This window comes from Amaranthus tricolor, chromosome 14 (assembly GCF_026212465.1).
Source record: "Amaranthus tricolor cultivar Red isolate AtriRed21 chromosome 14, ASM2621246v1, whole genome shotgun sequence".
In the NCBI taxonomy this organism is placed as follows: Eukaryota; Viridiplantae; Streptophyta; class Magnoliopsida; order Caryophyllales; family Amaranthaceae; genus Amaranthus; species Amaranthus tricolor.
The window spans coordinates 5,938,859-6,083,037 of NC_080060.1; the positions used below are offsets into that span (position 1 = coordinate 5,938,859).

Sequence of the window (144,179 nt, forward strand, 5' to 3'; positions counted from 1 at the left end):
ATATTGGTACATTTTCTATTTTAGTTCACCTATTTTACTTTGTTACAATTTTCTTTTATAGAAATGTTTTCGTTATTTTTTTAATTCTTAAACATGTTTTTTTTTCTTTTAACATAATCCACTCAATATGTTTGCCCTATCTATCCTTAAACTTTGTGTCATGGTAAAATCTCAACATTTTTCATAATGAAAATCAAAGATATCCACTAGATAGAGTGTGATAAATTAAAATTATAAGAGTAGAGAGAAGAAAGAGTGAAAATATTTTACCTATCATATAAGAGAGATCATAATAGTAAACACAAAATATATTTTTTTCTCCGAAAAAATAGGTGTGCGAGTGAAAATGATAGGTACTTTTACGAGTCTATTCCCATTATATTGCTCAAAAAAAAAATAATTCCCACTTTGCATTATGTGGGAAACTATTTCCCACATTACCGTCCACGTCAGAATTTTTTTTTTTTTTTTTTTCAGACAAAACCGCCACTTGAGATGGCGGTTTGCCTTAAGCACTAAACCGCCACATGAAGTAGCGGTTTGCTTATTAATTTTTTTTTTAAAAAAAATTAAAATGACATGCTGTTTTGTACTGCTATAAAACCGCCACTTGAAGTGGCGGTTCGCTTACTTTTTTTTTTTTTTTAAAAAAAAAAATTTAATAATGTTTTGTACTACTACTACAACCGCCACTTGAAGTGGCGGTTATCTTACTTTTTATTTAAAAAAAAAAAATATTGTTTTGTACTACTACAAAACCGCCACTTCAAGTGGCGGTTTACTATTTTTTTTAAAAAAAAAATTAAAATCCACAAAACGTCATTTCAAGTTGCGGTTTAGTTCAGATCTCTTAACAAAACCGCCATTTCAGGTAGCGGTTTTATTAAAAAAAAAAAAAAAAATCTGACGTGGACGGTAATGTGGGAAATAGTTTCCCACATAATGCAAAGTGAAAATTATTTTTTTTGAGCAATATAATGGAAATAGACTCTACTTTTACTAGAATTGATAGTGAAAAATAGATAAAGATGATAATAAGGTGATGGATCCCACCTTTTTCTCCTCTAAAATATCTTGATTCTTATTATTAGTCATGCTCTTGTGATTCTTTGAGGATTGCCAATTGTTCCATTGAGATGTCAATTTCAATGATATTATCATTTTCTTTTTAACTAAATTGACATTTGAGTTAATGTATTAATTAAAATTAAATTTGATGTAATTGTTTTAAATTAGTCACTACATAAGGTTTATAAATTCAGTAAGATGAAAGAACCTCTTTAGACAATTATTGAAATTTTAAAAACTCATTTTAAGGGCTTATAACTGATATTAAGGTTATAGTTTCATGTTAAGGACATGAACAATTGTTTCAAAACATTACGGTTTTGAACAAAATAACTTGCGCTAAAAAAATTTTTGACAAAACAATCAATGTGAGAACTAAGTTTAGCCTCAAATGACTCCACCTATGAGTTTTCTCAACTTATATTAAATTCAATTACCTTCCCTCAAAATATTGCTACTCTAAAACTTATTTCTCAAATTATCCATGATTAAAACTTTTCTCGTACGGATATGACGCCTCATCTTAAGAGAAAGATCTCTATGCCTTTATGTCTCATATACTGTATAAAGGCATTTTGTTCATTGAATTCCATATTTGTTTAAGAAAGATAGGGATGAATTTTCATTTGAGTTTAAGTGGACGATTTGTTTGATGAGGTTTTGTATAACATGCCAATTGCCAACCTTGGAATTATTTACATTTTAAAAACATCCTTTTGCTAACATGTATTCTATCTGTCTCTTTAAGTTTGCATTCTAGAAGTAAAAAACTGTCACATATTTGAAATTAAGATGCAAATTTAAAAGAACAGAGAATAACTAACAAGACATTTGTACTTGTGTGTTTCGAACTACGGCATATTTACTTTCGTTGGAACCTTGATAATAAATTGCAAATTCAACAAAAGCACAAAAGCCAATAAGAGCAATCTAATTACCGCACAGCAGCAAAGTAAAAGATAACAGGCATATCACAAAAAAATAGTACCAATTCTACCATTATGTAAATATGTAGATCTCCATGTGCACACTGACAAATCAAAATTCTCTGTGGTTCTCTATACATGTCTTCTAACTAACCTAAATCATTTCTACTATATCTAAATCCGGCACATCATCATCATCATCACACCCGGTATATCCAACTCATAGAAGATATGATTAGGATTTTGAGAGGGTTAAATGACGGCAAACCAACCCTTATCAAAAGAGATGTAACCTACGAATTAAGTAGAACAGTAAGCTCCATTAAGATAGGGTCTCGCTCACGAGAAACGAGAACAAATAATCTATGTCTGACTTAGTAATGTTGTGTATTAGGAAATGGCTCTCTGCCTCATCCATTTGGTAGCTGACCATTTCTCACCAGAAAGGACTTCACATCCTCCATGCACACTGCGCGGATCAGGCTGTCCATCAAGACCCTGCAAATAAATATAAGCACAACAGTTTTCATCATATTAGTATCCGTACATCGAGAGGTGTTCAAACAGACTCGATGACCCAAAATTTACCCGACGTTATAATCGAAACCGATTTGACCTGGCTTCAAAAATGATTTACAATTATGTAAAAAACAATATAGATGCAAAACCCAATTTAAAACCGACTCGAAAAACCTAACCCGAAATCAACCCGATGACCCGAATGAACACCTACGTCTTTATAGCTTGGGAAAAATTGAGATGCTAAACTTACCATACTCCAAAAAAGGACAGCATCTCCTTTAAGTGGTTTAACAGACATTCCCGATACCATTTTCCCACCACAGCTACATTCACCTGAACCAGCCTGTTAAGATGAACGGTCAAACATACAGTTGTCTTTTACTTGAAGTCAATAAACAAACAGACTAACCAATCGGGTGTTTTCTTATCCGTCGATAAACAACTGCATTTCGAGCATAAAAACATATTTAAAGAAATATTATGAGGATGTTTATTATTAGTTTTATAATTATTTTACTGATTAATAAGTAACTAAAATGGCCAAAATTACTAAAAGGTTATTCAGCATACTTCTATTTGACTTAAGGGGACAAAAAATACTACAATGAAAAAATCTCATCATAAATCTAAGGCTCAGAAACTCCATCACACATGGACAGAAGAGAAAAAGGTGTAGCGAAAGGGTGCAGCCGTGCAATTGAGACTGCCAAAGTTAAGATAGCCACGGCCCACGGGTGAAAAGACAAAACCCTTGGTCCTCTTAAAACATCTTACACATGATAGCTCAAAATCTAAGTATGTATTTGTGAAAAAACACAACTTTGTAGGAAACTCTTAATGAAAGGTTTGATCACCACAAAAACGTGTGTATTCCTAAAGCATAATCTGATTTAAAAAATTTTAAACAGCATTGTAGAGCGTTGGGAGTATCATAGAACATGCAACTTATTTTCTGCTTGTAACTTGTAATCAATAGAAGACGAATATTATATTGCATCAGCATGGTAGAAGCCTCATACAGTCATACGTCATCTTCCTTCAGATCTCGACTGTCAGCACCAAAAGTTATTAAAAAAAAGAAGCTACTCTAGAACTCTAACATGCAGTAAACTGGAATCGCAAAGCAATGAGCATTTTTAACATTACTAGACAACAAAACCACTGAATGGAGAGTGGATTTCTAATTAGGCTTACCATCGGGAAAATTGTTTCACCCCCTTCAACATTGTCACTTAAGTACATAAGCATTGTTGCAACTCTTTGACCACCACGCTTCACATTGAACTGATATTAAACAGAAGTATTGCAACAGTTATTTATGAATAAAATTTCAAAACATCTAAATATAAGACAGTATTGGGAGCAGCATAAGGTTCTGATTATGGGAGGACTTACTTCATCGGAAAAGTAGTCATGATGGGGTTTGTAGAACTGATCCTTCTCATACCTAAGGTGCACCAGATACTAGGTTAAAATATGTTATGATAGGTTTATTATTGGTCCTCCAAATGAAGATATTGTTGAAACTCAAAATATAGTCTTAAGCAATTCACCTTAGAACTTGAATGAGCTCCCCATTTTCCACTGGGACTTGAGAAAAAACAGAAATTCGTTTCTCTATTGCCTGAAGATTCAACAAAAATATACGAACTTCAACCACAGCGGTAAATTCATGATATCGAAAATCAACTACAAATTTACAATAGCAATTCAATAAAAAAACTTGCAGATATAGAGTACAGAGATGTACAAACAATCCACCTTCTCTCTCTAACTAATCAAAGAGTAATTTTAAAACAAGCTATTTTAGAAAAGAAGTATCTGATCTCCTTCTGATACATTGCAAAGCTTGTTCTTGGGTCTTGGCTATGCAACAGTAAGTTCTGTAATTTAGAAGGCTTGAAAAGCAAAGAATTGCAGTGCTGTAGGAGTGAATTCCCTGTAAACTAGTCAAGCATAGCATAGGAGTTGAGCAAACTCTTTTTGGGCCTTGTGAAATTTATAAACTGGGATCCCAGATTTATATGGTGAGAATTTATTTTTCTGATTAAAATGTAATTTTATTAACGCCAAATTTATTTTGTATATATAAATATATAAAATTAGAAGAAGATTGTTAGTGATGAAAGTGATGGCTTGTTAAAATTTCTCATTCATTAGAAGAGCAGAAGAAGCAATTATGGTAGAAAAGATACTTTGAATTTAAACCCGTACTTTCTTAGAAATGGACTCAGCTACACTTCCCACTCACGTATTTATGATTTTTTTTATTTCAATTCTCCATTCCAACCACACATGTATTAGACGCATGCATCACAAATCTTTGGTTTTATAAGGCCTATGAAAGAAACAAAAACAATCATTTCAAATGAATAATTGTCACCGTGATCATCAATCTCAAACATGATTGTAGCTTCAGCATTCAATGCTCACATGAATAAACAAACACAACTATCTTCAGCCACATGTATCTATCATTATCCTTACTTGGGAACAATGAAGACTTTCTAGTTCTACATCTGAAAATTTCCATAAGGTAAAAAGACATCCGAGCACCCACAACTCCCTTCAAAAGCTGCCTCCCCCCTGCCTTCTAGGACCAAAACAGAGGAAGAGAAGATCCAGGGAGCACATCAGAAGAGCCAGTCAAACAAATCTCAGAGCTTCATCCTAAACCAATAATACATAAGTATTTACCAGAGCTACAATAACTATCCAAGTCAAGGAGCTCAATAAAGTCCATCAATCGAAGCAAGAGTATGACCCAGAAGACTGACATTAAACTTCCTTGTTAAACCTGACTTCTTGTGAAGAAAAAACTCTATGGAAATTCACTCCAATATTTGTATAGAGCATGATGCAATGCACATGTTCAACCCTCACTTCCCAACCAGAAAAAGAAAGAAAATAGAAGAGACGTCACCAACCTCTATCAATGGATACTTCCTCTCATTTGGATATAAAAACATTCCAGAACTTGTTCTAACTTCACTTCGAACTCCCTACATTTAAGAACAGTGATGATCAAAAGTATGGTAATTTGCATATCACAAAATTACACATGAAAATGACTGGCATCACCATTATTCAACAAAATCAACCATATATTGGGAATTTTAGTAGATCGAGCCAAAAGAAACACAACAAAGAAACTGTATACATATCCTCCCTAAGTGAGCTAAATTAAGACGGTATCATGGATAGTAAAAATTGCTTCCTGAAGCAGTGCATTTTAACATTTAACTCATTGTCGAAATCATGCTTTTAAAACAGATAAGGAAAGATTTGAATCTCCAGAACAAACTATATGGCAGAAGCAATACAACGTGATCGATTGATTATACCAAACAAATTTGTGTTGAATCAAACATTGGTCCAACTCAACGAGCAATAATCCAGAATATTTTGTTGTTAACAATAAAATATTTCTAGCTCAGTTACATATGGATGTTAGATGAAGTTTAAATTTTGTGGGGTCCATGGGCAAATTCTAGTTCTTAGCAAAACCATAGCTATCCTTGTCTATCTTCACTATTTCAAAAAATCTTGCATGGTTAAGAATCATTTCTTTATAACTTAACCCTTTCATTGTTGCAATTTACGCATATCACCTCCATATATTTTAACCCTTCCATTTATCATACATAGTTGACACTAACCTACAATCAACATTTTGCTAATGTACTTATCAAAAACTGAATAATTAGATTTACTCATTTGCCCATTAAAGACAGTAATAATTCGTCTTGAGAAAAGAGATGTGCACTAAATATAGGTAAAAAATCTAGCATAAGAGGTAGCTTAAGTTTGAACCTACATGCTAAACTTCTGGGTACACCACGGAATAACAAGTGATATTAATCTTTTGCTAATAACAAGCTACATTACAGAAAGTAAGAGTTGACATGCATAAATATGTAGCAGAAATTTGGCAAAGCAAAGCAGAAGAAACTTTTCACTGGCTAATAAATGTGTGCTATACTTGTCCAAGTCAATCATTACCAATTTCTTTTACCCTTCTTTAATCAGACATGAGGAAAAATTCAACACAGAGGAAGCAAAGGAAAATGGCTGAAACCTTTCCAGTTTTGGTGTCAACCACAGTAGACACTTGAAGGCGGGGCAAGGCTATAGCTCTCAAATAATCGCATTCCTGAAAGAAATAGTCAAATTCAATGAGCACACAGCTTTCACAGACTCCTTTAGTAGAATACACAACATTCAGCGGATAATTAAACAATGATTAACTCCGCGTAACAAAAAAATACAAATTATGAAGTTCGACCACAATTGTCAAACCTTATAAATCATGTCCCGTAAGAAAAAATATAATATTCATGATCAATAAAGTTCATGTATCTCATTAAGTCTATCTGCTTGTACTACTTGTCCAAACACCGAGTACATGCTCCCATTCTATTTGAAATTGCAGATAAGCTTCTCTAATTTCACATTCCTCAACCTGCTATGCTGCAAAATTTAACAAGGCCACCACACCCTTGATCATTGAAAGGCCATTCGTACACAACGTTAAGGAGAGCAAGACATAGTCATGTCATGTCCATCATTCCTCCATAAAGTTTACTGTCGTGTTTGTGCATTTTCAAAGTTGTTTTTAAAGTTGTGATAATTGACCTCTTAGTCATCAACTTACTGTGATTAGATAAAAATGTTTAAATTTTCAAGTTATTAAGATTTGCCTATGTATGTAATAGTATAGTAATAGGTTAGTTAGTGAAAGTTAGTTTGTAATCACAAGTTAAGATCAAGCTAGGAAGGAGTCAAGGACTCAAGGTAATTTCAAGTCATCTAGAAAAAGAGCACAAGGGACAAAGGCAAAGGGAGTTACTTCAACTCCTCATCTCCAAGTACATGGAAAGCTGGTTTTTGTTCCCCTCCTAAAACCATTTGAATAACCAAGAGTTATTGAAGTGTGCAAGGAGGAAGCTGTAGAAATTACATAAACCAACAAGGACGTGAAGCTCAACGAAAGTTAGCAAATGTATTCCCTCTCAAAAGTTTTTTTCAACGACAAAGAAGTTGCATAACTTCCACTCCTATTTGCCCGGCAAGAACTCAAATTTTAAAGCTTTGTTGGAAGAGGGAAACATCATAGTCATGCCTTAAAAGTAGAAGACTATTTTTCATTCCCTCTAGGTTATTTGAATTCAACAAGAAGTTACATGATTTCCATGAAGGAAGTTAGTGTAGGCGCTTTTTAGTTAAAAATTTTATGATATCAAGCTTTGTTGTTGTAACACTTTGTCTTACTTTTTATTCTTAGGTTAGAATTTGAAGTAAGGTCTCTTTGCTTAACCACTAGTATGTGGATATTGATCTAACCTTTGATATCTAATGTGGTGTCTTTATCATTAGAATTAAAGTTTGCTAAACTATCTTTCCTACACTATTATTCAATACGCATATTTGCATTAGTTGTGTGTCTTCATCAATTGATAACATTCCAATCCTTATTCTTCTACTTATCACACGACATTCCTCTTGTTCCTTTCATCTTTACTTTGGAATCACACCATCACAAAATACTTAAAACCGAAGCCCAAATTCCATCCTTTTTTGTAGACTTGTATGTTTTGGTTAGTCGCACCCAAGATGGACACAGGTTTGGAAGCAAAGAAATAAGACATTGAGTTGAGAAAAATTCTTACGTCAAGAGAGTTCTGCAGCGACCTAAAAATATTCCATTATTATTAAGCTATGAAGAAAGGCTACATTAAGTGTTTAGATTTAAATAAGCATGGGAGGTTCTGAGCATGTTCAACATGTTCAACCGCACAGGGCCCCATGAAAATTAGAGGCCTCAATATTAAATTACTTAGTATATGTTAGATGTTAAAAGATACAAAATTGTCAGAAAAATATCATAACTTTTAAAATTGCATTGGGTCTTCATACAAATTTGTCAATTTTTGCTCCCCCAGTAAACAAGGGAGCTCAAAAATAAATAAAATCAGCAAAATTTTAAAAAGTACGAAAGCTCACTGATTTTTCATTAATTTATTTCTAACAGATAAATTAATTATTGAAAAAACTAAAAGAAACATGTGATACAACAGACAATTTATTTTCACACCTTTTTCGTTGACCTTCCATTTTCATTGTCGAAGATATACACCAATTATCAAACTAAAGTAATACCGATACATAAAATTGAGAATAAATATAAAGCCTGTATGCAATCTAAAATTAAGAAAAAGGCATTACGAGAAATGGATAAAGAGAATTTACCTCCATACTCAAAAAATTATGGAGTACAATGATGCGGGGTGACCAACTTATGATTTCCGGTTTCACCTACAAATAAAAGAACGAGAAATGAGTACCAACCATAGCCCAAAGCATGCAAAGTAATAAATTATAATCACTAGATATTCCACTTCGGAGTAGATTGTAAACAAAGTCAAAATAACCATGTCCCCAGACAAGTATACTAAAGTTAACACCAAGACTGGATTTTAGCTGTCATCAATTATAAACTTTATGAAGACTTAGCATACTACTTTAAAACATACAAATCGCCTTACACATGCATCCTCAGAAAGACATGTTTCAGTTTCTAAACTGACTTAGCTGACATCATATAGGGTTGATGTCTAACATGCATAGATACTAAACTCTTGTTTACTTTTTAGATGAAACGCAATAATGTTTTTTCAAGTCAGTTTCACGGAATCAAACCAGTGAAGCATATTTCAAGTACACATAGAGCAAACATCATATATAAGGGAAACAGCCTCTTAATTAATACAAGTGCAAGGCTGCATACACCCAGCCCCTCACCCTCCTGCCTCACATAAAATTAAAAAAAAAACATCGTAATTCCCAATTTTCAATGGAAATAATTTAATGGACCAATGGGACACACAGTAAAAAATCTAAGATGCAGAAACATAATCTGCTTAGGTAGCACAGAACAACGGGCACTCGATTGATCAAGAAAGAAAACATAGGTGAATAACTTACTGAAATGTTGAGGTGCCACAAGCAAGGATTATAGTACAAGCAAAATGCATTCCTATGAAGCCTGGAAGATAAATTCCAAATAATCCAGATCCAAATAAAACAAATGACTTACATGTCCAAGGCGTAAAAGTGCAGCTTCCTTGTCATTAGCCCAACTACCAAGGCCTTCAAAAATTACATTTGGGCACAATTTAGTTATTCAAAAATATAGGCATTAAGCTGAACAACTTTTCATTGAGCCAGAAAGTGGATAGAAACCCACACTTTTACATGAGCATTGAACATTTCAATTTAAAGTACTCATTAGAAAATGAAAGATGCATTCAAAATAGCTTTCTTCTAGTTGTCTCCATAGTTTGAATCAAGTTTACGCACACAACAATAAAAATGATTGCCTTTAAAATGTTTCAAGTAAAATGACCCACAATTTTTTGACAGCATACAGTATATTTAAAAAAATTGAAGCGTTCAAACTTCAAAGTATCTATTGCTGAGAAAAGTATGAAGTATAGCATTAATACTAAGGCTACAAGGCACTAAGATTATATATTAGCATGTTAGATATTTAGAGGAAGATAAGAGATCAAAACCTGTGGACAATGGAAGATAACTTTTAGTTTGTTGATGCATCTTTCTAGATAGTGGAAGACTTGTGCCTGTAATTTAGTAAAGTGACACAACAACTAATGAGGAGATAATAGTATTTCATATAATCTACTGAATAGAATAGATGTTGGTGAGTACTCCACTCCATTATCCCAATGCCATCAAATAGATCCCACCTAGGCAACCATCATGGCAAAGTTTAAGGGGTCATATTTATGCATATTTACCCTTGTAAAAAGAAAGAGGTTGTTTGTAATGAAAGGGAAAAAGATATGGCATTCAAAGACATTGTTTCTTCAAAATAATAAACTTGGAAGATAATTATAACAAAAAACTAACCCATCCAGTAGCCAAAAATTTTAGAGTAATACGCATATAAAAAATAAGAAACTATGAAAGAAAAGAATTAGTACCAGATGAATCTTCAAGTCGGTAAATGAAAGCCAGCTGAAATAAAGCACCTGACACAAGCAACAAAGGTCAAATCTTGTAAACAAGTTGATGAATAAAGTATATCAAAATCATCTTTAACATCTGTCAATTAGCATTAATTGATATATTAGGTGTCCAAAAGAAAGTGAGGCAACAGACTGATGCTTACAAAAACTAAAGGCCTATTTGGTAGGAAGTAATAAAACGTGCAACGACCATGAGTACATTAGTAAGTTTGTAAAGAATGTCTCAATCTAATGTCCAAGGTTAGTAATGCAACTCTATACAAAACATGTTTTCTTTCATAATATTCTGTTCCAATTTACCATCCAATACTACTTTATAATTGGTATTGATGCTAATGAAAATGTAAGAGGAAAAAAGATAATTAGGAGTGAAAAAGCGTTATCAAAGTTGAAACAGTATTCATACAAATTTTATATAATAAAACGTCCTTTGTTTACACAAAAGCAGGTATAAAAATATGAAGCAAGTTACAATACTCCATAAAAGACCGGCTTTCATACTATGTCATCTCCACTCGTAATAAAAAGGTCAAGGGCTAAGACCAACGAGATTTGAACTGGAACCTCATGTGTTCAATGAAATGATTTAAAAAATTTTCCACTAAGCCACATACTCATAGATTTTGTTACCTAAACAGGTACCATAATATTATCAAGATGGAATAATAATTGTTATCTAATCTTGATTATTGATAATTTCAATTTTTAAAAAAGAAAGAGAAAATTGAAAGTAAAGAACTTTATAGTATGTTTGGTTAACATTTAAGAAAGTAAATGAAGTGGAAAAAAGGGAACTGAGGGGAAGGAGGCAAGGAAAGTATAATGAGTTTTCATTCCAAATGTATCTACATTATTCCATACGAATGTAATTCCCATTTTTTTCTCATCTATTCAAGTGAAGGAACTAGGATCGATCCATTTATCTTTCCTTCAGTTCCCAGTTCCCACCATATCCTCCAATGAACATAAAAAAATGTGCAGTCTCTACAATGAACTGGTCAAACAATAAAAACAGGATGCAAAACATAAATTGCTCAACCCGCTAACAAAATGCCTTAATGAGCGTCCCACAATATATAACCATAAATTTCATGAGAAACGTAAAGCGATTAATTTTGTGGAAGCGAATGTTCATTTCATTTCGATTAATTTGATTGATTTCCAGTGCTAGGCACTCGTTGAATTTTATAAGATTTTGAAGATTTCTAAAGCAATTTTATACCAAATTTAATCTTTTTATTTCACTTTAAATTGATCACCATCAATCGAAAAAACAAAATGAGCAAAATATACTAATTTATGATCCTAAATCCTAATTACACTCAAACAATACGAGTTGAAATAGTCACTGCAGCTTAGTATCAACAAAATTGAAGATCTTCCACAAAATTCATAAAAGGATTACGATCAGTAATAATGTAGAGAAGAAATAAATACCGATAATCATTCCGATTGTGACAAATGTGAGGAGACCAAAGACAACTTTGATTGCGGTCGCCATGCCAACTGAATGAGAGAGGAAGAGAGAGAAAGATTCCGACGAGTAAATCGGAATGCTAAATTTGATCTTCGGGGTCAAAAGGTGTTCAACGCCCACAGCTTTGGAAGAAATGGCCTACCCTTGGTATACGTTGTAAAAGTACGTCAGAGATAGTCTGTCCAACCAATTAAAAATTAATGCCTACCTGCTTATATCATTCTTAATATTTATTTATTTTATCTTTAGTGCCTAAGTTTAAATATTCTTATTTCTTAATGCCTACTTATAATATTTTAAGAAATATATAATAAATCAGCCTAATTAGAGATGGTTTCTCAAAAAGACCGTCTCTCACAAGAATTTGTAATCTCTAATTGGGATGGTCCAAAAATGAAAATATAGAATAAGTTTTTGAATAAGCATTGAGAATATTGTAAGTACAACTACTTGTTCGGTGGGCATTAAATACATTGTAAGTAGACATTAAGAATACGATAAGTAAGCTAGTATGCTAAGTTTCTCGGTAGATATTAAGAATATTGTAAGTGGACATTTTAAATATTTTTTTGTGGGCATTAGGTGAATTGTAGACAGACATTAAGGATAATGTAAGTAGGCATTAAGAATATATTAAGTAGACATTAAGGTTTAATGGGCTGGGCTGTTTAGAGGGTGTTTTTCGAGTCGTCAGATCTATTTTGAACATATCTAGTCCGATCATTTATTAATGATACTTATCTAATACTACTATATCTAATTTAATCTATAGGAACTTATCTAATAATATCAGGAATTATAAAATTTAGAAAAATACACCAAATTACTCTTTAAATATAGTATTACTAACTTTCTTATTAAGAAATATATAAATATGAAATATAAATACCTATTAAATAGGAAAATTAAGTAACTAACTACACATAAAATAGAAAGTTTATCCCATGACTCCATAATTTATTCCGCTAAATTAGAAATAACTCCTAAATAGTAACTATCCACTTAACCACCACTTTGACTATAACTAACACACAAACTGCCCTTACTACCAACAATATGCTACACACACTGGAACTTGACTTTCACCATAACACACAAAATAGAACCATTAGAAGAGCTTGCTCTCTTCTCCTTCAACATTTTGAACAAAATTGCTTTGCTCTTTGCCTTTTTTTTGTTCATCATCTCTTTCTTTATCCCAACATCTTGGTTCAATGTGACCAAACCTCTCACAATAATGGCATTGGATCTTTTCCTAAACTGACTACGATCTTCATCTTATCCACTACCACCTCTTCCATAACCTCGACCACGACTACGACCATGATAACCACCTCTACCTCTGCCATATCCATGATCTTCATAACTGCGACATCGACTTCCTTCATTTGGCCATTCTTCATAACCTTTGGCTTGCACTTGAAATATTTTTTCTTCCACCTTGACATCATCCTTCTTTACCCAATTTTCATGAGATAACAAGGAGCCCATTAACCCATCAAAAGAGTAAGCAGACAAGTCTTTTGACTCCATAATTGCTGGAACAATATTTTTCCAATTTGAATTCAAACTTCTTAGTACCTTACTTAAAACTTCTTCTGAAGTGTCATCCATGCGTCATAGGCGGAGCTTGCGGAGAAAATGCGAGGAAAATTTTCATCATCAATGGCGCATTGTAGTAGGAACAATGCTTTGGCATCCTTCTTACGATTCTCTTTCAATTGCTGATTAGAAACAGTAGGTACCGAATCTGGTAACCATTTTCAAACAAATCTCAACTCTTGTGACTTAAATACTAACTTTCTAATTAAGATATATAAAAATAAAATACAAGTAACTATTAAATAGGAAAACTAAATAAGTAACTACACATAAAAATAGGAAGTTTATCTCATGACTCTATAACTTACTCCCGTATATTAGAAATAACTCCTAAATAATAACTACCCACTTAACCACTGCTTTGACTATAACTAATATAATTTGAATCAATCCAATATGTTATTGTTTCATAATTAACTTTTGCATAAAAAAAAATAAATAAATATACTCAGTACTATTTTGTCCCTCCCTATCTATGAAATTGAAAAACTTTCTCTTTACCTAACATACACTTAATTCACCTTAATCAATATTTTTTAAGCTAAAGTAAATTTGGTTCATCTAAATCAAACTTATTTTAAGTTTAACTAAATTTTATTTAGGTGAATTAAACATTTTTTGTAGCAAAAAATAAGTTTGATTTATCTGAATCATGTATAGTATAACTAAAAAAAGTTTTATTATGATGAATGAAACTTTTTTTTAGCTGAATTAAACTTGATTAAGCAAAGTCAAACTTTTTATTTTTATTTTTAGTCGTATATACTACATGTGATTCAATGGAACTAAACTTATTTTTAGCTAAATTTAACATGATTCAGCCAATTCAAGCGTATTTTTAACTAAACTAAACTTGATATAGTTGAATCAAACTTACTAATATATGAGTTTATTTGATCTATGTCATAAGGGCATATCTTGTGAGGCATTAATGATCTAAGTTAACCAACTTTATTTAAGAAAATTACTTGAAATTTTTTTATTTTGTTACTTACATTAATTAGTATTGATAATAAATTACTATCTTCAATATAATATTGTCGTATAGAGAATCATCGTAAATTGAGTTGGTTAAATAAGGTCTTTAATGTAACTTATTTTTGTGGTTTGTGGTATTGTTAGACAAATTGTTATTAAATAACATATTTAACTTCATCAACTTTATTATTCGTTAAATTAAACTCAATTGATCTGAATTTTATTTTTAACTAACATAAACTTGATTTAATTCAAGCAAACTTATTTTTGGCTAAACTAAATTTGATTCAGCTGAATCAAAATTATGTTTTAGAACTATAAACTTGATACAGCGAAATCCAATTTATTTTAGATTACCCAAACCTAATTCATCTAAATCAAACTTATTTTAAGCTAAACAAAACATTATTAAGTTGAATCAAACTTATTTTTAAATAAATTAAACTTAATTCAGTCAAATTATATTTTTTTTAGCTAATAAATTAAATTTCACTTAGCAAAACACACTTATGTTTTACTAACTAAACTTAATTCAAGTGAATAAAACTTGGTAAAAAACCATCATTAAGAAAAATTAAACTTACTTTTAGCTAAATCGAATTTCATTCAGTTGAATTGAATTAGTTTTTAACTACATAAAACTTGATTTAATCGAATTAAACTTATTTTTAGTTAAACTAAATTTAATTCAACTTAATCACAATGATATTAGCTAAACTAAGCTTAATGAAGTTGAATCAAACTCACTTTTAACTCAATAAATTTGATTTAACTGCTAAACTAAACTTGATTTAGCAAAATTAAACATAATTTTAGTTATACCAAATTTGATTTAACTAAACAAAACATAGTTTTAGCTAAACTAAATTTCATCTAGTTGAAACAATTTCTTTAGCTAAACTAAACTATTTTTATGCTTAATCAGACGTATGTTAGCTAAATAAAATTTGATTCATAAAACTTATTTAACTAAAGAAAAATTGATTTAGCCGAATCAAGTTTGTTTTTAGCTAATATAAATTTAATTCAACTGAATCATACTCATACTTAGCTAAGTTAAACTTTATTTATCTGAACAATTTTTTTAACTAAACCAAACTTAATTCAACCGAATTAAAGTTATATTTAGCTAAAGTAAATTGATTACGAGTCGGGTCAATTATGAGTTAAGTTGATTTACGTTCAGTTTAATTGTGGGTTTGGGGCACATTGTGTCGTAACAAGTTAAAAACAGAGTTAGTTCATCAACAAATTGAATGTAATTCAAATTCAGTTGACTACGTTTTGGTTGATATCAAATATGAGTCATTTTCAAATTGGATACACAATTAATTTTATATTGCATTTTAGGTCGAATAATAAAACGAGACATTTAATTAATTGATGTCGTTAGAAACCACAAAACTAGAGGATATACGACTATATGAGCAATGAACGTCGCACAGCACGCTTAGGGTTTTATACTTTTACGCCAAAGTAAAGAGACGAGGGGTTTTGGCGTAAGAGCAAAGACACAAATCACAACGAAGTAGAAAGCCGGCGAGACACAAAGATGGACAAGAGTATGCTTGGAGACCTCGATAATCTTCCTGAAGCAGATAAGATGAAAATGGCTGCCATGATCGACCAGCTTCAAATTCGTGACAGGTTCTCTTTCTATCGTCCCCGTTAAACCATCGGTTAAAACATTTTTTTGATTTGCTTTATTTTTTTTGGATTATTAATTTGAATATTGATTTGTTGAATGATGTATCTTTTTCTTACAATTGTTTGATAGAAATAGAAATTCATTGGTATTTTTTATAATTGTTGTAATCTAATCTTGTTATTCTGGCAATTGATGCTTTCTAGTAGTACTATGAGTTTTTAATCTTATGCTTGTGAATTAAAAATGTTAATATTATAGGATTGGGATTCTATGATTGTTTATTCATTTTACTAAAATTAAATTTGTTGTTCAAAACATCTGAATTCAGATCTCCATTGCTGTTGTCTTTATCCAGTTTGTTAGCAGTGACTTCAGATGTTTGATGATAGTAGGAACTAGGGAATGACTTTATGAGCTGGTAACATAATCGAACATTTTGATTGTTGTTAGGATTTTGACGCCTACTTTAGTCAAATTCAAGTATTGCATTTATTCGTTTATGATTCTATGCTGTGTCCCTTTTTCATTAACTTCCACAATTTCATTGTGATGCAAAAGAGTTTTCCCTCTTTAACATGTTTTTAAATAAGCTATGTAATTACCTGCATGTTATGCAAATGCTTTGACTGTGCCTCCATTATCATGCTTTACTTGATTTTTGTTCTGTTTTACTTGAACAGAAATTGGGATTTTCTTTAAGAGTATTTTACGTTTTGATGTATTCGAGTTACATGGTGTTGTCTAGTTCCATCTTCCTTGCTACTTGTTGATTGTAAAAAGCAAAGCTATTGCTATTGTTGGCTTCAAAGTTTCCTTTATTTTTAAGTAGTTTCTTTTGTTTAAGCATGAGTTATTAGTGTAATTTTCTTGCTTTCATTGGAATGGAGAACTTGGTTATTTAAATAATGTGAAGGCTCCGGTATTGTTGTTGTTGTAGTATAAATTTTATATTTGTCTTTCGTACACAAGCTTCACTCATATTTTTTTTATCATTTATTCTACTTGCTTGTATCACATCATTGAGACATTGGCTAACCATTTATTCATAGTAATACCAACTATGTTTCTCTTCTTATCTTGCTCACAACCCATCCAACTTAAACATAGTGTAAAAATGCGGTAACGATTGCGATTGCAGTAACAAAATGTTGATGCGGTAACGATTGCGATCACTGTTAACAAAACGTGATGCGGTAATGTGAGTTATGCGGTTATCGTAACACCTTAATTTTAAAGTAGTTTCATTGAATTGTCCTTTGATCTGATACGTCAGAAAATGTATTTTCAGAAGAGTTTGGGTTTCGTGTATTAAAACTTTGTGCAATACCCTTTCCTGATTTCTGTTTGATTTGCATTGTTTTCAATTTGATCAATTTTGTACTTCTCTATTTGTAACTAACAACAAAGCATGAAGGGTCGAAAAAGGGGATGAGAACAGCTTGTTTGCTTTCTCCTTTCTTGTATTGGAAGGGTTTCTATTTTGTAATACTGAAATATCTCATCAATTATGGTTTATGATAATTTTGGCGAAGGGGTGTCATCTTGAGGAAAAGTTGAAGTAAGTTCATGGTTTGGGTCCTTGGGAAAAACTTGTGGCTTGTAGGTTCATCTTTTTCTGTTTTTCAAATATTGAAAACAAAAGCTTATTGAAATGTGACGTATGATTGAAAAAGCTATTGGTGGTCAAAGTTAATCTTCATAGGTGGATGAGAGTTTTATCCACAAGAAAATGTATTTTCGGAAGATTCTGGTTTTGGGTATAAAAAATACCTTTTCCCGATCTCTGTTTTGTTTACATCTATTTTCAGGTTGATCAGTTTTATACATCTCCAGTTGTAATGAGAGGAGATTTTTGTTTGTTCCTGAAATACATTGGAAGGATTTCTATTTCATTAATACCGCAAATGCTCATTAATTTGGGATTATTTTCCCAAGGTGAATTTTAGTTTTTAAAATATCAAAAACAAAAGCTTATTGAAAGGCGACATATGATTGAAGAAGCTATTAGTGATCAAAGTCAATTTTCATTGTTGGATGAGAGGTCTATAGTCTCTTATTTTATGTTCCTTCTTGCTACCAAGAGTCGGACATATTTGCTGGTTTCAATTACCAGATATGTTTTTAGCATTGCAGTAACAATTGGTTGCTAAATGATTCTCCTATTCCCTGCCATTCATCGAACAAATAGTCTAAAATTGGCATTTATCTCCAGTCCAAGAGTCTAAGGTGCTGAAGCCCTCACTTTTCTGCACTTAATTTTGTGAAACAGGATTATTGTACTGCAATAGTTTGCAGTCTGGACGTGCCCTACTCTAATGGTATTTAGTTCAAAGCAATTCTTTGTTTTTATTTAGCGTCTGGTAAGAGTATTTAAAGACAATTCTCCCTTGAATCTTTATCTGAGTGGTTTTTCTCTACTGCATTCATCAACGATCTATGGTATTAGTGAACATATAAGTTGATAAATTCTGTTGCTCGTTAATCTGTAAACTAGTTCACATATTGTTGTTTCAATTACCTTGATCTTATACATGTTTCCTCCAAAATTCTCCCCGACTGTTACCTAGTCCTTCTGTCTTATACCCCCTGAATGTTGGTTTTCAGTCTAAGGATGTACAATTCGCTGGTTGAAAGATGCTTCACGGACTGCATTGATAGCTTTAGACGGAAAACTCTTGACAAGCAGGAGGAGACATGTGTCCGCAGGTGTGCTGAGAAATTCTTGAAGCACTCCATGCGTGTGGGTCTGCGGTTTGCTGAGCTCAACCAGGGTGCCCCTACCCAAGACTAGGCCTTACTCTTTATTGTTGAATCCGGGTTTATTTGTAGCAAAAACTATTGCATTGTTTTCTAGTAATAGTTGGAATTTGTCAATTTTATTTGGAATTGGGACCTTAATAAGCTATGTTAGTCTTCATTTTTCTAGGATGATGTATTGAGCACGCAATTTTGGAGTTCCAAACCATGTTGTGACTATGTTCAAAAACTGTGATCTCAGTTGAATGATTATTGCTTCAATTTAGAATATGTCTCTGTACTCAGGCTCTTATTTTAGCGGAGTATTTACTCTATCCCTTTGAGTTTGCACCTTAAAACTCATGTGAGAGCTTTTTGAGTCCTGGAGTGCAAACTCAAAGGAATACCGAATAAAGGGAATCTTTATTTGATTTTATACTAACTCAATTTAATTGTGTCTAAGACTATTAGGGAAAAAACCATAGCAGCTAAAACTAAGATAATAAAGATGAATCATACAATTAACCTCTTCTAAATAAATAAAAATGGCGTGTCATACTTTAGAGTCGACTCGGCTTCCCCTTGTTGCTCTTGAAACGTCAAGTTGACTTAATATACATATTAGGGCTCTTTAATTGCTTCAGATACCGCGAGTACCCTAAAGGCGAGTTGACTTTTTCTTTGGAAAATAAATTGATTGGATTTTTCAATTTTTTAATAATTATTCAAAACTTAGTTGCCTAAAATGTATTGTAATGGCGTGAACAAAGTTATAAACACTTATAAAACACCACCAAACTTCCAAAGTAAGTAAGAAAACGATTCATATAAGCAGGGGCGGGGCACGTGCCCCGGGAAACATTTTTTAAAAAAATCAATTCAGAATTCTACCTTTTTTCTTTGCTTTTTTACTTTTTAATTTTTTTATTATTGTTTTTTAGAAACTTGTATTTATATTGAACATATACTCGTACAGTTGTACTACACTTCTACTCACTACTTAGACTTTAAAAGCTGCTTTATGTAATTTTTTTTTTCTTTTTTACTTTTTAAAATTTTCATTTTTTGTTCTTTATAGATTACATTAAGGTTTTGTTTAACTAAACATTTGTTTTTTTTGTTTTAGCTTGATAATGAGCATTATGAAAAATGTTATTTTTATTGATTAGGCAATTTTAGTATACTAGTTGCGGCACGCTGTTCCCCAAGTTACATCGAATAATATAATATTATTTTTACACTTTTATTAACAATAAATAATATGAATGAAAATATTAGATTGTCAGTTTATCTCAAATGTATAAAAAATGCAAGGCCTAAAAATATATAGGTGCTAATAGGATACAACATGTAAATAAGGCATGAAAACATAATGAAGAAATTATTTGTTCAGGCATAGTCTATATAGCGCGATAATATTCAAAAAAGCAACTAATTCAAATATAAATGTAAATATTAAAATATTATAAATCAACTGATTGATCAATGAAAAGTATTAAAATATATCTCTAAATACTAAATATAATCAACTTTTGAAGCGAAGGGAAAACAATAGAAGAATGCTTCAAATCTTTTACTGAAAATTAAGTACAAATTTGGTTTGAGATATTTATTATTTAGCACATCTATTAAAAGTCACTAATAGACTGACTCATGTAAATTTAAATACAAAATTTATTGGAGATATATTTTATGATTAATGATCATTTTAAATGGCTAAAAAGTAATATATATATATATATATATATATATATATATATATATATATATATATATATATATATATATATATATATATATATAAAAGTTTATTTCATGATAAGAAGACAAACTGATTGGAGAAACATTACTAATCAACATAAATGTCCCATCTAGCTAAATAGCAGCTTCACAAGACAAACTGATAATCCCAGCAGCATAACAATGTAACAGCATCAGCAACCATGCAGCAACATTCATTAAACACAAGCAGACAAGGATAACAATAATCAGCTTCTTCTAATCATGCATCAGCACGCTCCCTTGATTTGTATACCAGCAGCACCCAATGGTGATCAGTCCGATATTGTGCAAATGGAAGCTACATCAAATTAAACTTCCAGCACCACAAAACTAATTCAGTAGGAGGCTCGACAGGTAGCAGCATCCTCACTGCGAACCCTCCACCAGGACCACGAGACCCGCGGCTTCTAGCTGACAACACCAAGTCCTTACATTTATTACATTGCCAATAAGTTATCCTGAATTGATAATTTGAAAAGATAAACAATCAACAAATACCAATATTAAAAGCGAATGACAAAAATTAATTGGGTTAGTATATAAATTTTAAAAATACACACAGAAAAAAAGTCAAAATACAAGTCTATGAACACAATAGAAAACTCACAAGGATATTGTTGCCCCTCCTGAATGGATCTCTGAAGATATCTTATGGGTTGTTTCAACAACAAAGCAGAATTAAAATTGAATATTTTAGCTCAATGTATAAACTTATTTCATTACTCACTAACAAAGAATAGATGAAAGCTTTCATTCAAGTACTTCAAAATTCAAATGAAAATGAACTTGAACATACAAATTCAAAAATCAAACAAAGCTCAATGACCACACCATTGAAGCTTCACCGATGAACAGAGAAGAAATGCATATATCCTCCCATAATATCGAGCTCGATCTCAAACAATCAAACACTCTGAAACATACGTAAATGATTTGAGATTACATTCAACCACCATATTCAATGACCTTACCTCAATGATACATGAATAGAGGGGCACGTAGAAGAGTAGTTTTAATTAAGAAAGACAATGTCGAACACACATATGAAGTAGGTTAGAAACTGCGAATCGAGTCTGCAATGGGTTCATCATCTCCAACCTTAAAGCAGGTAGAGTTACTGTTTTTTTTCTAATGCACGAGCTCAGCTGAGTCCAATCGGAAAAAACCTCTTTGTTATTATGAGTAATATTTTGTATGTCCTACCCCTCAAATCGCGCCTAGGTAAGAGCCACTTGGCATTGGAGTAATGACATGTTGTGTAGTTAGCTATGACCAATGATAATTAAAATCTATTCTGATATACGCTGTACTTGCTTGTGTTTCTTTATCTCCTGTGATTCATCTTTGCGGCTTAATCGTTGCAAGTTGAAGGTTGAAGAATCGAAACGACTTATCCGCATATATGATGATATTATGACGAATGATTGTTATCGGGATGTATGAATTGATAGCATTGTCACACACAACAGCAATTATGCATCAAAGCAGTAAAGCGAGGAAGCTAGCACTCGATTTGGTGCCCACTTGGGCTTGGCAGCCTGACCCAGTTAGACTACCTTTGAAGCCCGATGTCTCCAACTCCCTATTTATGACAAACATTTCTCCGTTGGTTTATGTAATTTTGCTTTTATGTTTAGCTTCAATCTTTGAGCATGATTTGTAATGTATATGAGAAGGATGGGAAGGAAAACATGACCATCAGTTATTGAACAAGTTTTAGAAGCTAAATTCAGTTTTGGCACTATTGAGATGCTACCTTGGTGCAACTTCCTCTGTCTAACATTCTTTCCCCTTTTATTGTGGATCGCTAATAGTGCAAAACAAGGCTCTATTGTGCCGTATCGACCGTATTTTAAAGATTTTCAAATTTACGGAGTCGATATTGAACACATCATAAAGGTGTAAAAATAAACATGTTGTTGCAAGCGATATTTTATGATTTAGGCCGATATTTAACTATACGGAAATCGCATTATCCGTGTTAGCACACCACCGTGTTCGTAACCGTAATCGTGATTATTAATGGGTGAAATCCTTTAATAGCTCGGACATGTTCCTCATTACATATTTCTATTTGTAGCTATAACATATTTTTCATTTAAATTTATACATTTAATTTATCCTTTTATTTTTATCCATATAATTTTTATATTTTTTCATTTAAGTACACCTTTAACCCTTTTCTTATAGAAAAACCCCAATTTAGTTGTTTTTATTATGACATATCACATTGCAATTACATTGTTACATCAATTTCAATAAAAACCATACCTTCTTACTTTACCAACTACAAAACATAACTACAATTTTATTTAAGAAACTTAGAAGAGGTAACAACAATTGAGTATAGAAGTCAATTTAGTGATGTATTTAAGGTGAAAGATGTTAAAAGAGGTTTAATAATTTAAAAAACATTACAAAGTTCTAATGTTGTTTTCTAAATCATAGGGTTACATTATTCGCTACTCACGTTTTGATTTCGCTCTAGGTGTTCAAAATAGAGATTTGATCCGACTTTAAAAAGAGATTTATAATCAACAAAAATCAATATGAATACAAGACCTGATCTAAAACATGTAAATAAGTAAGTGTTATTCCCTCTATTCCACTCATTTTGCATTAAGTCTCAATTTGATCTGTTTCACTTACTTGCATCATTGTTATTTTAGAACAATAATCCACCGATTTCTTATAATGTGACATATACATTTTAACTATTTTATAAATTCATCCGGCAATTCATTATTTTGCTCATTTATTACCAATTTCTTAAAAGTTGGATAAGGAAGTACGTATGACGGTGTGAGTTGTCAAACATGGAAACTCCACCAAATCTCCACCTACGCCATTCTCCTTCTTTCTACAATCTCACTTTGGTAAGAATGAGCAAGAACAAGAACGAGAACCAGAAGAAATGCCAAATTACAGTTCCAATACTAATGGTGGTTTCAGCAATCTTGTACATCTACTTTACTACTATCTTCGTCTTTATTGATCGCTGGTTTAGTCTTTCTACATCTCCTGGCATTTTCAACGCCCTCGTTTTCACTGCTATTTCCGCCATTTCTACTTTCAACTATGTTCTTGCAGTTTTTAGGGATCCTGGTCGAGTTCCTTCTTCTTTCATGGTTGATATTGAAGATTCTGATAATACCGTCCAGGAGGTTAAGCGCAAGGTATTGTAATTCATCCTTTCATTCTTTTTCCTCTTTTTCTGGGTCTTTTTGTTCCAGATTAGTGTAATTTTTGGTTTGCGTTTTTTTTTTGTGTAAATTTTGGCGGCTCAAGGGAATGGCTTGTTCCAATTTTAAGGATGTATGATCTATGATCCTTACTAATCATGTTTTTTGGGCAAAAATTTAATTGTTACATGTTTTTCTTCCTCAATCAACTTGTTTCTTGTGTTGCCTTTCTTTTGGTCTGGGGAATTTCATTGATTTTCATTTGCTACACATGAATGTTATTTCATGTTAGTGATCTGTTAAGCTGTGGTGTATTTACCAATCAAGCATGTCTGCATCATTTTCATTTGCCACCATTTCTATTTTCTTCCGTCTATTCAACTTTTTCTTTTCCTTAATACGCTTGCCATCGATGGGTGTCCCAAACTCCAAATATCAAAGGGACAAAGGGAGTATGATATTAGGTGTGGTTATGGGTATGTGCAGGGTGTCTTTAGGCCCTAATTCAAGAGGTAAATGGTAAAATATACTGTTTACATTGCTTTTGCTTCATTTTATGTAGTTGTTTTTAGGCCCCAAGATTACGAAAGAAATGTAAAATAAATTGGGCCTAAAATTTACTGTGTACCTTTGCTCCGCCCCTTGGTATTGGATCATTTTAAATTGTTGATATGGAAATTTATTATGTACGTTTGCAAGCGACAAGTTTTTTTGGGTCATGCAATCAAACTTGTACTAGAGTTAGTGTGGTGCGTTGAAGATGCTTCAGTGCATGTGCAGTGATTCTGTGCTCTATGCTGGTTTCTGAGAAGATTACATCTGAAATTGTCTATACAAGCAATTTGTTCTGGTGCTCGTGGATGTGTACTTTGTCATACCTTTGAAGTAATCTTTTTTTGGGGTTGTATTTGATCTTATTTCATGTGTGGATACTCTTCTGCAGAGTGGTGACTTGAGATATTGCCAGAAGTGCTCCCATTATAAGCCTCCACGTGCTCATCATTGTCGAGTTTGCAAAAGATGTATTTTGCGGATGGTATGCGCTGTTGATATTTGTCCCTTTTTAAAATTTGTATTTATGGTGGTTATGCCTTGAAATCTTGCTCTGTGAATCCCAGGATCACCACTGCATCTGGATTAACAATTGTGTAGGCCATGCAAACTATAAGATCTTTTTTGTCTTTGTGCTTTATGCTTTGATAACGTGCATGTACTCTGCAGTAAGTTTGTATTGTTTCTATTCTACTTCAAGAGCTTCCTTTTTACCTTATTAAATCATGGGATGGAGTGTGGTATCTAGGGAAGGAGGTACATACAATGTTCATAATCAAAATTTTGACCACTTGTATTACATTTTCCAGGTATTGCTTCTGGGTAGTATAGTAAGCAACATTGTAAAGGATGAATCACAGAGTGAAGGATCATCAAGAACTATATATGTAAAACTTTCATTCTAGTCTTGTATTGTTTGGGTTATTGGTTAAATAAATTTTATTTAGGTTTTTAGATGTGTGTTTGTCTTATTTTGACCCCATTTGGTATTTTCTTTGTTTAATTATTTTCTTCACAGGTGGTATCATGCCTTCTTATTTTCCCTTTGACTATAGCACTTTGTGTACTTTTTGCTTGGCATATCTACCTCACTCTACGGAATAAGACTACCATTGAGGTTTGTATTTGACATATAGAAGGAATGTGTTGCCGATTATTATGTTGCTGAAAAATCTTACTTTCTATTGTGTATAAACATTGCAGTATTATGAAGGAGTGAGAGCTATGTGGCTGGCAGAGAAGGGCGGAGAGGTTTATAGACATTCTTATGATCTAGGTGCTTTTGACAACCTATCTTCGGTAAGGTTCCTATCATAAATATTCTTCCAAATAAAGTCCTCTATTGGTGATCACAAAACGACCCTCGTACGTATGGCTTGATTTTCTTGTGCTTGTGACTCGGGCATAAGGCTCCAGTTTTCTTGAATCATATACTTATGAACTTATCTGATGCAAAGGGAGTGAGAAAGGATCATGTTTTATAAAGCTTAATCAAACAGATAGAAAGGATAACCAATTTTTCAGACACGCCTAGGAATCAGTAGGGTCTTAAGCACCCTTCGAAGGCACACTTAACCAAGGATCTTAGAACACTTTTAAGTCATTTATAGAAATGGGTTGAGCTATCACACAATTTTCTCGGATAATGATCACAAAGAAAAGTTTTTATCAAGTTGATAGCGATTCAGTTACCCTAATTATGAATCTGTTCAACTGATGTTTAGGATATAGAAGAACCACATCTATGATGAACACTGAGGACAATGCTCTTGACTTTCATTAAATCTTAGCTGTAAATCCAGTAGTATTGAGTCTAGATGTTCAGAACTTTGTTTTTCTTTTGTTTACATTGAAACAGGCAGTCGTAGTGTTGCTTTAGGTGTTTGTCATCATAATAAAGCCTTTAACCAACTCCCATGAACGCGTCTAACTGTATATGCATCTACAGCACCCACTCACCAGCCTTTTAACCCTTGATTCCTTGCGCATACTAGCAAGTAGCAACCATGCCCAACCATTACACGCATCATAAGCACTTGAATCCACTTTGTACTGTACTTGCAAGATGAATGATCTCCAGTTGTTGATCATGCCATCACGAACCATTATATTGTCCTAGGACCGTTTTCACCGTGCAACTCATCACATAATAATAAGAATTACAAGAATAAAATGGCACCTGATTTGATTACTTGAAATGGCCAAACTATTTGTTGCAATTTTTAAGTGCTCGGGTTACAACTCCAAACTGGAAACTCAAACTATAGTTTCTTGTCCCATAGCATTAGATAGGGTTCCCAAGTCGATTCATTTGATTTTTTACAAAATGAAGAGAAGGATGATAACAACTTGTACTAAATAATTGAATAGCTTTTATGCTAGATTGTCATGCAAAAACCAAATTAGTTTTGTGCATGACATTTTGCCATGGACTCTATACATCTAATGTGACAATTAAATAAAGTAATACAAGATAAAGAAAAAGGATTTTCACTTGAATTTTATTGATTTGGAGAAGCCTTATGAGTGTCAAGAGAAGTACTTTGGTGGGTTAAGGGTAACAAAGGTATGCCATATGAATAAATCATTTCATTCCAAGATGTATGAGTTTTTTTTTGCAACTGTGATACCCCAGATTTAACTTGAAAAGGGATTGATAGACTACTCACATCAACAAGGTATATCTTCTTTTCATGGGAGCCCATTTGCTAAGAACTCCACAGTTAAGCGTGCTTAGTGGGGAAGAATCTTAGGATGGGCGACCCCTTAGGAAGTTTTCCTGGGTGCGCACGAGTGAGGCCAAAGTGCGTTGGAAAAGACTTGTGTTGGTCTGTGGGGCTAGCCTACAGTCTCCATGAGTAGTCACCGGCCGTCGTTTACAAATGGTATCAGAGCAACCTTGCACCATGGCTGATTGTGTGTTCAGTGCACCTAGCGGGGGAAAAGATCCTGAATTACGGTCCAACGAGGACGTTGTATTCCTAAGTGGGGGTGAGTGTGATACCCTAGATTTAGCTTGCCCATTTACTAAGAACTCCACAGTTAAGCGTGCTTGGTGGGGAGTAATCTTAGGATGGGTGACCTCGGAAGTTTTCCTGGGTGCGCACGAGTGAGGCCAAAGTGCACCGGAAAAGACTTGTGTTGGTCTGTGGGGCCAGTCTACGGTCTCCATGAGTAGTCACCAGCAGTCCATTGGGCCGAGGTGTTACAGCAACGGTTGATGATATGATAAGAGTTATCAAGGGAAAAGTGGTCATTGTTAGGTGATGACATTCTATTAGTTGACGAAATTGAAGATGGATTTTGTTAACTAGGGATGTGGAGGCAGGTGTTAGAATCACTAGAGTTTAAAGTTTAAACTAAGTTGATGCAAGATAGTATATGGAATGTCGTGTGGCATGAAAGATCATAGCACATGTGTGGAAAAATTAGATATAAAAAATCTCCTTTCAAGTCAATGTACTAACTTGGCTTCAAGAATCGAGATATTGATCAAGATGTTAGTGACCGATATATTATGCCCGAGATATAAAGTTAAAGGGAATTTCTACCTCATTGCCATTGTGGAATCGCAGATATCGATCAAGAAATAAAGAAGGGTTTTGGAATCACTGATGTGGAACATAAAATGAGAGAAAATGTTACATTGGTTTTCTCATTTGTAAAGAAGACTCAAAATTACAAATAGAAAAATTGAAGGTGTAAATTTTGAGAAGCTTAAAAGGGGAAGAGGCAGGTTGAACAAGAGTGGGAATAACATGAAGATTGAATTTGCAAGAAAATAAGACAATAATTTGGAATGATTGGAAGGAATATAGGTGGACAATCATTCAAATTGATCTGCGTAGTTGTAAATTAATATAAAAAAAAGTACCACATAAAACTATGTTTTTGAAGATTGCTCACATAATTTATTTTTGTTTATGTAGCCGACCCCATGTAGTTGGAATTAAGGCTTTGACATTTTAGTTTGATTTTAGAACAAAATTTTAAAAAGCAGGAATTTTTTCTTAATCATTCTTATTCTCTCCTTTGGGATTCTTCACCCAATCCGTTCTTGTTCCCCTTTTTTTTTCAGACATTCCATGATCCTTTAAGTAAATGTTACGTACGAACTTAGGTATAAAAAGTACAGCTTCCCTAATGGAGCTTGTTGTTTTAGGATTTTGTCATGCTTTCTTTTTGATGATAGTGCTTCACTAACCACTGTTTTGGTTGATTTCCGTCTATAGGTTCTTGGTCCAAATTTCTTTAGTTGGATATGCCCTACCACAGGCCACATCGGTTCAGGTTTACGCTTCCCTACAATATATGATAAGCTTACGGGACCATTATCAGAATGAGAGGAAATTTATTTAGAAATTTTGCCAGTAAGAAGACATTCAGTTGATTCAGGGCAGTGCTTGAGTGTTTTGTTTGTCAAGTTTGAGTGCTTCGCCAATATTGACTGGTGCAGTTGTCGACCAATGTGTTCGAACGGTTTTGGTGTCAATGTACATGCAAATTGTAAGTCCCACAGTACAGATAAGTCAAATTTATTCCAAAGGTAAATGGTTTTTCTTGTGGATAGGCTATGGTGAAAACGCTCGAGGTTCTCGAGTCACGACTCACGAGACTTTGGAAACTAGTCTTGGATTATAGAAGTAAGACGCTGCACAACTCGAGCTCATAACACAGCTCAAGTCTTGCTTTATGCACTTGGATGATTCGAATGATCTACAAATTTGTGACCTTATTGTAATACTAGAAAATTGTAATATATCAGGTATATTTGTAATCTGTAATGCAATGGTCATGTGTTCAGTTTTAAGTTATATGATGGATTTTTAGCTACATATAAGCGCTTTTAAGTAGTATGTGGTTATAGTGGTCTGTCTCATACTCCGTTTCTTGTGGATTTGACCCTATAGTTGCCACTATATTCACTTATTGTAGTTAGTTTGATTTTGTTATATTCCTTGTGGATTTCATTAAACTTATCCTTATAGTATTATCCTAATTAAACTTTATCTATGACCTAGTTTGTATCAAAGTCAGTCAAATATATCCTTTTAAAATATTAAATTTTGTTCTTATATTGTTTATTATTTTAAAACACAATATTTGAGTTTATATAATTTTTTTAAGGACTATGACTCATGATTGTGGCCAAACAATTGATTACAAGAGTGTATTGTATAAAGGAAACCTTCAAACCCGAGTCAAGAATCATTTGATACGAATGTTTGTAATTGTTTTATACAAATTTTTATGTGATATGATCTTACCTTGAGATGCTCTTTATGTATGGGCTAAATAGTCTAACTAATATAAATTTTAGCATAGAGGCTTCTTATATTGAATTCATTTTATCGAAAGTCGGTCTCTTGCGAGAGTAGTTCTTTATTTTAAGAGCGGTCAAGATTAAGTGTATATCTAATGAACTTCATCTTTACTATGTCATATCAAACCTTCAAACCAAACAATGTGACATCAAAAACTTTTTGTATCTTTTATGTTCAGGAAGCAGTTTTATATTTAACAATTTAGGGAAAATGAAAGATGTAGACCCAATCAATATTAAATTCAATGATTTCTTACTAACATATTGTAAAGATATCACTATTATTAACAATCATACATGTGTATACAAGATTATTTATCACTTTAAAAATCAAGTGTCAACACAATTTAGTAATTTAAGTAGTTCTCTTCTATTTTTTAATGATAAGGATTCGATTCTCAATATCTATAAGAAAGATTAATTTTTCTCTGCTCTTTAGCACTATACAAATCTATCATGACAACATGTTTAACACCCATTCAAACTACATTTCCCTCAACTCCCACTTTAACTGATTGGTAATTTGGTATCCCCTCCGTTTCCTTTTGTTTGTCCACTTTACTTTTTCACGTATTTTAACGCAAAGCTTAAACCTCGATATCTCATTGTAATACCCCAAATTTAGCTTGAAAAACGATTGATAGACTACTCATATCAACAAGGTGCATCTTTTTTTCTAGGGAGCCCATTTGCTAAGAACTTCACAGTTAAGCGTGCTTGGTGGGGAGCAATCTTAGGATGGGTGACCTCCTGGGAAGTTCTCCCGGGTGCGCACGAGTGAGGCCAAAGTGTGCTGGAAAGACTTGTGTTGGTTTGTGGGGCTAGTCTACAGTTTCCATGAGTAGTCACCAGCGGTCCGAGGGGCCGAGGTGTTACACTCATAGTACGCATAATAGAAATTATAAAAATTATATATTAAAATTCTTTTCATCAAGACGAATCTAGCAAGATCTCACATGAATACATTTTATTTTGAATATATACTTCAAAAATTAAATTTGAATTTCTCTCATAAAATAGAAAAAACTTAAAGTGGACAAACAAAAAGAAACAGAAGGAATATATTTTAATAATTTAGCCAATAAACACACAGACACAGTTATGTAATTAAGCATTCATTACATCTCATATATATAATCATAATAATTTTTAAAAAATATATATTTTACAAATATTCAATTATAATCTCATTTGTCAATTCATCTTTTTAACATCTATATATGTACATAATTAATTCAATCGAGACAAAATCCGATTATTTGTAATTAAAAAATTAGAACATTAGAGTTTATAAGGGTTTAGCACAATTTTGTAGACAGTAGAAAAGAGATGTTCCGACAGCTTCACCGTGTAGCAGCTTTGCACAAGCTCCTCCATAAACCAAAACCTCTTGGATTCATCACCATTAACGTTCGAGCTCCGGCCGTCAATGGCTCCATTCCTCTTCTTCTTCACCAGCCTTTATCATTTAAAGCTTCACGATTTTATTGCGGCAATCATACTCCTCCGAATGTCAATAATATTACTCTTCAGATGATCAATTATGCTTTGAACCTTGCTCGCTCCCAGAAAACTGGTTTCTCTTTATCCTTTTTCTATTTAGTTCTTGTTTTTACTATTTTTTGTCTGATTGATTTTTTGTTCCTTAATGTTGAGAATCAAAATGTGTGATTGCTCGATTTCATTGGGGTTTATCTAGGTTTTTGTTGTTTTTGGAGGTTTTTTTTTGACTTAGTTATGACTACACTACATTGTTCATTTTGTTCCTAACGTCAATTTTAATATCTCTAGGTATATACATTAAAGTGTATGTTTGATTATTGGAATTAGTAGTATACAGAATAAGTTTTAGCGTTGAAGGTCATAAGATTTGTTATGCCATTGCTATGGTAATGAAGTTTTTGTTCTCAAACCCGTGTTCTTTACAAGTTTCTATTGCCATAGCAAATTTATTAGTGGTAAGAATCAATATGAATTCTGTAACAAATTATTAGAATAAGACAAAGTATGTTTATCAACCTTGCCGAGTAATTTTCCTCGGCTGTATTACATCAGATTTTCTCTACCATTCCCACCGTTTAATAGCAATAACCAAATAGACTGTAAATGGGAAGAAAATGTTATTTTCTCTAGCATATGCCTGCTTAGTTTGTTCATAATATATCTTGATGCCTTCATAGTTTATAAAATTGGGTTGGCATTGGTATTTGGCAGATGAGTCGTATGCAGAAGCTTTGCTGGTACTTGAACAGGGCCTATCTTCTAATCAATCACAAGATCCCATCACAGAGAATTCAAAAGGGATGCTTTTAATTGCTATATCTAGCCTATTGAACGAAAGGTTTGGTGGAGAAGTCTTTGAAACTGTCAGCTTTCTTACTTTGGTTGTTAGAATTGTCCTTGAAACTACAGCTTTTTTTCTTTTGTTTTTTTTTTTTGATAGGGGGAATGTTGATGAAGCTAAGCATGCCTTGCTCTTGATACAAGATTTAAGTAACTCCTCTTTGGGTGTTAGAGGTAAACTTAGTCATCATACTATACCATTTTTTAATTAATTTTTCATCTCATACCAGAGATTAATAATGCATTTTCCTTGTTGCTGTAGTTGCTGCAATGGAAGGACTTATTGGCCTCAATCTTGATCTTGGTTTGGTGAGTTTTTATATTTAAGTTTGATGTGTACTTTCACTTACCCTTCATTTGAAACATTTTTTTAGTATTTGGAATATTGTCGGGAACTAATTAAGTGTCCGAGTGTATGCTTGAGCTCTTTCTGTTTGTATGGTCTTGCTATTTCTAAGTTCATTCTTTTCTGTAAATCAACAAAGTCAACTCTATGTGCCTCATGTGTCTTTCTCTCTTTCTTCAGAAGGATGAGACTATATGAAATGGTGTAAGTTCATTTGAGATTATCCTTCCTTATATAGGATGATACCTCATCAGTGCTCGCGGATAAATGTTTGAAACTATTAGAGGATGAAGACTTGGAGATCGGTGATGAATATGGCTACAAAGTGTTTGGTGTGCGATCTAAAGCCATCAAAGGCTTGGTTGAGCTTGTCCAAGGAGATATGGAATCAGGTAAAAAGATTCTCGATGGACCAATCAGTTTAATATCTTGCAACTGCAATGCTTTTTCTTACTGAGTTTTTGGCTCTAGCCAAGGTCTTCTTTGAAGGATGTGAATATGAGAGCTGCATCGGTGAGTTTTCTTTCATTTGTTTTTATTATATTTCAACAACTGGCGACTGCAGCTTGTCATTATGAGGTTGTCATATTGTGTAGGCAATGCATCATTGTCTTATGGAGAATTTTTGCATGCCAAGCGAGATTTTATTGGAGCGAAGGAATTATATCAAAAGGCGATTGCTGAATCATCAGAAAAGAAGGATTTGAGTGATCCCTATGACTTGGGGGCATGTAATATGTCACCTGAAGAAGTTTTGGTGGCTGCAACATGTGCTTTGGGGCAGCTCGAGTCCCATTTGGGGTAAAGGCAGAGCTTGATTGTATTTCTGATGGCCGTGTTTTTTATCCTCCGCTGTTCTGTTCTTGACCATATTTAAGTTGATGCTTTGTCAGGCATTTTGGTGATGCAGAAGTAACGCTGACCAGGGCATTGCAGAAAGCAGAAGAGCGTTTCGGTAGCTGATTTGTTTCTGTAGAAATGCTGCTCATGAATTTTTGCTGTTTTTTAGTCAACACTATTTCCCCTTTCTTGATCTGCTGCAGGTACACACCATCCTAAAGTGGGAACTATCTTAACCTGCATAGCTGTGATGTACAGGCAGAAAGCAATTGCAGAACACTCAAGTTCTCTATTGATACAAGAGGTTGAAAATTGTTGCTTAAGTGATTTTATAATAATTTCATTACTAATAGACTCTTCTTTCACCAGAGCTGTTAGCTTTGTCTTTGTCCCACCATGATTATGTGCTGTCAATTCATTGATTAGTTAGGGGACACAATTGGGTCATGCTTGTGTTAGGAGTAAATATTTATAGGAGAAATAAAAGTCAAACTAAGAAAACAAGTTTATAGAGTAGAAATGGTATTGGTGATGTTAGGAGTAAATACCCGCATACCATGATGAAGGATGACCTAAGTTGTTCATCTTCCTTCATCCCCTTTCTAATTCACCTTTACTTACCTTTATTTGTATAATTTGACTTTTATTGCCCCTTAAATATTTACCCCCAATATAGATATGCGGGTATGCCTTTAGTGGAATAATAGTAATGGTGGGAATGCTATTATATATATATATATATATATATATATATATATATATATATATATATATATATATAGGGTCGAGTTCCAGTGAGAACCAAGCTTATATGAGAACCGTGAGAACCAATCTACATGATAAAAGACTGTTACTTTTTTACAGAAAATGTGTTACTTAAGGAAAAAAATGTTACCTTTTGTTTTATAATAAATTGGTACTTTTTAACTAAAAAGTGTTACATTCAAAAAAATTTTCAAAAAAATATAATACAAAGTAACACATTTTTTCTGAAAAGTAACTTTTTTATGTAGAAAGTAATACCTTTTTGTGAGTTTTGTTCAGAATTTTTTTCTGAAAGTAACACTTTTTTACCTAAAAGTAACCTTTTTAATAGAAAAGTAACACTTTTTTGTCAAATAGATTGATTCTCACGGTTCTCATATAAGGATGGTTCTCAATTTTTTGGCTCGCCATTTTTTATGAGTATTCCTCTGGAAGTCTGTCTGTCAAGGTTTCGCTTAGCCTTCTATTCGATACGCTGTTCAGAGTTGGATTTCAATTTCCCTCTTATTTTGTGGTCTACAGGGACTTTATAGGAAGGCTATAGATCTGCTAAAGGCTCCTTCTTTAGTCTCAGATGGTATGCAGCTATACAGCTTATTCTTATTTCACTTTCAGATGTACTGTTGAGAAACTAGTAAATTGGATAGTCCTTGAGTCGGTTCTTCAACGTGTCAGATATGGAAGCTGGTGTGGAGCATGCTCGAGAAAATGTAGATAAAAGGGACATTGTTGCCCTCGCCAGAGGTATGCTTGTGCCAGTATTTTTTTTAGGCATCCAGTCTCAAATGATCTTTCTATATTATCGTATTGTCTTTTATGTCAAAGCTGAGATGGGCTCAATAGGTTATAACTCGATTTCAAGTGAACGATAAATATGTTAGGCATCGGGAAGCCTTTTGATCTACTTTCGACCTTTTTCCGTTTTCACTTGTCTGTCTACTATGATCACTGGGTATCTTATATAGGAGGGTACGGTGAAGTACTTTGTGTCCAGCAAAACAGAAATAGTGAAGGAGAAAGAATGAAGAAATGGGCAGAAGCTGCATGGAGAAATCGTCGAATGTCACTTGCCGAAGCACTCAATACATCTGAATCATCTTCCAAAGTGCTCGTAGTTGATACTCGGATTTGCAGAGCTCTTTAGGACCCGAATTTTTCCTCTGCAATATGGGATTCACGCACTCTTTGTAGTTGATACTGTAATCAGAAAAAATCGTCTTGCTGCTTGAAAGATATAATTCTATAGTTTGGGGCCGAGCATACTCTTATACTAATTCCTCGCTGATTGCAGATAAAATGTTGGGAAGTTTTCTTGCTGTATGTTGTGTATATGGCCTGTTTTTACAAACAGAACAAAATTCATGTCCAACTTTGAAGACAATTAGGCATATTATGAACTTGTTTGAAAGCTGAGAATTTTGATAGGCAGTAGAATTCCTGGGAAATGCTTTAAAGGTGTCTTCTTTGGTTGCAACTTGCAATAGAGTGAATAATGCATGAAACTGAAATTTCTGTAGAAACTCTCTTGCTCTTTGCCCAAACAAAGGAAAACATTTTTGGATCAGAAGATCTACAAGGTTGCCAGCACAAGTCGATCTTGTTGGGAGTCAGAACTTTAGATGAGGAAGGGTTGAAAATTTTCATGTTAGTATTACGAAAAGATTTTAGTGATGGGGGTCGAAATTTATCAAGAGTATAGGATAGTTGAGAAGTTTTGTTATGTTGACGGTGAGATTAAGGATAAATATGACTTAAAAGTTGGGTCTAATATTGCATTTCACCATATGCATTATTGTGACTCAATGTAAACATATTTTGACACAATTATTGAACAATTTAAACTTATTGTGACTCAATGTAAACATATTTAAACTTATTGAACAATTAAAAGTTGGGTCCATGAGTGTGTTTGAAATTATTGAACAATTTAAACTTATTGTGACTCAATGTAAACATATTTTGACACAATTTAAGGGGTTAAATAGTAAATATTTAATGCTAGTGTTTGGTTAATTAGCTGATAAAAAGCTTAGTGATATGAATAAGATATTTTTATACAAACTGCTTTCAGCAGCTAGTTTAAAACCAGTTGATTAGACTAGTTGATGAAATCCGCTAGTCAAATTTATCATTTCAATCAGTTACCATACACTTCATACAATCTTGCGTAATGACTTAGTAAACCATTCGCTTTCATTGATTAATTCCTTAAGGATTCTTAATTAAATGTCTTAATTTTTCTGGTTGTTACATGAATGGAATACCCTGTCGGCTATTGTGAGGTTTGAAAGAGGACACATCAAATTTAATTTCTAAAGGTTTTCATTCTTTAAAATAGTTTCTGGTTCCTCTTTTATTCTTACATTCTCCATATGAAATTTTTTTAATGTACATTCTGTTTAGAATCATTTCATTTAGTAATCAATATAACGTAATGATATTATTTCTTTTTTTAAAGTAATTAAATAATATTAATAACGTTATTTCGCTCACACTTTAATCTATAGAAAATGACCTACATTTTAGTATCCCCGTAATGTACCTTTATTTTATGTATATTAAACTTTTCATATACACTGCGGAATTTGATAACAATATTATACTTGCACTTTAATTTATAAAATTTTAATATTTTAATTCATTTATAATATTAAATCCGTTCGAAAATGCTTACAACTAATTATGACATGTTGTGTGAAGAAATATCACTTTTAGTTGCAAGTATAATATGCTCAAATTTAAAAGAAAGTGATAAATTTAGAAGTTTTGTGGCAGTAATACAAGAAATAAAACTTTCATTCGTGCGAAACAAATCTTATCTCATATATATATATTTTTTGAAAGGATCTCATATATTGCTTTTCCTGAAAGGAATTTGAATTTGAGTCTCATTGCTCCTCTCCTAGCCTACCCTAAACCAAAATCAATAAAAAAACCTTCTAATTGGTAAATTGGAAAATTTGAATAGAAATAAGCTTATTATAAAAAAACCCGAAAATAAGCTTTGGCAAAATTTTAATTTTCAATATAAGCACCTCCTTTTCCGAGACATGAGATCATGTATATTCGCTATTACTAACAGCGAACAAAGAAACTAGTCAAAATTCATGTTCGTTGTTACTAAAAGCAAACCAAGTTTGTTCTCTCTTAGTAATAATGAACATACCTATCCTAAGGCTTAAACAAGGGACGCTTATTTGGAATTTAAATTTCCAAAGCTTATTTTGGGGTTTATTTTTATAATAAGCTTATTTTTTTTTTAATAAATTCTAAATGTACTTGAATAAATTTGGTGTGACAAAAAAATACAAACAGAATTTTTTTTCTTTGGTTGATTTGCAAAACTTGTAAAAATAACTTTCACTATTTTCTATAGAAGACTAATCATTCAATCAATAAATTTACAAACGATAACCAAATATTTATTTTTAAAATCTATCAAGTGATGGGATCCCATTAGACCCACAACTAAAACCAACATTTTGCACCACCCCCTCACAAACAATTAATGGTTGTTTTCAAGACAACCACAAAAGTGGTTGTTTTAAGAATGAAGTTGTAGATGGAGACAATGATATACACAAACAGGGAGAACCTGCAAAAGAAGCAAAACAGACGCAGCTCGTTAATTAAGGCGGACATTCATCACCTTCAGGCTTTAGAAGAGCCATTCTCTGAGACCGTGAAATGCCTTGCCGATCATTCAAAATTGTAATGTAATTGCGGAGTCGAAACCGGTCTGAGTTAGTGAGATTGAAAGGAGGATTCAATATTAAACAGGGTGCTTCCACAAGAAGAAATACCAGCAAGCGCACAGCCTTAGAATACGATGAGGTTGCACTTTCCATATCTCCCATCAGCTCATCGACCTGCAAAACATTCTGACATGTCAGATTGCAAAATTTGAGAGACAATTTAGAAAGGAAGGGAAGGGGAGGGGATGGACGAGCCGAAGAAGTGAGGGAAAGATTAGTGTGTAGTGTGTACCATGTATCTAGTCTTTTTTTTTTTCGTTTTTTGTATTAGGCTAAGGAAAGGGGAGGGCTAGGGGAGGGGGCAACGAGGATCGAACTCACTCACCTTTTGGGGAAAGTGCCACGCGGTACAAAACTGAAACAAGACCTGATTCTCATCTTGTCTATTTTAAATGAAGCTAACGATTTAGTTTCGGAATTTAGTGTAGTAATATGACTCATTGAATTGCATACAATATATATATATATATATATATATATATATAATATATATATATATATATATATATATATATATTGTATGCAATTCAATGAGTCATATTACTACACTAAATTCCGAAACTAAATCGTTAGCTTCATTTAAAATAGACAAGATGAGAATCAGGTCTTGTTTCAGTTTTGTACCGCGTGGCACTTTCCCCAAAAGGTGAGTGAGTTCGATCCTCGTTGCCCCCTCCCCTAGCCCTCCCCTTTCCTTAGCCTAATATATATACATGAAGTTCCACATAATGTTTGCTAGCAAAAACAAACAAAAACATGATCTTTATGATTACAAAGGTAAAGTTGCACAAGCCTAACCTCTAATCCCACCAAGCCACTTAGTGGCATTAAGGCAATGTAATGAAGCCCTATAGAGCAAAATGTAAAGAAAAAAATTAAACTAAGACTATGTTGTTCAACATACTCCTCAATCCTGCTCAATTTGATACATTTAGAACTTTTTAATTTAAAATGTAGAAAAATAGGTAGGATAGAAGAGTATGTTGATAGCTTTTAACTTTTAACTTGTTTAAAATATTTAACAAATCTCACTTGGATCAAGTAAACTTTTGATATAATAATTGGACTAGAAAGAAAAATAAGACAATCAAAATTGATACAAAGTACGCTATATAAAGCTGAAAAGCAAAACACAAGATCTTGTACCGCTTTATGTTTTTAGTTAAAAGTTCGTTACGTCTGTTGCACAATAACACCTCAAATTCTAGTATTGACAATGCACAAGAAGTTCAACTTAACCAAGGTTTGATGGATTTAGTTGACAACAGCGGAAAAGGTAAGTTGGGAGGATCTCATTCAACTTAGTTTGCTAACTTAACTGCAGAATGAGGATGCAAGGGTAACCACATGCTTAATTGAGGCAACAAGCCATCAACTAACTATCCCAGCAAGCAGCTTAACTAGTATTATCCTCCGTTTTTGTTACTTGCAACACTTCTCGAAACACACATGTCAATGCACATTTTTATAGTTTATTTCTTTAGTTATACGTAAGTAAAAATAAAAAAAAGTTAATTAATTAATCTCTTCTGTTTTTCCCTAATTTTTCCACTAATATTTCTGTGTTTAGGTCAGGCAACTACGCGTGAGAATTTTTTTTTTGGGTGGGGAGGATAGAGAACTTACTGCGCCATGTCTTCCAAGAGCAAGAGCAGATTGATAGATTGTTTCCATGGCATCAGGTAATTCAGCACTTCCTACAATAAAAAGTTCCAAATCAAGTTTATAACAAGAAATATCTATGTTGAAAACTAGAGCAAGGGAAACAACGTCAACCTACTTGAACTTGACTAGTCCTAATCAAGCATTAGAAGTCGTTTTGACATATATGCCCATAGTGCAAAAATAAGGCCACATCACCATATTATATCGTAAAGGTTTTTGAGTTTACCACGACCAAAATATAGGTCGCATTGACTGTGAAAGTATCGTCATTGACCGTGATAATCGTTTTGCGATCAATACTGTGACCTTGACCAAAACCGTATTTTTGCACTCTGTATATACCCATTCACACCAAGTTTCAGGCTTCATACATCTTTGTTAACTTATCTGTAAATGACTGACAATCAGAATTGAAATTAGGCCGTCTTTAAGGATTTAAAGGGCCTCATTGCATTTGAGTTTCACTTCTAACATGCACCATAATAAATCACACCGTCTGTTTTGCGGAATTATTTTCCAAAAGTCAGATTTTAAGATTGCTCAAGGATGGATGGCGCCTTTTGAAAGAGAAGGACTAGGTCTTGATTCTCAAAAGCTCCCAAAAGCGTTGAACTAGAACCAAATAAACACAAGTATTCCTAGCTGAATCAAATAGAACTATTTATAAGAATGGTCTAACTTCTTCACTTTGTAACCGTAATGAGTAACAGAAAAAGACAAAATTAAAAGATACTTCTTGAATATGTCTCCTTGAATAGACACTAACCACAATGCCTAAGCCTTAATCCCAAAAGAATGGCATCTGTAACATGAACCTTGTTTTTCAAGAGGCGTGCCTACTCTAAATAAGCTAGATAATGCAAACACTTGACAATTAAGTTAACTGCTCTATGATTTCTCTCTGACAGATCCCTGTGCGTTCTTTATTAAGCCATACAAATTACAAGCTAATGATGGGATATCCACAGTACCTTCCTAAGTTGGATTCGTAAAACCTCTACTAGACTGCTATATCTACATCCAAGCCTAGAGGCATTCTATAATCAAACAGATCAAATTTTGATGATAGACATATTTATTCAATCAACATGCAGTAGATTTTATAATACCCTTCATTGCCCAGGATATGGTGATATATGCATAAAAAAAAGGCATAAAAAAAACAAAAGAAGGAATCAGATGTCAGATTACAAATAAGGCAACTTTAACGTCAACAGAACAAAGATGTAGATCAAGCAACAGATATTCTATTTCAAAGCATAAGTTTCAACATCAGTCACGATTATTTCCCTGACAACCTCAATTATATGGCGCTAACTTCCCTGAAAACAAAAGGGTGGGAGTAGGTCACTTCAAAATTCAAATAGCCCGTATATATTTATTAGATGTTCTAACAACAAAAATAGTGCATATGCCAAAGAACCTAAAAAGGATGCATTAGTCCATACAAAATAGAACTGTGCGACAACTAATATGTACGCAGTTATTCATATTAAAGTGTCAGCAGTTACCTGACTTCACAAACTTTGATAATCCTTCAGCGTGCTCAACTTCATTAAAGAACTCTCTCTTGATGACCATAGAGACATCAACAAGTACTTGAGAGCAGACAGCATCAAGAGATTCATGAAAGTCTGGACTATTTTTGATCCTGCCAACACTACCCACAGACTTTGCAATGTCTGGAGAGGGACTTCCATCTCTGGAAGAGACAGCTTGCGTATGGCATATATGGAGTGCTTGCTTCCAAACTGCTAGAACTACAAGCTGAATGGAAAATGCTTCAAGAACTCTATCAGCCTCAATCTAGACAACCACAGAAAATATGCACATAATTACAGCAAGTGAAGTAATTTCCAGAGATTCAATAACTTCGATGAAGACTTAAAAACACTACCATCTCATTAACCAATTCCTTGACACTAGCTGCACACTCCTGCAGTGACTTAAGCCTTGTTAAAGAGTCACTAGATGGTTGCTCCAAGCCATCAATAGTGTCCATGGACCCTGGTGACATTCCAGGAGGGGCAGAGGACTGGTTATCAACTGTTTCAATGGAGCATGGGTATCCAATTGATGGACCAAGAATTGGCATTGGGGAACTAGATCTTGAGCTAATACTAGGAGATATAGGAAGTGGGAGCTCAGACTTGGTTGAAGAGAGGCTTGGTTTTGATTTACTTGGAGAGGAGTATTTAACATCCAAAGGGGGTCCAGACACAAGGACATAATCTTGATCATTAAACTCCAATGAATCCAAGGCTGCAAAATCATAGAGAATTTTACTTAGAGAGACTAAATAACGCCTAAATACGTCGTCAGATTAGAGGAAGACTTTTGAACATTGTGAGAACCCATAGTACCTCTTGGATGATAGCTCACCGGTCTTTTCTCCATGCAAGCGGAAGGCTGTTCACGGTGTAAATTAGATGTACTATCATCTATCCTAAAACCTCTACTTAGCAACCTTTGCGTTCTATTGCATTGTCTAGAAGAATGATCAACATGTCTCATAGTGCTAGAAACTGCTTCTTTTCTGGAATCAAAATATAAGTTATGACTAGATTTCATGGAGGGTCTCCTCCTATTAAAAGAAGGACTCCCGTCATAACCACTGGAATCATCATCCAAAAGAAAAGGCAAACAATCATCTGAAGAATGATCCTCCTTGTTCTTCAAGAGATTGCACTCAGATAAAGAATAACTGGTGGCTCTGTTGGATAATGTGCAATGCCTACATTGAACAACGATGGTAAAATTTAATGACAGGCAAAACAGACACATTTCAGAATTAGAGGAAGAAATGCAAGCCTTTTTTTTGTTTTTAAATTTACCCCGATATTTCATTCAGTTCCTTCTGAAAAAGAAAGGGATGGTTGAAGAACTCATCAAATGTCAGTCGCTCAACTGCTCACAAAAGGACAAAGAAGAAATCAGATAAAAGCAAAAATTAGATATTTTCAGTTCTACTTAGGTGCATCTGTATAGTGATGTGTTCATGGGTAGCTATCTAAGAGCTTTACTATATAGTAGTAAATAATTATCAACCTCAAAAAGATATGGATATTATATCAGGTTTTACTTGTAAAAAATGCATATTCATATACATTCTTTCTTAAAATGCAAGAACATTTACAGTATTCCAAATGAAGCTCTTTTTTGGGAGAGATGACTGGACTATAGTAGAGTAATTTTGAAATGCGAGAACAATTACTTGGGAACGATGACTGGAGTAATTTAAAAATGCAAGAACAGTCAGGTTTTTACTTATTTTTCTTATTTTCAATGACCATTTTTCATTAATAAAGTAATATTAAAAATTTTTCAAAACATTTTTAAATTCATTTTTGAATTTTTTTTTGATAAGGAAAATTTGATTAATGAATGAAGAGCAACATACATGGATAGAGATGAGGCATCCCACAAAAGAATAAGAATATTATATTAAGATTTTCCATTCATTCCTACAAAGATCATCTAGAGAAAAATCTAAGAGCAAGTCATTGGATCTAGCAAAAAATGTGGCTAGGAACTTAGCTCTCACTCTCAAAGACTCAAACATCTAATGGAAGAGCTCTAACCCTAATAACTCTACTATTTCTTTCCATCCAAATGGATCAAAGAATAGCATAGAAACAAATATTCCAAAGAATTTTTAGGTTACCCTTGGCACCAAAACGAAAGAATCTTGTTTAAAGGAAATCTCCAATTTTCAAATACTATCAAAACTCTCCACTAGGCACTAACGCTAAATAATCTCATCCACATGTCCTGGAAAACTTGCGCTGGAGAAAGAGATGATCATTATCTTCCATGGTATTATAACAGATTATGCACCATTGAGGATTTAGAGATGATTATGGGTGTCTTTGTCTAAGTTTCTCCAAATTGTTGAGCTTGCTCACAGCCACGAGCCAATAAAACCCCCTAATCTTAAAGGAAACCTTAGCTTTCCAAATCTTATTGGCTTGAGGAGAGTTAAGCAGATTATAAATAGGTTGAGATAACATTTTTGAATTTTAAAACCAAAAAAAAAAAACTAAAAAATGAAATAACCCCCCCTCCCTCCCTGAACCCCACGGCCCCACCCCGTCCTCACACTCTGCACTACCGCCACTACCACCCCATACTTTGCCAACATCAAGCTCATAGCCATAACCAACATCTCACCACTCCCAATAATGCAATCTATTTATATGGTTTTTAACTTCCGCTTTCATGGACCTCTTCAATGTACCACCCTACTCGTCATCAGAAACCTCTTCCCAACAAGGCTTGAAACAATGGTGGTAAATTTGGTAGGGAAGCAACATCAATCACAGGATTTGATATGGGATTTTATTTGCAAGTGGGTGATAATCATCGTTAGAGTCTTCTTGGACAAGTTCTATAGAGTTGATGGTGAGTTTTTTTGTGAGGAGAAGTGGTTTAGAAGTTGAGAGGTTTTCTTCTATTCCTTCTCTGCCAGAATTTTCTTGTTCATCATCATGGGATGGCGGAAGGAATGCGCTCTTGTTCCTGCAATTTTTTCCGTCTTCATGAATTGCAGTGGAGAATGAACTGCAGTGGTGGGATGTTGGCAGTGGAAATAGGATTGATGGTGGCAAGGTGTGGATGGTGGGTGGCATTGAGGGTGTAGGAAAGGGGTGATGTCTGTGGTGGGGGTGGAGGGCTAGGAGTTTTATTTTAGTTTTTTGTTTTTTGGGTTATGAAATTTAGAATCTAATTTTAATACATTTTTAAATTTAAATTGACTTTTTAAACGAAAAAAGGTCCCTAGAAATAAAGAAAATAAGTTCAATGTACCAAGCCAATTTTGAAGACCTTTAGTACCTTTTTGTTTTTGGGTTATGAATCTTTAGAATTTAATTTTAATACATCTTTGAATTTAAATTGATTTTTAAACGAAAAAAGGTCATAGAAATAGAGAAAATAAGTTCAAAACTATCATGCCAATTTTGATAACCTTTCGCTGAAATTTTAAAAAACACAGGCTATGGAATACTCCTATTTTCTAAATTCTCAATGGAAGGATGGATGTTGCTATGGTTTCCTGATAGCAAAGGGCAAGTCTGATTATAATAGTTGACACAATTGTGGTGTTTCCTTACTCAGGAGTATGATTCATATCCTATATCTTGTGGTGTTTCCTTACACAGTTGCGTCCATGAAAGAAAGGCCAAGCAATCTTACGTATATAAGCATCAAAAGTTTACACATTTGAAACCATAGCTTGAACAGCACTTCTTTATTTCCAGCATTTAATATACTTTTATCTCAGGATAAAGCATTTTGGATAATCATCCCATTGAAATTAAGATATTATTTGCTTTGATTTGGTTTTACCAGGATTACGTCGTAACAACTTCTGACATAGATCTACAAACTGTGAACTCAGATCTTCCATATCTGAAGGAAAACGCAATTCTGTGGCTTTGATTATGTTCTGGAGCAACTGGACAAAAAAAGCTCTTATTAATGATGGAAGGGCACCATAAAATCTTGGTATACAATGATATTATAAAACCAATAAAACCATAACAATTACTTAATAAACAAGTACCACCTCAATTTGGTTGCTTCCAGAGAAAGGAGTCTTTCCGGTCACAAGTTGATATAAAATTGCACCCACACTCCAAAGGTCTGCCTGTGCAATCAACTCAGAATAAAAAACTGGTAGATGTCGAGCATTTGATGGTTTCCAGATAGATAAGCAAGGGGAAAGTATAAAAATTAAGAAGAAATCACCTTCGCATCATATTTCTGAAGTTGCATAATTTCAGGAGCCATGTAAAGAGGAGAGCCACACAAGGTCTCTGCAAGCCCTCTAGGTTGGAGAGACCTGAGACAAGAAAGAAAATCAGACCCATTTTTTCTGTTCTCAATTTCCATATATATATATATATATATATATATATATATATATATATATTACTATGCATGACTTATTAAATCATATGCACTTCTTATTTATGTAAAGTTGCACATAACGTTTGCTACCAAAGGTCAATAGGAAACAAACTCTTTGTTTGTTTTATCATTAAAAAGGGTAAGATTGTGTAGACCCTCCCAAACCCCACCCACATTGGAGTAATGGAATGTTGTTGATAGTGATCATTCACAACAAACTGCTTTAACAGCTATCCTTGCATACTGCACCACTGCTTGATGCTCAAAATCAGGTTAGGTTCATTGATGAATGAAGTTAGGTATATTAAACTGATTGCAATCAAAATCTATTGTCTTTTCTTGCAGCATGACTCATATAGTTACAAAATCAAACTTCCTCAACAAGGTGAGCTTAAGCTTGGTTAACAAGAAACTAGCCACATCTCTTTGAATTGGAAAAGGCTTAGCTCGAAGTTTTAGAATATCCGAAACATTAATCTTAAATGCTGAGATTTCTTTAATGAACAGGTGCATTCATTGATGAACAAGCATCTAACAAGTTCATCTACCCTTGTCCGTTCGAAAAGGATGTTATAAGTGAATCAAATCAAATACAGTAATTCCTATTTTTATAGCAGAAATGGCCACATAAAATTGCATTAATTACAATTTTTTTCCTTGTTAGTTAGTCTTACAGACAAATGTCTTATCAATTTGAAGATGGCTGGAAAATAAGAAATAGCAATAGCTAGTTTTGAATATAAACAAGAATTTTGTACAAACCGACTCAAGCAATAGAAGATGTACTATGATCCAAGCATTGGGAAACCCGGGAGAAATGTAAATCAGATGGTGATTAGAGCATCAAGGAGGACCTAGGCAAGTGTTTTTTTGTAGATGAGACACAAATTCATTAATCTATTCATATTTACTTTGGGGGGCTTTATGGTGTAAATACAATAAAATACCAAAATAATTGACTATAACAAAGCATAAAAATGGTCTGAATGACAATGACAAAGCATAAAACAAAAAGGGGAAAAGAAAAAGAGAGGGTGAAGGAGGGACCAGTCCACATGAAAGTGAATGATGATGAAAAAGCCTAAAATTAAAAGAAAAACAATAAACAAACTCAAAAGGGGAAAACATTTAAGTATAAGGGGGCGTTTGGTTGGGGGTATTAATCAAAGGGAAAGGGAATGGAAATACCCCATTCCCTTTGTTATTGTTTGGTTCTCGGTTTCAATCATTCCCTTTCCCCCATTTTTGCTTTGGGTTTACCCTAAACTAGTATACCCTGATTCCCCCCCCCCCCCCCCCCCGTCACTTTCCCATTCCATTCCCCCTTCATTCATCACCCTCTCCTCTCAAACCCTACCTACGCTGCTGCTGCGCCTCCTCCCTCAAGTTCTCGTCTCTTCCTCACGCGTCCTTCCTCAATCTGATGCGCCTGCTGCCATTGTTCGTAGCATTCTTCTTCTCAATCTCGATTTTGCTGCCGCCATTGTCAAATGTAAGTTATTCTTGCTGATTTGAATCTATTTTCTCTTCACTCTTTTTCCTACTTTATGCTGCTTTTTTGATGGATTGGAATTCATATTCGTGTTCTTGATGAATCTCTGTTCTACCGCCATTGATGAAAGCCTGCGTTTTCAATTCTTGTTGTAATTTCGGTTCTGTTGCGTTCTTGTTCTACCGCCATTGTTCTTGTTGTTTTTATGAGTTATACTAGCATTTGAAGTGTTGAATTGTTCCTAATCTCTGAGTCAAATGTAATTTTTGTTCGAGTTAATGAACTTGCATCGAAGATTTCTGTTCCTAATCTCTGTTCCTAGTCTCTGGATTTCTGGGATGAATTGGATTTCTGGGTTGTGCTACATAGTTTTGTTGTTCTACATAGTTAAGTTGGATTAATTGTAATTGAGTTCAAGTTGTTCTACATAGTTTTGTTGCTTGATTGTATTTTAATGGGTAAATATCGCCTTTTCGCCTTTTCTGGGTTGTTCTACATAGTTCTTATTGATGTTCTTATTGATGTTCATTTGTACAAAAAATAGCTAGCATTGGTACTTCTTTGAAAAGGAAGAGAAATTGGGACTGTATTCGGTTCATAAAAACTATGATTAATTGTGTTGTGTTGCTACATTTGATGTTGTACTCGATGAGAAAAACTATATACGATTCCCATTATCTTAAGCTTGATAAAAAAACTAGGAGAAAAATGAGATTGCACAACTTGAATAGAATGATTAGAGAAAGTGACACTTTGTTAGGAACTATCTTCGTATAAATCGATACACATTTGGTGTACTTTTAGAGATGGTTAGAGATATTGGTGGATTAAATGAAACAAGAAACACATGTTTGGAAGAGATGGTTGCGGGTTTCTTATACACATTAGCTCACCATAAGAAAAATAGAATAATGGGTGCACATTTTTATAGAAGTGGTGAAATTATTAGTAGACAATTTCATGCTTGTTTGTTAGCAATCTTAAAGTTACATGCTATTCTTCTTAAGAAACCAACCCCAATACAAGAGGATTGCAACGATGAAAGATGGAAATATTTCAAGGTAAATAAAAACCAACACTTTAATTTGAGATAAAATAGAGAGACTATTACATAATTTAAAGTGATATTGTTTGTTTTGTAGAACTCATTAGGTGCCCTTGATGGTACAATGATTCTAGTGAATGTTCCTTGTGATGATCGATCCAAATATCGGACTAGAAAAGGTACCCTTGCTATGAATGTATTAGGAGTATGTTCACCAGAGATGGAATTTATATATGTCTTACCTGGTTGGTAGGGGTCGGCACACGATGGTCGGATTCTTCGAGATGCTATTTCTAGGCCTAATGGGTTAAAAGTTCCAAAAGGTAATTTGATTGACGTAATAGATTTTATTTGAGATTAACTTAGTAAGAGAGTAATAATTTTTTTTTTAATTTGTCAAGGTTGTTATTATCTATGTGATGGAGGATATACTAATGGAGAAGGATTCCTTGCACCATATAGAGGGCATCTTTATCATCTTAGAGAATGGAATAATGGCCCCCGACAACCTCAAACCGCCGAAGAATATTTCAACTTAAGGCATGCAAAAGCTAGAAATGTGATTGAGAGATGCTTTGGGTTACTCAAGGGAAGATGGGGGATTCTTAGAAGTCCTTGGTTTGGTTTACAAACACATTGTCGAATTGTACTTGCTTGTGCCTTATTACATAATTTGGTAAAGTGATACATGCTTGCAGAATTTGATGATGAGGACTTGTTTGAGGAAAATGATAGTGATGATAATGATGGTGATGATAATGAGGAAGATGATGTGGAGTACATAACCTCCATTGCTGTAACCGATCCATGGACGAATTTTCGAAATACAATGGCCCAATATATGTTCAATGATTGGAGGGCTACACACCGCAAACTTACTTTGTGATGTTATTCCTTTTTATTTTAAAAAAATTGTTTCTTGTATTTGAACTTGAGACTTGTATGTTTATTTCATGCTTGATTTTTTTTACTTGTATTGTACTTGAGGACAATTTCCTTTGTTTACTTGTATTGAATATTTCTTGGTTAATTTCATTTTTATATACATGCACTTTTGTTTTTACTATGATCAATATGGTTCAAATGCTATAGAGGATGGATGAAAGTAGTGCAAGTGGAGGTGGAAGGGGAAAAAACAAACGATTTTGGACTGCTCAAGAAGATAAAGTTCTTGTGGAAGCATTGTCAGAGCTAGTTGTGGATCCTCATTGGAGGTGTGATAATGGATTCAGAAGCGGCTACATGGTTCGCTTAGAGGAGATCATAGGTAAGCCTCTTCCTGGTTGTGGTTTGAAGGCTCTGCCACACATTGATTCTCGACTTAAGACACTTGTAGCCAAGTTTAGGGCTATTTCTCAAATGTTAAATACAAGTGGATTCGTTTGGGATGATGAAAAAAAATGGTTTCTGTGGACCGGGCTGTTTATGACGAGTTTTGCAAGGTATGACAACCTTTGTAAGGTCATTTTAATTATGTTTGAGATTGTTTGATGATGTTCTACATTTGATCATTTTGAGCATTTTTTTTTTAGAATCATCCGAATTGCAAAAACTTGTTTGGAGTTTCATTTCCGCACTTTCATGAACTCATGAATGTTTATGGCAAGGATTATGCTACTGGAAAACCAGCTGAAGATTATGTTGAAGCAATCAAGAATTTGCAAAATGTTGCCCCTTCACAGGTGACACTTGATTCAAGTGATGATGAGGGAATTGCTGCTAGTGGTAATGCCACTCAAACTGTTACTTCTCCTCCTGCAAAAAGATGAAGACTGAAAAAACTTCTAAAAGAAGTAAGAGAGGAAATGGTGGTGAAGGTAGTTCTAATGAATTGGCTAGCTTACAAGCATTCATGAAAGACATGAATGTTCATCTTTCCACTATGGCAAATGTGATGGCCCGCACTGATGATCATGAGCAAAAAATAGTTGAAAAGACTGAACAAGTGCTAGAGGAACTACTCTCTTTCAATTTAGAAGGTGTAACTCCTAACCAAGTTTTTGAAGTGGCTAACATTCTAACCGCACAACCAAACAAGCTCCTGATATTTTCAAAGTGTCCCGACGCTTTGAAAAGTGCTTATGTTAAGAGTCTTCTTGGAGGAAATAGTAATGCTTAGATCTTATGTTGTGGTTGCATGAATGATTTTGAAAGGACTAGAACACTTTTGGTATGTATTTTGATCTACAAACAAGTGATTATTTATAATCAATCGAGCTAGAAAGATATTATTTAGAGTTATATTTTTTTTAAAAATAAGTTTTTCAAGTTTATCATATAACAACTAGTTATTTTTGGAAAAATTGAAAAGAATTTAAAAACTCATAATTTGATTCCTTAACTTGAACCAAACAGTCACAAAGGGAATCAATGAGCAGTTCATTCCTTTTCCTGAACACAACCAAACGACTACGCTAAATTAGGGAAATCCATTCCTTTCTCCTTCATTCCCTTTCCTCATTCCATTCCGATTCCCTTGTGCGAACCAAACGCCCCTTAAGTATATATAAAAACAGGAAAGAAGATCGAAGGAAAAGAGAGATAAGAAAAAAAATCGCAAAGGATTTCGAACATACAAAAACAGGATATCAACTCTAAGGATATCAAATGGCCAACTTTGAAATTGAGTGAAAGCTACAACTAGAGTCTTTGTTCTCACCAATCACCAACTATCACCAATAATCAAATTTCCCCAACTTCATGAATAAGGGTTTTGTTAAATTAGGAATTTTAATTCCCCAATGAGCACTAAGTATTTCTTTTTTTGGCCCAAACTCTAAAGCTTAAATATCATAGGGGATAATTTAATAAGTATGGCTCCTACCTAATCTTTATGAACCAAGCCTGCCTAATCGAAGAACAGCACTCATGCCCACAAATTTTTCTCCATGGCCAAGGCATTTGTAGAAGTACGCAAACTAACAAAAAGAAAACACAATACAAGCAGGAATAGGATTTCTTGTTTGAAACAGTCATAAAGTAGGATATTGTCCACTACAACAGGAACTGAATATGTTACCCTCGTTTTCCTACGCACCAACCCTTGAACCCTTGACCTGAGAATAAGAAAACTCCTTCAATCTACCAAAGCCTAGGAGAGTTGGTAATATTCCACCTTCTTAAAATGATTCTACTACTAAGCACCCCATCTTTGGTGTACGAGTTTCTTGTAACAAGTCAAGGAGATTCACAATTCATATCCTTTCTAGAGTTATGATTCCACCTTAAGGAATATATGTTCATGTGTTTTTATGTTGGTTATACTAAATTTCACACGTGCATAAGTCAAAAGTAAAAATGATGTGGTCTTATGGGTGCTGCAACTTATATTGTGGGAGCAAGAAGCTTTCTCCCATTATAACGTAGCGATGATGTGGTGATGCAACTGACATGTTGCACTATAACTCCAAAAATCCTTATTGTGTCTTCACGTCCAACACTTAAGCACAATGAACTACACAGGTTCATCCTTATTTTTGTATGAGATACTGATGTTAATAAACCTGTGAGAGTTAAATGCTTTGGCAGGGGGATTGCCACATTCTCATGCTGTAGCTTAACCCAAGAATTCAAAGTATAATAAATTTTATTTTGAAGAAATGCTTAAAATCTTGAGCTATTAGAAAAAGACGAAGGGCGCAGCATGTATAGTTCAAACCTCAAAACATCACTTGACAATCAAAATCTCATCTGGATATGTGACTAGGGGAAAGACAAGCTTGAGGAGGAAATCTACCTAAAGACCTTGATGTGTTTCTTTTTTTAATCAAACTTGAGGACAAAGTGAAAGTTTAGACAGTTGATAACATTATGTATTATAAAAATAACTTCATAAATGATATGAGTTTCTTGGAGGAGGAATATGGTCGTAATCAATAAGGAAGCAAAAGTGGGAACTAGAAGAATATTTGAAACTAAATGTCTAGAAACATGTATATCCCAAATTGATCAAATGATAGTTAATTAGGTCAAAAACACTTCAAAGACGCATAGGCAAACTCAAGATCGGCCGTCTGCAAAGATAAGAATATGCTTCTTTATATATACATTGTGCACAATATAGGGAAATTGCAATGGTCAAGATTGCAAGCATTGAACGATTAGAAAAATAGAACATATTCTAAGGAAACACTGACCATAATTGGAGTAAAACAAGAACAGAACACGTGACTCATATAAATATCAATTTACCTTGCGAACCCAAAATCTGCAATCTTCAAAACTGAATTATTTTCATTTGTGGATAGAAGCAGGTTCTGTAAAATAAGCAGTACGCATAAAAATGTTGCACAGTGTATTACTAATTAACTCATAAAAATTTTCACAACGTCAACAACACAAGTGCTAAAGACACCCAATCAGACGTTCAAGTACAACAATCTTATCATCATTGATTATATGAGAAGCATTTCTAGGTATGTGTCAAGAGTTACAGGTACAAAACAGAATTAGAAAAGCGAAATGAAAGTTAGAAAAGAAAAGCATTAGAGAAAACGCTTTAGAGTACAAAAGAAAATAGGCTTAATGGTTATACATTTAAAAAGAGAGAAAAAAGAAAAGAGCCGCCAGGGAGAAATAAAAAAAAATACAATCATATGATATGTTGATGCTCGATACTTTCTCTTTTTCTCTCCTTCAATCTTCCATACCCAAACACAGACATCATGTCATATAGGTTGGGCAATAAAGCACGCCCTCGATCCCCCAACGCTCAAAAAGGGAATACCTCCTCCGGTTTGAAACCAAGGAAAATAACAAATAAATTAGACACAAGTTCACTGAATCCTACACCAAATTCCAAACAATCTATTTGAAAGGTATACATTAATCTGACGAATACCAACATTAAATATATTAGGCGAGCACAGCCCTCATAGCTGAATGAACAATAATTATATGCAGACTAGACATATAACATTATACTACTCAATAGGATCTCAGATTTCCAAACAAAAACATTAAAAGTAGAGATATATATGAAGAACTTGGCACATATTTTATGCAAATAAGTAGATACACAATAGAAATTGCCTAATCGATTTCTTAGATCAAATGAATCAGTATAAGAACAGAAATAGTCTTCTGATTCATAGGCTCACTGCTCACACAACTTCCAACGTTGAGGATCTTGAACAAAGTTGAAGTTCGAGAGTGAAGAGGTTGTGACTGAAAGGATAGTTAGATGTTTGGTAAGTTCCTCTACCTAACTAGTATTAAACAAATAGGATAGACAAAAGATTTTACCAATTACAAGGTACCAAGTGAAGTAGTTTGGTATACTATGAAAAAGAAGAGAATACCACATAAGCATATTACCAAAGTTCAAATGTATACGAGGAAGTAGTAGTACAAAACAAAAGTTAGAACATCTTAAACAGAAATGGAGGATTTACCAAATACTATAGAGGATTATGCTTAGAGTCCCTGCCTACTTGCAAATATCTTAGATGAGATAACATACTCGACAAGGGAATAGACTTACTATACATCTTTTGTTGATTCTATTGTTTTATTGGGTTATAAAGAGGGAGTTAGCACTTAAGTTAAAATGGAGGCTTGAGTTGGAATCAATTGTATTTGGACTAAGTCAAAGTAACACATAGTTTTATGGAATGACATTTTGGCACGAATGAACCAAGCTGAAGCGTGGGATCACGAGATAAAGAACTTCAATCGAGTGAGTGTTTAAAGCATCTTGGTGAAGAAAAAAATGAATAACTACAAAGTGTAAGCAGAGATTTATGAGACCACGGTGTCCTTTTAAGGTTGAAGAAAAAAGATTCAAAATAGACATCAAACGAGCAACATTATATGTGTTCAAGAGACATGCTACAATGAATGATCATACTTAAAAAGTAAAATTAAAAATGAGGACATAAGGAAGAGACTGAGTTGTTGCAAATAATGAGGATAAGATGAATGGAAATTGTCTCCGTTGCTTCGGCATGTGTGTGGAAAGTCGAAGTAGCTTGTATGAATAGTGTAAGTTTAAATTCCTATGAGGGAGGCCATAATGACTTGGATAGAATGAGTAAGGAAAATAGTACAAATAAGCTTTCAAACCATCACTTTTCACGCAAGTGCATGGAAAGTCTAAAGTAGCTTTGTGTAAATGGTATAAGTTTAGAATTTTACGGAGATTTCAAAAGAAGAAGAGGGAGGCCATAATGGCTTGGATAGAATGGGTAAAGAAAATAGTGCAAATAAGCTTCCACACCATCACTTTTCACGCAAGTTGCAAAGCTAATCAAATTAGCCAAATCAAGATATTTCGGTTCGTGACATGCAATTGAAAATAAGAACGAGATTTTAGTTGGTTTGCCCAAATTTGAGCCTTTTAAAAAAGACTAAAATAGCTTCATCAATTTTCTCTTGGCATCGCCTCAACTTAGAAATTTAAGCAATGTAGCACCGGGTGAGCAAATTGGGTCATACACAGTTAGATAGGCGACTCCTAATCTGAGTAGGATTAAAAGTAGTTTGAGAGGCTAGGGAATTTTTTACTTTGGTGACTTACGCGTGAAGGATAAGAGGTGAGGTTTGGTGATGAGGGGTGAAATAGGAAGTGGTTTGTGGTGTTAGGTTTTCAAATATGGTTTAGGTTTTCGTTGCGATTTCGGTTCTTGTAAAGATTCTAAGATTAAATCATTAAGGAATTTTGTAGTTAAGATCGAATGGGTGAAAACTTTAAAGGGGTTTGGGCTTGCAAAAATTGGGCTAGCATCCAAGATTTGGAAATAAATCCAAGGGTTTGATTCTATTCATGACCGTCAATGGATATGGATGATCAAGGTAAATGATGTAGGTGGTTTTGTTGACAAACTTGCAAATGATTGTTGATGATGAAGTGATGGATGTGTTCTAAGACAATGGCGGATAAACTTAGAGATATCAACTCAAATTTCGATACAGAAACACCACGAAATTAGAATCAATGTCTTCAAAAACACAATCAACTTCGCAAGGGAAGATAGGCATAGACGACTTTTCACTTTCCAATGCTAAAAAGAGTTACAAACATTGAACACATATTTTTCAGGATTTTTGAATCATCACTACTTTTTCATTACCATAAAAGAATAGCTATTGTAAATCGGATGATTATTTTTCAATTAAAAAATGCAAAAACTAAAAAATATTAACTAATTCCTGTGACTTAGTTGAAAAGTGACTTTCTAGTTAGGATAACTAATTAGACATGTGCTTGACCCTCAAGTAAAGGGCTTTCACGTATAGTTAAGTCTTGCATGTCCATCTTAGATTTCATTATCAACTTTGATCTTTTATAGCTCATCAATCTCTTAAGATATGTTCTTGTTGATGTTGACCATTTGCATAAAATTTCAATCTTCACAAAACTCTATCTTACTCTAGATTAGAATAAGTTCAAGCTATGGTTTCTCATCTCGAATTTGAAACAACATTTCAAACCTATCTTTACTCATATCGGCTAACAAAATCTTAGTCATCACAATTAACGCCACTTTCATATGTCTCCCGTGTTTGACTCGTATCTTTGGACTTGATCTCAATTCTCTTAATATTGGTGATATTGATCGTCTTTCTGGGCCTCTTTCTTTATGCTCCTTTCTTTTGCACTATCAAGTACACTTTTCTAAAATAGACAGTTACAACTCAATACTAGACTTACCCTAAATATTCATGATGTCTTTATGGTAGTGAAAACGCCTACCAGCAAAATTCAACTATCCTTCTGAATTAAAACACACAAGAACAAAGTCTGAAAATTCTAGAAATCGATCCCACTGGATTAGAATAAAACTTATGTTAAAACAAAATAACATCACGAACATTGTTCTCACCGGTCATCATAGTGATAGAATTTCAATCTCCGTAACATCAGTTGAACAAAGTCAGATATGATGTAGCCGAGTCTACATCATTCAGTAACGGTTTCTCCATTTATATCTCTCGTGTAGGAAATGGAGGCCACGAAAAGGGGGGAAGATGACAAGACTTAGAGGAGAAAAAATCTAGTTTTTTAAAACTGAGATTTGAGGCTAATTCTACCAAATTGTTATTCAACCATCAAGAGAAAATAATTATCTATATGAAATAAACTCATATATAAGAACCTAGTTCACATAAAATCATATAAACATTCCCAAGTTTTGAGGAAAATAGGATAGAGTACAAAGACAGAACATTCTTTTGAAGTATGATTATGCATCAACAATACCTAATAGCAAAAATCTAACATTGCAAGCCTATCAAGTGCTTAAATAAGTGAAAAGACAGCCAAATCAAATTAGATAAACCACACATTCCAAGAAAGTAAGAATTTATAAGTAGTGGCACAGACTAACATCCAACGTTGTCATTATTAAGGTCCAAAAACTTTGCATTCAATCTTTCACAAATCTTAATATTGTTGCTGTTATAAAAACAATGATATTATTCTTTGAATTGCATTTTAAATTTATAACAATACACAATCAAAAACTCATACAAAAATCAGTCATTTCAATTCTCTCATTGCAGCAAATTTAAAACTACTCACAAACCTTAATGCACTCAATTATGCATCATAAAAACACACCTGCGGCTTCAAGTCCCGATGTATGATATTATTATCTCGAAGAACCTTCAAACCAGCCGCTGTAAGTCCATGAAATACATTCAAAATAAAATAAATAAAACTAATTTAAGTTTGCGAACAAAAATTGGAGAATACAGGGCATACCAAGCTGTTGCATGAAGTGCTTTGCAGTAGCTTCTGGAACTCTTCGATGGCGTTGTATATACTTGAAAAGGTCCCCTCCACTACAAAATTCTAATACAAGATGTATCTTTCCCGGAGCCTAAACAATTTTTTAAAAATATGTATCAAATTAAAAAAACTTCAATTAAATAACGCAAAAAAAGGGAAAAAAATTGAATAATTTGGCTATGATTATACCTCAATGATATCATGTAATCGAATGATGTTAGGATGATTGATCTGCTTGAGGATAAAAATTTCAGATAAAAGAGAGTCTTGCAATTTCTTATTCAATCGGCTCATGGAAATCTCCTTAATCGCAACTTGAGTGCCATGAACTCTGTGACGAGCATGCCAAACAACAGAGAAGGATCCTGATCCAATTTGCTTGCCTACCAGATATTCACCAATAAATCTACCTCCTCCTAGTCCTCTCTCTCCTGATTTCCCTGACGGTTGCGTCATTGATTCTGCTAACCCTAGAATCCACAATTTCACTTTCACAGTCTTGGAGTCTATGGAGAAGAAGCTAATTTGATGAAGAAGGTGGTAGGTAAACTTCGTATTCTCAAGGATGATGGTAGTTTAATTTTGATATAAGAACTTAGCTAGAGAACAATGCATGATTTGTTACTTCTGTTGCGATGCCTGGAGCTGGGCCATTTGCAAGGATGTGTATATCGGAGTCTCACCGTCAGGCGCGCCTCCGGCTTGAATAATCCAATTAATTAATATTATTTGCATAAATTTCTTATTTTGATTTTATTTCGTTAAGATATGATCTTTTACAATAGTAGCTTAAATAATACAGATTTGGATTGTTAAAAATATTTACATGTACGAAAGATCTTGCATCGCTAAAATAGTGGGATATAGACTTCTATATAATACTTAATAGGTAAATGTCTTAATTTTCTATGGTTTTGAAAAAGGGTGAAATGCATCAAGTGTGTATATAAGTTAACACTCATTAACCGTGGGTCTGTGGGCCCGAGCCCACGGATGCCCTATAAGTGTGTCCACACGAGTAGGCCTATAAGGTGATTGTGTGAAAAATTGTCTCCCAACATGGTATCAGAGCTGATGGTGGTTGTTAGATATGATATGGTTCACATGTGAGAAGTAGTGTTGAAATATTTCACATGTGAAAAAGATGACGCATCGCTAAAATAGTGGGTTGTAGACTTGTATATAATGCTTAATGGGTAAATCATCTAAAACCATGTGGTTTTGGAAAAGAATGAACCTCATAAAGTGTGTATACAAGTCAATGTTTATTACCCGTAGATTTGTGGGTCCGAACTCACAGATACTCTATGAATACGTCCACACAAGTAGTCCCATAAAATAATTATATGACGAATTGGCACGACCTAACGATTTGTCCCAAGCCCTTTCTATTTCTTTAATTCCTTTAGTAATTACTACAACTGCATCAATAAAGTCATAACCCTGTAATGTGTGTTAATTTGTGATATTTTAATTTTTTTTCAATATTATTTGCTACCTTTTCAATAAATGATCCTCAACAATTAAACCAAATTTTAATATTTAAATCAATTCCTTAAATGGACAATTAGGGGGACAAAGGAGTATAAATTAAAGACAAAATTATCAATTAATAAAAAATTAATATTTATTTAATTCGTTGAATATAAAGGTATCTATTGTTTATTTTTAAGTAAACCAATTTATTGGGTATTGCTAAAAATAAACTAATATGTTTTTTATAATTTTCTTCAAATCGTCTTTGCAAGTCAATTAATTAGGAATAAAGAATAGGTGATTTAATTTAAGCAATTATACACCTAATAGGAGGGTTTTATTTAAAGCAAATAATAAGTGGATTTATTTTCGACAGATTAAACAAAGATTGATTTATTATTAACTATGTGTTAAACGCTTTTAGTATATTGGTGTAATGCAAGGAAGACTTAGAATATAGAAAAGAAAACAAGAATAAAAGTTGTGCATCTAGTTTCAAGTAAACTATTCATATAACACTTGCTACATTTTTCTTTTTTATTTGTTTTAAATATACTTTCTAAATTACTATATATGTCATCAAGTAACTTATAATAGCCATGTTTACCCTTATTTTATTCATATTTTATATCTCATTAACTCTTACACTTTTATCATTTTTTAAAGACAACAATGATATTTTGCTATCAACCAATCATTTTCTTAATACCTGTATCAGGCTAAAATAGTGCAACACTACTTCGTAATTTTGAAACAGAGGGAGTATTTCTTTTTTCCTATGTTTCACTATACTTTCTATATTTGACTTTTTACACAATTTAATACGTTATTTGATCATCTCTATATTGAACTATACAAGTCTAAAAATTATAAAAAGTTAATATTACGAAAGTATACGATTAAATTTTTCAAATAAGATCCCACTTAATTATATATTTTTTACACATTAATCGCAGTATATAAAATAAACTTGAACGAAAAAAACTGTCAATAAAGAGTATTTTAGAATAGAGTAATTACGAATATCTCATGAAATTGCTACAATAGTCCACATCAAGAGTACCCATCAATCACCCCTCATTTTCCTTACCTCCAATCCCAAAATGACTCACAACACCAAACACATTTTCACTCAACTCCTACACTTCATTCCATCCCTTCTCCTTTCCCTAACCATCCCATCCCCAGTCAGCGCAAGCCTTGGGTGCTCAAACTGCGGCACAATGAAAGTCCCATTCCCGCTCAGCACATCGCCCAACTGCGGGCACCAATCGTACAAGATTCGGTGCACGCAAGGCGCGTTATGGTTCGATGCGCTAAATAGTTCCTCATATGTGATCACCTCTATTATGCCGCACATTCAAGAGCTCATTATTCGGCCCCAAAGCTTTATGAAAAATACTTGTATTAATACTGATTTTCATGCTGGGGGAATTTGGCTTGATGAAAATCTTCCTTTTAATATTAGTAGTAAAAATACTGTTATTAAAATTAATTGTACAACTCTTGCTTATATTTCGGCTATGAATTGTTCTTCTTCTAGTATTTGTTACAGGCATGTATATTATCCCTTCTCTTTTCAACTTTTTTTTGAACAAATTAACAACGATTTCTTTGATTGACCATTTCTAATTTGATCAGCCTATTATGATCTTTTAGTTTAATTAAGCAGAAAGACGTCTCTCTTAAAAGACCGACTGTTTTTTATTTTTGTAAATCTAGACTATACTCCCTCTGTTCGATCCATTCAATATGCATCAATTTTTATTTTGAGTTAGTTTTATATATTTAACATTATTTTCTTATTTGAAAATATCCTGTTAAAAAAATATAATTTGAACCGCACTTTTAAATTTTCTTTTAATGTCATCTAGACAATTTATTCATACTCTTTATTGAATATCGTATTTTCACAACTTTTCACTTTCCTTAAAAATGATTATTTTTTCTCTTTGATACATTATCATTGTGATTGAAGGAGTAAATGTCAATTTTTGGGTCTCTTTTGGCAAATGACTGTTGACCGGTTGTTTAACCAAATTGAAGTATTAGTTAATTTACTACTTGTTAATCTAGCTTTTCAAATTAGATTTTATACAAATGTTTGGTAAAATTATTTGTTAGTAGTTTATTAAAAAAAAGCAAATAAAAAAGCTACTATGAGTTTTTTTATTATGACTTAAAAATCTGCATTTTCAGTTTACTTAAATATTATAAACCAATTTATTGCTTTCTAATTAATTAAAAAGTCGAAAACCAATCGAAAATCCAACAAAAAGGTTGATTCACCAAATACCCAATTATGACTTTTAGTTAACTCTCAAATACATATTTATTACTCTCCCATTCTCTAATGTTCTTTCCATTCGAACTATTCCACCTTAATATAAGGGAGAGAGAAATTTGATTAATGTTTTTGAGACATTTTTAGAAGATAAAATATATTCATGTGGGATGTTGTTAGATTCATATTAATATATACTTTTTATTTATGTATTTTTTTATTATTTTTTATTATGTGTATTTAGAAATATTGAGATATAAAATTTACTTTGAAAACTGTGCAAAAAGTAAATGAGAATAACAAAAAAGAACGGATTTTTAATATTAAGTTTAACATCATTGAAATATCTATTTATAAATAATTCTTAATTTATGTCAAACATAAATTTTCTTATAAACTATTTTTTTTTCTAAAATATTTATTTTTAAAATTATTTTTAATTAATACTACATCTTTCTCTCTTAATTTAAACTACATTCTATTTTAATAGATCCCATTGACATATAACATATACTAAGTAATTCAATATTGAGGCCCCTAATATTTCGAGACATTGTGCGGTCGAACCTATTGAACATACTCAAAACCCCATATCCATTGATTTTGTATTATTTTTTTTCGCCAATGGTCTCACTCTTATTTTTTTTAGTTCAGATATATAAAAGAAAAGCATGATGTAGGATCAAGATGTGGAAAAACCCATATATGTTGCTCATTTACCGGTGGGGGATCTCAAAATGATCACAATATTAAATTAACACCAGAGAAATGTGCATCTTTTACAAGCTTCGTAGATCTACCGTTGGATAATGTATTGCCAGTCAGTAAATGGCCTGATCCTGGTGTTGCAATCCAGTGGGTGCTTCCTACGGAACCAGCGTGTTCCTCGGCTTTGGATTGCAAAAAATTGCCTAAGTCATCATGTTTACTTGATATTTCTAGTGGACATAAGAGGTGCCTTTGTATTAGAAATTATCGGTGGGACCCAGTTAATGGCGTTTGTGCAAGTAAGTATATTTCAATACAAAATTTTCAAATTAAACGGTTTTACGATGACACTATATTTATTAGACTGACCTAATGTATACGTATTGTTTTAAAATGAGCATTTATACATAACAAAGTAATTAATCAATTGCAATTTTAAAGTGATCAATCAAACAAATGGAATTATATAGGCTCATTTCATGGTGAGACAGTCTCATACAAAATTTGTTATGTTTCTTTTGCTTCTGAGAATTATGGATTAGTTTAGTGGTTGAAGATTTTTTTCTTTCATTTTTGTAATAGATTGAAAATTTTCTCTACTTAGCCTATCCTCAAATGAAAAAAGAATTGTATTTCCTTGTTGAATAACACATGCTTTTTTTGACCATCCAACTACCCCCGTGTATAGGGCCAAATTTAAAATACTAGTTTTTGATGTCATAATCATCATGTACAGTATATTTTTCTCATAAGTTTACAAAGGGATGAAAGACGGAAGTCATACCCTTAAAAGAGGATATGTAACCAAACAGTCCCTCGACTCAATATACTCTTATTTATGTATATATTTGAGCCACGAGATTGTTATGCGTAGCTCAAGATATTTCCTTTTAACATTTCTAAAAAAAATTCTTCTAAAGAATGAATAATCTACATCAGCATATTCTTCTAAAGCAACATTTAACTCATATAACTCTCAGATATTCATTTATTGATTACTACGATTTTAAAAAATTTGGTGTATTGCAGAGCCGAAGTGTGTCACCAACAAATGTCGGAAAGAAAGAAAACGAAAACAAATTGTTCATGGTTTAATATACACCGGAGCTACATTCGCATTTATATCATCTTTGGCAGTCCTAATATACATGCAGCTGGAACGAATCAAGAGACATGCGCGCGAGCAATTAGTTCAAGAGCGCCAACAAATCTTAAATGCAAACAACTCAAGTGGAAGATCGGCTAAGCTTTTCTCAGCAAAAGAAGTAAAAGCAGCTACCAACAATTTCTCAAGAGACACCGTCCTTGGTTCGGGAGGATTTGGAGAGGTTTACATGGGAAAATTACATGATGGCACTCTGATTGCTGTAAAAAGGGCTAAATACGGGAGCACAAAAGGTGTAGATCAAGTCTTAAATGAAGTTCGAGTTCTATGCCAAGTGAATCATCGATGTTTGGTTAGGCTACTTGGATGTTGTGTCGAAATGGAAGATCCTGTTCTAGTGTACGAGTACATCCCAAATGGTACACTTTACGATCACTTACATGGCTCGATTCCTAATGATGCTACGAATAGATCCTTGAGTTGGCATCGAAGATTAGTAATTGCACATCAAATAGCTGAAGGCCTTGCATATCTTCATTTTTCAGCCATTCCTCCTATTATACATCGAGATATTAAAACAAGCAACATCTTACTCAACGAGAATCTAAATGTAAAAATCTCGGATTTTGGACTATCAAGGCTAATAGATGTTGAGGCGACACATATGACAACTTGCGCTCAAGGAACGTTAGGATATCTTGATCCTCAATATTATCGTGACATGCAACTAACAGATAAGAGCGATGTTTATAGCTTTGGCGTTGTTTTGCTAGAGTTGCTTACCGGAAAGAAAGCTATAGATTTTAGTCGAGAGGTAGAGTGTGTAAGTCTTGCTACATACATGAGGAAAACATCAAAAAGACATATATTGATTGAAGCAATTGATCCATTACTAAAGGAAAGGGCTAGTAAATTGGAATTGGAAACTATGAAAACTATAGGAAATCTTGCCATTGCATGTTTGGATGATAATAGGCATAATCGTCCTTCCATGAAAGAAATTGCCGAGGAGTTAGAGTATATGATTCACCTTAATGAAGACAAGACTCCTAAATCATAAATCTTTATATAGAAGTTAGTTTTGTGTAGTTTTTTTCATACTACATGTAGATTTTTGGTGTTTTTGTTATCGGGTGTAAGGCTGGAGAATCGAACCCTTATTACAAAGATGAAATGAAATGAAAAAAAAAATCTTTGAATAACTCATGATTCTCTATGGATTTTTAGTGTTATAGATCGTATTACTTAGAGGTTGTTTGGTTGACACTTGACACTATCACACTAACTAGTATAGTTATCTGAATCTCGTAAGAAAGGCCAAAAATTAATTGTGTTCGGTTAACAATTAACATACGAATTTAAAATTCTAAGGAAAGTTAATTCTACGACTTGTAATTGCAATTTTTAATACCTATGTCAATTGGTAACTAGAAATTCATGTCAATTGCAATTTCATTGTGCTACCAAACCCAAAAAAATCAGCTTTCAAGAAATTTTACGAGAAAAATTATTTCCTTGAAAAAAATTATAGTGATATTTTGCACCATTTTGACTTTTTAACTTTTTAAAATAATTTTTAATCTCAAATGAATATATGTCTAATTGTTTATGTATTAGAAACTAATCAATTGAAATCTTATTACGTTTATTTCTTATAATATAAACTTTTTTAAAAACATTACTTGATTATAAATTGAGAAATTTAGATTGAAAATTTAATTTTAAAAGTGCATAAATAAATTGGGGCAAGTATTAATTAAGATTAATGCATTTCTTAATTATAAATAAACTAAGGAAAATAGGAAATCATGAGAATTGTACTTGTTAAGTTGTTATGCTCCTTGACCCTTGTATCATACATAGATCAAAGTAAGATTATTTCTCTGCTTTCAAGAAAGATGTACTTGAAATATTCGTATATATATATCGAGTTAATGGGAAAGTTAAACGCTTTGGATCTTGAATAACATGCATGCAAATTCGTAGCGATCTTACAATATCAAATGTAAAGTGGGTCCACTATCCTTGATATGCAAAATTTAATATTATATTTTTGTCCAAATATGAAATATGATATATTAGAAAATATCATTATTATAGAGAAAGACAGAAAGTAATCTCTATTCTAAAATTTCTAGAAAAGCCTTTAAGTGTTTCACAAATAGTTGTTAGTTGAAATTGTGACTGTTTTTATTAGCTTTTAAGCTAACTAGCTGGATAAGCTAGTTGTATATGATATTTGATAATATTAAGTATTGTTGCTGATTATTTATTAGAAAAAAGTGGGTTACTAAAACAAACACCAGTAAAAAAAACCAACCAAAATAGCTTTAATTTTCATTTTAGCTTAAAAACAATTTAAACTTTTTTTTTAAAAAAGTTATTATAATTTTTTTACCATTAACAAACCAAGAAAATTTGAAACTAATAATTATTTTTAACAAAAGAAATAAAAAAAAGTTCCCGGTAAACTTAATTCCAAAAATAATTGTCTTCATGTCCGAGCCTAAGGTCAGGTATATTTGCAGTTACTAATAGCAAACAAAAAAATTGGTCAAAATTGTTTGTTTGCAGTTATTAACTGCGAACACAAAATAAATAATGTCATAACGTTAGATGAGACAAAAAAAATAGAAATTATATTTGTTTGCAGTTAGCGCTCCCTTTTTTCCGTCCCATCCAACGTTATGACATTGTCTCTCTGCGAACAAATAATTTTGACTTTTTTGACCAATTTTTTTGTCCGCTGTTAGTAATTGCGAACATACCTGACTTTAGACTCAGACATAAAGACGCTTATTTTTTTGAATTAAGTTTCCCGAAACTTATTTTTTTGTCTTTTTTGTTGAAATTACCTATTTATTTCAAATTTTCACAAACCAAAAGGCAAAAATAACAATACAAAAGTCTATTACCAAACAAGTACACCCACACTATTCAAGTTCAAAGCTAGTGAATTTGATTAAGAGATAATTACATTAATTAGTGTTCTAACCAAAAAAACTTTCAATATATTGGGCATAAAAATTTTTTAATAACAATACTCAAACCAAAGAACTTGTTTATTTTAGTTTTTCTCTAAACTAAAAATTTAAAATAAAAAATCAGTAAAAAGTAATTTTCACTTTTTAGTTGTCAGTTTTCAAAATAATCATATTTCTAATAAATTTTACTATTTTTAATCTATTATTAAACTCATAATTTAAAAAAAAAAAAGCAGAAAATCACAATAATACTAAATAAATATAAACGAACCAAGAGATAGTTTTTTTTTTTTTTTTTTTTTTTCAAGATGAACCAAGAGATAGCTTAAAGCAAACGTTGATGGAAATCTTGTTTTTTTTTTTTTTTTTTTTTTTTTTGTTTAATGCATACATGGTACTATTTTGATGTGATTAACCACATTGAAGCGAGAGATAACATTTTGAAAGTTACAACTTGGAATCCTCGGATAATAAATTATGCATTTGATGAAGAGTTGGACATATACAACTGGCATGGGTTATATCTTAATGTTGATGTAAATCAATTAAACATCAAATATATTATGTTGAGGATACATGTAATAATGCCCATGTCTAGAATGATTTTGCAAATCTCTATGTCCTCCTTTTTCGTTTGAAGTCACCTTGTGTCCTTACAATGGGCAAATTTTTTTTGTATTTTTAACTTTGGTTTCATATTATAATAGACTATATTAAAATAACTAATTAAATTGTATGTAATAATGCCCGTGACTTCTTGTCATATAGTCTTCTGATATCATGTAATTTGATGTGTGCCAAAACAGTCTTCAATACAACTACAACAACACAACATTTCGTTACCCAAATGTCATTAAGTAGTTCTCACCTAAGGTGGGAGCTCGGGGGGTCAAATGTACAAAATTTTACTTTTGTAAGTGATAATAATACTAACTAAGAGGTTATTTCAATTAACTATTAATAGTAAACATCATATGCAGTTCACACAAATAAAAAATGCACAAGACAATTACCAATAGTCATCACTAATTAGTGTATAGTTGCTCACATCCGATCTCCAAAACCCCACGCACATAGGAGCCATTTTACGGCAATGTGAATGGAATGGTAATGAATGAGTCACCAACTCACCATACATCTCTTGAAATGGTATTGAATGAGTCACCAACTCACCATACATCTCTTGAAAAAAAAAACTCACATGTAATCCCACATCAAAAACTTAAAAAGAAGTTGATTGACATATAAGCTCGATGGGGCTACTTCATCAAAATTTGTATACAATCAACTCTCCTCTCTTTTATAGGTCTTATCATGTATACAACCCAATAACAAAGTTATCAACATCCTCATACATTGGGTTAAGAGCTATTCTTGTGACACACAGTCTCTCCATGACAGGACCGCAAATGAGGAGCATATATTCTCATAATATGTATGAGATAGACTTTTTAACCCATGTATGAAGCGTGTCTCTCGGAAAGATTGTCTCATACAACAATTTGTGTGCATAGGAGGTTTCGACTGCACAGGGCCCTGAAATATTAGGGGCCTCAATATTAAATTACTTTGTATATGTTAGGTGTTTAAAGATACAAAATTGTTAAAAAATATCATAATTTTTAAAATTGCATAGGATCTTCATAGAATTTGTCAATTTTTTGCTCTGCCCCTGTAATTGTGGGGGTTAAAAACTTTACTTCATGTAGCTTCTTCATCCTAATCAACCAAAAAACTAGATATCTAATCACTTTGCTAGTTCAAATAAAAACATGCCCAACAAAAATCCTATCCTTGTTCCACAAATGCACTACCAATACAACAACTAAAGCAATGCAAAATCACAAACATATACTACTCATAACACTACTACTACATTACCTTACAAGAAAGGCCATACCTTCAATTACATGCCCAAAATGTGGCAAAATCCCTGTCCCATACCCATTAAGCACATCAGAAACCTGCGGTGATCAGCTCTATAAAGTTCGGTGCACAGCCGGCACACTATGGTTCGACACCCTTAATAAATCATCATATATTATTACATCGATTGCACCAAACACCCAACGGCTAGTCCTCCGCCCACAAGGGTTCTACAAGACCCGTTGCACGAACATAGATCTTCAATCGGGTGGCATATGGCTTAACCAAACCTTACCCTTTACTATTACTGACAGTATAACTGTCCTAAAGTTTAATTGCACGGATTCTACTGTCAACTTATCGTCTATGGACTGCACGAAAACTAGTCCGTGCTATAGTTATATGAATCGGAGTATAGAGTTAAATGCTCGGTGCAAGGGTCTAAATTGTTGCTCTTATACAACTGGTGGGTCTAAAACAGCTTATAGAATTGATGTTTCTCAGAGTGGTTGTACATCATTTGAGAGTTTTGTTGGGTTGAATCATTTGTCGAGTCCTGTACGAGGTTGGCCTAAGGCTGGGATCCAAATTCAGTGGGAAAAACCTCGCGAGCCTAGGTGCGTGTTTCCGTTGGATTGCAAAGGTTTGGTGAATGCTACATGCTTGCCTGATCCTGCTATGAAAGGGTACAAGAGGTGCTTTTGCAATAAGGGATTTGTGTGGGATCCAATCAATGGAATGTGTGATAGTAAGTATCTAAAATTTGATATTTCAAAATCACAAATTCTTGTATGAGACGGTCTCACCGTGAGACGTATCTCATACTTGGGTTAAATAGTCTAATAATAAAATCTTTTAGCATAATGAACCTTTAGTATGGACTCGTCTCACGATGAGACGGTCTCATACAAAAGGGGTTGTTTCAATATATACAAATTTTTAATGAGATGGTTTTGATGAGATCATCTCTATTGGGCTGGCCCATGTACATTTAGTGTGTTTAAATAATCGCTTACAATTGGAAAGTGATTAATTACATAAATGGGCTAATTATATGGGTTTATCTCATGGTGAGACAATCTCATAAAAAACGAGCTGCTCAAAATATGTGTTTATAAGTATTTTAATAATTGTCCAATTCGATGGAGCTAAAGATATATAGTTTTTTTTTTGTCTCGGATTACGATGGAGTATATTGAATTGGTCATTAAAGCATGTGAACACTTCTTATTTATGTGCAAGGCCGGCTCTTTACAAGAGTAGTATGAGCAACGGCTCAAGGCCACATTATTTTTAAGTGCCTAATTTTTTTGATATATTTAATTTTTATTTATGTATATTAAAAAAGAGCTAGAATATTATTACATAGATGAAAAAAATTAATATAATAAATAACAATAATTTTCCATAATTAGTATCAATCGTGAACTTGTTAATGACTAGTTATTTGTTTTTAGGTTATTGGTTGGTGGATATAATTTAGAATTTTTTCACCGATAAAGATTGTGTCTAATTAATTCAGTAATGATAAATTTATTGTATTTTCTAGGTTAATCAATAAAAGTAGTAGTTTGTCAAATGTCACTTAAAAAAAAACATAATAAAATTAGTAGTTTGTCAAATGGCACTTAATAAAATTAGTAGTTTGTCAAATGTCACTTAAAAAAAAAGATTGTATTAGAGCAGTTGGAGACGCCATATCCATGTCTTAGAACACTGATAACCTCTTAGTTTACCTTTTAGTGTCCTTAACTTCTTGCTTTTATCGTTTCCTTTCTATTAGTTCTTTGTCTTCTTTTTGTAGTGGTCCTTCTTTTATCTTTATAGGCCTTTAATTTATCTTTCACGTGTTGTTACGTCTCTTTATCTTCCTCGAGCCGAGGGACTCCTTTGGCCGCGCTCTCCTTTATGGGTATGAGTTGACGTCGTCTTTCCCTCCCCATACCCTGGCCTTAGTTTTCTATGATCGGGATATACCGGATAAGATGATGATGATATTGTTTCAAAAAAATTCCAAAATGGCCCTGTTTATGTGGAGTTATATTCAATCAAAAACAATACGTTTGTCATGACAAATAAGAATAAAGTTGCATTGCGTTGATTAGATATAGGATTTCCTGAATCAGTTATCTTTAAGTCCTTATTAGATACTTAGACGGTTACACCCGTTTTAAAAGTTCTTACTTGAAAATCATGTATCGATATAGTCGTTGAAAGTTTTTCCTTTCATCCTTTTGTACGTAGAAAATTCAAACCAACATACTTTGTGCACTTGATTATGCATTTTACGTCATGTTCTTAATCGGTACTAAATACTGGAAATGATAATGAAAAGTTTGTATAATTTTGGTACAAATATCTCTTGACAAGTTTAATGGTGATGTTTATTTTTCTTCAACAATCACATTTTCTTTACAAATTCATGTCAATGTATTACCATTTGAAAATGTGGTGCTAGAAAATAATGAAAAATTGTGAAAAAAAAACGTTTTGTATAATCATACTTTCATTTACCATGGAATAACATGATACATTTACATATCATTCTTTTTCTTACCGTTTAATACCGATTATCAAATGAGCTGTTAAATTCATTATTCATTACAAATCATGAACTTTTACCACCTCACATTGTTATTGCAGTTAAAAAGTGTAAAGGAAGAAAAAAATGTGCTCATCACATAGACCATAAGAAACTATATCAAGGTACACATTCAAGCCCTAAGAATGCATCCACTCCCTTTATGTATCTTCCATTTACTAGTGTGCTCAATACCATGTTGTATTCAGGCTTAACATTCTCAATATCTGCCATGGTGATTGTTATAATCTTTTTTGCACTCGTACATCAACACAAACAACACATCAAAAGAGAAGCTCATCGAAAACTAGTAAAGCAACGCGAAGACATACTGAATGCCAACAACCATGGAAAATCGGCTAAACTCTTCTCCGGAAAAGAAATAAAGAAAGCAACAAACAACTTCTCTAAGGAAAATCTTATTGGTATTGGCGGATTTGGAGAAGTCTACAAAGGTAACTTAGACGATGGAACCTTAGCAGCGATAAAAAAGGCAAAGAATGGAAATGCGCTAGGAATGGATCAAGTCTTAAATGAGGTTTGTATTCTATGCCAAGTAAATCATCGGAGTTTAGTCCGACTACTAGGATGTTGTCTCGACCTTGATCAACCAGTTTTGGTTTACGAATATGTTTCTAATGGAACACTTTTTGAGCACCTACATGGACGCTTCTCTAATGAATATGGGACTCTAACTTGGCATAGGAGACTTTTAATTGCAAAACAAACAGCACAAGGTTTATCTTATCTCCATTTTTCGGCTGTTCCACCTATTTTTCATCGCGATATAAAATCAAGCAACATACTATTAGACGAAAATCTTAATGCTAAAGTTTCCGATTTTGGCCTTTCGAGGCTTATTGACCCTGAGGCTACACATATTTCTACTTGTGCACAAGGCACATTAGGATATCTTGATCCGGATTACTATCAGAATTATCAACTGACAGACAAAAGTGATGTTTATAGTTTCGGGGTAGTTTTATTAGAGTTACTTACTTCTATGAAAGCTATAGATTTTAATAGAGAAGATGATGTCAATCTTGCAATATATGCAAGTAAACTATCAAATCAAGATAGATTGTTGGATGTTGTTGATTTAGGACTTAAAACACAAGCTAATGAATTAGAGTTAGAGACTATGACAGCATTTGGGCTTCTTGCTGTTGCATGTGTGGAGGAACAAAGGAAGAATAGGCCTTCAATGAGACAAGTCACTGAAGAACTTGAATATATTATTAGCATTATTGCTAAAAATGGAAAGCTTTCTTCTCTACCTTAATGCTTTCTTATTATAGGTGCTGAGAATCAAGTTTTGTCTCAGTTGAAGAGCAAGTAGTATTTTTCAGAAAAAGTCCTCAATTGAACTCGCACATGTACGTCTTCCCCTTTTCTGAGCCTAGCCTGTAATAAAAGAATTATAGGCTTTGCTATTTTAGTGTGGTGGCTTGTATTACATCTACAATTGATTTGAACTAAAATATATTTATGAAACTTTTATTTTATTTATGTTTTTATTTATGTAATGTTTTTAGACTCTGATAGTAATAGATAGTTGATACTTCTTATGTTTCTCTTATTTTGCTTCATTTTTTTATAATGAATTGTCTCTTACAATTTACATCACGTATACATTTAACTCTCTTTTATTATCATTCACACAATTCAATTTCTCAATTTATTTGTTACTAAATATCAATTTTTTTTTCAAAAATAAGTCACTTTCACTTTGATGTTAATTCAAGGAGAAGGAGGAGTAGCAATCTTGTCTTAGTTGTGTTGAACAATTTTGGGCACAAAACTATTGAAGCGTTTGAGAGTATTGGCAGGTTCGTCTTGTAAAATTGAGATTATGTGCGAATTTCATATTTGGCAAAAACTAGCAATGCACTTGGTGCGTTTGTTAACAAGAGTAATATTATATTTAAAAGTGTAAATTAGGAAATAAAATAAAAAATAAAAATAGTATAATATATTTTATGGTGTGATTTGGTGATAATTGCAAATCTTATGCTATATTAGGTAATATAATTAAACTATGTATAGTTTAAAAGTTTAAAATATATTCTATTTTACTATTTATAATTGATTTTATCCTTATTAACCGACACGCGAAGGACGTCTGTTAGTAAAATCCTTCATATTTATCTCATAACTACTCAGTTCGTGTAAAATAATACCATGTGTAACAAGAAAATAAATAAGTACATAAAAATTGGATCCCTTTTGACAAGGAGGGTCTTAATAATGAGCGTGGATAATAGTTAATTACATGAAAATGTTAACTTAATTTAAAATTTTTAAAATTGAAGCTAAATTATTATTATTATTATTATTATTATTATACATACTAATCAAAATGTTGGAAAATGACAAATGTCATCCTTAAGAAGTCTTAACAAATGAAATTATTTTAAGGGATAATAGTTGATTACATGAAAATATTTACCTAATTTAGAATTTGGTTTTTGAAGAAAATTAGAGTTAAATTAGGTAAAGTATTTATATAATTTATTATAGCAATTCTATAGTAATTAGGTCAAGTAAAAAAATTGATGTATTTGATAAATAACTTTAAAAAAATAAGTTTTAAAAAAATAAGTATTTAATTTTTGTTTTAAAAATCAAGTATTCGACAAATTTAATCACAATCATATATACTTACATTATTCTTTAAAGTTATATTTTTATATATTCCATATTAATAAATTCGTGTACAAATTTCTTTTTCCACTATCAATCTTTCTATTTTGGGATATTTCTTTTACCTTGCACATTTTACTAAGAAAAAATTATCATTAATAATCTCACTTTTCATTCATCCGCTATAAATAATCTCACATTTAAATTGTTTTTTAACTATTGTAGAAACTCGTGCAATACACGGTCTTTTTAGCATCATCATCATACCTAGTATATCCCGCCCATAGAAATACTATGGTCAGGGTATGGGGAGGGAAGGAGTGCGGCAACCTATACCCATAAAGGAGGATGCGGCCAAAGAGTCCCCTATCTAGAGATTGATCCACAGATTAATAGGTCCCTGCAACGAAGAAGGATTAGTGAAACTTATATTGTCAGCTTGCATTTTACCATACAAGCTTGGCCCTTAAACATGACAAAGTGGAAATAATAAAATACAAATAGATAAATAAAATAACTTGATAAAAACGAGTAAAATAATGATATGTAAAAGGCAAAGACAAAAACAAGAACATCAACTGGTAGGCGAAAGAGGGTTAGTGATCTAAGACATGGATAAGACGCCTCTAACTACTCATATCCTTGGTCAGGCCTTTTTAGCATCAACATATATTAGCATATGATAATAAAAAAATAATGCTAGAGATATTATACAACAAAACACTCAATTTGACAGTTATATATATATATATATATATATATATATATATATATATATATATATATATATATATATATATATATATATATATATATATATATAAACTCAGCAATTTTGAAAATTGTCAATAATATATTATGCAGTCTATTTTATTCTCTAATTTACTCAATTTAACTATAAATAAATACTAATCAAAGATAGTTAAATGGTAGAGATATTGGTTAAAATCACATGTCATGCAATTTTTCTGTAGCCAATAAATAAGTTTCACTTGACAAACTCTTTTTAGTTTTGACACTTAAATTTTCCAACTTTTTTAATTTAATGTATGATAATCTAATCTTTTTCTATACATTTGGCATACCCTTTTACCTAAAAACCTTCTATAGCAAGTTTAATTGTGTTTTTTAGGAAATAAATATAGAAAAAGGTCTATTTATTTCAAAAGTTTATGGTTTAACTACTATAAGCGGGTGTTTGGAGGTATACTCGATGCATCAAGTTTCATGTGAGAGCGCCTCACATGTGTGACCAGTCCGGTACAACCCACAATTTAAAAACTAACGAAAAAAATTTTAAATATTTTTTTAATAATTACTCCTTCGTTCTTTTTTATTTGTCCACTTTAAGAGAGAGAAATTTATATTAGATTTTTGAAGTATATATTGAAGATAAAATATATTCATGTGAGATTTTGTTAGATTTTTCTTGATATAAAGTTTATTAATATATAATTTTTTATTATGCGTACTTAGAGATAGTAAGGCATAAAATTTGCTAAAAAGTATGTACAAAGGTAATGTGAATAAACAAAAAGAGATGGATGGAGTATTTTTTGAAGTTTTCATTTTAAAGTTTGGAATAAATATTTTAGACCTTAATTGAAGCATTTTGAGTCATGGACAACTTCAAAACCAGGTACTAATCATTTTAAATTTTTTAGTAGGCAATTTAAGTTGTTTGTGAAAGAAGATTAAAGCTTAGAGTAGAAACTTCAACCCTTGTAAAAGAGATTTTACACCTTGAAATGAATATTTTATCAGATTTGACGGTTTGCAGTAGAGACTTTAACCCTTGTAGTAGAGATTTTACGTTGATATGAACATTTTAAGTTTGAATACTTAGTTAAAAAACTTAAGCCTTGGGAAAGGACGATAAAAGCATGATGTAGAGATTTTAAGTCCGGTATGTGTCTTAAGAGACCATCTCTGTGAGAGATGATCCCTCAAGTCTTGGCCCATCACCTTCTATGAATTAATATAAAGCAAAAATTTAAAAAAAAAAAAAAAGGCAGCCAACAACATCAGTCCCCAAGGTAACCTTACATATTCCAAAGCCATAATTGCAAAATTCATTGGAAATTAAGGTAATATAATTATTGACAAAACTTTTTTAATTTCTCATACATCAAAGGTAAAAATATCAAATTCAAATGGGTGTTCTCCCTCCATTTCGTTTTTCTTTACCTTCAACAACATGGATGAGTCCATGCAAGAATTCAAAGATTTCGTGACACAGACTCAACGGGATTTCTCTTTTAGAGACAGTATAAGTTTATTTGGTTCTCTTTTCCTTCACAAATTCAATATATTAGAATCAAATAAAAAAAATGTGATGTTCTCAATCTTTTTCTGTAGTTCCATTAAATTATGAGCATATTCCGTTCGAGTACGGCGATGGAAGTAAAACTAGTGAACACAAAGGTTAGTTTTGCATTTGATAACATATTATTCAAGTTGGTTACAATAAATTGGCTGTAAATAATATTCAATGTGATATTTAATACTTAAAAGTTGGAATTAGATATTATTCATTATAGTTTTGAAATTGCTCTTTGTAAATTGGCATTAGATAGTTTTCAAATTGACATTACATAGTTTACAATTTGGCATTAGATAGTTTCAACTTGGCATTAGATAATTTTTCAAATTGACATTAAATAGTTTTCAGTTTGGCATTAGATTGTTTTAAATTGACATTAGATGATATTTAAAATGTCATTAGATAGTTTTCAAATTGGCATTAGATAGTTTTAAATTGGCATTAGATAGTTTTAAATTGGTATTAAAAATAGTTTCAAATTGGCATTAGATAGTTTAAAATTGACATTAGATGCTATTTAAATGGTCATTAGATAGTTTACAAATTGGCATTAGATAGTATTCATATTGGCAATAAGTAGTTTTCATATTGGTATTATATTGTATTTAAAATGGCATTAGATACTATATAATTTGACATAAGATGCTTATGTCATTATAGAATTCAAGTTGGCATTAAATGTTATTTAAATTGGCATTAAATAGTTTTCGAATTGGTATTAGATGTTATTTAAATTTACATTAAGTTGCACACTGTAAATTGGAATTAAGTTGATATTATGTTGGCATTATGTCTTATGTAAGTTGGTATTAAGTTTGTTGTAAATCGATTAGCTGTAAATTGACATTATATGTTATTTAACTTGGCTTTAAAAGTGTTATAAATAGGCAATAACTTTGCTGAAAATACTTTAAATGGTTATTAAAGTTGTGAGTTATTCTTATGTTCATAGGAAATAGTTATGATAATCAACTACAAGTTATCCCCTGCAACAATGGAAATGATATCACATTAAGTATTGATTATGCTAATCCACTACAAGTAAGAAGACATATTAGTGACCTTAAAAATATAGATGTTTTTATGACACTTGAAGGCCAAGAATGTCAGTCACAAACAAATGTTGATAATGATAGATATATGTGCTTGATCCTGAAAAGTAAGTGACAATGGGGAGAAGAAAGAGAATTAAATGTCATTTTGAGAAAAGAACACAGTCAACAACTAAAAACAAGGAGTTTGGTTCCATAACACCAAACAAACACATTATATAACGTATGTTTAGAGGTTTATTTATGACTATTTAATAACTTTTTTGTAATGCAAACTTACACCATATTTATTGTCAACTTATGTTATATATAATTCCAATTTATACTTTTTTAAACCCAACTTACATCATTCTTAATCCCACCTTACATTATTCTTATAATAATATTAACTTCATAAAACTTAATGCCAATTTAAATAAGACTTGATGAAAACTTACTCAGATTAAATGCAAACTTATAATAATATTCACTGCCAACTTATAATTTTCTACTTCATCAGACATCAAATCTAACTTCATAAAATATTATTATGTTTAATGCCAATTTAATTTGGCTTATAGTTAACCCAACTTATATTATTCTTAATGCCAATTTAATTTAGACTTAATGCCAACTTAAATTATACCTATTTTCTACTCACATCAGACATCAAATCTAACGTCATATAACTTAATGCCAATTTTAATAAAACTTAATGACAACTTACATTATTTTTAATGCCAACTTATATAATATTCAATGGCAACTAAATACGAAATTATAACATACTTAATGCAAACTTATTCAATCTTAATATAATGAACCGATTTCACATTAATTGAATTTGATTCCAAAATAATAGACAATAACCCAACCTGTCTAAATGATGAAAGTTACAAGATACATCATGAAAAAATCCACAACCGTTTAAATCAGTTACACAGTAATTCAGTGTTTAAATCCTTCTCAAAACATAGAAAATCCACAAATGTTTAAATCAATAATCCAAGTTGTTTAAATGATGAAAGCTTCTCTTGTTTAAACCATTCTCAAAATCCACAACTGTTTTAATCAATAACCCAAGTTGTCTAAATGATGAAAGCTTCTCTTGCTCCATTTGCTCTTTTTTTGCTTTGAGCGCTCAACATTGATCAAAGGTATCCTTTAACAAACTTGAAAATCTGATAGAATTCACATTGCCAATATGTGCTAGAGTAACCATTGCACAAAAAAAGATGTGGTTTGCAATTAGTATATATAACTTTGTCAACACTGTATAAAAAATAACAAATTAAAATCAACTTACATCATACAATAGATTTAAAGCCAATTTACACCAGATCTAATGACTATTTAAATCAACTTAATGCCAACTTATATCAGATTTAGTGACAAATTATATCAAGCTTAAATCTATTTATATTAGACTTAATACCCACTTATATCATACTTAAAATCAACTTACATCATACTAATGCCAACTTAAAATTTATGTAATGTCAACTTACAATAAACGTAATTCCAATTTAGAACAAATTAAATGCCAACTTAAAATAGATTTAAAGTCAATTTACACTAGATCTAATGTCTATTTATAACAACTTAATGCCAACTTACATCAGACTCTGTGCCAATTTATTTTAAGCTCCACTTCTATTGGACTTAATACCCACTTATATCATATTTAAAATCAACTTACATCATACTAATGCCAACTTAAAATTTATATAATGTCAACTTATAATAAACATAATCCCAACTTAAAACAGATTAAATGCAAAATCACAAGAACATAATTCCAACTTAACTCAGATTAAATGCCAATTTAATTTTACTTAATGCCAAATAACATTAGATCTAATGCAAATTTCAAACAAGAAAAATTCTACTTATATCAGATTTAATTTCAACTTAGAATAAACATAATCCCAATTTATATAAGAATAAATTACAATTTAAATCAGACCTAATGCCAACTTACAATAAACCTAATATCCACTTACATCATATTTAATATCGATTTACAATAAACATAATTCCAATTTATATAATAATGAATGCAATTTACATGAAAACAAAAACATTAGAATGAATCAAATGCATTATGAACATCTAATTTTCTTACGATCTTTCATCTGTTTTCATTTTCACATAGCATAATATTGTCTTCCTGCCTTGAATCATCATCATCAATACTCCTTTTTCTTATGAGATGAGATTTTTCAAGTTCTTCATGACAGAGCCTAAAGTTTGTTGTTCATCATCATCATCATCATCATCATAACAAATTGAAAATTTATATCAAAACACGAAAAAAAACCCAAATGCGAAACCTAGAAACATAAATTTTTTTTACAATTTTAAATACCTGATTTAGATGATGAAATTGAGCAAGCTTTTTGATGAAATAGAAGAACTCGAAAATAGAAGAAACTAAGCAAGATTAATGAAGTTTTTGATGTAAGAGAAGAACTCGACAATGGCAGAAACTAAGCAAGATTGATGAAGATTGAGAAGAGGAAACCAAGATGACAAAGGGGTTTCATATGATGAAAAAGAAAGATTAGTGGGGAATTTCAAGAGTTGTTTTGGTTTAATGATGAGTAGCAGTTATCAGTACGAAATTTTAAGAGTTGTTTTGGTTTAATGCTGGAAATTTTAAGAGACTGTCTTTTATAAGATTTTGTGTTTTAAATCTTGTAAGTTGTAATGAACAAATCTTGAAACGAGTTATAAAACTTAACATTGATAGATAAAAAACTATGGACTGAATCCGAGATCGCACGGGTATGACAATGAGATAATTTGTGAAATTTGAAAAAAAAAAGATTTTTTAATAACTTTAATCAAAAAATAAGCTTCGGCAAAACTTTATTCCCAAAATAAGTGTCTTTGGCCCCAAAGCTAGGCTCGGTACGTAATCGCTGTTACTAAAAGCGAGTATAAAGAAATGGTCAAAAAAATTATTCAAGTATAAAGTCGTTGTTACTAACAGCAACATATGGGACTATAAAGTCGCTGTTAGTAACAACGACTTTATACTTGACTAAATACATCAGTCTTCTTCCTCCTTCCTCATTTCACCTTTGGTTCAGTATTTAGGCACGCATAAGGTCGTTATTACTAACAGCGACTTTATAGTTGACCAGTCAACCCATATGTCGCTGTTAGTAACAGCGACTTTACCCTTGACTAAATTTTTTGACCATTTCTTTATACTCGTCGTTAGTAACAGCAATTACGTACCGAGCCTAACTTTGGGGCCAAAGACGCTTATTTTGGGAATAAAGTTTTGCCGAAGCTTATTTTTTTATTAAAGTTATTAAAAAATCTTTTTTTTTTTTTTCAAATACTCGTAATTTGCCCGCTTAGATTGATTTGCCCGAGCCTAAGCCCAAGACCAAGCCTAAGCCCAAACCCAGACTGGTAAGAAAACCCTGGTCAAATAATTCCTCCCATAAAGCCCTAGATATATAAACCCTCCATTTTTTCCTTGTCTATTTTCCGCCATTCCACTCTAAATCTACAGACTACAATTCCGTAAACCACCAGCGAACAACCAACCAAAACCCGCCGTTCAGCCATGGCAGAACAACTTCAGCTTCGAGGCACCATGAGAGCCCACACTGACATGGTAACAGCCATCGCAACTCCCATAGACAACAGCAACATGATTGTGACTGCCTCCAGGGACAAATCCATCATCGTCTGGGATCTTACAAAGGACGACAGGCTATTTGGAGTTCCCAAACGTCGCCTTACCGGTCACTCTCACTTTGTCCAAGACGTTGTTCTTTCATCGGATGGTCAGTTTGCTTTATCTGGAAGTTGGGATGGTGAGTTGCGGCTTTGGGATCTTGCGGCAGGAATTACCGCTCGTCGATTTGTCGGTCACACTAAGGATGTTCTTAGTGTTGCATTTTCTATTGATAATCGTCAGATTGTTTCTGCATCTAGAGATAAGACGATTAAGCTCTGGAATACCCTCGGTGAGCGATCTTCTCTCGTAATGAATTTTTAATATTAAATTTTGAATTTATGAATGTTTTATCTGTGCTTTGTGATGTTTTGTAATGTTATTTGTGAGGTTTTCAGTACTCCATCTTGCTATGTCTTGATATTGAATGGTAAACTAAGAGGCTTGTTTGATTGATGTGAATTTGGTGATACTGCTTGTAGATGACTGAAAACGTCCCTTTTATTGTATTCTCCATTTTCCATTCAAGGAAGCCTTTTGATTAAATGTAATGGTTCTGTATCAAAAGAATAGTGTAGATCAGTATGAAATGCCTATAGGAGTATGTGTAATTATTATTCATCGTTACTTTATGTTATTTGTTTGAGCTAGTTTGGTCCATCACAATGAATTTGCTACAATTTTCATTTTTGTCTTGATTTGCTGCAATTTTCAGTTTTGTCCGGCTTGCCAAATTTACACTGTCCATCCCATTGAATTGGCGCTGCCTGTTCCATTAAATTTGCACCCCACACTCTTATTTTTAGTCTCATCCACTCATTTTGTTTCCCTTGTCACCAAATCCACATATTTCAATATTCTCATGTTCTATCTAAAACCAAAACAACAAAAGTTTAGAAAGTAAGACCTTGCAAGCTTCATAGGATACCACTAGTGCAAAAATGCGGTAACGGACACATTAATGTGGTAACGCGGTTGATGCGGTTGCCGTACCAGCAAATATTGGCCTTAACCATGAAATATCTCTTGGAACTGCCTAAAATGCAATTTTTTAGACACCTTTACAATGCGGGTAATACCATTCAGCTAGTCTCTTGAGAAACCGCCTCTTTGAGAGATGTATGCCCAAGCCTAACCCATTAAAGATTAATGTCTTTTACTGTATTCTTAATGCCTACTTATATTATTCTTAATGCTTACTTATCATATCCTTAATGTTTACTTTCAATATCTTAAATGTCTACTTATAATATTATAAAAAATATATAATGGACCTGGCCAAGTAGAGATGCTCTCTCAAAGAGACTCTCTCTCACAAAAATTTGTGAATACCATTTTGCTAAATTTGAAAATCTGCGATACAGCGGATACGATACAACACCCTTGTTTTTGCACTATGGATAGAGCATTCAAGGAATATGAATTTTGACTTTTCCCAACTAAATCTTAGATTTGATCTTTACATGTGTTTATATAGTATTTGGGTTAGCATCTTGATTATGATGTCTCTTCTTTTTTAGTTCAATTTGAAAGAAAAATATTTATTTATGTTTGGGTTTTTGATGTATAAGTCTTGTAAATAAAATGTTTCAGGTGAGTGCAAGTACACCATCCAAGACACTGATGGCCACACCGACTGGGTTAGCTGTGTGAGGTTTAGCCCTAACACAATGCAGCCCACCATTGTGTCAGCCTCTTGGGACAATACTGTGAAAATCTGGAACTTGAGTAACTGCAAGTTGAGGGCAACCTTGGCTGGTCACAATGGCTATGTGAATACCGTAGCTGTTTCACCAGATGGTTCATTGTGTGCCAGTGGAGGCAAAGACGGTGTAATTCTTTTGTGGGATTTGGCCGAGGGCAAAAAGCTTTACTCTCTTGATGCTGGTTCTATCATACATGCTCTTTGTTTTAGTCCTAACAGGTACTGGCTCTGTGCTGCCACTGAGAGTGGTGTTAAGATTTGGGATTTGGAAAGCAAGAGCATTGTCGAGGATTTGAAGGTCGATCTCAAGACAGAGGCTGATCATGCTGAGGGAGCTGTCACCATGGCTTCAAAATCAAAGGTAAAAGTTGCTTCACTATGGCTGATTTTTCAATGTTTTTGAAACTTTCTGTCTTTATTTGGTTAGCTATTCATCATTTTGCAAGGTGGTTAAATTGGAATTAGCCATTGTCTTTGAGAAAATATTATGGGTTTTATGTTATGTTTGGATGAAGTATTTGGAGGGAAAGGTCGGGGAGAAAAAATGAATGGTGATATTTCTTTATGTGGATGAAGTAAGGGGTAGGCGAGTGAAATGACAGGAAACAGAGAACTCTTTTACAATTTGTACTCGATAAACTCTGTCCAATATTTGAAATATTGAAAATTTTTTGAACAAAAACACATCAATGTTCTTTTTCGTCTGTTTCCATCCTATCCTGTTGCATTCTTCCTCCCAATTCTTTATCCAAAAATACTCGGTGTAAAAAGGGAATTGATGAACATGCTACAACTACAACTCTACAAGATATTGGGGGGTGTAATTACTTGCAATATATTCCATAGTAAAGTTTTGGCCTTTGGCGCGTTTTTGAACCCTCGTACGATTATTTGTTTGGAGTTTTGCTGTATTTTGAATCCAATCAAGTTGCACTTCCTAGCTAATTTGCGTATGATTTCCCAGGTGATCTACTGCACGAGCTTGAGCTGGAGTGCCGATGGCCAAACATTGTTCAGTGGATACACCGATGGTGTGATTAGAGTTTATGGTGTTGCACGTTACTAGGCAGTAATTTTATTGTCACATAATCTTAATATTCTGAGGTTTGAATCGACATTTTTTCAGATTTTGATACATGTTTATGGCTTTAAAGGCTGTTTTTTTGGTGGCGGATACTTGGTAGAGGTTGATATAGATTTCTATTTCTTACTTTGGCAATTGTCGATTATAAAGCTCGGTTGGTCTTCGATCTTCAACAATTGAGCTTCATGCTCATTTCGGTGAAGGGAACATAATAGAGCTCTTATGTGCTTCGGTTAAATGGCTCAAAATTAATCCAATTACAAAAGACTTGATCCATGAAGATGACTTTACTGTCTTCTCAATAAAGATGTTTAAAACAGACATGATGATTCGACATTTACTCGACTTTGTAACCTAACTTGATATGACTTGACTTTAAAAAGATGATGACCTTGATATGACCTTATTGTCTTCTCGATAAAGGTGTTTGAAGTAGACTTGATGATTCGATATTTACTCGATTTTATAACTTGATATTACTTGACTTTGAAATGAAAGTTAAAAATTAAAATATGTAAAAATCTAAAAATCAATGTGGGCTTCCAAAATGCTTGTCCTGAAATCAAGTTGGTGATCTTAATGAATTGTTCTACTTGAATGTTTCTATTTAGACTTTTTAATCGTTCTAGTCAATCGGATTTGATTCATTGGGCAATAAATTTATTATTATATTATTGTTATAAAATTGTTAAAAATACCATGTAATATTTCTGTTAATTATTGACAAAAAAGATATGTAAAAGTGTTCAATGTTTGTTTTACTTCGTGTTGGGTAAAAACCAACTTTTGTGTCATAAGTGGAATAGTGACATAAAAATTTTAAAACTTAACAAAAATAAGTTGAAAATATCAATGTAGAATTATAAAGATGGCCAAATTATAAAAAAAATTGATTTACTAATTACTCATATCCCATCCTAAAAATTTTCAAAGGTATCTTCACACTTGCCAAAACTCCCTCCTTTATTTATAGGTATCCTTATTGGTATGTTTATGTTATAACTTCTATGCAACAGTGACCACACTATTTCTAAACGGTCAATAAAGGTCTATTCTTATATAAATCCTTAAAAATGACATTGAATCCCCCAAACTCATCATACTTGATTGGGTATGAATTATTTAAAATCGGTTTTTGTGTTCATATTTTTGTTGCATAATTGTAAATTATTTTCGAAGTCAGGTCAAATAGAATTCTATTACAAAGTCGGGTAAACTTTAAATCATTGGTCTGTTTTGAACACCTCTAGTTGAAGGTGATGTTGTTACATGTGTAAGTGCAACCTATCAGCAAGTAGTAAAGTATTGAAAAATAATTCACATGTGATCTTACATTTAAGAATAAGAGACAGTTTGATTAATATATAAGCTTGATAAATTGCTCTAGTTTGATTAATGTTGTTAGGTCGTAATCTCATCAAGTTTATATGCCTTGAACTCTCCTCTTGTTTTGATTTTGTTGTGTATAACTATATATAACTCTTTAAAATTATTTTTTTTTGTCAACATCACGATGAATTATTAAAATGGTATGAACTACAAAGTAGATGGGTAGGGTTTGGATACAATATTTTATGTTAGCTGGATTGCGATTCTTGTATAGTTGTATGTACGTAAATATAATGACATATTAATTTGATTTTTATATGATAATTATTTTGCGTTGAGTTGTATGAGTATTGGTTAATTAGATCAAATTGGAGAACTCTAGTATGAAGTTCAAATCAATTTACTTCTAAAACAATATTTTAGTTTCTATAACGAGTTAAATTATTATAGAGGTATTTTTGGTAGACTACTTAATTAAGTAGGCTAGTATACATACCAACCATATACTTTGTATAGAAAAAAGGAAGATTGTGATGGTGAAAACTTTGACGCAAAAATGGAGAGGGAACTCATGATTATAGTCATAACTCATAAGACTTGTTTTGATTCAACGACCAACTCCAAAAAACAAATAAAAAATTATCCACAATCCTTTCCAAAATTTTTCCTATTATAAACTAAATGATTGAATAAAATAAACCTTTTTAAAAAAAATCCTAAATATGGTTTAAAAAATTTTATTTCTCAAGTAAACGTCTCCACTCTCCATGTTAAAGCTGAGATTGGTATATTTACTGTTACCAACAGCGAACAAAGAAACTGGCCAGAAAAGCTAAAATTCTTTTGTTCGCTGCTTTACTAATGACAAATATAGGATTCTGACTTTTTTATTTTTTTGTTTCTTCCAATTCTATGATATTGTCTTTCTTTTGTTCATTATTACTAACAATAGATAAAGGATTTTGACCTTTTTTAACTAGTTTCTTTGTTCGCTGTTAGTAACAGCGAACATACCTAACTTAAACTTTGATTGAAAAACACTATTTCGAAGTTTAGTTTAAAACTCTTTTATAACAAAAATCTTTTTTTTTTTTTCAAATTTCTCTCGCTAGGTGGAAATTGCCTCCTGCTCTTTAGGTTGCTCATAGGATTAGGGTTTGTAGTTTGGTCTTAGATTAGGTTAAAAGTGGGCTTTGGATTTGTTTGTATTTTGAGCCTCTATCGTGGGCCTTTATTTTGTAATAGCCTCTATATGGTGGAAAATTTGAAATAAATAAGTAAAAAAATATAAAAAATTTACATTATAGCAAACTTTTAAAACTATTTTTCAAAATAAGCAGTTTTTTCCAGACTTAAAGTTTGGCTTGTTCGCACTTAATTATAGCGAACACATGCAGAGATATCAAAATAGACAAAGGATCTGTTTAGTGTTACTAACAGCGAACAAAACTAAAACCTGGTCAAAAATGAGGAAGAAAAAGGGATCTACTGTTTTTATCGCGCATCTGTCCGCTGTTACTAATAGCGAACAAAGACTGGAGGTCAAAAATAGTCAAAGTCTTTGTTCGCTGTTAGTAACAGAGAACAGACCCTTTGACTTTTTTTGACCTCCAGTATTTGTTCACTGTTACTAACAAAGAATAGCCCAAAACCATAATTTTGGAGAAAACTGCTTATCTTGGAAATTATTTTGCAAAGTTGACTATTATGTAATTTTTTAATTTTTTTTTATTATTTGTTTCAAATTTTCCTATATGGTGTTCAATGTTCTCCTTTTCTTCTTTATGGACCAGCCATTTTTTTTAAGTTCGGGGGCTGATCCACTTGAGACCGTCTCATAATGAGACGGTCTCAATAAAGAATTAGTGAATTTTTTATGCAATCGCCGCATCCGTTGGATCATATGGAGGTCTAATGTTGAAAATAAAGTTAACCCATTAAATTTTATGCCTTAAAACACTCATTTTACGATCTGAAATATCAATTTCAACATACAAAACCTCTTCTTAAGTTTTAATTTTTCTTCTTCAATAGTCTTATCACCAATTCTCAAATGAGACAATTTTACTGTGAGACCATTTCTATTGAATTAACCCAATGTACACCTATAGTTTTTAAGTCATCTCTTGTAACTTTGAAATGATCACAATACAATTGTAAAGTGAGTGATTATAACCTTAAAGTGATCACCTACGGTTTTAAATTGATCATTTGTAAATTAGAATTTTAAAGCGACTAGTTATAATGTTTAAATGATCCCTGCAGTTTTACATTGATTATTTTTTACAATCTTAAATTGATCACTTAAAATTTGAAAGTGATCAATTAGAAAAATATACTACATGTATGAGCATGTCTCATGATTAGATGGTCTCATACAAGACTTGTTCATATCTTTCTAGTACTACAGTGATAATATTATATTTAAGTTTGAGAATCGAGTCTTCTTCCCATCAAAAAGCAAGTATCATTTTCTTAGATACGTTTTAGATTCGATTCTCACCTAACTCTATACCTTTTCTCGACTTACTCTCTACTAAATATATATATATATATATATATATATATATATATTCAAATATCTCTTACAATAGAATCGATCTTGAGAATCACTTGTTTCAGCCATGACCATTATGATTTTGATCTTTATCCTATTACTAGGGTGGGGCCATAAAACCATTGTCCACTAGTGTGGTGGGGAAGAACAATAGCTCTAAAGAGGAAAGTTGTCAAAAGAACCAAGTTATGTGCACCTAATTTTCCCTTGACAAATGTAGACACATTTAATTGTGGGACCATATATCACAATTGCTACTAGCATCATCATCCTATGCTATGCTGCTCCACTTAGACAATGACCAAGCTAAGTTTTGGATCATTTCTTTACTTTTCTTGTTCTCCATGGCTCCACACCTTTGAATTGCCTAACACTTAAATTATTTCTTTACATTATTAATTAAAGACGTTCAAAACAGACAATTCAATATTTATCAAATTTTATAATCGAATTTCACTTAAATTTGACTTTAAAATGAATTTATAATTATATGTAAATTAATGTGGACACAAAATTTAATTTTAAACTGACACATAACAATGGTTTTGAAAATTAACTGATGACTCAAATAAGCACCTTTAATTATTACTCCCTACGTTCCTTGATGAAGTTCACATAAGGAATGTTCACAGAATTTAAAAAAATAGAATCTTATAGATAGTAGAGATATTATTTTATTGAACAATAAATTTGATGGAGGAAAATCGGGGACCATAAATAATAAAAAAATATTAAAAGAAAGTTAGTGAAAAAAATATAGGGACCACAACTAATAAAAAATATCTTTATTAGTGGAAAACATATAGGGACCATAAGAATTATAAACATTTTAAAATGAAATTAGTGGAACATATGTAGGGACCATAAATATTAATAAAATATTAAAAAGAGGATCAGTAAAATTTTTTTTGTCCAAAATTTATGACATAAATAAAAAAATTCTTTATGAGAATAACAAATAAAACACTCAAAATAAAAAATAGGAATTTATTTAAGTAACAGATGGAGTATCATATTATGGGATGTATGAAAATGAGAATGTTTTCCGTGGTTTGTTTCGCTAGTTCATAATATTCATTAATGTGGTTGATCTTATACTTATTATTACTAATATGGTTGATTTTAAAAATTATGAAAAATTAATACATCATTTTAAAATAAAATTATATATTTATTTGTATGACTAAATTACTTTCTTCATAGTATGAATTTTGTGTCACCCACCAACTTTTTACTTAATTTAAGGATTGATAAAATACATTTTCTTCACTTTTTTTATTTCTTATCAGTTATTATTTTAATTTGTCTTAGTGAATTTTCAATTTATTTATACAATGACTCTACTTATAAAATCTCACTATAATCCACAATTTATTTCTATTTCTTACATGATAATTTAAAACTTATAATGACACTATTAAAAAACATGTCTCCATCTATAATAGCTTACTAATATACTCAAACATCTACATTTCTTAATTCTTACTTCCTCCGTTTATTTATACTAGCCATATTTTACTTTTTACACATGTTAATGTGTTATTTTGATTAATATGAACTATACAAATCTACAAAACATAATAATTTAATATAATGAAAGTATGCGATTAGACAATTCAAATAAGATTTCACTTGATTATATTTTTTATATATTAATGTATTACCCTTAATATATAAAATAAGCTTAAACGATAAATAGTGTAATAATCATAATATAATAAGTATTTCCAAACAGAAGAAGTATATCATTTACCTTAGAGAAAATTTGAAAGAGAGAAAAATAATCATACGATTAAATAAAAGAGTTGCTAAATGACAAATGTCATGTTTATAGCACTCTTGCCAAATGACAAAGTATTATAAGTGTTGTGCTTATATGACATTAACTTTACAATTAGAATTTAAAATCTACATAAAATTAAACAAAAATAATTATTACCATATTAAAGATCATTTGTGACAATTAAATCCCTATAACAAATTGTTTTAGTAAAGTTTTCGAAAACGGTATAATTACAACATTATATATTTTTATAATTTTAGGATAATTTTAAAAATTAATTACATGTTAATCAATTATGAACAACTCTTAAATTTTTATTGTAAAAATCTAAATAAAAAACTGAAAATAAATTTTTTTGTCAATATATATTTAAATATTTGTGCATTGCAGAGCGATTATACTAGTAAACTATTTATTTAAAGAAAGCCAAGTGGAACTTTTGAACATATCTATATTCTACGTAGGATCATAACATACGTTCTTACTGTAGTGCACCAAACGAAAGTCATTAGGAAATGTACAAAAGTTTAATATTGATTTAGTGTTAAATATTATTATTGTGGATTTCTTTAATCGTCTTTTTATCATTGTACATTTTTCGGTTTTTACTTCATTAATTTATACACTTTAATTCATATTCTCTTAATTTAAGATTGATAGATTTTATTTTAGTATGTACTAAATTCGCAGTAAACAAATTCTTAAGTTTTTGATTAAATTGTTGACTACGGGTAAGGAAGGACTATGTGAGAATCAAACCTAAAACCTTAACTAGAAAATATAGTACTTGCGCTTTAACTGAGAACTTTTTTTTTGAACAATACCCGATTCATTAATAAAAATTCATACGACATCTACATCAGAGATAAAAATTAGCAAGTACATAACAATTTTGACAAAAAAGAAATTAAAATTTAACAAAATAACGATTGTTATGTATGAGGTCTGACAATTCTGAATATCCTCTTTTGCACCTCTGTTTGATATAGCCTTCTACAAAGAGGTCTTTCAATTTGTTGATATTATCTATATTCTTGAGATAGGATTCCTAAACTCTTACGAGAAGAGAGATCAAAACCCAGATAATGTCAGCTTCTGGATTGAAACGCCAATAATTAAAACAATTATTAAATAAATAAGAAAAAAAATGGAAGTAGAGGTATCCTTCTCTGACAAGCAATCTCAAAACAAATAAAATAATTCCTAATTCATTGACAAATGTGATCCATCCATTCTTTAAGGTAGATATTTTAGTCTTTATCAATCATGAAACATGCACACTATATGTTAGGTTGGGATTTCATGATACTATTAATTTCACTATATTTCGCAATTGTAATTGATAGTGACATATTTACACATAAAATATCACTATTAATTGTAAAAATTTTAAAATAGAAATAATATATACACATAAAATTTATTTTACTTTTTTAGTCTATTCAATTAAATTTGTCATAATTTATATTTGACTATAATCTATACTTTTTTTGCAATCTCATCTGCACATTTAATTTATATATTTATCTAATTCATATATTTCTCTTACGTTTTCATAAAATATTTTTTTATAAGTTTTTCTTAATTTTTTTTCTTCAATTGAAAAAGAGACAAGTTTGAAGGAATAGGTTGAGTAATAATGATAATAGTGTCCTAACGCTGTTTTAACATTGTTTGGTTACGTCTACATTAGACTTGTCTTATGCTAAATTGGTAATTGACCTCATCATGTAATCATCAATATTTTTTTTAATCTATTTATCCATTGTAATCAAATAACATCAAAAGAGGTCATTTTAATTGGTGTACTATTTTATCATAGAAATTTAGATTATTTAAATATTCTATTAATTATGTTTACTTTCAATAACTATCAATTTTTTTATTTATTACTACTTTTGCTTTAAAATACTTACTATAGATGACCTTTTATGTATTTAATCGATCTTTAATATTTTTAATTATGTTTGTTAAAAATATAAAAAGTAAATTTTAATAAGTCTTGCATTGAGAAGTATCTAACAAGATCCTACTTAATTATGTTGGTAATTTAGAACAGAAAAGATATAATCTTCTTAATCTTATCTACAATTTATTATGTTCTTATCCACCTTTTGTTTTCTTATTTTTAAATTATAATTTAATAAAGTAATTTGTCTCATCATAGTAAAATTAAAGAAATACAAATGGCAATTACACATTATATCTATTATCATACTAAGAGTTGATACAAAAGAGAATTATATCTTGTCTCACTTGGAGTGTGTATAAACTTTTTCATGTATGATTTTGGGTCTTTTTCTTGTTTTCTCATTTCCTAGTCATTTCATTCCTTCAACCCATATATCATAAGCTTTAAGAAAACATAATTGATAAAGCCTTAATTTTGAAAGATTGAAATTAATTATATGAATCAATATATTAATTTTAATAATTATACCATGTTAAAAGGTAGTTAGATTTTGGAATTGATGAAATATAATCAAAGTTTGGAAAGAGAGATGAGATTTGTGGTAGTCCCCACACTCTCACGTTGTTGAAAAATTACTTAATGTAATGTTTGGAAATAAGTATTTTATTTCAAATTATGAATTTCAATTATGATATGAAATGAATAATTTGAGAATAATAAAGTTTGGGTATTCATTTCAAATTGTCAATTTTAACTACTTTAAAAACAATGATGAAATTTGATCTAAATCCAAATTTAAAAATTTTTAATTTGCCAAACAATAGTCAATTTCAAATTTCCAAATGAAATCATTATTCCCAAACTTGCCATAAGGAAATTTTATGAGTTAATTTGAGTTTTTGACTTTCCTACGTGACAGTTAAATATATTTTCAATTTGTATGGTGGTTTCGAACTTTCAACTATGTTGTAGATAAATGGTTTTTCATTTTGTTAATTTAAGTATTCATGTAGGATAATATGTACCCCATAAGAATGATCGCAACATTTGTTTTTATAAAAAATTGTTATGATAGATGATAATAATAACGTAAATTTAACAAAAAATTTAACGAAAAATTTCTTAGAATAATCCAACATTTTAATGATTTTCGTATAATAATTCCATCTAAACCATAAATAATTCCAACTTTAGGGATATTTGCCTAGAGTAAATTTGGCTAACCTGATGACCTGCTATAATAGATAATTCACCAAAATAGTGAACTAAAAATTAATTTAAAATTAGAAAAAAAATTAAAAAATTATATAAAAAATTCCAAATAATAAAAAAATCATAAAAAAATTTTAAACATTTTTTTGACATTTTATTTTAATTTATCTTTTTTTTAAAAAAATAAAATTTGCTATAGCAAGTCATTCGGTTACCGGGTTTACTCTAGGAAAATACACAGTTGGGATTATTCATGGTTAATCAATAAGTGAGATTATTATAAAAAACTCATAAATAAGGTGAATTATTCTAGGTAATTTTTTCAAAATTTAATCTTTTTTCTATCAATTGAAAAAATTAAAAAGTTAGAGTCACAACACAAATTAATAAAATTTGTCCACCATGTAAAAAAAATTTGTAATCACCAAATAGAATTTCTAAATTTTTATAGTAGTAATGATTTATTAGTTGTTTATTAGTATTATTGTTCAGCTAAAAAAATATTAAAATATGATTTTTGTTGGATTAAAATCATTAAATGCTAGGCGGCCGGGGATTACTCTTAGTCTCGGATACGCACGGCACCGACATTGTATTCATATTGGGTAATCATAATTCATTTCTATGTCATTATGTGAATGTGCCCATTACAATTGGTGTTCTAGTGGGAGCACATTTTATTAATTGGCTTTATAGGACTTATATAGTATTTCTATTCCTTTTATTTTGAGCCAGATATAAAATTAGTGAAATTTAACGGAAAAAATATTAAATTAGAAAATGATACAGAAAAAATTGGAGAATGAAAAGGAGTGGTTAAGATGGGGAGACAATATATACTTTTGAATGAGATTAAAAGAAGAATAGTGAGACCATTAAAAAATAAGCGCAAATTAATAAAACAGATTGAAATAAAAAGAAGTGCAAAATGATAGAATTATAGAGAATATCAATATATGTCCTTGTTTTGCCATAATTGGAAATGTATAAGGACTACCAGGATATATCAGTGGATTAAAATAGCAGTGTTATCCAAAATTAAGCGTGAAAATATAGAAAATATGTAACAACCCGACTTACCGTTGACTGGGTAAACAGGGTCATCACTGGGTTCGTTTCCCAAGAAACTGAAATCACACTTCCAGAACTCAAGCAAAGGGGTCACAAGCTCTTCAACGTGACTAACTCAGCTAAATCCCAAATAAAGCATACATCTAACTAATACACAAGATAATCATACAATTCTCTACAAGTCCAATATAACCAGCACAGCCAAACAAATTTTACATTTATCCAAAATCCTAATACAAATCTACAAATTCCTACGTGCTCAACTCAATATACATCCTTGGAACGCTATTCAATCACCGCTACCCATCGTTCCCGACCGGTTCCGATCTGTAATCAAACTAAAACATGGAAACAACAGAAGGTCAGATTAAACTGAATGAGAAGTAACAATCCAATCAACAAAACACAGTAATTCAAATCATAGGTTTAAAAGCAACATCAGTTTCCTAGACCTATGTGCGCACAGGGAGTCTAGTTGAGAGGAACATCCATAGCTCTAAGGCTACGTCACTCTCGGGTGAAGCTAGTCAATATCTCAATGACAATTCGCTTCAAACAGGGAGCAGGGAACAATGTCCCTCAACTCCGTCAATGACCAGCTCGCAAGCCCGATCCATTGACCATATCATAATATCAGCATAAGCATTCACAACGACATTTGTCTTAACAATTTCCAATCTCAAAAGAGCTTTAGTAAAGTTTATTTTCAAGAATGCAGTCTGATCAGACCCTTTAAGGGACTGCTACTACTCACCAAGGACGACGCTTCAAAGAGTCAGGTTCGATTCGCAGCTATCAGCTAGAAAGGTTCCTCGATGACGTCGCTTCCTGAAGCATAGCAAACATAACATCACACAAAGTGTTCAATGCTACAAACTAGGTTCATATAGCTCATTGCATCTCCTTCTAAGACCGTATCTTAGTTCAAGCTTCTATTCTAGTATTTCTAATCATACAAGGAATGTGCACTCCAAGCTTAAACACTCTACATGTCATCAAAATATTATAATCGTGATCGAATCTAGTTTATACTCTTTTAAAGATTACTCATCCCTATATTTCTCTTTGTATTACCAATAAAACACAATATGTAAATTTAAACCCAAACTCAAGAATATCCGAAAGAATCTACTAATTTCATCAAGAATATCCAACATTTAATTAATATAAACAACAAGCATTCTATCCCACAATCAATGGTTTTTCCAATGTACCTCATAATTCATACAAGACCTTTAAATCATTCATAATCCTATAGACAATCAACATTTCCCATCAATTCCTCAATCTTCATAAACTTTCTTACTAATCATCCAGATTCAATATAGTAACTCCAACATCATCTATTCATTAACTCATTTATTTTGGATCGACACAAAATAATTATTTATCCTACACTCACAAGCCCACGAGACTCATCGTTCATCATCAAAGATGATTTTCCTCAATTAATTTCATCACCTTCAAATCCACCAATTCAATACTAAACATCAAACATTCCAGTAATAATCCAAGAATCTAGCAATACTCAATACATTTTCCATGAATTTCCAATTCAATGACTCATCTACTAATTTATACACATTCTAAGATTCAACAACATTTAGGGTTTAACACATGAATGAAAGATTATGCAAGGGAAAGTATATGAATAAGGGCATGATTATTAAGGGAAAACAAGGAAAGAAATCAAGAAGGAATACCTTCTGCTTGCAGCAGCAAGAAACGGAACAATTTCAGGTTCAAAGTTCTCTTTTCGGCTTGAATTTGATGTTTAATCAGCAGGACCAAAACTCACTCAATCTTCCCCAAATCGGTAGAACCAAGACAAGGGAGGAAGATTTCGGCTTGATATTTGCCCCAAAAGAAACAACTATAGAGTGTTGATTGTATTTGTAGTAACTGTTTGCTTCCTCACAAAAAAAATCAGTAATTCAATCTAATTGATGTGTCTTGAATCTTCAAGAATGAAAAAGAATTGGTTATAATGATATTGAAACGCATAGAGTGAGGAAGAGGATAAATTTGTTCTATATTCGAAAAATTGACAAGGATTAAAGATGAAGGTTGTTTCCTTACCAAATTTCAGAGAATATAATGCTAGCATCGAGAAGAGGAACGCCGATTAGGATTGTAGAATCACCGTGAGAAGTGGTGTTCGTGGCTTCGGTGAGATTTGGGTCTGCTGCACAGAGAGGGAGAAAAAAAAAGAAAAACGGTTTTGAATCGAGAGGAAGAGGATGAATCTTGCTCGTGGTATTCAAAGTCTCAAAGGAATGAGCAAGGTTGAAGTTGTCTGGTTTCAGGTTTTAACAAGGTCAGAGAGGGAGAAAGGGTTTAGGATTTGAGAAGAGAGGAGAAATGAGGAAGATGATGAATAGTCAAAAGCGTGAAACTGGTTTCTAATTTCATATTTTTTTATTTTTTATTTTATTTTTTTAAAGAAATGGAAAAGAAAAGAAGTTAAATTAAGAATATTTTATGTCATGTGTATATAAGGTCATTCTCGCACTGATAATTCTCTTAAACTTACTCGTCTTAAATATTAATTTTCCCGAATGTTACAAAATAAGAGTGGTAAAATTATGTCTCAGAATATAAATGACAAAAATCAACATAATGACTAAACTAGAACTTTAGGCAAATTGTTTGTTCAAAAATATAACAAATAGTTACTATTGGTTTAATATTGACTTAAAAAATATTTATCAAATAATTTTTTGGCTGTAAATGTAATTAAAGATAAAAAGTTAAAACACAAAATCAAGATAAAGTTATCTACAAATACCTTTTTATCCGTAGCTATAAATTATTTTAGTTTTTACCTATGAATTATTTTGAATTGTATTCAATGATAACTAGTTTTTTGGTTAATCAACTCAGTTTTAACAACTCTAAATGTTGTACATCTTTCAATATCTACTTACATTTCCAATTCTTTTTTGCCTTGACATTGCTTGTGTTGCTTTCATCAGACATATGTGTTTCTGACAGATTTTGTAGCATAATTAGAAGTTATGACTTATGAGTAAGAAACAATAATTTGTCAACATAGTTGAGACAATATGACCATTTTTTTAAGAGCTAAATGACTATCATCACAAGACACTGACCTAAATGAACTTTTTTTAGGTCATTTTCAAGGGAATCACAAACTATCACTTCACAAAACTAGATACTCATAGTACTCAATCATGGATATATAATACTTTAATCTTCAATGGAAAAAACCAACATAATTATTATTAAAAACTCTAAGCAGGGTCTATGAACTATGAAGAGTTAGAAGACGACAAATCAACAATTATTATTATTATCATATTCAATATATCCCGCTTATAAAAGCTGTAATCAGGGTTCATGAAGGATTGGAAAACAAACATATCATACACTTATCATTATCATCATACTCAATATTTCGCGCATATTAGAGAAAAATTCACAAACTATCAATTTAGAAAGCTAGATACTGATACTACTCAATCATGGGCATATAATACTTTACTCTTCAATTAAAAAAAAATATCATTATCATCATACTCAATATATTCCGGTTATAAAAATTATAATAAAAGTCTATGGAGGGTTGAAAGATGACATATCAAACACATACCATTATCATCATACCCAGTAAATCGTGCTTATAAAAGCTATCATCAGGGTCTACGTAGGGTTAAAAGATGACATATCATACACTTATCATTATAATAATATCCAAATATCGCGCTTATAAAATCTAGAATCAGGGTCTATAAAGGGTCGGTAGACGACATATTGTGCACTTATCATTATCATTATCATCATACTCAATATATTGTGCTTATAAAAGCTGTAATCAGAGTCCATGAAGGGTTGGAAGACGACAGATTATACTCGTATCATTATCATCATAAATTCATCATACCCAATATAAAAGTTGTGATCAGGGTCTATAGAAGATTGAAAGACGACAAATCATATACTTATTAAAAGATATAAGAAATGTTAGACAAGTTACATTTTCAATAAAAAAGGAAATTATCAATGGTACCCCTGAGTTTTGGCACTTTATCAATGCCCTAAGCTTTTTTATTATCAATGGTACCGTTGTATTATTGAGCGTTTTAAAACCGTAACCTTTTTCAACTTTTTTCGACCAAAATCGTTCAAAACTGTTAACTTTCTTTTATGTTTTGAATTGAAAAATAAAAGAAAAAGAAAAAAGTTAACGGTTTTGGACGATTTTTGACGGAAAAAATTTAAAAAGGTTACAATTGTAAAGCGCTCAATAGTACGAGGGTACCATTGATAATAAGAAAAACATAGGAATACCATTAATAAAGTGCCAAAACTCAAGAGTACCAATGATAATTTTTTAAAAAAAAAATCACCATTCTTGCAAAATAAGAACAAAGCCATTCAGAGTTGTCTTATTCAAATGTAATATGATAACATTCCATTCTATTTACTATCCATATACTACAATATAACATCAATATGCTACAAAATTAATATACATTCCCAATACCTTTATACTATTCTCAACATTTCAACAAGTTGAATTTAGCAGTATTTCTAACTTCTAATTTTGGTAGGTATTACTCCTATACACACTATATTATCACGATTCTCCGGACCCTGATTATAGCTTTTATGAACGTGATACAGTAATACTCACTTAGGCCACAAAGTCTTGTAGCAACTGAGGCGCAAACCCTTTACGGTTTTGCATCTCAAGACACTCGAATGCACCTGTAGACGAGTGTGAAGGAGGGCTATTCATTCCACCAAATTCATTAGTTCTTCGGAACTGAATATTCTGAGTAGACGATAGAAATGAGTGATTTGTAGTCGAAAGATTATCAAGCACACCACCATGTGGATGGGTTTCACATGACGGAGGGAGTCCTAAGGAAAGGGAAATCCCATTCCCATTGAAAAACCTTGTTGGTGCAGAGAAATCATGTGTTTCAAACCTTCCTATATCTCCAATTGGGTATGATCCCAATTCCCCACCCCCTAAAAAGTTCATTCCCCCAGATATTATGGGATACCCACCTTCATTCTCACTTTCTTGCTTCTCATCCCCAAATTTGATCAAGATTTCCCCATTAGTACCCCCATTTTCATACCCAAGAACATGATCATCCCTCTGTCTTTTGGGGTTTCTTTGGGGAACATTTAGGCTAAACCCATGATGGGTTTGAGTCATTGGATCATTCCCTTTAAAGGGTGTGATCAAATTCGTCGTAATGGGAATGAATGAAGTAGTTGAAGCACCATTGTTTTGTTCTTTTTGTTCACCATTGTTGATATTCTCTTGATTGTTTTCCTCATTGGTGCTGTTTTCCTTGCTGCTTCCTAGTGCTTTTTCCTCTGATATTCCTTCCTTTTGTTCTTGTTCCTTAAGCTCTTCTTTGTACATTTCTTCAATCATTGGCTTCCATAAACGAACACGGGCGTTTATGAACCAATTTGATACCTGCATTCACCGTTAAATGAATCAATACATATCCGAGAAACTCTTGTGTCGACTTTGTGCTCAGTACTCAGTGCCCACCAACAGAAATATGCTAGTGGGTTAGCGGAGTGAAGATTTAGGGGCGTGAGTTAATGGAGTGGAGAGTAGCGAGTGGTGCACTTCGTTTATATTAGACTTGTAATACAAATCTTCCTCATATTTACCTGGCTTCTAGTAAGTCCTGCTTGTTTGGCAAGCATAATCTTATCCGAGTCCTTAGGATACCTGAAAGAAATCAAACGCAAAATTTCAAATCAATCAGTAAAACTATCTGATGCTAATGTTTGGTATATTAGCTGGTTGAAACAGTTTATTGTTTAGCTGCTGAAACCAGTTCAAACAGTCAAAAAGGACATCTATCCGCCTTTGCTAACACCCCTTAAATCATTTCGTTAAATCAATCACTGTAATGATCTGTTAGGTATTAGCTATCAACTATCAGCTATCAGATTTCAGCAATATTAACTTACGGGTGTAAAAAGTGCTCAAAAAGCCAAGCACGAAGAACAGAAACAGATCGCTCAGGCAGTCCTCTTTGAGGCCTCCAAGCAGTAGGATTTTGAATCATTCCTAGCTGCTGGAACGCGCGTTGCTGCCTAATTTGATGATCGATAAACTTCAATCTCGACCCTTCAATCTTCCCACCAGGCAATGAACCCAAACCCCCTTCTTGATCATCACCTAAACTCTTGTTGGCTGTTCGAATTTGCTCTTGAATCGCGTCTTTTAGGCACCTAAACTGCTTAGAAATCGTCTTGAGTGCTAGTGCAGTATATGTCTTGGCTGATCCAATCCCAGCTGCTTGCTCAAATGACTCAATTACTATTCTCATTTGCTGATTGTATTGCTTGTACCTTTGCTCTGCCTACAATTCAGAACAACAGATATTTCTATCAGCAATTACTCTAATTCTAGCAAGAATAGTACATGAAGCAAGAATAGAACAACAATTTAATTCATTGTACTATGTAAGAAATTTAACATATAAATCTTCGAAAACAACTGGGAGTTTGGCAAAACAGCTGGCTGGACAAATACAGATAGATAGTTGACTGGTCAAATCATCTGGTATTAGCATTTGTGAATTAGCTGGTTGAAACAGTTTGTTTTAATGAATCAACTAATTTACCACAAACTAGTCCGACCAGCGTGTTTGAAATCAGAAATCAACTATTTTAATTAGCTATTGGTCGTCTGTCAAATACCCATGAATTGAATTGATTCCCATTATTTTAGTAGTATTAACTACTACATACCCAAATGAAAAGAGACATTGAAAGGGATGAAAAAAGTGTGATTTGTTCTTTAACTTTACTCCATTAGAGACAAATCAAAAAGGAAAAATTTTTAAAAACCCTAATTGGGTATGATTGATAGTAACTCCTAACAGAAAGTTCTGACACATAGAACACAATTTGCTATTAAAAGACAGATGAATCAAAGTTAGTGAAAAAGACCTTAATCCAAACCCAAGAGTCTTATCGAGATTGCAACATTTTTACCCAAAATCACTAATATAGATTTGCATAATGTGACAATCTCGATCAATCGAATAAAGGATTATTTATATGTACCTCATCTAGCATGGTAACAAGCTTAGCCTTCTTCATCTGAATCTCTTGCCTTTCGGTCGTACTCAGCTCCGCACCACCACCGCCGCCATCGGAGAGTTTTTCTCTCTCCTCCGATGGCGTCTCGACGACACCCTTATTGCTAAACCCACCATCATCACCCACATGAACAACTTCATCAAGCAACTCTTGAGCAGCTTTCAAGTACTCAGACCCCAAATCTAAACCCTCCCCACCTTGGTGGGACCCACACCCATTTATAGCTGAATTATGAGAAAATAAGCTCAATGATAAACCCTGGGTGGCGCGTGGAACCTCACGCGCCTCCTGAGATGGGTATCCGTACGACATAACATCACTCGATTGGGGCGATGAATTCGGGAGAGTAACTAATTGGTGGTGGTGAGGGGAAAGCGAGGCGGCGACCGAGGCGGCCGAGTTTAAGAGAAGGATGTTGTGGGATGAACAAGGTGGAGATTGTGATGGTTGTTGGTGATTTTGAGGATTAGCTAAATTTGGGTTCATAAAAATTAGTGTATGAAAATTATTAGAATTATTTTTTTGGATTTCATTGATTTTACCAATATTATGATTATGAGTGTGATAGTATGCTTCCATTTTTTTTCTAAAAATAAAAAATTAGTTATAATTATATTATTATTATTATTATAAATACTTCTAATAATTAATAAGAAATATTTTTTTATGAATGCGATAAATTAATTAAAATAAATAATAATAGAGAAAAATAGTAGAGGTATGGAAAATGAAGCAAGGATTTGGGAGAGGAGAAGAGAGAGGAAGAGAAATGGACAGGTTTTGTTAAAGTGTCTGAATGTGTGATTGAAAAAGAAGAGATAGAAATATTGATTGGGGTTGTCATATAATATGATTGGCGTCTTTTCTTTTTTTTTTTTTTTAAAGTTTATTAGATTATTTTCTTACGAGCTACTTGTGTGAGACGGTTTTTTGGTGAAACGAAATTAAACTAAAAGCCTATATGCTGATAATTGTATTTATTGAATTATTCAGTTTATGTATGATTTACGAAGAGTGTTTCAGGTGATACTGTTTCACACAAGAATTTAGGTATTATTTTTCTCTTTGTAAATGGTGTATTCATTGGTTAATTAGACAAATTTTATTTGTTGTTCTTAGTTTTCAAATAGAATCTTTTTATTTTCATTTTACTCCCTCCATTCTTTAAGTTGTTTCAACAAATAATATTTACGAGAATTTAGAAAAATATATTTTTTTATATAGTGAATATATCATTTTATTGAATAATAAACTTTAAAAGGCGAAAACTAGGGACCATAATTATAAAAATATTAAAATACAAGTTAGTGGAAAAATATATAAGAATCACAACTATTAAAAAATATTTAAATAAAATTAGTAGGAAATATGTTGGGATCATAAATAATATAAAAATGTTTAAAATAAAGTTAGTAGAAAACTATGTGAGGACCATAAGCATTAATAAAATATTAAAATAAGCATGAACAAGTCTAAAATTTGTGATATAAAAATATATTAAAAGATTTTTCTTGGGAACAAGAAATAAAATAATCCAAAATAATAAATGAGAATAAATAGAGTATTATGTTTGATTATTGGTCATGTTTTACTTTTTTTACATATATTGAATGAATTTATCTCACCTTTTAAAATTTCAATATTTTATTCTTGTAGATTTCATATGTCCCTCACTTGCAAGTTACAATTAAAATTTATAGGTAATATATAAAATATAAGTATAATCTATAAACAATCATATTCATCTTTATCTATATTTATTTTATTTTATTATTTTTTGCTTATATGTTTTCCGCTTACGGTAAAAAAGTAAAAAATGTTTTGACTATTTACTTTATTATTATTATCCCAATGACATTAATTAAGAAAATGTGAGGGTGCACGTGTTCCGCAATCATCTGCTGTTGATGCTGCAGATGTGGGGAATTTTTACTATGAAGACGCCAGTCCCATTAGATTTCTTTCCTGCTTGCTTATATTTTTCTTTCCTTATTACTTATTAGTTACTTTAACCCAATAATATTAATTTATTGGCTAATACTCCTATGTTTTTGAATTTGATATATAATAATACAGATTAAAATGAGAGTTTTTTATATATTTTGTAACAAGTTTAAAGGGCGTAGGAAATAAAACGGTTAAACATCTAACAAGTTAGAATTATACAGCTAATGTTACTCATTGTTACACTTAAATAATTAACATTTATTTACACATCTATTTTGTGCCGAATAGACCTTTATAGGTTAAAAATTAATATCAGATTATTGTTGAACCCGAAATTCCAAATCCAAATAAATAATAATATGCAATTTAAATAGTTCGTACTTCATATAGTATGTCTATATATAATTTATTGTATAGTGTCTATTTGTTATTTACATGTGAGTTGTCGCACATCGTAAAACAAGAAGAGTATACTTTACTTTATAAATTTGATGAGTAACTCATACTATTACTGTAACAGACTCAAAATTCTTAATCTTAATCTTAATCTTCCGATTAATTATTCCGAATCTTCAATTCAAATCTCTAATCCATTGGATATCCCTTCAAACCATCTTTAATTCCTAAACCTTTTCCGATTTTGTAATTTCTTTCAAATATTAAACTTAAAAAAATATTATTTTGTTTAAAATATTTTTATAAGCACTAAAATATTATTTTATTATTTTATAGTACGAAAAATAAAATTTTATTATTATATTCACGGTTTTGTAAAACATTACGTTTTAACTTTCTTTTTTTTTTGGCATAGTAAATTTTATAAAATGCTAGAGAAAAGCCAAAGCTTTACAACTGAGGTCAAAATTTAGGTGTTGCAACCCAATCGAAGTTTCGAAGGGCCAAACACAAGCCCTTCATCATACACTAGGGCCTAGGGGCGCGACACCTCAAAAGGTTAAACTAGCGGCTAGCCTTACAAAGAAACTTTAGCAACCAAAACATCAGGCTAATACAATCAAATACAACAAAATCAAACTATCATTACTACTTATTATTGTAACCTTATAACTTTGATTTAATTAATTTATACATAAAAATGAATCGTATTTTTATCATTAAGATTACATATAGTTTAAGCAAAATTTTCTAAGTAAACTACATATTTTCATGATCAAATTTACCCATTATTTTAAAGTATATTCACTTGTACATACTAAAACAAAATTTTGATGAACCAAAATCCTTTCTATAGTAACCCATGATATTCATCACTTACATAAGCTATTACCATTTTTTTACACAAGCTAACCTTCTTCTACACTCCAAACTCTTACACATTCACTTATACACTCCAACTCTTACACATTCACTTATACACTCTAAATCACTTACACACTTTAAATCACTTACACAAGTTAACCTTTTTCTATACTCCTAACACTCTTTTTCATAAAATCTAATGAAATATAAAGTTGTCCAAACCCATTATGAATATCCCCTTAGCCATGAGATCACTTACACCACCATCATCATATATTTCTAACATTTTTTCTTATATTTTCATTTCATTAAAATCTTACTACCTTAATATTTATTATTAGTTGAAAAATTCAAGAAGATGGACCTTAGAACACTCTTTATTTAGCTTAAATCATCATCATTATGGAGCATTATTGGGTTATTGCTTTGGGTGCTTAATGTATCATTATTTTTGGAGTTTGGATTTAATGATTTTTGGAGCTTAGAAGATCATCAATATTTTGGAAGTTTGGATTAATTAACTTTGGATCATTATTATCTATCTTGGAGGGCCTTATTTCTTATTATTTTTCTAATTAGTACTTAGTATTAATCCTTGGTATTAGTATGGTATAACTTCTTACCCTACTCTTTTTGTGGATCTTTTTGTGGAATTTTACATTATGTTTACTGTATAATATGCAAAGTATGAAATATGCTGATATTTTTTAGTAGGAAGTTAGTTTAACGAAATTATGATCAAGATTATATAAATATGTGTATGCAAAAAGTATTTTTAGTATGTTAATTTAATAATCTTTGAACAAGTTTAGGAAGTTGGGTGTAAAATTATATTCTAGTGATATTAAGTATGATTCATGTTATAAACTAGTGCTCGTATGTTTATGAGTTATGTGTTACATTAGAAATGTTATTATATTTAAGAATTTTTATATTAAAACTTTATTAATATGTTTATGTTAACCTTCAAATTAGTTTATAAGGTAGTAAGTTATTTTATGAACTTATTTTTTATTAAGTATGGTTATATTAAGAATATTATTGTTATTATACTTTATTTTGAGATTTAAGTTTATCCTTAAGGTTATAATAAATTTCTAAGTTATTGCGTAATGTTTTTATTTTTGTAAGTGGTTATGTTAATTATTTAAATATAGGATTTAGTATGATAAATTAAATTAAGTCGTTCTTTTTATGTGAAAAGGGCCCAAAACACTCATAGGCCATTCGACCACTATCATATAAAAAAAAAGTTTGATTTACTATTTTAAATTGTTATAACTATTTTTGTGATAATAATAAAATAACAATTTAAAAAATATTTTTGAGAAATTTTTATAAGTTATTAAATATTGAAGTATTTTACTTTAATATATGGGATTTCATAATAAAAGTAACTTTTAATCACCATTTAGTACAAAATATTTTATTTGCTAACTATTTGACCAAAATTTATGTAAAATGATGTAAAAAATATTTTTAGTATACTTACGGCTCAAACTATGTGTGAAATATTGATTTTGTGGATTACAAGTTTTACTTGTTTTATAATTAGAAATATTGACTTTTGTGAAAATTATAAGTTTGACTTGTTTTAAAACTAGAAATATTAATTTTTGTGAAATTATAAGTTTTATTTGTTTTACAATTAGAATGTTGATTTTTGCAAACCTTATAAGTTTACTTTTTTCTAAACTTGAAATATTGATTTTTGGTGAACTTGTTGAATTTTGAAAACTTATCCCAAGGATGCATTTTAACTTGAATTTTAATTAGAATATTTGACTTTTTTTATGAGAATAAAGTTTTATTTCTTGTAAAATTGAAAATGTTAATTTTGGGAACTTATTTAAAGAGAAATAGATTTTAGTAGCTACTAGTGGAAAATATTAATTTGGAGACTATTAATAGAATATTAAGTTATTAGTGTGAATTTAGCGAACTATTAAAAATAAAGTTAAAAATAACATTTAATGTGTAAAAATTTAATAATGAATGTATAAAGACATACAAGTTAATTTTACGTTATGATTACGAATTTTATTAAATAAAAGAGGTTATCACCTAAGTTGATCAAAGTCAAAGTCAAAGTCAAGTTATAGTAATAAAAATGTGATGTACTCGTATGAATGAATATTGATTGAATGACCTTGATAGTAAGGTAATGTAGAATCATGGACCGGCATGTAAAATCTCGGCGCCCGTGTTGGCCGGCACGTAAAATGCGATGTAAGACAGGAGGTTAGCTACTTATCTTGTAGAGTTCGAGCATAAATTGTATTGGAGGGGTGACGACTCCACCACAGTTAGGGTTTAGGACTACGGTTCTCACCTAACCAGACCCTTACATATATTAGGTGTCATATTGATGTGCTTATTGATCAGTGATAAACTTGATTAGTGTTGATGCTATGAAGCATAGTACGGTTATGAGTATTAACCGAATGACCTCACTTAAGTGTTAAGATTACCGAATTGTATAAGTGGCAGTAACGTACTTCTGTCAGGATCGAGAATGGTATCTTAATGACTTAAAAGTATAGAATAGAAAAAGAATATGGTAAAAGTATACGGTGGTGTCAATTAATTATAAGTCCGTACTTAAATTATTATTTTGTAAATGTAGCGTATAATTTTTGTATTTTGAGCTGAATAGGAAGTTATGCTCGACGTTAAGTGCTAACAGATTCAATCGACTGTCATTCGTATCATGGATGGCAGCATTTTGCAAGATTTAGTTCAGGTTCCGATTCAAGCCGCAGCAATTACTATTTATCGAGAACTTAACTGTTTTTTGTATCTGTATTGATGACTTGATGATGATGTATGTTTTTCTATTTGAGCAAACAATATTTCTTATCAGATGTAATATTTTACTTTTGTTTTAAACAGTTTCAGTTTTTATGAATTTTTTTGTTTTTAACAGCTTGACATTTTGAGACTTCCGCAATATTTTTGTATTAAACATTATTATTAAATGTTAATTATGTATCGAGATTGCCGCTCCCGTCACACAATTACTAATTGTTCTACCCGTTTGGGCTTAGGAATGTGTTACCTCTTCTCCTTGTTTGGTTGTCTAGACTCATTTTCTAAATTCTATAATGGTATCAGAGTTGAATTTGTTGTTGAGCCTTTATAACTGAACATATAATCAAACCCACTAATTACTCTAAGGACTTTCACATGTGAGGAGGAGTGTTAAAGTTTTCATTTGTTATTCATATGTGAGTTGTCCCATATTGAAAAAAAAATATATATATATACATTTTATAAACTTGAGGATTAACCTCTACTACTATCAATTGGTTTCGGTGGTTAACCTTTTTGAGTTTATAAGTATGTTATTTGATATCCTCTTATTTGGACAATAAACAACTAGTTAAGGGCTTATATTTGGAAAAGTCCATCCAATACTTAAATCAGTAGACGAAAAAGTATTATAGACCGTAGAGAGAGAAGTGGATTGAAATTCTAAATAGGGAAATACTCATAAATGTTACTCTCATTTTATAGATTTGGAGTACATGTATACAATTTCTACTTTCTAGTGTAGAAAAGTATTCTCAATTTATTGGCCTTCTATGGAAGATCATGTTGGAAAAGTCACATCACTTGGGCCAATCTTCGCAATTTCAAGGCTTTTCTCGGGCTATTGAGTACTCATTTGTCTTAACTCTTATCCAATCGTAAATTACCCAAATATAAAACGATTCATGAATAAGTTTAACTCGACTTGCACCTAGATGTTGGACCAAAACCATACATTCTCTATTGAAGCTGTCTCACTATAAGACGACTTTAATGGGGTCAATTCAAATTATTTAAAAAAAAACTGTTTCTTGTGCAAGTGTAATTTTAATGCTTTTACTAATGCATTTTTGTACAAAACTGACTGAGTAATTTTGTCGGGGCTTAATCTAATAAAAGTAGATTTGATATGGATTTGGTTTTTTCAAATTAGATCTAATTGATGTGGAAGTGTAATGAGACCGTTTTAGAGTGTATGAGTTAGCTTAAGAACAAGCTCAACAAGGAACGAAACAAGAGAACACCCACGCAACTTAGAAACTTATTCTAGATTGGATGGTTTCTTTGAGTAGCAAAAATTCACTAAGTATTTTAAACTCTCAAACACTAAGTAATAAGAATAAAAGGGGCGTGCAACACAAAATAAGCACAAAGAAATTCACAAAGAAAATCAGAATTTTGTTTTTCAATCTCACTTGCCTAAAATGAATGGCAATGAGTTTCTTTTATACTAAAAAATAATGCAAGTGTTACAAGCCTTTAAAGAGCCTTTTAACTTCCCCCCTTACAAAATCAGAAAACAAAGCATTAAACAAAAGCTAGAATTAAGCCTTTTTAATGTTAAGCATTAAGGTTGATAATGACCCCTTGCATTTCTCCTAAAAAAAACCCTTTGCATTTCTCCTAAAAAAAGACCGTCCACTGAAGCTTCAAGTTGCTGCTTGAATTGTGCTTTATTCAAACTCCCATTTAAGGCAAGTAATAAAGAATTGCTTTGAAGAGAATTCCACGAAATTAGCAGCCATTTGCTTGACGTTTGCGTGGCTAAGTAAAGCATGGACCGTAGCTTGTGTTGTAGGAACCGTAACTTGATGATCTTGAACTTCGTGGACTGAATTCTCATCACTAATCCATAGACTTGAGATTAACTTAAACTCACACCCTAAACTTTGACTAAATCCCAATCGTTCGAGACTCTAAAGTAGTAAATGGATTAAAAACTAAAGTAGTAAATGGAGTAAAATCTATGAGTTTAAAATTTTCAAATCACAAGAGTCTATGTTTAGAAAAAATGTGTCTTTAATAATTAAGAGATGAAAATATAACCAAAATTAGTTAATGAGAACATAAAATTACAAATTTAATACTCCCTCCTATTTCCTATTCGCTTTACTTGTCCTATTTGGTTTTTCAACACTATTTATCAATCACTTTTATTATGTGATTTGTTCTTAATCTATAAATTACAACATAGTCATGTGGAATCTTGTTTAATTTGTCTTGTTGTAAATTTTATTAATATTAACTTTTAATAATTTTTACTCAAGCATAATTAGAAATATTTAAATTTGAAAATGTACATTGATAAATGTGTCAAAACCAAATAGTACAAGTGAAGAGAATAAAAAAGAGTATTATTCTTTTTGTCTCCTTTTGCTTTTATTCATCATGTCATTTTACATACATTTTAGTCTCAAATACTACATCTCTCCATGCTCCAAGACTTTTTTTTATGACTTTAGTTATTTATATGCCAATTCTCCAATATTTTTAAAGTCAATACACCCTAAACAAATAAGATATTTTCCGATCTTTTTCATGTATAGTTTTTTTGTAGGAAGAGACTTTCTAGTCTAAACCTTTAAATGTCCTTCACTCCATTACAACTCAAAGTCCATTCAAACAAACAACATCTAAATTATTTTTTAAGTCAATCCCATTTATTAATCTATAATTTTGCTTTTATGGAAATATTTTCAATTTTCATCGTTTTCTTTAGTTTTATCTGAAACTTTTAACCCTCATACTCCTTCCGTTTTTCAATCCAATTTAAATGATCCCACCGTCATTTTTATCATCATATTTAATATATCCCGCTCAAATAACTATAATCGTATATCCAATTTAAATGATCCCACCGTATTAATGTCAATTTGTTGGGAAAAGAGGGAATACAATCCACCGTGTTATAATGTTAGAAAATTTTCGATTGGCGTAAAAAAGTGACAAAACGAGTAAAGTAGCACATAAGCCTGTTCCATAGCCATAACCATAACTTCCACCGCCACCATTACTTTACTCCATAGAGGTATATTCTCAAAACCTCCATTTTTCCTTACAGGATAAGCAATTGTGCCAGATATCGAAGAATATGGGGCTGCTTTCCAACAGGTAGTTTGAATTCAATTGTTGATTTTCTTCCCTCTCTCCATGTTTTATTCCTATTAATTTTCTAACTCTGTCGAAGATTCATTCATTTCGTGTTTTAGGGTTGATCAAAATAGCCTTAAACCTGGGGATCACATCTACTCTTGGAGGACTGCTTATATCTATGCTCATCACGGTTTTTCCCTTTTTTGGAAATGAATTTCGATTTATAAAATTTACTGCTTTGTTTTTTTCCTGGGATTTCAGAATGGTGATGGATTAGCATTTTACAATTTTTTCGGGTTTAGTTTGATTTCTATTTGGTTCATGATTAATTATGGGTAATCATTAAATTTACTTATACGATGTAAACTTGATTTGAATTACGGTATAATTGGTCAAATGAAGAAAATTTGTATCAGAAAAGAATTATTGGCAGTCAAATTAGGGTTTGTGAGGTAATTATTGGAAGTCACCCAATAAGATGTATTCCGTCATTAAATTGGAAGGCTAGAACCTTAGTAATTGCAGAACGTACATTCCTGTTATTGTTATAGTCTATTGGAAATAGGGCTGCTCTAAGATGTATAGATTCCAGAATATAGATACAATGACATAGAATTGAATTTTCTCTTGATGAGTTTTTCAAATATGAATTATCATCTTTGCATTTTCAAATGGTAGAAGTTATAACTGAATCATATAAGTTGATATGTGTAAATGAGAGTGATTTTTATGCTGTGTATAAGGATTTAAGAGAGGAAACAAGGGGAATGATAAGTCCCCTTTATTTGTATAGGAGGGAAGGAAAAGGAAAGAAAGGGAAAACATGATAAACATATCCTTTTCCTCTTAAATATCTCAACTTTTAAAGACTAAGAATAAGGGTTGTAATCCCTTTCTTTCAACTCTCTTCCCTTCAAAATTGGTATCGAGTAAGGAAAATATATCTCTCTAAATTACTTCTTTTCACGTCCCTCCAATTTCCTTAATCCAAACAAGGTGTTCAGTTGTGGAAGTCTGAGACTTGCACAATTGCTTGATTAATCATCCTAGAGTCATTTCTCATCTTACTTCTCCGATTAGTTTCCTTGCCTCATTTTAAGACGTTACAAAGTTCCAGATAAGTAGCGCATAGGTTATGTTTTTGTGAAGACTGGTGAGAACATTTTACTGTGCTAAGGTGGTATTAAGTTGGCTGTTCCCAGAGTAGCATTTACTGTTATCATCTCATTTCGATTATACGATTCATCCTGTAGTCATTTTAGCTTGAAGTAGTTATTTAAGGTGGTGATAACTTGGGTGTGCCTGTTGTAGCATTTCCCGTCATTTGATTATAAGAGTCAGCCACTCAACCTGTAGTGATTCTAACTTGAAGTGGATACTATAATGTTTAAATGTCAAAATGATGATTCTAAAAGAAAGATTTTTTTTTTTGAAAATTGTTTTTCTTTTTATTTTATTTGTGGGTGCTAAGATGTTTCGTTTATGCTATGAATAAGCTTTAGTGTGAATATTGCTCCACATTACTTCTTGGAAAGAATCATATCCAGCACATGTAATGGTAAAAAGAGTGACAGACGAAGTGCAAACTTATGCATTTATTGGTCAATAGCTTGGATATATCATGCTACTTGTAACTTGAAAGTGTTACTACAGAGTTTCGTTTTGAGCTGGTGTCTTCCTAGTCCAAAGTGTTACTATGGGAAATTTAAGACTAGAAGAAATTCTAGTATCAGTTAATTAGGGATATCGGCGTTGTTGCTTAACTAGGGTTGCAACATGGATTTGGTACATGATGTATCATTGTGTTTCTCATCCTTTTCACTGGGAATTGGTAGTCATAGATGGCAAACTTGTAATATTAGTTTATATTAGTATACTTATTTTCATCTTTAGAATATTTGAACTTGATTGTTTAATGGGTTTTACTCTTGAAGTTATGGGTTTAGGGTTCATAGCTAGTGAGGATTCTAAAATATATTGGGTTTAAGAATGATTTGAACTTAATTGTTTGATGGGTTATACTATTGAAGTTATAGCACTTTGGGGTTTATAGCTTTTAAGTTTTTGGAGTGCCTCATAAAAGTTGAGCATGGGCATTTGTTTATATAAAGTTGAGTAATTGAATTAGGTATTGTTTTATTTGATTGTTTGGATCCATTAGATTTTGAATTCTTTTCTTAGTCTTTAGACCTTGTAATGTCCTAGATTTAGATTATTTTGTTTGACTACCCTAAATCTTATTAGTGTCCCTAAGCCAACCAGCTATTTTGTGTAGAAGCTCTCCTTTTTTCTTGAAATGAAATTTAGAATCCATGATTATTTTGGAGTGTCGAGGATTCGACATGGATACTTGTAATGAAATTGAGATTCCGAGTTATGTAAAATATGGGATAGGACTATAAGGTTGATTAGGTGAATAGTGACTTCCATGTGCAACTTCTTTATACTATATGCAGTTAGAATTTGAATATCTGGTGATAATCAAGAAAAAGTAAGAAAATCGATCAAGCAACTATGTTTAGTTTTCTTCGGTCCATGTAGAACATATTAAATTACTTGGCCCATTTAAGGATTCAATAATAATTTGATACCTGCTATAAGTGTTCTAGAGGTGGCATTGTGTATATAGGTCGAGTTTCGGGTCAGTAAGCTTGTCGATTCAGTTTCATTTTTATGTTTAAGTCAATTTGGGTCCAATTGCCCACCCATCGAACATGTTCTCTGAAGTGGTTTTGTGCTATTTCAAAGTGCTAACCTTTTTTTGAGGGTTTAAGTCCCAACTTTGCAAAGAATAATGGGAAATTCCATGTGGTGACCTTGAGTTTTTGGATTTTTCACAAATACTTTTTAAAATTGGCGTGGTGGTCTTGAGGTTTCAACTTTTCAATGTGGTAGACAAAACGTTAAGTTTTGGGTTAGATTAAGTACTTATTTCGACTGGATTTTGAAATATGTGGTTAATTAGGGTGATCACGACGTTTATTTTTTGAAAAATATGTCATTACATTGTATAAAAATAGCGTAGAGTTAACAAAAAAACTTTCCTTTAGTCTACCACGTGGAAAAGCTGAAATGTCAAGGTCACCACGTAGATAAAAAAAATGCTTGCCTACCACGTGTAAAACCCGAAACTTTAGGGATACAACATGGAATTTCCTAAAATTTAATCATTTGTTATGGCTTTAAATATTTTCTCTTCTTTATTTTTGGTTAATTTCTCTACATTTTGTATTTAATATAGGTATTTATGTTGGGGACAATAAAGTGATCCATTTCACTAGACATGGTCAAGAAGTAGGAACCGGAACGGCTTTGGATCTTCTTTTAGTAAGTTCTGGACCAAATCGACGCCATGTACCATGCCCTACTTGCATTCCAGCCGAAGGCAGTCATGGTGTTATCTCGTCGTGTCTAGATTGCTTCCTTGCCGGTGGCATCTTGTACCGATTCGAATACAATGTTAATCCTTCTCTTTTTGTCGCAAAACTTCGAGGAGGGACATGCACTCTCGCAACATCAGATCCTGCTGAAATTGTTGTGCACCGAGCAAAATACCTACTGAACAATGGCTTTGGCTTCTACAATGTCTTCAAGAATAACTGTGAGGATTTTACTATATACTGCAAAACCGGGCTTGTAGTTGTCGACCAACTGACAATGGGTCAAAGCGGGCAAGCAGTATCGCTAATTGGTGGCCCACTCGCAGCTGCTCTTTCTACACCTTTTCGTCTTTTGACTGCCAATCCGTATGGGATGGCAGCGATGGCTGTTGGTGTATACTGCACAAGCCGAGTTGCAGCCGACATTGGCATGAGGAAGGATGTGATGAAGTTGGAGGTCGAGGATTTAACTAGACGACTAGCCCTTCTAGGCACATTGCAGGGACCCAACCCAGAGCTTCCAGCCCCTTCTGTCAGCTAGCGGACCGCTTTTGGTGGTTGTATCCGTAGCATTTAATTACAATCATCATCACCATCATCGTACTAGGTGTTCCCGTCTATAGAAAATATGATCAGGGTCTGAAGAGGAAAAGAAAGTGGCAACTCATATCTATAAAGGAGGATGCGACTAAAGAGTTCCTCGGCTCGAGAAAGATCATCATCTAAAGCATTTAATGTGTGTTTTAATAAATCACTTGTTCCACCTTGACTATCTTATTTTAAATTTACATGTAGATGTAATACTTGGGTAATTGTATCTCATAGCTTCAATCAGTGGGAAATACCGGTATGATGATGATGGCGACTACTTGGTTAATTGTATCTCGGATATCGCAAACATATTCAGTTAACAATTTAGTTCAGTTGTGTGTTTCGAGTTTTGACTAATCTGGTTGGACTCGACTCTGATGCAAAATTGTTTTTCATTACTTATTGACCCTCTATAAATGGCACCTGAAAGAGAAAAAAAACTTGACCTGGGATCCTCAAGGAAGTGCCTAATACAAAAAACACATGAAGAGCTATTACAAACAAGAGGAACACATACAGCACCACCAACTATTAATTGAATCTTTGTTTCCAGTACAAGTGTATTACCCAACAAGAAAAAGGATGATGTTTGGCTAAATTACCCCGAATGAATGGGAAAGAAGAATCTATCTTATCAAGACTGTTTTACTTCATATATCCGACTCAATCTTTTGGAATTAAGACTATGGTATGGTTGTAATATTTGCAAACCCTTCGGTGCAAATTACACCAATTTTCTAAGTAATAAACTCAAAATGGAGAATAAGAATAATTTTAAGGAACAAATGGAGTATTTTTATAGGTTTTTAAGCTTGTTGTATGATTCAATTGTTATTGATGATGATTAAGATTAGTTATTCGTTTTTAGGTATTATTAGAGTCGAATAATCTGAAGACCCCTCATTTAAAGTTTCACAAATCCAACTTAAAATTATTATAAAAGTTATTTGGCAATTAGTTGTTGTTGTTTGTTGTTCGCTTTTTAGTTGACTTATATAACCACATGAAAATGTTAGGTGTGTCATATTCTTTTAGTTATCTTATCCGGATAGCTGCTTATTAAGATATTTGATAAAATTAGTTATTGGGTGTTTGTTGTTTATTCAGGCAAACACATTAAAAAGCTCAAAAAATAGCATTTTAATTTTGATTTAAATAGCCAACTTTCTATTGAATGAAAAATCATTTATCAACAACTTTTTTATCATGTTGACTACTATTTGCTCCATTCTGAAATACTTGCAATATTACGGTTATTGACGATACTATTCATCATTTAATTTTATTTTATATATTATAACTAATGTGTAAGAAAAAATATAGTCAAGTAAGATCTTGTTTAAATTCTCTAATCGAATACTTTCAAAATATTAATTTTTTATAACTTTTAAATGTATATTATCCAATAGTAGTATATAAATGATCATCAAAAACTTCAAAAGTGAGCAAATCACTAAGTACCAAATATCAAATAAAAGAATGAAAATCAACAAAAATTCAATCTATCACAAATGTTAACACTAACCAAAGAAATGATGACAAGTAGAGGAGCTCAAATCCCAATTTCCAAGTTAGCAAATGACAAATGTTCCAAGGGCCCTATGTATTATGTGACCTCCTCCATCTAACATTAAGAATATTTTAGCTTATAGAATATTCTATCACCATTATTTATAAACACCCAATCATCTCATTTCATCCCTCCACATCCTCGTGCTAACATATCTCTTTGCCTACGTGTCCAACTTAACATCACTCAGAACTCTCCGTCTTATTGAATTTGCAATATTCTAGTCATGGACATATTAAAAATTGAAAAATTATTTGAAAGTCATTTGCAATTTTGAAAATAATGTTATTTTTCTATTAATTTTGTATCTTTAAACACTTAATACATATTACACAATATAATATTAAGGCTTTTAATTTTTAGGGGCCTTGTGTAGTGACATGCTCAGAACCTTTCCTGATTCTAGTGAGAAAAATGTATCAATAAGAGTAAATCTTGACCAAGAATAAAAATAACATAAATTTAATTGGATAAACTAAAAATGAAAAGAGAGGCAAATGTTGTGAGACAGATCGGGTAGTAACTAATATTATCTCCATTTTAAAATACTAGCAAATAGTTATGACATATTCTGTCAGGATATATTCTATTCGTTGCAAGTATAATAGAACAGAAAAAGTAAATTCATTTTCTTTTGTTTTGCTTGGATGAACAACTAGAATCAAATGTCCATCACGTTTATTCTAGAACAAGAAATGTCCACGAACCTTCTAATGTTTTTATAGCCACAATTACTAGTTATATTTATTGTTTTGACTTTATTTAATTTATTATTTTGACTCTCAATATTTCTTTAATTGCATAAAATTGAAAATTGGAATATTTTATGTGGTAGCTTTAAGTTTTTGACTTTTTTACGTAGTAGATAAAATGTTAATTTCTTTGTAAAGCAAAATATTTATTTTGAACATATTATTGAAAAACGTGTTCCAAATAATTTTTCAATTTGACTTTTTGTTGACTTTTACTTTTAACTTGTTGGTTAGTTAAAATGTCAATAAAATATGGTAAATGATATTTCTGTCAGTTGACAAAATGTTTTTTTAGTCAAAATAAAAAGCTAATTTAGCTAGTTTTTCAATAATTTTTGGCTTATTGATCCATTTTATCTCTAATAAAATACAACATATAATTTTATCAAAAATCTCCTTAAACAGCTTAACTTATCTAGTTAGTATAAAGCTAAAAACAACTATTTTTTTTACGGGTCAAACAAACCATTAATTCATAATAGAACGTCAAATGAAAAAATCATTTACCGAACACATTGGTAATCAACAACATTGATTCATAAATTCTTGTGAAAGACAATCTTTTTAAGAGACCATCTCTGATAAAGGTCGACCCATAAAAAAATATAAAATAAAAGTAGACAATAAATTTTAATGGGACATAAAAAACGTCTCTCTAAAAAAATGATCTCAAGGCACACCGAGTAACATAATTTAACATTAATTTACCTAAGTTGCTTTACTTGCTTACACCTCACAAAAATGTGGGACCAAATCTCAAATACAATATGAAAAAGAAAATGAAAAATAAAAATAAAAAGAAAGCCGTTAAGATTTCCGCCATTCTTCTGAGCCATCGTCCCATCGCCCATTCAGTTTAGATTTCTATCTCTTCTCAAAATCCCCCATTTACTGAAAAACCTTCACTGAAATTCATTCATCAAGAACCCTAGATTTCTCTTTCTGGGATAAGAGAAAATCCAGGGAAAATCCACCATGAATAATTTCATCCCACAAGCTGCAACTTCTTCTTCTACTACGGGTACTTCTCCGGCAACAATCGCTGGTGGATCACCTTCAAGTGCTTTTTCTTTCATCTCCAAAGGTTGGAGAGAAGTTAAAGATTCAGCAGATGCTGATCTTCGATTGATGAAAGATAGGGCTAATTCTTTCAAGAATTTAGCGTCTTCCTTTGATAGGGAGCTTGAGAATTTCATCAATTCTGCTTCTCCCTTTTCAGTTCCAGCGATTAAATCAAATTCTACTGTTGAAATTGATTTTGTGAAGAAGTTACAGCCCAAATTGTCAGAGTTTCGAAGGGCGTATTCATCGCCGGATTTCAGTCGGAAGGTTTTAGAGAAATGGGGACGACCGACGAGGCCGAGTATTCGAATTGATTTATCGGCGATTAAGAATGCTATTGTTGAGGAGGTGGAGATTGAGGGAGGTGAGAAAGTGAGGATTGACAATGGTGGAAGAGGACGGGTTAGGTTTAGGGATTTCAAATGGGATCGTAAAGGTGAAACAGAACAAGGGTATGAAACTTTCAAGGATTGGGAACCAATTAGGGTTTTGAAGACTAAATTGAAAGATCTTGAGGTCAAGAAATCGCCTGAAGAAATTTTTGGTGCATGGAAGAATAGTGAGCTTTTGGAGAAATTGAAGTCTAGCTTGGTATATCTCTCGTTCATATCTTATTTTTTAAATTCATTCGCAGTATATTCATCTTGCTGTTTTGGAGGTATTTTGCATTCTGTGTACTCCATAAAGATAATATAGTAGCTTGTTGTAGGGGAAATATTATACTTCCTCCGCCCACCAAACATATTTTTGCGCAATCCGATTCGTTCATCGGATCATTTATATCTAGAGTTATTTGATATTATCAAAAAATGCGACGAGACGAATAAAACATGATCCCACATGACTATGTTTTTTCCTCGTATAATAGCCAAAATATGTAAATTACAATAGAATTATGAATAGTGCAAAAGTTGATTTGGTGCAAGTAATATGGAATGGAGGAAGTATCTCCTTTGTTGCCACACTTTCTATTTTTGTTTGTACTCTTTAACTTTGCAACCTTTATATCATAGGCAGTGCTCCACTTTATTTAATTCTTATTCCCACGTCTACTTTTTAATTTTAATTTTAATTTTAATCACCCTCACAATATAGTGATCTCGTTCAATTTCTTAATACTTGTGTTATTTAAACTTGTGCCAATTGTTAGTGTTACAATCTCTTGAGGACAAAGGGAGTAGTTAATGTTAGACCATCCCCAATGGTATCAATTGTTAGTGTTGCAAATTTAGGGATGAGGGAGTAGTTAGTTAACTTAATTAGTATTAGACCATCCCCAATGGTAGTTGAAAAACCACCAAAATTCTATCTCATTATTTTGGTAAAAAGGAAATCTTTATCCCGCTCATGATTAATAGATTAATAAATAGTTTTAAAATATGGTTTTTTGATTCTTGGTTAGGCTAGAAATCTCTTTAGGGGAGGGAAAATGGAAATTAATATTTCATGTAGGTGGTAAGAATCAAACCTTTGTTGCAAGCGTTAAAAAGGGAATGCTCTCAACCATTAGACTAACAATGATTTTCAAATTTAAAAGAGAGAAAAAGAATGATTTTTTTTTTTGTGATGAATAATCCAAAATCTAAGAGAAAATCATTAATTTTGATACAATTTATTTTTTTTAAATTTAAGCAAATTGTAATGGAGCTTCGAAAATTCATGGGGTTCATTTGTTTGTGGTTTGAGGCACCTTTCTATCCATGGGATTGCTTTTTTCTCATTTATGATTTATCCATGAGATGTCTAATATTACCCACCCTTGGCAATCAAAGTCAACAATATTCTTCTTGGATTTTTATCATGAGATGGGCAATGTGAAAAGGTCATTTCGTTTGTTTGGTTTTAAATATTAGTTTGTTTATAAATTATGCTATACTAGTTGAGGAAATGTAAAAGACGATTTAAGAAGAAAGGGAGAGTAGGCTATGCTTTGAGTGTCGTAGAGGTGTTTAATGGGGATGTCCACTTTTACATTTTTGAGTTACTGGTATTGCTTAAGCCTTAAAGACATGAGATTCCGAGTTGAACTAAAGTTTGCATTTCTTTAACATGTTTTATTATCTGTAACTCTGACAAAATTTTTGAAGAAAAGGGTATTTGAGCAAGAAACTCAATAGTGTAACTACTAATTTGCTGTTTAGGAGCAGGATCATTGACGGTATTACTGGCAGAAAAGTTGGAAACCTGTGGAACTAGTTGTCTACGAGCCCTGAGGATGGTGGAAGCACGAAGTATTAGCTCTATTATTGAACTCCATGCATGAATTGTTGGGCCTCATAAATCATTTAAACTTTAGTACTGTATAATATACTCTGACAGGTGAATAGAATTTGTAGAAAAATTCAATATTCTTGCTGATTCAATTTTCTCTTTGCAGATTGTATCTTCGGTTCCGTTTCTATTTTTCTGTTGGAGGGTTTTTTGGTGATGGAAAATGGAAAGTTATAATATGGAGGTTAAATTAGCTTGAACTTTGTAGGGAATTGTTTTCGATTGGGCAACAATGATTGGTATCAAGTAATTGCCTGTTTGCTGCCTGGTAGAGTATTTAGAACATGCGATTGTATAAGAATTGACTGTATATCAACTTTCTTCTGTTTTGTTTGCTATCTTCAACATGCCGCAACTGTACAACTAGATTTGGCATTTGAGCTTTTCTGCTTGGAAATCTTTTTGAAATGATATGGTTATGTTATGTTCCCATGCTGAATGTATTGAGTGATTCAAATTCCTAGTGTAGTATTTCTGGTAGGAGATGCTTCCTTGTGATTTTAAATTGCAGAAGGGGTAATGAACTAATGATCAATGATGGGTTCATTGAATTTACAATGAGAGCTGTGCTTGAAATTTCGTGAAGGATTATCACATATTATCTGATAGGTAATGTATTTTCCAATGTTTATCTTGCAGAAAGCATTTCAGCAGGATTCCCAGGATACCAAGGTTGGTATTTCTATATCTAATGATTTTCATTCCCCCTTCTCTTTTCTTAGTTCTCTTTTTTATTGCCATAAAATTTAATATCTAAATAAACTGATCCTCCTGATTTTAAAAGGATCCTTAAACGCATAGAGGCGATGTTATGTTTTTTTTGTTATACACAATATTTTATTTTTAGTTTTATAATGTTTTAGTATGATGTTTTAGTTTTAGCATGGATCACTTGTATACTATCAATTCTAGGCGGTATTGTTTGTCACCTTTTAGTAAATGAATATAACTTGTAAACTTTGATTTGGTGGTATTTTGTTGGGCATTTCTGATAATTGTTTTCTATGAGCTCCTGGAGGAATCGAACAGTCTAAACATGTTATCCATTTAATTATGTTTAGCCATTCTGTAGTTTTTACTAGTAAAGTAGTGAACACAATTTGATCCTGTTGCTAGTGTTAGGATCAATGCAAGCTCTCTTTCTTTAAGTTTGTTCTATTTGTTACCCCTTACAGTTCAATCACACTTCCTTATACTCATAGTTGCATATTCATTGCAGGATGTACCACCACTGGATGTACCTGAACTCTTGGCACATTTCTTTAGACAGTCTGAACCCTTTTTGGATCAACTTGGTGTTAGGAAAGGTTTAAAATTTCCTAACTTTTAAATTGTAGAATTTATTGATCTTTGAATAATTCATGAATTATTACTTGTGTGCATGTTGGATTGTTATTGCTTAGATTTCGTCTCCAGTTTGTTTTCATTATCTGTACAATAATTTATGACACACCTTTATTGTATTGGATCATGATTTTGCCATTTGGTGTCTACTAAAAGTTTGTTGTCATTTTAGGTATAGAGCACTGATCTATGGTCGCGCTTTGACTCCATATTATAATGTCTTGCAAGGGGTTGTCAGGGTCATAAAATTCAACCTGTAACCTGTGATGTGTCACATCTCGCCCATATTATACCAGAGTGAAGCTAACTTTGCTTACAAGGAGTAATTATAGTTGACTTGCTAAAAAAGCATGCTGAAAATGAAATCCCATGTTGTTGTGAAGTTACAGGATCATGTTTTACCTAATTTTTTTGTCGAAAATCACAAAATACTTGATTTAAACATTAGAATTTATGGGTATCTCAGTATCCCGACATCTCCACCTGAGGCTTCAACATGAACATTACAGTGGGGATCCCTCAGGGGTGCCAGTTTTGTTGCTTTTTCATGAATTTTTTTTGTGAGCTTTTCCAATGAACATCTTGGTCTCCATTAGATAAAATTTGACTGTAAATATTTTGCACTTGCAGATATATGTAACAAGATAGTGGAAAGTTTGTGTAGTAAACGCAGGAACCAGCTTCTCATGCACTCGATCTCAGGTGGAGAATCTGCTGTGATTGAGGGGGATAATATCAACGATGAACTCGATTTAAGGATAGCCAGTGTTCTTCAAAGTACTGGGCATCATTATGATGGTGGCTTTTGGTCAGACCTAGCAAAGCATAACCTATCTGACAAGAAACAACATGTTGCCATTGTCACCACTGCTAGCCTTCCTTGGATGACGGGAACAGCAGTGAACCCTTTATTTCGTGCAGCATATCTAGCAAAATCTGCAAAGCAGAAGGTTACTCTATTGGTTCCATGGCTTTGCAAGTCTGACCAAGAACTAGTTTACCCGAACAAACTAACATTCAATTCGCCACAAGAACAAGAGCTTTATATACGAAACTGGCTAGAGGAAAGAGTTGGTTTCAAATCTGATTTCAAAATATCGTTTTACCCTGGAAAGGTAATATTTCTGCTAATGTTACATTTTGGACTTCTTCGATAAGCATTTTATTCCATGAGTTAACGTGCTGCTATCTTTGCAGTTTTCGAAATCAAGGCGGAGTATAATTCCAACAGGCGATACTTCTCAGTTTATATCTTCAAAGGAAGCTGACATTGCTATCCTTGAAGAACCCGAACATTTGAACTGGTATCATCATGGTAAACGATGGACTGATAAATTCAATCATGTTGTCGGTGTTGTACACACCAACTATCTGGAGTATATAAAAAGAGAGAAGAATGGGGCTATGCAAGCTTTCCTTGTGAAGCATATAAATAACCTTGTCGCTAGAGCGCATTGTCACAAGGTAACATTTCAATATCCTGTTTTCAGCGCATATTTCTGGTTAACTGTAGTATATTCTGTTTTTGCTAAAAGACTAAAAGCTTGTAAGTGTGGCTTAGGTTCTAAGGCTTTCAGCGGCCACTCAAGACCTTCCCAAGTCTATTGTATGTAATGTCCATGGTGTCAATCCGAAATTCCTAGAAATCGGAGAGAAGTTGGCTTCTGAGAGGGCTTCTGGTGAACAAGCCTTTTCTAAGGGAGCATATTTCTTGGGTAAGATGGTTTGGGCGAAGGGATACCGTGAACTAATAGATTTGTTGGCAAAGCACAAGAATGAGCTTGATATCCTTAAGTTGGATGTATTTGGTAATGGAGAGGATGCTCACGAGGTCCAGAGTGCTGCGAAAAAATTGAATCTTAACCTCAACTTTCAAAAGGGAAGAGATCATGCTGATGATTCTCTCCATGGGTATGCACTTTTATTTCTTGTCATCTACGTACATTAATACTCCCTCCAATTCACACCTAATGTCCCATATTGGTTTGACAAACATATTAAGAAAGGGTAGGGGCCACTTTAAATAGTAGGTGACATGTGATTTCAAGGATACGTTGGTAAAAAGAATGGGTACTTTTTAAAATTAAAGTGGAATTTTAAAGGTAAATTGGTAATAAAATGGGTACTATAAATAGAAATGGGATATTTGAGGTGAATTTACCTAGGAAGCAAATGGGTTATTTCCTCTGAATTGGAGGGAATATTATTGTTGACATTGCTTTATAATACCATTTTTTTCGAACCCTGATTTCAATCTAATTGTCACAGATACAAGGTTTTCATAAACCCTAGTGTGAGTGATGTGCTTTGCACCGCCACTGCCGAAGCACTTGCGATGGGGAAATTTGTAGTGTGTGCTGACCACCCGTCTAACGAGTTTTTTAGGTCATTTCCTAACTGTTTGACGTACAAGACATCTGAAGACTTTGTTGCCAAGGTGAAGGAAGCATTAGAGAAGGAGCCGGAACCACTCACCCCTGAGCAAAGATACCGGCTTTCCTGGGAAGCAGCCACCGAAAGGTTTATGGAATATTCCGATCTTGAAAAAGTGCTCAATACGGATCAAAGCAGTCTCAAATCCAACAAAAACACTGTCACAAAATCAGTTTCGTTGCCCAATTTGTCCGATATGGTTGATGGAGGATTAGCATTCATTCACTATTGTTTTACAGGGAGCGAGCTCTTAAGGCTTGCAACAGGAGCAATACCAGGGTCTCGGAATTACAGCAAGGAGCACAGCAAGGACCTGAATCTATTGCCTCCACAGGTCGAGGACCCGATCTATGGTTGGTAAATAAGTCAGCCGGGGAGAAGTTCGAATACGCTGTGCATACTGTGTATAGTAGTTTATCGTATTAGTTCGCAGAGTTCGTCCATGGCTTGTGGTGGGTATTGTGTTGTTTGTGCATGTTGCCATCCATGAATAATCTGGCTTGGTTTGGTGTCAAGTATAGGAAATTCTGATATTAGTATATATACAGTATACTGCCTACTACATGTATTTTTGACAGTACCTGCGAAATTTTTGGCTGTAAAGATATGCTGATAGTTGATAACCTCTTTTGTTTGCTTGTCAATTTTTGACTTGTTTCTGATAATGTTAGTGGTTTTTGCTAAGAAGATGTTTAATAAAATTAAATATTTGATGTTGATTGTTTATTAGAGAAAATATGGATCAACATATCATAAGCCATTGTAAAAAGCCAATCAAATTAGCTTATTTATTTTGGCGTAAAAGTCGGTTTTTCTAGTTGACCGAATAGAACTGAAAAGTCATTTACCAAAAGTTGTTTTTTTGTTTTTTTCATCACTAACAAACTAAAAGTCAAAAGTCATTCAAAAAAGTCAACTAAAATATCATTTACCAAATACCCTTTTATGAAATGTCATAGGTTCAAAATAATTGTAAAAGAACTATATGTTGAAATTGTTTGATAAACTTGATAATCATTTGATAAACTGAAATTAATCATAAAGTAATTGGTGGCTCGTTTTATTTTCGATTTATGTTGAAATCGATTTGAGTTTACAACATATTCGATTCGATTCATAACCGCATAGGAAAAATTCCTAACCGGCCAAGCCCTTACGTGCAGTCATTTCTCCACAAGATGCTCACATGCAGAAGTACAAGGTACCTTTAAGAGGAAGTTACAAAAGTTCAAACTAAGACTATATATACTGAAAAATTGTAAAATTTATTAAAAAAAACTTTTCACAATAAGCTTTGGAAAATTTTAATTCCCAAAATAAGTATCTTTATGTCAAAGCTGAGATTAGGTGTGTTCGTTGTTACTAACAGCGAAGAGAGAAACCGGTCAAAAAAAGTCAAAATTTTTTATTTGCAGTTACTAACACCAAACAAAAGAGAGATGATGACATAGAGTTGGAAGGAACAAAAAAATAAAACTAACAGCGAACAAACTTTGTTTTAATTTTTTTGTTCCCTTCTAATGCTATGACATTATCTTCCTTTTGTTCGCTGTTAGTAACAGCGAACAAAGAATTTTGAATTTTTTTTAACTAGCTTCTATGTTCCTTGTTGGTTACAAACGAACATAACTAACCTTAGGCTTGGACACGAAAATGCTTATTTCAAATAAAAATTTCTTGAAGCTTATATTGAGAATTAAAATTTACCAAAACTTATTTTGAGAATTTTTTTTATAATACACTTATTCTTTTAAATTTTTCATACATACTACATTTAGAAAACAAAAAAGACCTATAAGTCAAAAATTACCAAAAATGCTTTTAATCCACATAAAACCAAAGCTAAGACCCTTCACTAGCATGGAAAAGTATGTCAAACCTATCCTCATGCTTCACTTGCTATTCACCTTAGCAGCTTTAGAATTCCAAACAACATCATTTCTTGTACAATAAAAGTCATAGTTAAGGATGCGAATAGTAGACATTGCAACCTTTCTCTTAATAGCATTATACTTTCACTAATGATATTACGTTACTACCCCCGCGTCTCAACAACCACCTAACCCTTCCCCCACGACTAGAAAAATTTACCATTCATTTCCATTAATTCTTCTCCTTCTCCCACAAAATTTACACTACAAATCATTCTTATTCCCACCATTTAGTATCGATTACCAAATGGGTCGTTAAAGCAATTAGAATCAGAAAACAGATGTATTAGGCATTGTAAATCAACTTTGAAATGTATAAATTTTAAATCATATGATGCTGCATACATGTTTTATAGAAAATACATTGATTCAGCTAAAATGAAATAGAGTACTAAACAATATCAACCATACATAAATACTAGCAACTCATGCAATCATGGTTTTAGTGAGAGAAGCAGCTGGGATCTTGAAGGTTGGGCCTATGTGTTGGTCCATGGTATTGCCTTGTATTACAAACATGGTGCTCATTTGATTGTATACAGCAGAGGAAATAATCCCTGTTGGCCAAATTGGAAGTATTCTAATGATAACTTTCAGTTCTTCAACTTGGGTAACAGTGCAAAGCTTCCATGGGTTCGGAGTGCCTTTAATGTCATCATCATTAGCAACAAAAACTGTCGCTTTGTCAAAACACCTAAAATTAAAATTTCACATAAGAAACCACATGCATACAAATCAAAATATTACATCATCATCATACATATATCCCGCCAATAGAAATTATGATCAGGATCTGGAGAGAGTAAGAAAAGGGCAGAACATACCCTTGTTAGAAGGTGTTCTCTTCAACTTATTTTTTTAACTTATTACTTATTCTTATTGGAATCAGATCAGATCAGATCAGACCAGATCAGATAAGATCAGATCAGAACTATTCAGATCAGATCAGAAAGTTTCAGATCAGACCAGACCAGATCAGACCAGATCAGACCAGACCAGACCAGACCAGATCAGACCAGACCAGATCAGACCAGATCAGATCAGATCAAACCATACCATTATTATTATTATTATTATTATTATTATTATTATTATTATTATAATAATAATAATAATAATAATAATAATAATAATAATAATAATATTATTATTATTATTATTATTATTATTATTATTATTATTATTATTATTATATTATTATTATTATTATTATTATTATTAATATTATTATTATTATTATTATTATTAATCATTATAACTATGTAGTATGTAATATTAATAATAAGACATAATAATAATAATAATAAATAATAATAATAATAATAATAGTAATTATAATAATAATAAGGGAAATTTGCAAAGAAACACCTTTTAAAACCCTTTTTTGTAAAGAAACACCTTTTATAATTTTTTTTGTAAAAAAACATCTTTTAAGAGACTTTTTTTTAAAAAAAACACCTTAAATAAGTTTCCGGTGACTTTTGTCAACTTTCCGGCGTTGACTATGCCATTTGTCAACTTTTCGGCGTTGACTTTTGTTTTTATTTTTATTTTTATTTTTATTTTTAATATTATTTTTAAAAATAATAATAATAATAATAATAATAATAATAATAATTAAAAATAAAATAAAAATAAAATCAAAAGGAAAAATAAAAAAATAATAATAATAATAAAAAATTTAAAAAATTTTTAAAAAAATTATTACTTTTTTATTTTTGTTTTTATTTTTATCATTATTATTATTATTATTTATTTTTTAAAATTTTTTTAAAATAATAATAAAAATAAAAATTTTTACAAAAAATAAAAATAAAAATAAAAATAAAAATAAAAATAAAAGTCAACGCCGGAAAGTTGACAAATGGCATAGTCAACGCCGGAAAGTTGACAAAAGTCACCGAAAACTGATTTAAGGTGTTTTTTTTTTTAAAAAAGTCTCTTAAAAAGTGTTTTTTTACAAAAAAATTATAAAAGGTGTTTCTTTACAAAAAAAGAGGTTTTAAAAGGTGTTTCTTTACAAATTTCCCTAATAATAATAATAATAATAATAATAATAATACTAAAAATAAATAAATAATAATCATTATAACTATTCAGATCAGATCCAAAAGTTTCAGATCAGATCAGACCAGATCAGACCAGACCAGATCAGATCAGACCAGATCAGATCAGATCAGACCAGATCAGATCAGATTAGACTGAATCAGATCAGATCAGATTAGACTGAATCAGACCAGATCAGACCAGATCAGATCAGACCTTAGTAAATTCAGATCAGATCCAATCAGATCAGACGAAGAGAACATGTCCTTAATGTAGTCAAAGGAAGCAACTACTACAGCCATAGCAAAAGCCGGGATGCCAAAGCCCCATCCCCAATCGACATTAGTTTGGTACCAAACCAAAACTGAGGAAGCCATTAGTGCCCCCACATTGTTGGAGAAGTAAAAACAGTTGCAAAACGAACTTTTCTTTTCCCTTTCTTTGTCATCAGTTTCATCGAATTGATCTGCACCAAAAGATGAAACACATGGCTTGATACCTCCCGTTCCAAGGGCAATCAAATAAAGAGCTACAAATGTAGGTACTGCTGAACTCTTTAATGCAGTCAAAGAAGCAGACAGAGTCAAGAGAGTCATTCCCTACATCATGTTAGACTTCTATTAGAAATTTCAGTTCCATTCAAAAGGGTTTCCACATCAAAACGTAGTTCAAACAAGTTGAACATGCCAATCAATCATTCATATTTAAAGCAATACCACATGATTCGCTAAATCTCCTCGAAAACTGCAAATCGAAATAAAGAAGTTATGGCCGGTTTTAGACATTTTTTGAGCCATTTTGAGCGAATGAATTCTATGGAGAAAATTAGATAATTGAAGTAGAGCAACTATGATCATTAAACTTATCAAGAGATTTTCCAACCAGAATTACACCAATTTTCTATTACCATTCCCACCATTTAATACCGATAACCAAACAAGTCGTAAATGTTGTAGATCAATTTACAATAAAACCCAAACTTCTATAACTTTATTTCATGAGTCTTGGTGCAAATAATAAAGTTTAAATCCATATTACAGGATATTTACTGGTTGATTGTAAATAAATGATCAGTCATATATATAAAAGGAGAAAATATGGGAAGCTGAAGCAAACTTACAATAACATAAATGATAGAAAAAATGGCAATAACCCAATATCTACCCCAGTAAGCATCAGCTAAAAAGGCTCCAAAAAGAGGCAGAATGTAGCAGGTGCCTGAGCAATTACTAACATTCTCTGCAGCAGTCGCATTCCCTTGATGCAAACGTACGATGAAATAGCTGACAAGATTGGTACTCATTCCATCAAATGCCAGCGAAAGAGTATCAATAGTCTAAAACATAAATAAGGCGCCTCCAACTACCTCTACCCCTGGTTGTGTCCTCCAACTAATTGATATACACAAAGTAGCCTGATAAATAAAATCTTAAACTATCATTTCAAATTCCCTTTATAGCATATCACCATCACCATACACAGTATATCCTGCTAAAATAAGTTACATGATACGACATGGGGAGCGTTGATGACGGAAGACCATACCCTTATCAAAGGCACAAACAAAAATAATGACCTAAAGACCCATAACACGCCATAGACAAGACAAATAACCAATAACATAAACCAACGAAATATAGATATTAACAATCATAACAAACAAAGAGTATATACAAAGAGTCAAGAAAAACTAGTACACATACTATTCAAGCAAGTAAGGTCCACAAACCACAGACAATGACCTAATGCAAATACAACTAAGAGTCAAGAAAGTCTTCTATAAAACTAGTACACATACTATTCAAGCCAGGAACATTGACTCATTTGATAACAAAAGAGTATATACAACTTCAAATTCAATTCATATATATATATATATGTTGGGTACGATGATGATAATAAACATCTTAAAATTGACTAAACAACAATTCAGGTCATTAAACAACATGTTATTTTATTATTCCAACGTCAATAATAGGCTCCCATGTAAAATCCATCTGTATATAAATATAAAGCGTGAACGACCAGTTTGTATTACAAGAACGAATACATGAACATTCATGGGTTTATTAAGGTGGTTGAATGTTTTCTCTTTCACCTTTGTGACATGTTACGTAGAGGATTAATAGTTTAGTACCCTCTCTTCGTTGGATATTCTAGTCTACACCTAATCAAGAAAAACAAAATAGGTAGAAGCAATGTGTGAAATGATTTACTAATCTCATTGCGATTCGTAAATGAAAAAAGTAAATTATAGTCGGTTTTGAGCTATTATTGGACAAATATAAACGAATCGCAAATATAAAAAGCAAATTAGCTAACAAATTATATTACACCCGGAAAAAATAATCCTTGTAATAAGCCTACAAAGAGGATTAATAATTTAATACTCTCTTTCCATTTGCAACTAAGTATATTCTAGCGTACTCCGAATCAAAGAAAAAAAAAATAGTTAGAACATAGAAGTATAAAGCAAATTAATAGTAAAATGGAAGCACTAAAATAATAGAGAGAAAATCATTACGTATGAAATAAGGAAACGCATTTTCCATGATTACAAAGTTGACTAAAATCAATTCCAAAATCAAAATAATTAAAACTCAATGACTGAAACATCATTATACACCAATGAGCAAAACTAATTACTCCTATTCCGGCCGTTACTTGATGAAGTTTATTTAAAAAATAATTGTGAGAATTAAGAAAAATATAATAGTTTTAGATAGTAAATATTTATTTTATTAAATAATAAATTTGATGAAGGTCAAAATTATAAACATTAAAAAAATCTAAAAGAGTAATTAGTGAATTATAGTCTTAAAGTATAGTACTTTTGCAAATTATAGTCTAAATGTTTACTTTTTGCGAATTACAGCCACTAAATTATCAAAGTTTGCTGGTTCAGACCAAAATACAAAATTTCCATTTTTGTGGTAGGAATTTTAGGTTAAGTGGTCAAAGTTCTGTGTTTTTGACCTGAACCTGTAAAATTTAATACTTTAGTCGCTGTAATTCGCAAAAAATAATCATTGAGGTTGTAATTCATAAAAATGCTAAACTTTAAGGTTGTGATTAACAAAATATTCTAAAAAATATTAAAAGATAGTTTGTAAATATATTATTTTATCATATGAAATGTAGGTTTTTATCATATAAAAATGTAGGTTTTTGTCATATGAAATGTAGGTTTTTATTATATAAAAATATAGGTTTTTATCATATAAAAATGTAGGTTTTTATCATATAAAATGTAGAGTGTATGTATATATAATGTAGGTATATATCATATTAAATGTAGGTTTTATCATATGAAATGTTTTTTTTTAATATAAAATGTAGGTTTTTATCATATGGAATGTAGAGTGTATGCAAATATAATGTAGGTATATATCATATTAAATGTAAGTTGTTGTAGGTTTTTTTGTTATGTGTTGTAGGTATTTTTGTTATATGCCGTAGGTGTTTATATGTTCATTTCAATATGCAAAAGTAATTACTCTAACTAGTTAAAAAAGCCTACATCAACTACTCAAAACACCTACTTCAGTATGCAAAAATATCTTCTAAAACTTGTTCAAATGCCTACTAAAACTAGTTCACAATGCCTACTAAAAATTATAGCAAGTGTTTTTTTAACATTTGTGCACGTAGCAGGTGTTTTCGTAAATTAAGTTGAACTTTGAGAGTCGTTTCTCAAAAGACATATTGATTCGGAAAATTGGTAAATATATCATTGAATGTGTAAGTCATAGCTTAGTTAGCCTAATATAATTGAGGTCTTGAGGGCTTAATAAGAGTAATGACAGATATTTGATTCTCAATTCATATAACAAGATTTAATTTCCTCTCTCCAATATTCTCCGGTACTTCAAAGTACAAATTCAGTAGTCAATTAATTAATTTATCGTCAAAATCAGAGAAAAATTGTGAAAAAAATGAATTATGTCATTGAGTGTAATAGTAACAAAATCATAAAACTAAGAAAAAAAGAAAGAGGGAGAGAAATCAAAAATACTTTAATTTACTAATTGCTATGAATCCGTTTCATTATGAGACGGATCCGTACAAAAGTATATTAGTAAAAAATATTAAAAAAACAGTAAAATTTAAATTCGCTCTTATACAGAAAGGATTTCTTTTTAAATAGTTTGGTCCCATATAATTAAAATCTCCTTAATAAAGAATAAGTGATATTTATATGATATTATAGATGAATATTCAAATTGCAAATGCACTTTAAGATATAGTCTAACACTAGGAGTGTAGGCTGTAAAGTCCTTGTTTTACCGATAAACTAATTCACATTATTTTAAATAAAATTTGAGAATAGGATTTTATCTCGTGTTGAAGAGAGTATTTAACATTTTTCGGGATAAGTTTTTAGTTTATCTTTCACTTTCACCCATTTCCAACAAAAGGACATGAATAAAGGTTACGGGAAGACGGTTTCTTGAATACTAATGTTTGCTCTCAAGCAACAGAAGCTTTCTGAAACACGTCAAACTAACTATTCTCATACAATTAACACAACACTTGCCTATTCTCATGAGAATGATATAATTATTAAGCATAAATTATTTTTGAAAATTAACTTTCACTCTCATTCCAATAACACTATGGTTATAGCAAAAATCCATCTTAATGGTAACGATATTGGCATATTGCTTCACAAATTGTTGTGAGAGACGTTCTCTCCAAGAGACGTATTAGATATATAGGCTACATAGCTTATTCAATACAAATTAAAATAAAAGAGAAAATAAGAATATTAACTTCTTATTTTGAGGTCGACGGTCTCACAAGAGTAGCTGATATTATTTTCTCTCCGTTCATAATAAATGTTAGTAGAAAACATATTGCATTGCATGTGACATTTACGTTACTACCCCGCATCTCAACAGCCACCTAATCCCTCCCCCGCAACCAAAAAATTTGCCACGCTTCCGGACGAATTCCTCCCCCTTCCTCTCCCACAAAATCCACAACCATATTGCAGAATGGGGAGAGCACTTAATGCTATTGAAATCATAAAACAAATGTATTAAGCATTAAAAATCAACTTTGACATGTATATATTTTAATTTATAATGCAACATACATTTATTATAGAAAATACTTTGATTCAGCTAAAATGAAATACCAAATTAAGTACTAAATAATGTCTAACATATGTAGCAAACTAGCAACTTATGCAATCATGGTTTTAGTATTTACAGAAGCATTTCTGAAGTAATAAGAGATTAATTACTTTGTGAGTCCTGTCGCCTTCTTGTATGTGTACCACCTCGAGATCCAAAGATAAACGAAGAAGTTCAAAACACTAAGTATGGCCAAAACCCAAAAAAAGTAATCAAGGTGACCTCTGTTGAGATTATTCGGAATCCAACCCAAATTTCCATGCCTTGTAGTAACATGAGTTACAATTATAACGAGCAGTGTACTAAGGTAATTTCCCAAAGCATTGGTTGTCAGACTAAGAGCAGAACATAAACTTCTCATTGCATCAGGTGCCTGAGCATAGAAGAACTCCAATTGACCTATAAAAGTGAAAACTTCTGCACAACCGATGAGGAAATACTGCGGAATTTGCCAGAATATAGAGATAGGAAGCGTTTTCATATCATAATAGTTGTTTTTTCTCACCATATCAAGCCTATACACCTCTAATATCCCTGCAATAACCATAGAGAAGATGGAAATCACAAGTCCAATTCCCATTCTTTGAAGTTGAGTGAATCCGCGTTCATTCCCTGTGACCTTCCTAGCGTATGGCACGATGAATTTGTCGTAGACTGGTACCCAGAAGAGGACACTCAAGGTGTCGAATATAGAGAGAGACGCAGCTGGAATCTTAAAGGTTGGGCCTATGTGTTGGTCCATGGTATTGCCTTGTAGTACAAACATGGTGCTCATTTGACCGTATACTGCAGAGAATATAATCCCTGTTGCCCAAATTGGAAGTATTCTGATGATGGCTTTCAGTTCTTCAACTTGGGTAACAGTGCAGAGCTTCCATGGGTTCAGAGTACCCTTAATGTCATCATCATTATCAACTATCACTGCCGCTTTGTCAAAACACCTGAAATTAAAATTTCACATAAGAGACCACATGCATACAAATCACAATGTTACATCATCATTATCATCATATATACATCCTGCCTATAGAAGCCATGATCAAGGTCTGAAAAGAGTAGAAAAAAGGCAGATTGGACCCTTATCAAAGGAGATAAGGAGGTATGAAACAAAAGTATAGTTTGGACTCACTGATGTACTTAATGTTAAAGGGCTCTCCTGTCATGTGCTATACTCGATTCTTTTCTCATCGAAAGGAATGAAAGTACCATTTTCCGCAACAAGAAAGTATGAATCAAAGTATTGAGCAAAGTACGTCCAACATAAACATACCTAAATTTATTTGTATGTTCAAGTTTACGGCTTCCTTTGATATTAGATTCTTCCTCAGCTGTCTCATATAGCATAGTTTCATCATCGGGAACTTTCACATTAAAGTTTCTGAAGGTTGCAACCAGAACCTGTGCAATCCTAGTCAGAGGACTTCCTCCAGGCTTCTGAAAACGATAGAGACGGGAACCTGACAAAAAGGATACAACAGCTACAGCCATAGCAAAAGCCGGGATGCCAAAGCCCCATCCCCAACCGACATTAGTTTGGATCCAAACCAAAACTGAGGAAGCAATTAGTGCCCCCACATTGATGGAGAAGTAAAACCAGTTGAAAAACGAACTTTTCTTTTCCCTTTCTTTGTCATCAGTTTCATCGAATTGATCTGCGCCGAAAGATGAAACACATGGCTTGATACCTCCCGTTCCAAGGGCAATCAAATAAAGAGCTACAAATGTAGGTACTGCTGAACTCTTTAATGCAGTCAAAGAAGCAGACAGAGTCAAGAGAGTCATTCCCTACATCATGTTAGACTTCTATTAGAAAATCTAATTCAAGTCAAAAGGGTGTTTCACATCACAACACCTTGAACAAGTTGAACATGCCAAACAATCCTTCATATTTAAAGCATTATCACATAATTCACTAATTCTCCTCGCAAATCACATATTGAAATACCGGAATTATGGTCGATTTTGGGCAATTTTTGAGCCATTTTAAGCGAATGAATTATGTGAACACAATGCGATAATTGAAGTATAACAACCATGACTATTAAACTTGTCAAGAGAGTTCCCAACCAATGTTACACCAACTTTCCATTACCATTCCCACCATTAAACACCAATAGCCAAACGGATCGTAAATATTCCAGATTAATTTACAAGTAAACCCAAACTTAAATAACTTTCTTTCATAAATCTTGGTGCAAACAAGAAAGTTCAAATCCAAATTACAGGACACTTACAGGTTAATTTTAAATAAATCATCAGTCATATATATGCAAGGAGAAAATATAGGAAGCTGAAGCAAACTTACAATAACATAAATGATAGAAAAAACGGCAATAACCCAATATCTCCCCCAGTAAGCATCAGCTAAAAAGGCTCCAACAAGAGGCAGAACATAGCAGGTGCCTGACCAATTACTGACATTCTCTGCAGCAATAGCATTCCCTTGATGCAAACGTTCGATAAAATAGTTGACAAGATTAGTACTCATTCCATAGTATGCCAGCCTTTCACAGCATTCATTCCCTGACAGAATTACAACACAGCTTTATAATGTCAGGTTTTGGCAATTGAAGAAAAAAAAAATCACCCAGAATTTGTAGTGTGAAAGCCATACCAAGGATAAAAATGCAGGCCTTCCAATTTCCAGTTTTCTTCTTGTCAGCTGGATTACCATGGAGATCAAGAGTCCCATCCTTCACTAAACAATCCTCTCCTTGTTCAATCATCGTTGAAACAATATATATTGTCTTATTGGTGCTTCCTTTACAGTAGAGCTAATGAACTGTTAAACGCAAAATGCTTCAGCTGTACTTAGATCAGTCAAAGCAACTAATTGATATACACACTTGACAACAATAAAGTAGCCTAATAAACAAAAGAGCATAAACTATCTTTTCAAAAAACCATTAAATCATTCATCATCACCATATACAGTATATCCCGCTCAAATAAGCTGTGTGGTGACGGCAAACCGTACCTTTATCAAAGGCAAAAACAAGAATGACCTGAAGACCCATAACACGCCATAGACAAGACAAATAACTAATAACATAAAACCAACGAAATATAAATAAAATTAATTATAAAAACACAAAAAAAAATTCTGGAAAGACAACTACCGATGGTTTAGGACACGTATTCTGCGTCTTCAACTTCACAGACCTGAACAAGGTAGGTGGTTGAAGGATTTTAAAATAGTATGAAGATACCATATATGGTGCTGATTCTGTCCGGCGAATATATCTTATAATACATGTGTGAATCCTCCACTAGTCCACTAAGCATGTTCACAAATCAAGAATGATTACTACTCATAGTCTGTATCAAATGGTTGGTCATAACTCTAAAATTAAATATCATTCAGAAAGATAACCTTGGATACGACAATATAATGCAATTACACCTCAAGATACCGTCAGCAAAACAATAAAATTGTGTGCCATATAAGGTCCACAGACCACAGACAATGTTGAAATAATCGATATAATTGCAAAAATTGTAGCATTTGGACTCTTATTTACATATTTTCACACATAAGAGTCAACTGTCAAGATAGCGCCATTGACTCATTTGATATTTGATAACAAAGAGTATAAATTGTATAATTGGATATGATGATTAGGAGCATAAACACCTTAAAGTTGACCTAAATCACCAATTTGGGTCATTAAACAACACATCATTTTATTATCCTATCGTTAATATAGGCTCCCATCTAAAATTCGTCACTACAGGAATATAATACGTGAACGTCCAATGTGTATTACAGGAACAAATACATGTACGTATATGGGTTTATGATAGTGGTCTAATGTTTTCTCTTTCACACTTGTGATAGGACTACGTAGAGGATTAATAGTTTATACCCTCTTTTCGTTGTCTGTAGGATGTTCTAGCCTACCCCAAATCAAGAAAAACAAAATATGTAGAAGAAGGATCACATTGTTGGCTAATTTCCTCGCGAATCGCAAATTAAATTATAAAAAAAAAGCAAGTTATGTCGGTTTTGGACTATTATTAGACATATTTGAGCGAATCTCGAATTCAAAGTAACCATATAAGAGGTATATAGAGAGAATTAATTGTTTAATACCTAATTTGTAGGGATGAATAAAAAAAAACAAAAAACAAAATAGATAGATAGAAGTACAAAGCAAACAAAATAGAAGCACTAAAATATTAGTGAAAATCATTACGTGTGAAATAAGGAAACGCATATTCCATGATTACAAAGTTGACAAAAATCAATTCCAAAATTGAAATAATTTAACCTCAATGACTGAAATATCATTACACACCCAATAAGCAAACCTAATTAAATTAGAAAATAAACAAAAACAATTCTTTAGATAAAAAAAGGTAAGAATTATTCACTCACGTCACTGTACAAACCTAAATTTCAATTCTACTAAGCCAGAAATAAAATAAAAAAATAAACTACACTATTGACTGGTCTGAAACTCTGAATCAATGATACTCAATGAATCATAAAGTGTTGAAATCCAACAAATTCTTTTTTTATCGGATAGACTTTCGAGAATCGATTCAAAATGAGAATTTTATATTAGTCTGATGATTGATGGTTTCTTCTATGAACCGACGTTCGATTCTTATTATCTACAATTTCTATACTCCTCTCAAAACAAAACTTAGTAATTCAAGTACAAATCCATTAATCATTTTCAATTAATTAAATTCTCGTCAAAATCAGAGAAAAAAATTATACAAAAATGGATTAATTAAGAATAGAAAAATAAGAATCGATAATTAAAAAAGTGAATTATATGAAAAATTGAGTGAAGCAATGTCAAATAATTCCCTAATCGAAATTTTGTGATAAACTATTTTAAGCGATTCGTGATGTTTTTCATTGAGTATTAAATAACAGTAAAAAAAAATAAAAATAAGAAGAAAAAAAACGAAGAATAGAAATCAAAAATACCTGTGAAGCAGAAAGAGTGAGACTGTGAGAGAGATTTGGAGAAGGCAGAGTAATTAAGTTTCAGAAATACTTAATTTACTGATAAATACTGATATTTATATGGAATTATGGAGGAATATTCAAACGGAAAATGCCGTTGAGATCGACAAATAGTCCTACATTTGGAGTGTAAAGTCCTTGTTTTACGGGATATATTAACTAATTCACATTATTTTAAAAGATTTTTTTAAATTGAATTTTGTTTTGGGTTGGAGATAATTAAGTTTTTAGTTTAATTTTTAAGATTTATTTTATCATTTAGTTTAAATTTAGACAAATTATTTATTAGAACCGTCTAACTTTGTGACGGCTTAATATGGCTAGCCCAATATTAATTTATTGAAAAAAAAAATGTGTTTAGTTTTAGTTTTAAATTAATTTTTTTTAAATATAAATGATTAAGGTTGTTTCTATGGGTTACTCTTTTCGTGAAACGATCTCATACAAGACTTGCACGAATTTAATAAAAATTTAATTTCACCATATTTTTGTTAAAATACAAAAGAAATCTTTGAATTTGTTATCTTTACGGGTAAGTTTTGGTTTGGCCCTTATACTGGTCCATTCTCGTCTTAAGTTCTAAATTTTTCAATGAGCTTTTTGTGTAAGATTCTGTCACTCAGTAAGACGTTAAAATAAGGAGTTTATGTGCTAGTGGGCCATTCAACCCATATGTAAAAAGAATATTACTATGAGTTCGTCTCAGACAATAATTTAGATTTGTAATTAGTCATTTTTCTCTAAAGTTTTATAAGTAATTTTGATACAATGGTTCGTCTCATTGGCTAATTAGACTTTTGGAAACAAATTAAAATTTCTGTTAATACTTGAAATCTACAGTTAGAATTTTCCTTTAATACATGTAATACAGCTGTAATTTCTTATATTATAGGAGTAATACTTTTTGTAAATGAATTGGGGTGTTTATAACCACGTATCAGACATTTCGGACACCCAAAAAGCCAAATACCTAATTAGTCGGATATCTATTTTAACGCTTCGTATTCCGATTTGATTTTGGACACCAAATACCCATTTTTATTTATGACATTTTTTTATTTTAGGGCAAAATTCAATCAAATTCTACCTATTTTGGGGCGAAGTTTAATCACTTAAGAGTTAGAGATTGTTCTTTGATTGAACTTGAAAGAAATAGGGTTCTTGTGCAAATGTTCAGAATGAAAAGGTTATTTTTAATTTAATGAAGATATTGGGTCAAAGAAATCAATCCAAATTCCTGGACAACTTGACCCATTTCAGCTTAAAGTAGGGTTGGTTGGTAGAATCATATTGGGATTACCAATTCTACTGACTTCAACCGATTTTGTCGTCAATGCGAGAACGATTTTAATGTCGATTCACGATATAATACTCTGATGATCATAAAACATATAATTCTATGATTTAAATATAAAAAAATTATCGTGAATAATATAATTTTTTATTAGTTTTTCTATAATTATATTAATTTTTGATTAATTATGAATAACACTAACTTATGAAAGTTTTTTTCTTAAATAATACTAATTTTAGTTTATTAACTAATTTACCAACTTTTTTGTCATATAATCTTCTATTATTTGATTTTTAATATGTGAAAGACATTCTAAGAAAACACCCAAAATTAATACTATTCATAATTAATCAATAAATTGTATTATTATAAAAAAATAAGTAAATAATTGTATTATTCCTAATAATTTTTTCTTTAAATATTTCTGCCAACTTAACATCAAACGTGAACATCACGTGACGTGGCAAGTAAACGATGTACAACAATAGAGTAACAACAACGACCAAAAGAATAATGAAAAAATTAAAAAAAAAATGTAGATTTTTGATGTTCAATATTAGCTCACTATGATTGATAGATGGCTAACTGGGGTTTAAATGATATGAGTGCAAAGAAATAAGAGTTAATTTGATAAAGGTCATGTCTTAGTTGTAAATTTGGGCAAGCATACCCTCTTTATGGTCTCCTAGGGTAGATGATAGGATGAGAAATTACATTAATGCCCTTAGGGCTTGGTGCCTCGTGTGTGGTGAGTAGGTCTTGTATGTTGGTTTTTCCTTTCTTAGGATTGTTCTATTGGTTTTATTGGTGCTTGACTTACTCTATTTGTGGTATTCTTGTTGCCCTCTTTAGTGTGGTTTGTAGGAGTCAAATCGGTTGATTCAAAGTCAATGGCAAATTTAAAAAAAAAAAAAAGGTGATATTGATAATTAAATTTTTTTAAGTAAAACTTGCTTCATGTTTTTCGAACCCTAGTCGCTCATGTGGAAAATAATACTATAACTAACTCATCTAGGGTATATTTACATTGTACTACTTAATTGAGTTTTGGATTCAAGTAATGTCAACTAATGATCTCAATGACAACAAGCTATATCTGTCCATGTCCAAAGCCTCTATTAGATTTTACCATTTTTAGTTATGGCTTCGCTGTGTGTTTACTCAACACTAGTTTCTAATTAGGTTTTGTGCCGTTGCTAGAGGTATAGCGCTGGCTCTACTATTGTGCTATTTGTTTGTTGTATCTTGTGGAAGGTGTTTGCTACAATGTTTTAGGTGGTAGTTATGTGCTGTTGATCAGGTAATCGAGACTTTACATCCTTTAAGAGTAACGCCATAAGTGTACGGCATAGCGTAGTACGTCGACAAGTATAAGTCGAATCTATTGGGAGTGTAGGGTGTATCAATGGCTTCTCAATCGACTAGTATGTTAAAAAGTGTGTTTGTTTCAGTAATTAAACTGGAAGTGCAAAAGACTCTTATAGTACCTGAAGATGAAGCGTTATAGAAGTCAATTATCAACGATCTGGAAGTGCGATGTAGTCCTTCCACGGAGGTAACTGTAATCCCTGCACCACAACATGTTAGCCTTGCCCGGGGGTGATCTCCCGGAAAATCCCTCCAACGCTCAATTCAGTAGTGAAGATGGAAATCAAGGAATGAAACTATACTGAGTGCAATATTAACGATTATCAGGATGTTTGTAGATGGTAGGAATGTGTAGTTGGGTATGTCGAGTGGGAATTTTGACAGAGTAACAGTGGACAAATATAAGCTTAAGGGTATATGAATATTGTGGGAGATATTTATATTGGTTGATCAAGGATCATGGGGTAGGTTTATAGGGAGAACATGGGTGACATGAAGCATAGTGGTAGAGAGTAGGGTTGACTAGTAGTTAGGATTTATGAAAGGAGTTACTTGATGGACAAGTGGGAAGGAAAAGTCATATAAGCCCCTCGACTATAAGTCAAGGTCAAACAAAAGTCAAGGTCAACGGGAAATAAAAGTCAACGAGATATTTAAGTATTTTCACAATAGTAATTGGGCCAGTCGCACGAAATCCGCGAGCCCACCGCGAGTCAGTCGCACGAAACACGTGACTCGACCGCGGCTCAGTCGCACAAAATGTGCTACTAAGCCGCAGTCGATTCGCGGGTTTCGTGCGACTGACCCGCGGTGGGCTCGCGGATTTCGTGCGACTGGTCCAAAATTTTTTTTATTTTTATTTTTTTCATTTTTTTATGAATAATTATTATTAATTTTATTTATATTATTATTGTTATTATTATTATTATTATTATTATTATTATTATTATTATTATTATTATTATTGTTATTATTGTGATTGTTATTATTATTATTATTAAATTTTTATTTTTGTTTTAATTATTATATTTAATTTATTTTTAAAATATTACTATTATTATTATTATTAAATTTTTTATATTCTTTTAAATATTATTTTTATTATTTTTGTTGGTGATGTTGTTGTTGTTGTTATTGTTATTGTTAGTAAATTTTTCTTTAATTTTATTTTAAAATATTGTTTTTATTATTAGTGTTATGATTATTATTATTGTTTGTGTTATTATTGTTATGATTATTATTAATGTTATTATTTTTGTTAATATTATTATTATTATTATTATTATTATTATTATTATTATTATTATTATTATTATTATTATTATTATAATAATTATTATTATTATTATTATTATTGTTAATTTAGAAAATTAATTACAATAATATTAATAATAAAATAATAAATATGTTCTTAAATTATATTTGTTGATAATGAATAGTTAAATATTGTTGTTGCTAATTAATTATTGTCTTTTGTTCATGTGGTTAATTTAACGTAACGTTTGATTATGTTTATTTATTAATAATGGTTAATTAAATTATCAAAAATTGTAGTAAATGGCTGGTACTCACGGGAAAGGGAAGGGGTTTTTTAGAAATTTGCTGAATGAGAATAGTTCTAGGCCTACCCTGCTAAGAGGGGACCCTCATGAGAGGGGGATGACGGGTTCTACTATGAAGGCTAGGCAGGAAGAGGCTGCCAGACACAGTGAGGCCCAACGGTCGAATACACTGAACCAAGTGCATACTCGTTTTGATGACCAGGCTAGCAGCCTCAAGAGTAGTTGGGGGGTTTCTAGTGATGATGATAATGATGCTGATGATGTTCAGTTCTAAGGTCCTAATCTTCGCCTAGTGGACTGGACTGTTGTCCGGAGGCCCGACGGAAGATTCGCACATGCCGGCCCTAGTTCTTCAGGCGCATCTGAGCGTGCCAGACATAGTCTCGTTGATAATGAGCCGCCACGGGGGAGCAGGCGCTGATAGTCCGCTGGAACGGACTGGTTGGCCACATCGCCCTAGCCCGGGGGGTCCACAGATACGCGCCTGATACCCAGCTATGGCGGGCACATAGCTAAAGTTATTTTTGACGGCTCTGAGCGTACGCCTCCGGTTCTGGAATGCCGTAGTAGAAAGAAGCCGTTGGAGGCGATCATCGGACTGCGGGATATGACCGATGCGCTTTACGATGTTTTACCTGCTACTCCCCTCGGCCGGCTACCGTACATTATGCACCAGCACATCGACTGTGCTTTGATATCGACCTTCTTGGAGAGGTGGCAGCCGGATACGAACACCTTCCACATGCCATGGGGGGAGATGACGAATATGTTGCACGACGTGCAACGCATATTGGGCATAGGTATTGAAGGTTCGTTACCGACTGAGCCTTCTGAGGAGGAGTGGCAGGTCGGTATTACTAATCTGTTTGGGGAGCCCATGTCTGAGCTACGACGGAAAGGGATATTCACCAGCGGTTGCGTCAACATTGCTGAAGTGATGAAGTTGTGTTATTGGTCCCAGGCCATAGAGACCAGTCGACAGCCTGCTACATGGCTATTGTCGACTCTACCCTACTGGCGGATAAGACCAGAACCGGCATGCGACCTCACCCGATACTTACCGTCAACGTCGATCAGGATGAGATCGCCTGGGGTCCGGTGACGTTGGCCTACATGTATCGCCAACTAGGAATGGCATCTAGGGTTGGTTGCAAGACCATTGCGGGTTGCCTCAATTGCTCCAGACATGGATTCACGCGTACTTTCCCGCCTTCCGCCCTCATCCTCGCCGAGAAGATGTGCTTAATAAGACTAGGGCGGAGATGTGGTCCACACCCAAGCCAGGTCATGAGATCAACAAGCTGAGGGACTGCAGGAATATACGGGACTGCATGACGGAGACTCAGGTATTGTACATCACATCACATTTTGTTATGCATGTTATTTTAATTTTAGATTATTTTTATATGTTAACTTGGCTTGTATGCAGGTGGAATGGACTTCCGTACATGATTTCTCCAAGGGCATTGTTGAATGAGCACCCACGCACCACCTTCATCGGGGGTATCACTTGCTTTGATGTCGTCGAGGTGTATTGCCAGAGAGGATAGTGCGACAGGTTGGCTTTGTGCAGGCTATTCCCCCCTCCTCTGAGACCAGCCCAGGCTGTACGACCGGCATACGGTACCTATTTCGTGACCTTTGCTTCTCTGCCTGTGTACTTGGAGGCATGTAGTAGGTTCCCTTATAGTGCCCGCCTTGGTGATCAGGCACTTCGTCGGGCATCTGTTCCATCAGAGGCTGATCCTAGTTACGCTGACTGGTTCAGAGTGTGCTCCCATCCATACGTCGTCCCCGGCGAAGGACCGATGCCGGTTTTGGTCCAGTTGAAAGCAGATTGGAATACGTTAGTTTTTTGAATTTATATCTTTTCTATTATATCGTTGTGTAATTTAGATGTTTTTTAATATCTTATTCACACCCTTTTTTCTTTTTTTTTTCAGTTTCTGAATGAATGGCCGAGTCGAGTCGCTCCATTAGCAAGATTGCCTCCTGTTGCGGAAATGACCCCCCGGGAAAGACATGCTTTAGATGTATACCTTGGTAATGTTAAATATTTATTTGCCGAATGGCAAGCTTTTAAGGGGCATGGCCCTTCATAGTCTGTATTTAAACTAATTTACATTGATGCGTTTATTTATTTACATTAACGCTTTTTACATTAAATTTAATTCATGTTTACATCGATGCTTTTATTAATTTACAACATTACTATACATATTGAATTCTATCTATAATTTGAATCACATCTACATGTGTAGTTAAACTAAATAATGACGTACACAATAGTATAACTATGGACTATCTACAAATTGAATCCCATCTACAATTTCTATTACAGTTAAACTAAATAATGATTTACACATTGTGTTACACTATGAACTATCTAAATTTACAGCATGTTTAGCGGTATTATTACGTTGTGGTGGTTGTGGCCCGCATAGTTTATTCCAAAGCATAATCCTACTAGTAAAATGTGTTTCTATATGTCTGAAAAATTGTCAACTGCTTCTTTCCAACGTTGATGGACTGGCGGCAATGGAGATGAATCATCGTTCATTAATAGTTGAACAAAATGATTTCTATTCACCCAACATATATGTATAACTTTATTTACACAATGCACGCCCGATGCTTTCCTTAACGGAAGAACCAAACAGTTGTAAAGCGGATTACCGTCAGCAGAACCATAATAAGTAATGTCAATGTTAAGAAACATTGCTGCAGAGTACAATGCCATCGGTGCATCCATCCAGTGAATATAAGGAGCAGGTCCATTGCCGTGTGAACCAATTCTGAATATAGCATTGTCTAACGACTCCTGCGATAGATACAAACTTAGGTATTGGTCTCTGTTCATTTGCATTTCCATACACATAGCACGTCTTAAAAGACGCCATGCCTCCTCACCTCCCAACTCTGTGGCGGCAATAGCTCTAAATCCACAGTTACCATCACCTAAAACATCAATCTAATCAAACAAGTAAGGAGGAAGAATGTGCGGGATGTGATTAGGCCATGGAAACAGTGAAAAATCACGACCTCCTGGATCATCTGAGGTTTGTGTACCGGATAAGTTGAAGCTAAAATTAATTCCAATTGAGGCTTGTGTTTTCCGACCACTAGATCTACCACTTGATCTCTCGCAGGATGAAGATCTAGACCCTCGACCACGAGAAGATGATCTACTATATTCAAATGCGCTTTTATTTCTTCTAAGGGTTTTGCTTGTGGTTGATCTTCCCTTTCTAGGTGGACTTGCATAAGGCTCAGGTATATCGGCTCCATCAGAATGTAGTTCATACCCAACTACCTGAGACAAGCGTCGTACAACTACGGGATCAGATTTTAAGATTTCATCGACCAAATATTTAAAGTACTCTTTGTCATCGGCATTCGCGTGTCGTACTCCGTCGTTGGTGTCATCTCCTACCTCTGTGTACGTCAAAGTACTCCAGAATGGATGAATGTCATCCACGTACAAAGCACCTTGTGAACTGATGGACATATATAAATAACAAACACATGGCAATCCATGGGTGCGTTGAAGTACACAACCGCATTTGTTAAGTACATAATCACCCAAATCTAACATACGGTTATGCTCAAGCCGCAACTGCTCCAAGGCATAGATAGATACATGGCGATATAAAGGTCTAAAGAAATGTTGTCGCAACGACCTTGCTACAGAATTCATGGATTCCTGTAGCGCTTGTCGGATCCTGGCTTGCTGGTTTGTAATCTGTGCATGTGCCCTTTTAAACAGGGTATCAAATGAGCTATTACCGCTACTAAGATAATACTTAAAAGACGAGTGTTGGCTTTCAACTCTGCTGGTAGTCTGGTTACCCATGTGTAAACATTCATTCGTCCACGCACGCACAAATTTCTCTCTAAGTGGAATCCATGTTCTAGCCAATACCGAACGACCTTTTTGTTCCTAATCGACCAGGTAGTCATGATCGATTGCCATCTCTGTTTGAATTCGTCGATTGTAGAACTTTCAACCAAGGGGTTCCATCTACTTTTCCTGAATACCTGTCCTTGTTGATTTCTTTTCCCGCCACACAACTTGTCCACCATGTTCTCAACATCGTTTGCAATATGCCAAATGCATAACAAATGCCGCACATCTACATTAAACACAT

The 144,179-nt window shown here is 32.3% G+C and overlaps 12 protein-coding genes and 1 long non-coding RNA gene across 15 annotated transcripts; 8 read left to right on the top strand and 5 right to left on the bottom strand.

Moving 5' to 3' along the window:
• Positions 1-1,640: 1,640 nt before the first annotated feature.
• On the bottom strand, positions 1,641-12,190 carry LOC130799997 (prolyl 4-hydroxylase 1). The gene is made up of 12 exons (XM_057663320.1): positions 12,002-12,190; positions 10,520-10,567; positions 10,091-10,156; positions 9,613-9,665; positions 8,766-8,831; positions 6,595-6,669; positions 5,444-5,518; positions 4,070-4,140; positions 3,912-3,963; positions 3,711-3,800; positions 2,767-2,859; positions 1,641-2,492 (listed from the first exon to the last, which is right to left on the bottom strand). The coding sequence occupies exons 1-12, from the start codon at positions 12,063-12,065 to the stop codon at positions 2,385-2,387; spliced, it is 861 nt and encodes a 286-aa protein (XP_057519303.1). The 5' UTR covers positions 12,066-12,190; the 3' UTR covers positions 1,641-2,384.
• Positions 12,191-15,947: 3,757 nt separating this feature from the next.
• On the top strand, positions 15,948-19,296 carry LOC130799998 (mitochondrial import inner membrane translocase subunit Tim9). The gene is made up of 2 exons (XM_057663321.1): positions 15,948-16,268; positions 18,874-19,296. The coding sequence occupies exons 1-2, from the start codon at positions 16,174-16,176 to the stop codon at positions 19,058-19,060; spliced, it is 282 nt and encodes a 93-aa protein (XP_057519304.1). The 5' UTR covers positions 15,948-16,173; the 3' UTR covers positions 19,061-19,296.
• A 4,232-nt stretch (positions 19,297-23,528) lies between these two features.
• On the top strand, positions 23,529-29,356 carry LOC130799999 (probable protein S-acyltransferase 16). Its single transcript, XM_057663322.1, has 7 exons — positions 23,529-23,963; positions 24,913-25,005; positions 25,088-25,189; positions 25,331-25,408; positions 25,540-25,638; positions 25,725-25,820; positions 28,754-29,356. Exons 1-7 carry the CDS (start codon positions 23,604-23,606, stop codon positions 28,862-28,864), a joined length of 939 nt encoding a protein of 312 aa, XP_057519305.1. The 5' UTR covers positions 23,529-23,603; the 3' UTR covers positions 28,865-29,356.
• Positions 29,357-31,123: 1,767 nt separating this feature from the next.
• LOC130800000 (uncharacterized) lies at positions 31,124-36,000 on the top strand. 2 transcript variants are annotated; one of them, XM_057663324.1, is made up of 12 exons: positions 31,124-31,420; positions 32,059-32,185; positions 32,288-32,361; positions 32,450-32,496; positions 32,772-32,925; positions 33,005-33,046; positions 33,130-33,334; positions 33,427-33,488; positions 33,577-33,677; positions 34,661-34,715; positions 34,814-34,882; positions 35,430-36,000. In XM_057663324.1, exons 1-12 carry the CDS (start codon positions 31,174-31,176, stop codon positions 35,549-35,551), a joined length of 1,305 nt encoding a protein of 434 aa, XP_057519307.1. In that variant the 5' UTR covers positions 31,124-31,173; the 3' UTR covers positions 35,552-36,000. The 2 variants fall into 2 exon arrangements, with proteins under 2 accessions (XP_057519307.1, XP_057519306.1); XM_057663323.1 differs by having other exon boundaries at positions 31,128-31,420; positions 35,104-36,000.
• Positions 36,001-36,894: 894 nt separating this feature from the next.
• On the bottom strand, positions 36,895-57,477 carry LOC130800001 (serine/threonine-protein kinase ATG1c). Of its 2 annotated transcripts, XM_057663326.1 has the most exons (14): positions 56,926-57,450; positions 56,710-56,827; positions 56,566-56,624; positions 52,197-52,261; positions 45,307-45,400; positions 45,125-45,205; positions 44,905-45,013; positions 42,393-42,465; positions 41,922-42,292; positions 41,456-41,820; positions 41,070-41,364; positions 39,520-39,590; positions 38,692-38,741; positions 37,878-38,007 (listed from the first exon to the last, which is right to left on the bottom strand). In XM_057663326.1, the coding sequence occupies exons 1-13, from the start codon at positions 57,190-57,192 to the stop codon at positions 38,721-38,723; spliced, it is 1,989 nt and encodes a 662-aa protein (XP_057519309.1). In that variant the 5' UTR covers positions 57,193-57,450; the 3' UTR covers positions 37,878-38,007; positions 38,692-38,720. The 2 variants fall into 2 exon arrangements, with proteins under 2 accessions (XP_057519308.1, XP_057519309.1); XM_057663325.1 differs by lacking the exon at positions 38,692-38,741 and having other exon boundaries at positions 36,895-38,007; positions 56,926-57,477.
• Positions 57,478-59,303: 1,826 nt separating this feature from the next.
• On the top strand, positions 59,304-63,369 carry LOC130800002 (wall-associated receptor kinase-like 20). The gene is made up of 3 exons (XM_057663327.1): positions 59,304-59,767; positions 61,151-61,503; positions 62,234-63,369. The coding sequence occupies exons 1-3, from the start codon at positions 59,316-59,318 to the stop codon at positions 63,367-63,369; spliced, it is 1,941 nt and encodes a 646-aa protein (XP_057519310.1). The 5' UTR covers positions 59,304-59,315.
• Positions 63,370-67,126: 3,757 nt separating this feature from the next.
• Positions 67,127-71,022, top strand: LOC130799216 (wall-associated receptor kinase-like 20). Its single transcript, XM_057662324.1, has 2 exons — positions 67,127-67,907; positions 69,950-71,022. The coding sequence occupies exons 1-2, from the start codon at positions 67,127-67,129 to the stop codon at positions 71,020-71,022; spliced, it is 1,854 nt and encodes a 617-aa protein (XP_057518307.1).
• An 8,139-nt stretch (positions 71,023-79,161) lies between these two features.
• LOC130800003 (guanine nucleotide-binding protein subunit beta-like protein) lies at positions 79,162-82,349 on the top strand. The gene is made up of 3 exons (XM_057663328.1): positions 79,162-79,726; positions 81,028-81,500; positions 82,104-82,349. Exons 1-3 carry the CDS (start codon positions 79,321-79,323, stop codon positions 82,203-82,205), a joined length of 981 nt encoding a protein of 326 aa, XP_057519311.1. The 5' UTR covers positions 79,162-79,320; the 3' UTR covers positions 82,206-82,349.
• A 9,073-nt stretch (positions 82,350-91,422) lies between these two features.
• Positions 91,423-94,481, bottom strand: LOC130800004 (uncharacterized). The gene is made up of 4 exons (XR_009039354.1): positions 94,167-94,481; positions 93,791-94,046; positions 92,842-92,915; positions 91,423-92,425 (listed from the first exon to the last, which is right to left on the bottom strand). It is a non-coding gene; the product is annotated as an uncharacterized LOC130800004 (long non-coding RNA).
• Positions 94,482-96,446: 1,965 nt separating this feature from the next.
• LOC130800005 (BEL1-like homeodomain protein 1) lies at positions 96,447-100,035 on the bottom strand. The gene is made up of 4 exons (XM_057663329.1): positions 99,162-100,035; positions 98,058-98,452; positions 97,752-97,812; positions 96,447-97,548 (listed from the first exon to the last, which is right to left on the bottom strand). The coding sequence occupies exons 1-4, from the start codon at positions 99,774-99,776 to the stop codon at positions 96,745-96,747; spliced, it is 1,875 nt and encodes a 624-aa protein (XP_057519312.1). The 5' UTR covers positions 99,777-100,035; the 3' UTR covers positions 96,447-96,744.
• A 7,893-nt stretch (positions 100,036-107,928) lies between these two features.
• LOC130800006 (protein LEAD-SENSITIVE 1) lies at positions 107,929-112,679 on the top strand. The gene is made up of 3 exons (XM_057663330.1): positions 107,929-108,326; positions 108,425-108,498; positions 111,550-112,679. The coding sequence occupies exons 1-3, from the start codon at positions 108,307-108,309 to the stop codon at positions 112,227-112,229; spliced, it is 774 nt and encodes a 257-aa protein (XP_057519313.1). The 5' UTR covers positions 107,929-108,306; the 3' UTR covers positions 112,230-112,679.
• A 2,675-nt stretch (positions 112,680-115,354) lies between these two features.
• LOC130800007 (digalactosyldiacylglycerol synthase 1, chloroplastic-like) lies at positions 115,355-122,355 on the top strand. Its single transcript, XM_057663331.1, has 7 exons — positions 115,355-116,254; positions 118,574-118,606; positions 119,154-119,241; positions 119,909-120,393; positions 120,476-120,742; positions 120,840-121,189; positions 121,547-122,355. The coding sequence occupies exons 1-7, from the start codon at positions 115,577-115,579 to the stop codon at positions 122,070-122,072; spliced, it is 2,427 nt and encodes an 808-aa protein (XP_057519314.1). The 5' UTR covers positions 115,355-115,576; the 3' UTR covers positions 122,073-122,355.
• Positions 122,356-124,053: 1,698 nt separating this feature from the next.
• Positions 124,054-135,079, bottom strand: LOC130799217 (protein NRT1/ PTR FAMILY 8.1-like). The gene is made up of 11 exons (XM_057662325.1): positions 133,946-135,079; positions 133,441-133,608; positions 133,132-133,349; positions 132,097-132,611; positions 130,934-131,767; positions 130,567-130,704; positions 127,826-127,855; positions 127,418-127,430; positions 126,809-127,024; positions 125,905-126,287; positions 124,054-124,336 (listed from the first exon to the last, which is right to left on the bottom strand). The coding sequence occupies exons 2-11, from the start codon at positions 133,550-133,552 to the stop codon at positions 124,069-124,071; spliced, it is 2,727 nt and encodes a 908-aa protein (XP_057518308.1). The 5' UTR covers positions 133,553-133,608; positions 133,946-135,079; the 3' UTR covers positions 124,054-124,068.
• Positions 135,080-144,179: the final 9,100 nt, after the last annotated feature.

Excerpts from the sequence above, each read along its gene's own strand:
- LOC130799997 (XM_057663320.1), bottom strand. The coding sequence starts at position 12,065 with ATGGCGACCGCAATCAAAGTTGTCTTTGGTCTCCTCACATTTGTCACA. Across the intron at positions 6,670-8,765 it reads ATAATTTTTTGAGTATGGAG|GAATGCGATTATTTGAGAGC; the intron begins GTAAATTCTCTT and ends TATTTCTTTCAG. Across the intron at positions 3,801-3,911 it reads ATGACTACTTTTCCGATGAA|TTCAATGTGAAGCGTGGTGG; the intron begins GTAAGTCCTCCC and ends GTTTAATATCAG.
- LOC130799998 (XM_057663321.1), top strand. The coding sequence starts at position 16,174 with ATGGACAAGAGTATGCTTGGAGACCTCGATAATCTTCCTGAAGCAGAT. Across the intron at positions 16,269-18,873 it reads CAGCTTCAAATTCGTGACAG|TCTAAGGATGTACAATTCGC; the intron begins GTTCTCTTTCTA and ends GTTGGTTTTCAG.
- LOC130799999 (XM_057663322.1), top strand. The coding sequence starts at position 23,604 with ATGGAAACTCCACCAAATCTCCACCTACGCCATTCTCCTTCTTTCTAC. Across the intron at positions 23,964-24,912 it reads TCCAGGAGGTTAAGCGCAAG|AGTGGTGACTTGAGATATTG; the intron begins GTATTGTAATTC and ends ACTCTTCTGCAG. Across the intron at positions 25,006-25,087 it reads AAAGATGTATTTTGCGGATG|GATCACCACTGCATCTGGAT; the intron begins GTATGCGCTGTT and ends TGTGAATCCCAG.
- LOC130800000 (XM_057663323.1), top strand. The coding sequence starts at position 31,174 with ATGTTCCGACAGCTTCACCGTGTAGCAGCTTTGCACAAGCTCCTCCAT. Across the intron at positions 31,421-32,058 it reads TGCTCGCTCCCAGAAAACTG|ATGAGTCGTATGCAGAAGCT; the intron begins GTTTCTCTTTAT and ends GGTATTTGGCAG. Across the intron at positions 32,186-32,287 it reads TCTAGCCTATTGAACGAAAG|GGGGAATGTTGATGAAGCTA; the intron begins GTTTGGTGGAGA and ends TTTTTTTGATAG.
- LOC130800001 (XM_057663325.1), bottom strand. The coding sequence starts at position 57,192 with ATGACGCAACCGTCAGGGAAATCAGGAGAGAGAGGACTAGGAGGAGGT. Across the intron at positions 52,262-56,565 it reads ATCGGGACTTGAAGCCGCAG|AACCTGCTTCTATCCACAAA; the intron begins GTGTGTTTTTAT and ends CTTATTTTACAG. Across the intron at positions 41,365-41,455 it reads AGGAATTGGTTAATGAGATG|ATTGAGGCTGATAGAGTTCT; the intron begins GTAGTGTTTTTA and ends GTGGTTGTCTAG.
- LOC130800002 (XM_057663327.1), top strand. The coding sequence starts at position 59,316 with ATGACTCACAACACCAAACACATTTTCACTCAACTCCTACACTTCATT. Across the intron at positions 59,768-61,150 it reads TCTTCTAGTATTTGTTACAG|ATATATAAAAGAAAAGCATG; the intron begins GCATGTATATTA and ends TTTTTAGTTCAG. Across the intron at positions 61,504-62,233 it reads AGTTAATGGCGTTTGTGCAA|AGCCGAAGTGTGTCACCAAC; the intron begins GTAAGTATATTT and ends GGTGTATTGCAG.
- LOC130799216 (XM_057662324.1), top strand. The coding sequence starts at position 67,127 with ATGCAAAATCACAAACATATACTACTCATAACACTACTACTACATTAC. Across the intron at positions 67,908-69,949 it reads AATCAATGGAATGTGTGATA|GCTTAACATTCTCAATATCT; the intron begins GTAAGTATCTAA and ends TGTTGTATTCAG.
- LOC130800003 (XM_057663328.1), top strand. The coding sequence starts at position 79,321 with ATGGCAGAACAACTTCAGCTTCGAGGCACCATGAGAGCCCACACTGAC. Across the intron at positions 79,727-81,027 it reads TAAGCTCTGGAATACCCTCG|GTGAGTGCAAGTACACCATC; the intron begins GTGAGCGATCTT and ends AAAATGTTTCAG. Across the intron at positions 81,501-82,103 it reads CCATGGCTTCAAAATCAAAG|GTGATCTACTGCACGAGCTT; the intron begins GTAAAAGTTGCT and ends ATGATTTCCCAG.
- LOC130800005 (XM_057663329.1), bottom strand. The coding sequence starts at position 99,776 with ATGGAAGCATACTATCACACTCATAATCATAATATTGGTAAAATCAAT. Across the intron at positions 98,453-99,161 it reads TTGTTACCATGCTAGATGAG|GCAGAGCAAAGGTACAAGCA; the intron begins GTACATATAAAT and ends TCTGAATTGTAG. Across the intron at positions 97,813-98,057 it reads TTTGAGCACTTTTTACACCC|GTATCCTAAGGACTCGGATA; the intron begins GTAAGTTAATAT and ends GATTTCTTTCAG.
- LOC130800006 (XM_057663330.1), top strand. The coding sequence starts at position 108,307 with ATGGGGCTGCTTTCCAACAG. Across the intron at positions 108,327-108,424 it reads ATGGGGCTGCTTTCCAACAG|GGTTGATCAAAATAGCCTTA; the intron begins GTAGTTTGAATT and ends TTCGTGTTTTAG. Across the intron at positions 108,499-111,549 it reads TTATATCTATGCTCATCACG|GTATTTATGTTGGGGACAAT; the intron begins GTTTTTCCCTTT and ends TATTTAATATAG.
- LOC130800007 (XM_057663331.1), top strand. The coding sequence starts at position 115,577 with ATGAATAATTTCATCCCACAAGCTGCAACTTCTTCTTCTACTACGGGT. Across the intron at positions 116,255-118,573 it reads AGAAATTGAAGTCTAGCTTG|AAAGCATTTCAGCAGGATTC; the intron begins GTATATCTCTCG and ends TTTATCTTGCAG. Across the intron at positions 120,743-120,839 it reads CTAGAGCGCATTGTCACAAG|GTTCTAAGGCTTTCAGCGGC; the intron begins GTAACATTTCAA and ends AGTGTGGCTTAG.
- LOC130799217 (XM_057662325.1), bottom strand. The coding sequence starts at position 133,552 with ATGATTGAACAAGGAGAGGATTGTTTAGTGAAGGATGGGACTCTTGAT. Across the intron at positions 133,350-133,440 it reads GGCCTGCATTTTTATCCTTG|GGAATGAATGCTGTGAAAGG; the intron begins GTATGGCTTTCA and ends TAATTCTGTCAG. Across the intron at positions 131,768-132,096 it reads GAACATACAAATAAATTTAG|GTGTTTTGACAAAGCGGCAG; the intron begins GTATGTTTATGT and ends TTTTAATTTCAG.